At 37.6% G+C, this 144,179-nt stretch overlaps 1 protein-coding gene and 1 long non-coding RNA gene across 3 annotated transcripts in view; one reads left to right on the plus strand and one right to left on the minus strand.

The window, feature by feature from the left end:
- Positions 1 to 60,854: 60,854 nt before the first annotated feature.
- On the plus strand, positions 60,855 to 117,981 carry BCHE (butyrylcholinesterase). Of its 2 annotated transcripts, none has more exons than XM_087725300.1 (4): positions 60,855 to 60,961; positions 74,014 to 75,544; positions 110,602 to 110,768; positions 114,948 to 117,981. In XM_087725300.1, the coding sequence occupies exons 2-4, from the start codon at positions 74,019 to 74,021 to the stop codon at positions 115,070 to 115,072; spliced, it is 1,818 nt and encodes a 605-aa protein (XP_087581426.1). In that variant the 5' UTR covers positions 60,855 to 60,961; positions 74,014 to 74,018; the 3' UTR covers positions 115,073 to 117,981. The 2 variants fall into 2 exon arrangements, with proteins under 2 accessions (XP_087581426.1, XP_013929768.2); XM_014074293.2 differs by lacking the exon at positions 60,855 to 60,961 and adding an exon at positions 65,496 to 65,543.
- A 22,599-nt stretch (positions 117,982 to 140,580) lies between these two features.
- The window catches only part of LOC106540779 (uncharacterized), a 4,421-nt gene continuing 822 nt past the window's right edge, over positions 140,581 to 144,179 (minus strand). The window contains exons 2-3 of the long non-coding RNA XR_015697985.1: positions 143,874 to 143,968; positions 140,581 to 140,664 (exon numbers count right to left, since the gene is read on the minus strand). This is a non-coding gene — a long non-coding RNA (uncharacterized LOC106540779). The remainder of the gene's footprint in view (positions 140,665 to 143,873; positions 143,969 to 144,179) is intronic.

The following is a 144,179-nucleotide window of genomic DNA, read 5'->3' on the forward strand; positions in this document are numbered from 1 at the left end:
GGGAACAAGAGAGGTCAAGTGAAGTCCAAGAAACATTGTAGAACATTCATCATTCATCAATGCAGGACCAAAGTCAAAGTCATGACCTTTCAAATCGGGAATCAAGAAACATGGAGTCTGGGTTAATGAACAATTGTTGCCCCTGGGGTGGCTTAAATAGAAAGAGCCTTGTTGCTCATTTGGAAGTTCTATTCTTGTAAGAAACCTCATAGAATGTCTTTCCTCTGCTCTATTCTCTTTGTGGTGAGCTCTTACCCTGGGAGATCATGACAGCTCAGACTTCTCATCTTCAGTGAGTGTCAACAGGAGTGTCAATTCTACTCTTTTTTTACATTCAGAAAACAATCTTCACTTTCACATTTCTATGAAACTTTCTCTGTTAGTCTATATATTCTATTATACACTTCTTTAAGTCAACAAATATAGAAAATACTTCTTTTGCACATTCTGAAGACAAAATCTGATCTACAATCTATTTCCTGCATTCACCAGAAGGTATTAATTGTCACTTTTTGTACAGTTATATTTAATCAGAATTTTGCTAAAAACTAATGCACACTTAGCAAATTAATTCTGCTGTTTTTGCTTTCATTCTTGCTGCCTTCCGTTTCACATTTATGATAATATAACATATTTTAACTATTATAGTGAATGTTCTAATACACTTATAATAAATAGAAATACTTTCAGTAGAATATCAATCACTTCCAGAGAGGATTTTCTTCCTTTTCATAATTTTTCTTCTACTTGGACACTTATCACTGAGGCTTAGGCTCTTTCTGATAATGCTTCAAAAATATTTGTATCAGTTTTTGTTTGTTTATTTTTAAATATTCTCCTTTCCCTGTTCAAATTAAGAGTGACTTTACCTTTACTCAAACTGATCATTGAATAAAGAATGTAAAATGGAATCAACAAGGATGATTGTTAAAGTAATTCATGTTTTTATGCATCAACATTGTTTTGTTCCTGATATCACTTTGGTGTAAAGACCACTTTCTGATTTTATATGGATTTCCTTATAAGAAATCTATGTTTCCCAATAATAATTTCTATATTTTGACATAATATATTTAACCAATGACATAATGATTAAAATAATTGGTTGCTTCATACAAAATCAATAATAATAGCATATAAGCTTAATGTTTTGTTCAGTTCAGTTCAGTTGCATTTATTTATAGGCCGCCCTTTTCCCTGAGGGGACTCAGGGCGGCTAACAACTTATAGGAGGGGAAGACGTATAATAACATAAAAATACAGTATGTGGTTAAGATCAAACAACATTCATTCAACATTCAGGCGGGGGCAAACTATAGTCTTTACCCCCAGGCCTGGCGGGATAGCCAGATCTTGAGGGCTGTGCGGAAGGTCTGAAGGGTGGTGAGGGTACGAATCTCCACGGGGAGATCGTTCCAGAGGGTCGGAGCTGCTACAGAAAAGGCTCTCCTCCGCGTAGTTGCCAGCCGGCACTGGCTGGCAGATGGCACTCGGAGGAGGCCTAATCTGTGGGATCTTATGGGTCGAGAGGAGGTAATTGGCAGAAGGCGGTCTCCCAAGTACGCAGATCCACTACCATGAAGGGCTTTATAGGTAGTAAGAAGCACCTTGAAGCGCACACGGAGGTCAACAGGTAGCCAGTGCAGCTCGCGGAGGATAGGTGTTATGTGGGCGAACCGAGGTGCACCCACGATCACTCGCGCGGCCGCATTCTGGACTAGCTGAAGCCGCCGGATGCTCTTCAAGGGCAGCCCCATATAGAGCACGTTGCAGTATTCCAGCCTAGAGGTCACGAGGGCGCGAGTGACTGTTGTGAGAGCCTCCCGATTCAGGTAGGGTCGCAACTGGCGCACCAGGCGAACCTGGGCAAATGCCCCCCTGGTCACAGCCGACAGGTGGTGATCAAAGGTCAGCTGTGGATCCAGGAGGACTCCCAAGTTGCGAACCCTGTCTGAGGGGTGTAAATTTTGACCCCCCAGCCTGAGTGTTGGAACACTAACCAAATTTTTGGGAGGGAAACACAACAGCCACTCGGTCTTTTCTGGGTTGAGTACAAGCCTGTTAGCCCGCATCCAGTCCCTAACGGCTTCAAGACCCCGGCTCATCACGTCCACCGCTTCATTGAGTTGGCACGGGGCGGACAGATACAGCTGCGTATCGTCCGCATATTGGTGGTATCTTATCCCGTGCCTCCGAATGATCTCGCCCAGCGGTTTCATGTAGATGTTAAATAGTACGGGGGACAGGACCGACCCCTGCGGCACCCCATATGATAGGGGCCTCGTGGTCGATCTCTGACCCCCGACCAACACCGACTGCGACCTGTCCGAGAGGTAGGAGGAGAACCACTGCAAAACAGTGCCTCCCACCCCCACCTCCCGCAGTCGTCGCAGAAGGATACCATGGTCGATGGTATCGAAAGCCGCCGAGAGGTCGAGGAGAACCAAGATGGAGGCATGGCCTCCATTCCTGGCTCTCCAGAGATCATCGGTCAAGGCGACCAAAGCGGTTTCTGTGCTGTAACCAGGTCTGAAGCCGGACTGGAAGGGGTCCAGGTAATCGGCTTCCTCCAAGGACCGCTGGAGCTGGTAGGCCACCACCTTCTCAACAACCTTCCCAATAAAGGGGAGGTTGGAGACTGGACGGTAGTTGTTAAGTACGGCTGGATCCAAAGATGGTTTCTTCAGGAGAGGTCTCACCACCGCCGTTTTAAGTGCGGCGGGGAAGTGCCCCTCCCGAAGCGAGGCGGTAATAACCGCTTGGATCCAGCCCCGTGTCACCTCCCTGCTGTTAGCAACCAGCCAGGAGGGACACGGGTCCAGTACACAGGTGGAGGCACTCACAGCCCTCATGGCCTTGTCCACGTCCCCGGAAGTAACATCCTGAAACTCAACCCAGCGATGGTCAACCAAATCGTCCTCTCGTGCCTCGGCTGGTTCTGCAAATGTGGAGTCCAAATCCGACCGAAACCGAGCAACTTTGTCCGCCAAGAACTGGGCATAATCTTCAGCCCTACCCTGCAAGGGGTCCCCCGTATCCCTCTTATTTAAGAGGGAGCGGGTTATCCTAAACAGGGCGGCTGGACGAGACTCGGCGGACGCAACCAAGGTGGCAATATAAGATCTCTTTGCTGCCCTAAGTGCCCTGATGTAATCCTTGGTGCAGGTTGTTAAAAGTGCTCGGTTCGGTTCGGATTTATCGGACCTCCACAGGTGCTCTAGGCGTCTCCTCCGGCGCTTCCTCTGCCGGAGCTCCTCGGTGAACCAAGGAGGCCTCCGGGATCCGCCGCCTCGGAGGGGCCGTAGTGGCGCAATCCGGTCGAGGGTCTCCGATGCTGCCAAATGCCAAGCGGCAGCCAGAGTCTCTACCGAACTGTGGGCGAGAGTATCAGGAATAACCCCAAGCTCCGTCTGGAACCTCAAAGGGTCCATAAGTCGCCTGGGGCGGAACCACTTGGTCGGTTCCTCCTCCCTACAGTGGGGGTTTGGTCTTCGGAAGTCAAGCCTCAGTAGGCATTTGTCTTATTGAACTGCTCATTATTGTACCATTAATACATTTGTCAGGTTTTGTATATAATTCTGGACTGCTCATATTTTGAGACTGTAAACTTTACCATCAAAGATATGGAAAGTAGTCTCATTACAAAAAAATAACAAAGCACTTTGTTAATTCAAAGAAGAAATGTCAGTGTGAGGTTAAATTCTTAATCTCTCCATCCTATGCTTCTCCTTCATGATAGATCACTCTGAAGCCACACTGAAATGTAGGCATATATTCATGAAGGAACCTGAGGATGAAACAGATAATCTATCCCTTATTCTCTTCATTTTCTACAACATCTCGTCTAACATTTAAGATGAGACAAAGTCACTCAGATGGCGTCTATTTCTATAATTTGCATTTATTTTTCCTTTCCTTTTTGTCTCCCTCTCCTCTCTCTCCCCTCTCCCTTCCCCTTATTTCAGTCGTTTTCAAATCTTTTGCTTTCTCTAATGACAATTTTCAAATTGTTCTAAATCTTTTTTTTTACTTAGTCCTGCTTTGTTGTTTATTTTCTCTGTATGAAAATATTTTTAATTTATTGCCAGCTTTTTTAACAATTAAAATATCATCAATATAGTCTTCCATACATCCCTTCCTTCCTACCTTTTGCCTTTGTGTGCCACATTTATCAACTGTCATCTTTTTCCCCACTGATTGATGGGCGCTTTGTATTAGTAGATTAGAGGGTGTCACAGGACACACCGAGGAAAAATGGTGAGCTCTCACTGGAAAAAAATAAAACTGGAAACATCACAGAATCCTTAAAAATTTCCACAAATAATGTACATGTTAACTTGAGAAGCTGTGAGCTACTTTCATTAAAATTTAGCATGCTGCCTTCCCTTATAAAGTGCCTGTAAACATTATCCAATTTTCATGGCATCATTATTTTATAAAAGTTAAGAGTGGTTAGCAATGATGAATCATGAATCCAAAGAAACTTAATTCAAGATTGCTTGCACATTAAATTGGAGATCAAGCCGCACTGTAAGCTTGATCTCCAATGAAATGGTTTGACCGCCTGCAACTTTTTCCCCACCTCAATGAAATATATAAAAAGTTATACCCATTGTTATACTTTCCCCCTCCCTTTTTATCTTAGATAAGGGGAGAGTGGAGTTCTGCTTTTCTCAAATAATGCTTCATATTTGGGGATGAATTGGGATGAATTGCTTCTCTTGCAAGCAGATTGAGTTGCCTTCTCATGTGGGAATCTACCACAAAGTGGGTTGGGTAATCCCTGAAGAGACATAGCATTTGCTATTATACTGACATGTATTAACTGTACATGGAACTTCATGTATGAAGAGGAAAGAAATTTGATTTTGATGAAGCTATGCAGAGTTTATTGCAAGGGGACAGGGACAAAATATTGATTTGATTTGATTTGATTATATTTATATGCTGTCCTTTTCCCCCGAAGGGGACTCAGGGCGGCTCACAATTCAAATCAGGGAAGGGGGGTACAGACAAAAAATAAAAGACGAAACATAACATTACATAATTTAAAAACACACAACAGTCATACCATTCGAGACGGGGGCAACAGCTCTTTAGCCCCAGGCTAAATTTGATAATTGTAATTATCTCAAAATATCGAGATAATGTTCAAAGGTACCTCAGATAGAAATCTTTAATTCACTGAACTATAAGAAGTGGGTGAAGATACAACAAAATATGTGATACAATTTGGTGCTGGGTTGAGAAGAGTTAAACAGCTGAGTAGCCTTGATTCCCTTGTGGGGAGGAAAAGGCTGAAGGGTGATCATTCCTTAAACTTTGAAGTATTTATCTAGCAGTCATCCTGTGTGCTTTAGCCTTATAACATTTGTACAAGGAACCCAAAGTGAGCTGATCAAAGTGTTATGCTTACTGTTGTTCATCTGCAGACAGGAAACTTGCCAGACTCCTTCTCTTGATTTATATTGATATTGATTGTTTCCTGATTGCTTATTTGTACCCTATGACTATCATTGTGCTGTATCTTATGATTCTTGATGAATGTGTCTTGTCTTTTTATACTAAGAGCATATTCACCAAAGACAATTTTTTTGTCTGTCCAATCACACTTGGCCAACAAAGAATTCTATTCTATTCTATTCTATTCTATTCTATTCTATTCTATTCTATTCTATTCTATTCTATTTGATTCGATTCAACTCAGTACCAGATTCCACCCAAAACCACGTTTAAGTTTCTATTATTTGTTTTAGGTAATCTTAATAAAAGTGGTTGTAAACCAACTGTGGGGTTGATTTTATGGTGTGATCTACTTATTGGATAGTGATCTACCTACATACATGTCTCTGGGCAATGTACTTATTTATGCATGGCAATGCTAAACAGTTTCTATATCTAGCAGGAATACTTACATGTTGTCTAACATTTTTATTTTTTATTAGTTGTAATTATTAGGCACCTCTAAATTAATTCCCTAGATCAGTGGTCTCCAACCTTGGCAACTTTAAGATCTGTGGACTTCAACTTCCAGAGTTCCTCAGCCAGCAAAGCTGGCTGAGGAACTCTGGGAGTTGAAGTCCACAAGTCTTAAAGTTTCCAAGGTTGGAGACCACTGCCCTAGATGATGTAAAATACATTAAATCTATTTATAATTAGTTAAGGGTGTTTAATCGGTGATAAATATTCAGGACTTTGAGATTTAATAGATAATAACATCCCATAATGCAAGAGGTAAACCACTGAGTCTATAAGTAAGTTGCAGTTTTCCATTTGCTTTGAGAGCCTTCAAGTAAAGTTCAGAAAAAGTAAAAGCTGCAGAAAACTAACAGAGGGATAACAAAATGTCTTTCTTCACTATGAGGCTAATTTGTGGTTATTGCTTCCTATTTGCTTATTTCATTTACATAATTTTGATAATTACTTAACACAAGAAAAAGAAACAATATACTCTTGCAAATTCCAGTGGAATCTTATCTGTTCCTTTCTTCTTGGATTAATGTTCAGGCTTAATATCTGTCTAATCATGTGTATTTAGGGAGAATATAGTTTTTATATATTTTTTAAGACGGAGAACTGCAGTTTGTATTTAAATTTAGATTAAAATATAGTCATGAATTAATGTGGAATTGTCTTATGAGTGAACACATGTAAATGACTTCAGCATATGCATCTGTTCAACTGGCACATGAAAAAGTCTAATGTATAGTGGGGTTGAGAGCTTCTTTGTCCATTAAATTATTTGTCCATTAAGCTATTTGTCCATTAACTAGAAATATGTTGCATGAAAAAAACTCTTGTCCTAGTCACCTCACACGTGGACTATTGCAATATGCTATACATAGAATCACCATGAAGAAGTTACATCTGCTCCTGTAGTGGAATGTAGACCGGATTCCCAGAAAGGAAGGGATGCACTCCAGAGATCCAAGAAATAGTTAAGTGTAGATAGTTTGGTTAAGAGAAAGAAAATTAAGATGATTCTTCCTTAGCAATTCTCATATATTTTTACAATAGTTGCTTTGGTTTGGCAGGATTTCTTTCTACAGAACAGAAATTAGAAGCAACTCTATGTGTCTTTTCTAGTTCTTGGGGCCTGATAGATTTGGAACACAAGGTACAAACAACCTGACTATGCTTAAAATGTTTTTGAATATATGTTTTTCCAGGCTTTATTTGAAGGTAAATTTTCAGATCCCGTAAGACAACTTTATTTTTGGATATATTAGTCTGAATATTTTCTCTTCTGGATGTACATAGTCTGTTTCAAAAAAATCCCACACCTGATTAAATAGCAATAGCGCTTAGACATATGTAGCACTCCATAATGTTTTACAACACTTTCTGGGCGGTTTACAATGTCAGCATATTGCCTCCAACAATCAGGATTTTCATTTTAACAATCTCAGAGTGCATGCTGGAACGATGCTACTTTCATTTGTTTTCAGAATACTTTTAAATGCCATCTACCTTTCCAAGTGCTTAGTGGTTTATAAAAAACAGGGCCACCACTGAGAAGTTGCGTGACCCTACTCCTCATGGACTTCACAAGGAGGGGGATTGGCAGTGTATTCCTTCTAGATCAAGTGTCCTCAAACTTTTTAAACGGGGCCAATTCATGGTCCCTCAGACTGTTGGTGGGGGGGGGGGCAGACTGGCTGGGTACGCATGGCTAGGTAGTTTTGTGCCTGGGTGGGCAATTTAGCAGTCCAAAAAACAATACAGACACATTATATTTTAATTTGTTATGCTCCTGGAGGTGGACAGCAAGTTAGTGAAGGAATGTGGCTGCCTTGGGGAGTGTATGAGATGTGTGTGTGTGTGTGTGTGTGTGTGTGTGTGTGTGTGTGTCCCTCTGTCTCATCTCTCTCTCTTTCTGATGGGGAGGCAAAAAATGGGCCCATTTTTGGCCTTCTAAGTCCTCCATGCATCCTGTTTTTGACCTTCCTGGCTTCCAGTACCTGCCGCCCAAATATGGGCCTGTTTTTGGCCTCCTGGGGACTCTGTGCATCCTGTTGTTGGCTTCCCTGGCCTCCAGTAGATTCTGCTGCCTAAAAATGGTCCCTTTCAGCCTCCCAAGCCCTCCAGGAGTTGGGCGGGGGGACGGAGGGTAAGCAGTCCAATGTGGACAGAGCAGCTTCATGGTCCCATGCAGGCCAGATTAATGGCTTTGGCAGGTCGTATCTCGCCGGTTTGAGGACCCCTGTTCTAGATCTTTTAAAACAGAGGTCTCATGCAAACAAGCAAACTCCTATCCACAGGATGCAGGCAGCATGTGAAACTACGCCCCCTCCACTCTGTGGAAAAATCTCTCTCCACAGAAGCAGTTCTTGTTGCCCAAAAGCGGTTGGCAGCCACTGCTTTGAAACTTTTAAAACATGTAGACTTCAACTTCCAGAATTCCCTAGCCATCATGCGAACCTTGAAGTTCCTAAGGTTGAGAAATACTATGCTTGATGATTAATCTAATCTAGATTCAATTTTGGTTGAATAAGGTACAAACTATCACTTTCCTCATCCCATGATCTGTAACTGGAAATGGCCACTAAGAAAGGAAGAGAACCATCTTAAAAATATCCTCAACTATCAAGTCCTTTAAAGTATCTAGAATATGAAAATCACCATCATACTGCTGATTTTTAAAAGATTTGTACCCTGCCTGTTTCCATATACAACTCAAAGAAGCGATCATGTCAATATTCTTTCCTCATCCTATTTTCGCAATAACAACATTTTTGAAAAGAGAGTTCTACTTGGCTTAATTGTCATCTTCCCCTAGGTGTCATTGTTAGTTTATACTTTTAGTTTATATTTCTCCTTTTTGCCCTTCAGCCCATTTTATTGCTTTTTTATGTTCCCTACTCTTTAGTCCCTCTGAAGGAGTTTGGATGCTTCCTTAGGCTTTTTGACTTAAAAGTTGACATGCCAGTACATGTCTGTGTTTTATTTTACTGCAGTTCTCAACAAAAGAATATCATGGTGCTTTAATCATTACAATTTCAGGATGACTTCGAGATTACCATAAAGGTAAAGCACAGTTTCCCCCTTTTTGAATTCAAAGGAAAGCTGGGACATAGCAAACCTCACCAAAAATAGACCTTGATGCAAAAGATACAGCCTCTTTAAGACCTAAGAACTTTCTAGAAGGCATATTGATCTGTTGCTAGCTATTCGGTAGATCTAGTTGAGAGGGAGCAATGCTGGATTTAAAGTTTTAAAAGTTGTGTTAAGACTGGAGCAATTGCTTCAAAATGAGAAGAACTGCATTGGGATTTGTGACATCTCTGAACTAATTTCAGGCTTCCTCTTAAAAAAACCAACAGAATAGCTTCGTAATTTGATGGATCATTGAATACAGTGAAGAACTGGAGCATAATGAAAATAATCATGGTTAGCTCTTCTCTCCAATTACCAAGGGTAAAATTATAGGAGAATAAAATAATTCCTTCCTACTACAGTATCATCATCATCAGATTTATATTGCACCTTTTATTTTGTATATAATGATTTGACCACCCATTTTTCTCACAATAACAACCCCGAAGGGCTCATAATGTTGGGATTATGTGATTGGTCCAAGGTCATCTATCTGGTTTTCATGCAGAAGACTAGAAATCATAGCGTTCTTGTTTCTACTGCAGCATTGACCACCTTCCCAATTGGAGTAAAGCCAATAAATACTTACAAGAATTTGGAGACAGGCTTTAACATCTTTTGATATTCCCATGAATTTTTACTTGTTGAGTTGATCTCTTGGTTTTTCATTTGCTATCTTTTTTCAGTTATCTTCATATACTATCGCACAATGTTTTTTAATTCATCAATATGAAATAACAATTTTAATATAGCATAATGAACATATTGGTAATTCAAATGTCATGGCTACAATATTAATATCAATAAGAAACTGAGCTAACCTCACTGAACTTTCCTCCCTTAATCAACTCATTTTGTTACCTTTTAAGTACCAGCCATGCAATTTAATTCAGGATTAATTGATATAAAAATGTTGTGTGCTTTTTTATCCTTTCCTCAAGTTCCAGAGAGTTTTTCCTAGAAAACATTTTATACAACAAATAACAAACAAAAGATTATCCATGTGTTGATTTTAGTATCCATAAATTATTAGAAATTCTGTATATAGCCCTACAGAACAAACAGTGCACAGTCCACATGTGCCTTGCTGCTTAACTCTGACAGGAAACAGGAAACTTTTATACAGAGAAAAGGACATAGAGAGTACACCATAGATACGATTACAAACTTATAAACACTGCCATCTATTGGTTAGTAGTTGTTGCACTAAATACATGAATAAAGTAATGTATTTCATATATATATGTTTTTTTATTTGTGCTGATAAATAAATAAAGGGAGACTAGTATAGATCTATTTCAAGCTATTTAGCTCTCATCAGCTAGCCATGATGGTCACAAGAGTCCATCACGACAGAAACCCAATATTTTTACTGTTGCCTTTGTCATATTTATATATCTATACCTTCTTCCCTGGCTTCAGCTGATAAGGAGGAGACCTGTGGCTTAATGGCTAAGACGTTTGCCTAAGAGCAATACAGCACAGATTCGAATCCCAGTAAGGGTATGGCTAGCTGATGAGAGCTAAATAGCTTGAAATAGATCTATACTAGTCTCCCTTTATTTATTTATCAGCACAAATAAAACACACACACACACACACACACACACACACACACACACACACACACACACACACAGAGCTATTTAGCTCTCATCAGCTAGCCATACCCTTACTGGGATTAGAACCTGTGCTGTATTACATTTTAGGCAGATGTGTTAACCACTAAACCACAAGGTCCTTCTCCGTTATTAGCTGAGCCAGGAAGATAGGTATGTATTAAGTGTTAAAACCCCTGGTATGCCCAAATATGGGAGGAAGCTCACTGCTTCCACTCTCTGTCCATCAGCTCATCACAAGAGACCATCCAGACAGAAACCCAATATTTTTACCGTTGCCTTTGTTACATTTGTGTTTATTTATTTATCAGCACAAATACAACACAAATGTAATGCATACCAGGGGTTGTAACACTTGTGTAATACTACACAAATGTAACAAAGGCAACAGTAAAATATTGGGCTTTCTGTCTGGATGGTCTCTTGTGACGAGCCGATGGACAGAGAATGGAAGCAGTTAGCTTCCTCCCATAATTGGGGCATACCAGGGCTTGTGACTTTGATTATATATAAACTCTTTGCCATATATATAATATGTGTGTGTGTGTGTGTGTGTGTGTGCGCGCGCGCGCACGTATATATATATATATACGTATACATATACGCCTACGCGTACATATGTACACACACACACAAACACACACACACACACACACACACAGAACTGCGTGAGTCTGCTTTTCCTCGGTTCTCAACTAGTTGTCAATGATATACCAAATTCAAATTAATGTAAAATTATTTTAAACTCAGTGACTGCAGAATGTATGGATTTCCCAATGGGCAAAGTTACCAAGTTGATCTTCTTAATTTTGCCATGCCACATCTATTTCTATATTTTTTACATTTTAATACAAGATTAAAACATGTTTTCATGATTCATGAAATAATATGAAACATTTAACATTTTAGAATGTCAAAAATATTGAATAACAGGACGAGAAAGAGGAGACGGATAGTCTTGACAGGCATATAGGCATATCGCTCATTTGAAATCCAGAATGAAGATCTTTATATCAGGATAGGATTTTAATTCAATGCAGGTTGTCCTACCTTTTTCACCATTTCTGATAAAAGGCAGTCAAAGTCAAAATATATTCTAGATATATTACTTCTGAAACTTACTGTTCAACTTTATTAAAAATGAAGCAGACAAGTTTCTACTGTGTTTTTAATCAATCCATTGAAAACAAAACTAAAATGAATTTATCAAATGCTTCAAGGTAATGATATATAATACATTATAGTGGGAATTCTTAAAATAGTGACTATACTGTTGGGTTAAAGAAATAAAATGTACCTCTTTAGTAATTGCAAAACTCTAGGTTATAAAATGAAGCCCATCAAGATCTGCCTCAGTCTCTATAAAATATTAATTTTCCAATTTTACCAAATAAATTAAAATTGACATTTTGCTTAGGGATTTGAGTAAAGCACTGTAAAGTTAAGGCCTATGACGTTTATGTAGATGACAATTTGGAAACAGATATTGTTCATTTTTCATATTTTTTCAAATAGCAAAAGAGCAGAACATTCCCTGCAGAAAATACATTTAGTTATTCACAGCACTTTGAAAATGCATGATTTGCTGGCCTAAGATGGTGAGGAAAATGTTATAGAAATGCAACTCAAATTTGTCCCTGTGGAGAGACATCTGTAAGAGCCACTGAAATAAATTTGATTATAGCAAAATCAGTGGTACTAAACAGTATAGAATAGCATTTTCTTAATCTTTGACTAAAAATTTATTCCAAAATATTGCTCAACCTTTTTAGAAACTGTGAATTTCTAAAACTTATATTCTCTTTACATAGTGTTGGAGATGGACTTCTTAGCTCCTTCAAAGTCTATGATTCTATAAAACAAATACCACAATAAAACAGTAATTGTTTAAAGAAGAAATTATATCAAGGGAAACTATGTTTTAAAAGTGTAAGGGGAAGATATACCACAGAAATCATGACTTGAGAATTTGAATAAGCATTTGTTTAAAACTACATATATTAGAGATATTTTATATAGAAATTAAAAAGTGATGTGGTGGCTCAGTAGCTAAGATGCTGAACCTGTCAATCAGAAAGGTCAGCAGTTCAGCAGTTCGAATCCCTGGTGCCACATAACAGAGTGAGCTCACATTTCTTGTCTCAGCTTTTGCCAATCTAGCAGTTTGAAAGCATATAAAAATGCAAGTAGAAAAATCGGGACCGCCTTTGGTGGGACGGTAACAACGTTCCATGTGGCTTTGGCATTTAGTTATGCTGGCTACATACCATGGAGACATATTCGGGCAGTGCTGGCTCTTCAGCTTTGAAATGGAGATGAGCTCTGCACCTACAGTCAGGAATGACTAGCATATATGTGTGAGGGGAACCTTTACATTTATATAGAAATTATATCTGTCTGTCTGTCTGTCTGTCTGTCTGTCTGTCTGTCTGTCTGTCTGTCTGTCTGTCTATATCATTTCAGATGGGAAGGGGAAGATCTTGAAAACAATGTGTAAAAATTAAATCAACTAAGGCAAGGGTCCCCAAACTCCAGTCTGTGGACTGGAACCAGGCCCTGAGCCACACAACCAAGTAAATTCCCATCTTCAGGATGCATGCAGCATGTGAAACCATGCCCTCTCAAGTCCATAGAAAAACCTCTATCCATGGTGCCCAAAAGGTTGGGGACTGCTGAACTAAGGTTTTGTCAACCCTCCGGAAGCCAATGAGCTTTGCCCTGGTGAACAGTGTAGAAGATAGAGTCAAAGCTCTTCTTGCCCAGCTATCAGCTCTGTGTCAACAAGAGAGGATGAATTGAGGGACCTGAAGGGGCTGGGATGACACTATTTTTGTTCTGATGAGTTCCTGGATTTGTCCCTTCAGTTTTCTTTACAAAGTTTTTCATTGCCTCCCTTCCTACAGTTAAGAGACAATGACTTGCCCAAAGTCACAGTGCTGGCTTTATGCCTAAAATGGGACTATGATTCACACTTTCCTTATTTCTAGTCTGATTCTATAACCACTATACCAAATTGGCTCTTGGATCACATTAAATCTGTTTAAGTTACTGAATGAATTCTATAATTTATACCCACAGGACTGTCACTGTTAAAACTAGAATCTCCAGCAAGATCAACCCGAATCAAGCAGAGATTAGTGAAAGAAACTTAAATTTTATTCACATATACAGTATATATATACATACATTCATGGACAGAGATGTAGGGAATCTATTTTAACTTTTGTTTTAATTTTACAATTATTTGATCATAAGGAGGGAATGCAATCAACCTTACTGGGACTCCATAAGTACCCATAGCCATTGTATTTAATATTATATGTTATTCATAGAATATGTTATGCATTCATTTTGGGCTGTTAATTAACACATTCATAATAATTTTATTGGAAACAGGCCCTGAAGTAAAATGTATTGCCTTTTATAGCCAGAACACATATTTTTAGGGCTATATTTCTGTACAATTTAATCGTGATCCATTCAGATGACATCCTTGTAATATTCCCTAACAATTCAAGCAAGTTTGTTAAGAAAGCAGGAATTACTTTGTTTAGTTTTTTGATTTTTTTCAGTCATCCAATTAATTAGTTATCATTTCTATGTCTAAATTATTTAGAACTCCAGTTCTTGTGCCAGTTTCTTATAATCAAGTTTCTTATTTCTTCTATGTCTAGTCAACTGTTTAATATACCAATTGTCGAACTAATTTCTAATATACTAATACCACCCATGCTCAATCAGGAAACCCTACACCATTTCAGACAAAGGATATTCATAGTCTTAAAAGCCTCCAGTGATGGACCTTCCACAACTACTGGAGGCAAGCCATTCCACTGATTAATTGTTCTAACTGTTAGGAAATTTCTCCTTATTTCTCTCCTTGATTGGTTTCCATCCATTGCTATTTGTCCTGTCTTCAGGTGCTTTGAAGAATAAGTTCTTCTTTGTGGCAGCCCTTCAAATATTGAAACACTGCTACCATGTAATCCCTAGTCTTTCTTTTCATTAAACTAGATATATCCAAATTCAGTAAACATTCTTCATATGTTTTAGCCTCCTGTCCCCTAATCATCTTTGTTTCTCTTCTCTGCACTCTCTCTAGAGTCCCAATGTCTTTTTTTACATTGTGGAAACCAAACTTTGATGCAATATTATAATGCTCTTGCCAAGGTATTATAAAGTGGTACTAATACTTCATGTGATCTTGATTCTATCATTCCATTAATGCAGCGTAGGATGATGGGGTTTGTTTGTTTTTTGGCAGCTGCAGCACATTATTCAATCATATGGAGGTGATTGTCCACTAGAACTCAGTGATCCTTCTTGGAGATACTGCCATTGGGTACTATGTACTATCTATGTACTGGTGGTATGGCAGTTGCCTCTAGAAAAAGCACCTTTGTGACAACCATGACATGGATGACTTCAAATCTCCATAGACGTTTATCTATTTGATAGAGAAAGCTCAAGTAAGTTAAATCTAAAATTAATTCTTCTAGATATATCAGTTCCCAAACTTGTCTCTTCTTTTTAAGATATTCACTCCCCCAAAATAGGATGCTATATAATCTCTTCCTACAAGGGTCTCAATTCCATTTGGATGCAGGCTTGAATTAGGCTGTATGTCCTTTATTATTCTCTTATATTCTCAAATGGCCTATTTCATTTCTATTTCACTAGTATGTCTCCTATGATATCTTTAGTTACAGTAATTTTTATTATCCACTCTGCTGGACCAATTTTCCCTATATAATTTATCTTCCATTTCTTGTCTTCACATTCCCTGGTTGATCTATGACTTACATTTCTGGTTTCCATATATCAATAATCTTAAAAACTTGTGATTTTAGAATTTTCTATCCAAATTGAAAAGCAATTGCTTTAAACTCTACACTTCTATAGTAAGGAAAGTCTGTTTCTGTATTTGAAGTTGAGGAGTTATTATGTTAGTGAAGAGAACATTTGCTGTTGGTATAGCATCGATAAATGGAGATTGTAGTAGTCATCCCTCATATTCTAAAAATAGGATCCATTGCATTGATTTATATATACTTGAAGCCCACATATTTCTTTGCATATATGGTCATATACACATGGTGGCGCAGTGGTTAAATGCAGCACTGCAGGCTACTGCTAGATCAGCAGGTCAGCGGTTCAAATCTCACCGGCTCAGGGTTGACTCAGCCTTCCATCCTTCCGAGGTGGGTAAAATGAGGACCCAGATTGTTGGGGGCAATATGCTGACTCTCTGTAAACCGCTTAGAGAGGCCTGAAAGGCCTATGAAGCGGTATATAAGTCTACTGCTATTGCTATTGATATACACATGGACAAATATATATAGGCATATAGAAACACAATCGTAGACTTACACACATGTATTTTAGGACAAATATCCATTGAAGAATTGCAAAACATATTAGGCCAATCTGTAAATTAAATAGAATTAAATGCACAAATACTTATTCCTGGAATTATAGAATCATATCATAATTTTAATCACCAATGAGTATGTTTATTGCATTTAAAAAAATCTTGATTGGAACAAAGTTATAGATTTATAATACAAACCAGATGATTAATAGTATATTTGTTATTTAGCCACAGTTTAGTTAATTCAAATATAGGGTAGTTGATTCAAATAGTTAAGGACAACATAAAATTAACTACTTTCATACAGCATGTTTCCCATCTGCAAGCATGAACTTCAAAATTTAGGTATTGTTATGTAGAGTGGAAACTTTTCATAATGTAAAAGTTTTTCTCTCAAATTTGGAGGGTGTTTAGGAGACTTGGACCAATGCCAGGTCAAAAATTCTGGAAAAAACAAATCTCATTAGGGTAAATTTTAACAAGGATTCACAAAGAGGTCCAAAAGTTTTTTTTCCCCCAAAAGACCACTGGACTGTCTTGTTTTTTTCAAATCCTTTGCTTTTCATCCAAAAGGCTTCTTCAATTCAGAAAAAAATAAAATTTAAATTAATATGTTAGATATTTAACTATTAGGTAGCCACTTGGATTCAGGTTGCAACTCTAACAGACATAGAAAAGGATTGGTTAAATCTATTGCTATGAAAAGCAATAGATTTTGCATTTCTACTATGCATTTCTACTATGGCAAGCACTACTTTTGGGTCCAATTGGAGATGCACTATTGTGTACCACAGTAGTGGGTTCTGGATCCCCTTGCAACTAGTACACTGAGATGGGGCTGGGCATCCTCAGTGGGCACATGCACTGTGCACACATGCACACGCCACTGTCCAGCAACACTCAGCTGCTTGGCGGAGGTCGCACATGCACCACACGCTGTGCGCGCGTGAACAATTAGCCCATTTCCCTCAAAAAACGGTAAGGAATGCGGGCAGGTGGGTGGGCCAAATGGCCCACTGTTCTGGTATGATAGCCACTGCTCCCAGCTACCACCAGTACGCCCATATCATCCAGAACCCACCACTGGTATACCTGCATTTCCACAGTCAATTATTTTTCCAGAATGTTGCTTTTTCTTCTATTGGTTCAAAACTCTTATTAATGTGTTGTTTCCATAATATATTAACAGTGGCTTGTGAAATTATAGGTGATTGTGTAATTCCCAAAACTAGACAATGGTTAATAAAACATATATGGTATTTTTCTTCTCTGGGAAGATCAAATTAGTTGGTAAATATAAAGGTCACAAGAAGAGGAAACAACTTCTTTAAAACTTCTTTCAATGTCTGGTTCATATATTCAACCTGACAGAATTCCATGGCCTTTATGAAATATGTAATTGTCTATGAATTTGTAATTAATCTAACTATGTTGGTAACAATGTGGTAGATTTTGTTATATAAATGTTTTACCATTTAATAAGCTGTACCACAGTTAACACCAGGAATGAAGGATACATAATAGTGCAACTACTTTGAACCTTCTCTTCTTAAAACTTGAATGTTATAACCAATAACACATTGCTAGCTCAGCACTAGGGACATTTTATAAAAGTTCTCAAAATACTTTATATAATAATTCTTACCTTTTACATAAATGTAATTGATTAATAAGGCACCATTAAATCAATGTCAACTCTTAGCAACTACATAGATTTTCTTCAGGACAATATGTCCTCTACAGATCTTCCAACAGTGCAATGATTGCCACTATAATTCAATCTCTCACCTTGATTGATTACCTCAGGTTATTCCTCTTCTCTTTTTTTTTTCTATATTTCCAAGCTTCACTTCTTCAGAGAGCTACATCTTCACATCCAAAGTATGATAATTTTGTATAAATGTGCAGTAGAGGCAATAATCTAAGGCTGTATTAATGAGTACAAGCATATGATTTATAAATGGGTTATATAATTCAGCCTGAGTTCTATTTCAACTCACCAAATTCCACCATGTTATTTTTCTTACCCTAGGTCAGGGGTATCAAACTCAAGGCCTGAAGGCTTGAAATGGCCCATGGGGTGCTTAGATCTGGCCCACAGGGCCTTCCTGGAAACAGTGAAGGACTGGCTCATAGTGCCTCCCCCAGTGAAAATGGAGCTTGGGAGGGTTGAGCTCCATTTTCACTGGCAAAGAGTTGCAGGATGTCATCACAGATGAAAATTGAGCTTGAAGAGCAATGGGTGGCCCTCTCAAGCTCGGTTTTCTCTGGCAGAGGTTAACTCCCAATCATATGATAAAAAAGGCTTTTGAGTACCAGGATTGCTTTTCTATCCCTTTCCTCTTCAGCTAGTCTGGTCTGGCTATAGTGATGTGATGCGTAACAGAGGCTAAATTTAACACAAGATGAATCAATAGCTAAGCATAAGTAAATCACATACTGTTCCTACCTTTACCTACCCTTGCCAACCAGGATACTTTCTGATTTACAATATCAAGTCATGGATAAATGTATTATAGCCCGTTTCATCTTCTAAATCAATGTTGCTCAACCATAGCAACTTTAAGATGTGAGGATTTCAACTCCCAGATTTCCCTAACCAGCATGTAAATGGTAACATTAAACAGCAAGGCACTTTCCTCTTTTCTTTAAAATTGAAAGTTTATCTTATAAATGTTTAATGTATACTCAGATTTGTTCTGCTTGGATTGCTGACAATGCCAATACTCAGGAAGGGAAAGAGATGGATATTGTGGAGATGTATATGAATTTTACAGTCTTCAATTGCACAACTTCTTCCCCAGTTTTTTGTTTTTGCTGCAAACAGTAAAAGTGTTCCCCACTTGTTAACACAGAGTATAACAATCACAATAATGAAAGATCTGCCAGAGGAACCATGTCCTACCAGTCAATGACTACTGCAGCTTCAACCTCAATAATACATGGGCAAACAATAGATACAAACTCAAAGTAAACTGGTCCAAAGTAGATTGCAGAAAATACGACTTCAGCAGTGACGTGCGGTGAAGTTTATACCTGGTGAGGCTCAGCTGGGCATCCTTTTGCGAAGCAGCTCAGCAGGGCAGCGGTTGGCCTCAGCGGGGGGGGGGAATTTGCATCGGGGGAGCAACCAAGCACCCAGGTCTGCAGCAAAGGTGCTTGGCGGCTCCCGCGATGCAAAGTGCCCCCCCGCCCCCCGCTGCCCCGGCCTGCGTCCGCTGCTTCTCCAAGCTCCGCGGCTGGAAGTCCCGGATCGCCTCTGGGGGAAGGCTGAGTGAGAAATGGAGCGAAGCTTCTCCGTGGCCTCCCGGCACTACGCAGAGGCTCTCACAGGAGCGCGTGCCAGCGGCCGGTGGCCCGGAGTGGCTCCGGTTGCGAGACAAGGCAGCGCTTAAAGCAGCCGCTGCCGCTGCCACCACCAAGTGCCCAGGTCTGCAGCAAAGAGCCAGCCTCCTCCTTCTCTCCCACTCTCCCACTCCTCTCTCCTCTGAAGCACGCCCTCCGAAATAACCCGCCCAACGTAAGCGTGCTCAAGAAGACATGATTGGCTGCTTCCAGATCAGGAAGCGGGAGAATTAGTGCCTCTTTTCCATCTGAACTTCTTTTCCTTTTAACTCTTTCTTAACTTTTAGAAGGCAAAAAATTCCTTATGGAAAAGAGGCCCCGAGTTCTCTCGCCTCCTGCTTTGGTTAACACTAAGCAGACACCAAGCCACTGTGACCTGGAATCTGGTAGAAACTATCTTGGCTTTAATTATTTTAAAAAAATATTTAAATTTCTTTCTTTTTCCTGAGGAGACTGGTGAGGCTCCGCCTCCCTTGCCTCTAGTGACTGCACGTCCCTGGACTTCAGCAACAGAGCTGTCAATGTCTGAAATGTTCTACCTGACTCCATTGTTAAATCATCAAACCCTCACAGCTTCAACCTTAAACTGTCTACCGTGGACCTCACCCCATTCCTAAGAGGTCCATAAAGGGGGTGTGCATAAGCTCATCAGTGTGCCTACTGTCCCTGTCCTACTGTCCCCATTTATTTGTGCTCATTTCCTTTGTTCATGTCTATGTTTATACTTACACTTGTTATCTTGTACATGTTTGACAAACTAACTAACTAAATAAATAAATAAAAATAAAATAAAATAAACATCCCATTACCAAAACAATATTCTCAGTTGTTCCTCTTCTAGGGAGTTCTCCAGTTATTCACTATACAGTATCAAAGTTGACCCCTTTTCCAGGTCTCCAGTATTATTTAATGTATTCTACTGGATTATGGTGGTTCCAGTAAAATGTCATACTTTTGTAGTCAAAGGCAGTACAGTCCCAAGTCTGATCCCTTAACTTGCACTCTTCATGTGCTTTCTAGGTGCTTTCACACCTTTTATAATTTTATAAAATCTTTCAGTACTTTGAAAACTTGTGCTTTCTATCAAAGATTCCGTATAACATAATAATAAAGCAAAGGCAGAGTTACAACAACAGCAGTTTCTCTACCTACCCCTCAGCTCAGTCACAAACATATCTAACTTAATGAAAATTGCCCCACCACCATTCTTCTGTAATCTTTTCCCTCTTCCTACCAAGCACTGATTTGTCAGGCAAACTGTTGCACAGGGTAACCAAGCAGCAAAAGACTGTCCAATCCAGTCACACTCGAGGGGCTGAGGAAAGCCCCTGTGTTCAATGAACAATGTAGGAACTCAATCAAGGGAAGTATAAAACAATCCAAGAAACACACTGGAGTCCACAAGACTCAGGAAGCTGGCAGGGAGCCACTAAAGAACCAACTGCCCAATCCTCAGTATTTCAGGCTGAAAAGAGCACGTGTGTTTTCTGCAACCTGTTTTTTTTTCCCCAGTTTAAATTCTGAAGGTATTTCTGATTTTCTGCTGGGGCTTCTGTCTGTAGGCTGCAATCATACCATGTTCCATGAAGTTTGTTCTCTGTTATAAAATTAGGGCACCATCACTGGAGTACTCACTGGAGTACTGGTCAATTCTGAAAGCTTTAATTAATGTCAACAACTCATATTTAATATTTCAATCTTCAGTTCTATGTATTTTACTAGAAGGAATTGTTTGAGAATCTTCTATCCCTTCATATCTTGGTTTGGATGTTCTTGCGCAATTATATTTCAAAGTTTCAGATTTCATAACTTTCACAACCCTTTGGGGTACCATACCATTAGTTTAGAACTTTCTATTAGAACTTTCCTTGATTAGGTAATATCTTTATGGCCAGATATTTTGTGCCTATTTCTTCAATGTCTCTGTCTGTCTGTCTGTCTGTCTGTCTGTCTCTCTCTCTCTCTCTCTCTCTCTCTCTCTCTCTCTCTCTGTATATATATATATATATATATATATATATATATATATATGTGTGTGTGTGTGTGTGTGTGTGTGTGTGTGTGTGTGTGTGTGTGTGTGTGTGTGTGTGTGTGTATATATATATATATATATATATATACTATATATATATATATATAGTAATTCCATTTTCACTTAGACAGTATGTTTGTAAAATAGTAATCAAGATGTACAACTGTAATCATTACATTAACATCAATTATCTAATATTAAAATAATAATATTAAACATAATAATCATAATATTTGCTTCTCTCTCTTAACATATCTTCTTTATTTCATTAATCTTTTTCTTTTGTTTCCCTGTTTCTAATAAAATAAGTCCCATATCATGTAATATTCAGTTTGTTCTTTTTCCTTAATTGCTAACGTTAGTCCATTCATTTCTGCACATTCTAAATTTTTCTGATCACATTTTCATCTGTGGGGATCGCTTCACTTTTCCAATTCTGTGCAAATATGATTCTAGCTGCAGATAATATATGAATAATTAGATATGCATTTCGCTTACTATATTTTTCTGGTAAAATCTCCAAGAAGAATATTTCTGGCTTTAAATCAATGTGCTGCTTTATCATTTTTTCCAGCCACAGATGTATTTTTGTCCAATATTTTTTAGACTTTGAGCTTGTCCACCACCAATATGACCCAGGAATCTGGTGACACTTCGAGCATTTAGCTGACTTATCTTAAACATCTTTGCCAACCTCGCTGGTGCAAAATGCCATCTATAAAACATCTTATACAAATTTTCTTTCAATGCCGTTGACATTGTTAATTTATAGTTCCTATCCCACAGTTTCTGCCATTTGTCTAACTCTATTGTGTAACCAAAGTTTTTTCCCCATGCTATCATTATCTCTTTCACTTGTTCACTTTCCAATTTAATACCCAATAAGTTGATTTACATTTTCTTTATAAATTTTCTTTCTGCCCCTGTTAATATCTTGTCTAATTCTGTTGGTTCTTTATAAAATCCGTAAAGGATTAACATCTTTGTCATATCTGAATGAATCGCCAGGTCTCACTAGTTTAGTAGAGTAAGGAAAATACTCAGAGATGATTCACACCCTGGTCAGTGTCCCTTTGCACTTCTACCATTGGGTAGAAGACATCAAAGTATAGCCAGCCGAACAAATAGGTTTAAAAATAGTTTCTATCCTTGGGCTGTCAGACTTTTAAATACAACCACAATCACTCCATGCATGTATGACTAGTTTTTTCTTTTTCTTTCTTTTTTCATTTCTGTTATAATTTTGCACCAGTGAGGCTAAAACCAATTTTGTTGTATTTATTTTGTACAATGGCAATAAAGACTATACTAGTCTATACTATATCTAGCATATATCTGCACTTGTGAATACTATGCCATATCGATTCCTTGATCACTCAATTCTTGTTTAGTTTTGAGTTCTCCCTTTTCATTCAAGATATATTTGTATCTAACAATATTTTCCATGTTAATAACATTTGGGTGATTTCTTAAATGTCTTCAGTGGGGAATTATTATAAACATAATACAAGACTTTATAAAAATGGAAGAATATTGAAGAAATTTCTGTTCAATCAAGCCATTGCCACTACCATTATAACCATTGCTTGAGTTTGTTTCTTCCATAAGCTCTTATTTAATCCTACAAATGGTTGAGTTATATTGAATTGCTTACCTAAGTTCCAGCGTGAAAGGAGATTCTAGCTCTTCTTTTTTTGAGATTCCTGAAACTTGTCTCTAAGAAACCAGACAGCTCAAAGACAATTGAAATGGCCTGAACACTATATTCACTAATGAAGCAGAAACAACACAGGGCAAAAAATTAAGTTAGGATTTAAGTAATCATCAGTAAACTATTAACTCACTATTTTTATCAAGAAACAATTGGTTTTTAGCCTAACAACAACAATATACACACACACACACACACACACACACATACACACATACACACATACATACATACATACATACATACATACATACACAACCTATATATGCTAATCTAACTTTACATTAGGGCCCTTTGCTCTCAAAAATTGTATTTCGTAAAATGACTGCTCAGATTCTCCCCAGTTGTTAAAATATGTTTTCTATCTCTCAGTTTTATTTTTTATCATAAGGTATACAACATCATCAACAGAGAGTTACACAGTTGTGAACAATTTTTACTTTTTTTAATCATACAGAAACTCAGCAAGGATCGTGTAAATTGCATTTTTCTGCAATTTTTAACAAGGCTATGTAACTCAGACATCCCACTTTCAATGTCACCAAACTTGATAACATGGCTTTTGACTTAAAAAAAAATCCAAAACCAAATTTGTGTGTTTGCAAATAAAAATATAAACAATTTTATTTTAAGGTTTCAAATGTATTTTAGAAATTTACTTCTTTTAAAAAAGTACATTCATGACTAACACAGTATGTCATAGTCCATTAGTTTTTAAATGCAGATCAAACAGAAATGTAATTTAGGTATTAACATATGAAAGAATAACAGGATTCCAATTACACTTATCTCTACATTCCTATGCTCTATTAATGTACCATGAGAAAAGCTTTAAACATTTTACTCTATTTACTTTTTGTCATTTATTAAAACCTCAGTGATTTTTGTATAATTTTTGCACCAACTTCTAGTGAAGGTCATGTCTTTTGTTAATATGTAATGGGATTAATAATATACTTTAAATTAAGCACACTTTGAAAATTCATTGTTGAAATATTTGCCTGATTTTTATTCTTTCTAATTAGCAATTTTATTAAAAAATACAATTAAAAACTAAAAACACTGATTCAAATAAAATATATACAGTAAAATAATAAAATGGGAAAATAATGTAGAAAAATAATGTAAAAGAAATAAAATATAAGAATATAGTAAAGAAAAAGAAAAATATAGAAAGAAATGACTTCCATGTTCATCACAAGGATAAACATGTCACCTTCTCTTAAAATAAAACAAAATATGTCACCATGTTCTAGATATTTTCTATAGAGATAAAATAACTTTAATAACTTAAAGTAACTATAGTAACTATGTTGACTTTTAGTAACTTATCATCATCTCTTAAAATAATCTTCCCATATCACATCTCTTACCTTTAAATAAATTCTTAAAGACTTGGTTTTCAATACTGATCAGGAAAGCTCATTAAGGGAAACCAGAGATAACCACATATTTTAACCATGATCAAATGAACCAAATTTATATTCTTCTTTTTACTTTTACTTATCTTGATTTTAATTTTTCAAATAAATTGCTAGAACTTTATTTCTTTTCATTTTTATTTTGCCCATTCCCACAAAATTATTAAAAGTTTTAGTAAGTCTCCATGTTAAGTCCAATGTAGGAAAATAATCCAAGTCTTGATTTATTTGTACAGCCTTTTATAATTATTAAATCATCAGCCAGCTTCTTTTGGATATCCAGAGTAGCATATTTTTCCATATCATTCTCATCCTGTCATTTTTAAATCCACTTTCAGATCAGTCTCAATCTTGTCAGGTATAACTTGGTTTTTTTCCATAATATCTTTTAAACATAGTCTATAGAGGCAGATATTGAAAAACGTAACTTCAAGATCCATTGTTCAAAAATATATTTTAATATGTCCAATGTTAATGTATTTTATTTGATTTGGGGTTGGTAAATCAAATTTTATTCCTTAATTGTGATCTTTATTTCCTTCTTACTGTCCAACCTGCAAAGTCTCGTTCTATCTTTTTTTTTTTAAGGAAATTCAAAACAAAAAGCATTTCTCATGGGAAGAATACTTTGGAGTAATTCCAAAATCTTATTTCAAATCCATCTGGTTCTTTGGTCCACTTGTAACTTTCCAAAATCAAACTTCTAATCATCCTTTTGCTATTCATTCCAAAATAAATGTTTTTAAAGTCCTTAAACTGAAATTTAAAATATCTTTCTTTAAGGATTGTAGGAAACTCAGCTAGCATACAAAGGCTAATAGCTGAAAAGAAATTAACAGTATCCAAAAGTTATTAGAAAAAGAAATATGTGAATGCAGTGTCTTTTCACTGATACTTACCATAATTTCAGCAAGATGACTATTCTTTTGTCTACAAAGAGTCCTAAACTAGCTGGAGACTGCTATCTTGTGTTCCCCTTATGAGGAGCAACTATTTGGAGTACTTGCTGGTGATCTCAAGTCCTCTCCAAAGAAGAATTACAAAGAGCCATACTACTTGCTGGCATTTTATTCTGCCATGTTTACCTGTTCCATTTTTAGCAGTACTGTCTTGACGTAACCATTTGAAGTACCATCTTTAGCTTCATATTTCTTTCTCAAAAGTCCTGGAATGGTTGTCTTCCTTTTCATAGAAACTACTGCTGAACACAAAACAAGAGCATATAGTAGAGAAAAATAATGTAAGAAGCATTTCAGAGAGTTCAAAACTACCCTCATCCTAGATTATGAAAGCAATTTTGTTGAATTTATATTCACTCACTGTAATATTCAGTAATAACATTACTGAAGTTGAAATTAAATAAATACATTATGTAATACGTAATACAAACACATACAGACCCATTCAGAAGTGGATCATCTCTTATGTAGTTCTACTGGCACTTTCTGCTATATATTTTCCTGGTTACATCAGTTTCTTCATTGGTTTTATTCTCATGTATCTTAACTATGATATATACCTGGAAATTGGCCATAGCTAACACAGTTTAAAGTTATTATTTTCCTATTGCCACAAATATAATCCTGAACTCATCTTCAAATATGTGAGTGATGATATGACGAGGCATTGAGATCTGACCATGTCCTTCTGGCCATTTTATAGTTATTTGGCCCTTTTTGGTTTGAAAATGCAAGAGTCCACACACTCAACTTTCCAAATCACATACATTCTTATAAACATGAAACTAGTGTTCTTTGAATACATGATGACTTGTTTTGTGAAACTCCTTAGAAGTATTCAATAGATAGACAATATCATTGTTATTATTTATGTGAAACTGCACACAAATATTACAATTACTAACCTGAACAATCAACACTCCTGGGAACAATTTGGTTTTGAGAAGATGGCTAGATCAGTGAACCTCACTTCCCTTCATGAAATCTAATTTTCTAGAACGGTGTTGTCAGAATGTCAGTTAAAGATGAAGCCATGAAGGTTTCTAAAATTGTCAGAGGGATAACAGTATACAGAAGGATTCAGACAATGTTTCTTTTTTGAGGAGGTGCGGGGGGAATTAGATGATATGTTATATACATTTAGTATGCATACTTCCCTCCCTCCTAAAAAAATCAATTAGAATTTGCTGAGTTGGAGATGGGCTCATAATTTCTGTGAATGTAACAATAGAGATAAGCACAATTATTTTTGCTCTGATCCCAATAAAAGCACATCTGAAATGCTTTTTAGAAATGAAAAAAAAAATGTACTTTCAGGACCACAGCCAGAGGAAGATATTTTCCTCTGGTTTTTTTTTTTTTTTTTTTTTTTTTTTAGAACTTTGATCATTGTTCCCATCAACAGAAACGTTTTGTGGAAACATCTGTGTATCCTGTTTGATTTTCAGTTGCAAGAACCAGAACAGATTTTATCATTGAAAAAAGAGTGAAGGAAAGTCATGCTTGCCGTTCTTAGAGAAAGGTATGTTTTGTTTCCCCAGGCGATCAAAAATGTAACATGTTTTCAATGTCACTAGAATTTCATCAGATAATGAAAGGTATGCTGATCAGTGGGGAGTGGATGAGAAGAGTTCTGAAACTTATTTTATTCCTATTTTAATATTTTCAGGGACCCATGCACTTGGTTGCTTCAATATAACAATCTCCTTGTGTTTCCATAAATATTTTACTTTTTTCCTGAAATCTTTGCTTTCTGTCAAACTACAAATCTAAATGTGGAAAACCTTCCTGGTTAATGTTTTGCACCTATTTCCCATGGTTAAAGGGGAAAAAAACAACCTAACGAAATCTCTTTAGGTTTTCGATCACTTTCAGCTCAGTTTTAAATGGTAGCAGACATTCTTTAAAAGAAAAATGCAGCTATATTTCAAAATGTCCTTACATAAAGGTATTGTTTGCCCTCATCCATGGCAAAGTTTAATTTGTGTCTATTTTTTTCTGATTAGCATTTCTCAAATTTCAAAAGGCATTATTTGTCTTTTTGCTCAGTGATAGATCTTGCAAGCAAAGTGAATTTGATTGTATTCAAACCAATAATAATGCAGCTCATGGCAATGGAATTACTGATGCCTATTATAGTTATTTCCAATCCTTTATAGCTCTAAATTTTTATTAAAAGAACATGGACAGGATATTGGTTAATAGTGGATCCCAGAAAAAAATTAATAGAGAATATTTTTCTGAATAAATATTATAGACAGGTGGAGCCTGAACCAAAATCCTTTTTAAACACTGCATTTGAAAACTGAACTTATATTTGAAGTCTATCACTAAATAAAAACTAATTCAGAGTTTCAAAATTAAAAACAGAGACTACTAAGCAAAAGTAGATTATCAGTTATCAATAGTTTAAAATGTTAAATATTGTATGTTCCAGAAGTGGTCAATATTATATATTGTTTACATACATACACATAGGTCAAAATGGGGGAAGCATTATTTGTTATTAGCTGAATAAATTGTTGCATTTTAAAAAATAGAAAAAACTTCAAAATTGAAAGGACGTTTATTTGTTTTAACGGCAATCTGGCTGAAACTTAGCAACAACAGTTTTCCATCATGCTGTTGTCCTTATCTCTCTACGGAGCCAGCTAATTAAAAAGAGAAGACTTTTTCTCTGATATTTGAGCAATAGCATGAATATATTATCATCAGGAAAGCAAATATGAATTCCTTACAAGGTAGGTAAAAATCCCCAATGGGGAATATTTCTCTGATGGTTTAGGATGCATAAAAATTGTGAGGCATATTTTTTTCTTTCTCTCAAGTTGTTATAATTTAATGAAACTGATCATCAGGAGATAGAGGTCAAAGAGAAAGAAGTACTCTATAACAGCAATGCATTGCTAAACTATAAAATTTCTTATCACAGATTCTATTAGTTACCAGCTTGGGCAGCTTTAAAAAGTATTAGCTGATAAGACTATCAAAGGTCCTTTCATGATATATATATTACTTCCAGGATCAGAGATGGCATGTTTCCTGATATTGCTTGTAGAAGATTAACAAGGAAGAGAATACAAATATCTTGTTTGATGGCTTCTAGATATATTTGGCTGGCCATAGTGAGAACAGAATTAGCCGGGGGGATCTAGCACTCTGCTACTCATGTTTTTAATTCTTCTGCAAAGTTTTCATAACACGAGTATCTCCAGTGTTTGCTGATTATCACAACTAAACTTAATAAATTCAACCAGACTTTTTGGATTGATTGTGGCACCTTGACGTAGGCTGATTCAGGAAACAGGTTTCATAAATTTGATTTGAACTGTGATTTATGGATAGGTTCTTATTTATATATTTATTTACCAAACCTATATGCTGCCCACCTCGTTGATTCAAGGAAGGAAGGAAGGAAGGAAGGAAGGAAGGAAGGAAGGAAGGAAGGAAGGAAGGAAGGAAGATCTATGATGAATAATACAGTAGTTCTGGGGTGCCATCACAGCGGTGTCATGTGACGTATAAGGACTTTCCCCCCTTTGCTAAACCAGGCATGGGCAAGGCCAACATGTGATGTATCTGGCCTGAGGGTTGGAAATTTGACAGCCCTGCACTAGCTGAAGAGTAGAACTGGTGACACAGTGGTTAGAATGTAGTATTGCAGGCAAATTGTGTCCGTAGCCTGGAATTCGATCCTGATGGGGCTCAAGGTTGACTAATCCTTCCATCCTTCCAAGATCAATAAAATAAGAACCCAAATTGTTGGGGGCAATTATGCTGACACTCTAAACTGCTCAGAGAGTGCTGCAAAGCACTATGAAGCACTATATAAATTTAAGTGCTTATTGCTAGTGCTATGAAAATCTCAGATATTTTTAGACCTATGAACCCATTTTTCATCTTTAAAATGAATTAGAGATATAATCATACATCCACCACAAGGTCATATTGATTACACATTTATTACAAAAATTGGGAGTAGAACGTAGTCTTATTGTTCTATCCTCCCTCCCGCTTCTGTCTCTCTCACACACACAGGAAACACACACAAAGATACACACTTAAGAGACACAGAGAGAGAGAGAGATACAGAAAAAAAGAATAGCAAGGCAGGGAAGGATGGAAACAGAATGTAGAAAAGTGAAAAGAAGAAAAAGAGAAGAAAGAAGGTAGAAGAAATAGAGAAGATAAAACAACAAAATAAATAAAATATGTATGTTTTTCTGTTATGGGATTTACCCTGTTCAAATGAATGATGTCAGGAGGTGGAATAAACAAACAAACTCTGTTGAGCCAGGAACACTTGGAGGATTTATTTCCTTGCCATCTAGGCTTGTCAATGTTACCTAAGGAATAGAACTGTAGGCAGCTCAAAATGTCTTCTTGTATAATCTGCATCATCCTTTGTGGGGGACTCTAACTTTATTTGTACCTTATCCTACACTTTGATGCATTCTCCGTCTTTCCAGATGAGAACCCAGGAATCACTGCTGGTAGTTAAGGGCTTAATTATTGTTAAACCTTTAACCCCAAAGTATTAAAAGGAAAACCCTGAACATGGATACCAGGAATGACAGCTTTAGTTAAAGCAATGCTTAACAATGTTTGCAATTTGCTGAACAGCAATATGTTTAAAAATATCTGATAGCCTGCATGTAGCAATTTATGCTGCAGCAGAGAAAGCACTTTTGTATCCAATTTAAAAACATGAATGTTCTTGGATTTACCCTAGAGCTTAAAGACAATTTACAGAAGTAGGACAGTGTGAAGTATTACTGCAATAAACTGTTGTTTTACTTCCCTTTTGCAGTTAAAAAAGGGGGGATATAACTCCTATTGAGATTTAAAATATGTTTACAGTAAAATAAATAAATAAATAAATAAATAAATAATGCCCCACAGCCTCTTTAATTTCAGCATGCCTGCCCCTTTATTCGTTGGAATGCTGACATCCTTTCCTAGAGTCAAATTGCATTTCTCTTCTTTTTGATTGAAACGATGCAAACATTACTATATACAGGTAGTCCTTGTTTTATAACAGTTCATTTAGTAACCATTGGAAAAAAGTGACATGATCGTTTTTCCACACTTAGGGCCGTTCACAGATGGTCATGTGATCAAAATTTGGATGCTGGTATCGGGGTTTCAAGTAACAGCCCATAGGAAATCAAAACTCCAAGGCAGGGTTCCTCAAAGTATAAGACACACACAGCTGGCACAGCTGGTGAAAACCCAAATCTGAAGTCCCCCTGGTTTTGCTCACCCAGTTCAAAATCCAAAATTCTTCCCCACATTACACACAATCATCACATGCCCCAATCAGGTCTCTCTCCCCATCCCGGATGCCTCCCATCCACGCCCCTCCAGGTGATAGTGAGAGTGTCCTTGGTTCCCAGAAGAAAGAATGTTATTTTGGCTATATATTCTCCTCAGCTATCTCTACTCCCCCCTCCCTTTCCCACAGCTCCAGCCAGCCTTGCTGTGGCAACCCTGAAGATGCTCAAAGATGACAGATGGGTAACTGGTTCATATTTATGACACTTAAAGAGGGTCCCAGGATCATGTGATCACCTTTGTGACCTTCCGACAAGTAAAGTCAATGAGAAAACCATATTAAAAACCATGTTACTAGCTTAACCAATACAGTGATTCGCTTAACAGTTGTGGTAGGAAATGTCCTAAAATGGGGCAAAATTTACTTAACAACTGTTTTACTTAGCAACAGAAATGTTTGGCTCGTGGTTATAAGTCAATGACCAACCGTATACTATATATCTACAGCTGTCCATGGTAGGGACATTTAATGGCCTGGACTTCCTTAAATCTTACTAAGATTTTTCTTTCGATATAAATCTCAGCTGTATTTTCCTCCTTATTTAAAACAAAACCAGTGAGTAAAGCTTTTATCATTTGGTCAACAAAAGAATGCATCCCCTAGTGACAAAGAATGCACATCACTAAATTGGAAATTTGATCCTTATATAATTTCCATGTTGATGGATTTAATATAAAGCTATAGTTATGAATTGAGAAATGAGATCTTAGAAAAGTAGTTTCTCTTGGGAAGGTCTTTTCTATTATTGCTAATATAATTCCCACATCACTACCCTCTATAGCAAATAGTTTGCAGGTAGGACATTAATAAAATATTTAATAGAAGTAATTGCCTTTCCCTCTTTGTTTTTATTACTCCTCTATCTCTACTTTATTATATAAGCACTCGCTTATGTAAAACACAATAAACACTAATATAAATAAAAATATGTCAAAGCATATTTTTCAAAATAACATATATTCATAATATTCCCTTTCTGTAAAGTTCTGCATGTATAGGACATCTCCAACCTTTTAGCTTATAACACTTATTGGTTGATCCTAAAATACATAGGTTTTAAAGAAAACCTTGCCTTCATTCTAGAGAAAGATTCATTTTCCTGATTAGTTGTGGTGGAATACAGAGGTAATCTCAAAGAAGAAATATCACTGTCAGTGTTCCAAGTATCATGTAGAATTAAATCAGAATCAAAGTCAAAACGATCCTTAAAGTTCCAATTTAATAAAGCAGACATCTTAGCACATCTGTGTTAATCCCAATACTGGAAATGACATCAGAATTCCACCCAGTTAAAAGTTCATGATCTTGTCCCCACACCCACAATCCATCACATGCTCCAATCTTCTTCTTCCACGCTGGCATCCACACCCAGCTTCTTCTGGTCAGGTGTACTGGTGCGGAGACAAAGGATGACCCCAGCTTCTAGTAAAGAATGAAAACAATACATTCCACAATCTCACTCCTGTCTATTCCCCTCTCCCATCAACTATACTAAAGAAACAGCATAATGAAATAAGAGAAAGTGTGGCAGGCCAAAATTCTAAAAGGAATATAATTGCAGGCCTTACAGGCGGCCTCTCCTCATAAGAAAAACGTTTCCTGAAACAAGAATAACATAAAAGTTAACATAAAAAAATTAGCCACCTACTTCCCCCCCTAAGGGGACCCTTTGGCTTATCGGGAAACTTCTCTTGGAATTGTTCTACTAACTTTTCCACTTTTAAGTTCCAACTTTTCACCCAAGTGGCTTCAGACAAAAGGTATTCCATTGCACTAAATATTGCAAGCGACCCCTATTCAACCTAGAGTCTACAATCTTTTCCACCTCAGATTGTGTTTCCCCTTCTATCACTATAGATAGTGTTTCCTCTTCTATCTCTAGAGGAGGAGAGAAAGCTTGGGTGGATGCTCTTATGCTAGTCCCATTTACTGACTTCAACAAGCTACAATGAAATTCCGGGACAAATTTCCCTAGACTTCTGGATAGACTGAGCCGAACTGTAAATGGGTTAACTATCTTCACTATTGGGAATGGACCTAGAAATTTTGGACCAAATTCCTTGCTAGGCAATCCTAATCTTAAATATTTGGTAGACACAAAAACTTTGTCCCCCACATAAAAGGGGTTCTGGAGCAAGAAGTGTTTCTCAGCTTGCTTCTGGTAGGCTTCTGCTGCATCTGATAGAGCCTTCTTCGTATTCTCCCATCCTTTCTTTAACATGTCCATCCATTCATTCAAAGAAATGGAGGAGGGAGGTTCTTTAGGCAGCTCAGGCATGGGAACAAATTCCATGCCACTGGTAATCTGGAAAGGAGTAAATCTAGTGCTGCTGTGAACTGCATTGTTGTACGTCACTTCGGCAAAGGGTAGCAAGTCTGATCAGTTGTCCTGCTGATAGTCCACAAAACACCAGATGTATTGTTCCACTACCGCATTGGCTCTCTCTGCTGCGCAGTTCATGCTGGGATGAACCTCTGAGCTCAGTTCTTGTGTGGACCAATGGATCTCAGGACCTGGCTCCAGAACTTGACTGTGAATTGGACTCCGTGGTCTGAAATGATCCTCTTGGGCAATCCGTGCATGCGATAAATGTGTTTCACAAACATTTTAGCTAATTTCTTTGCGGACAGCAACTCTGAGCAAGCGATGAAGTGCTCCTGCTTGGAAACCAAGTCCATAACTGTCCAGATTACTCTGTTTCTACTGCTGTCTGGGAATTGGACAATGAAGTCCATTGCAACCTCTTCCCATGGTCTGTTAGGGCTGGCCATTCGTTGTAGCAGTCCAGACTGGTCTATTGGGAGTGCCAATTTCATAGCTGTCATCAGTTTATCCTGGCTTCCATTACTGGCATGCTGCGGTTTTCTCGACAAAACATCCTCCAACAAGTTTTTGGGTTCTTGTTGGACAGCTGGGGTTTTTGTCTTTGCTGCAGGTTCTGGGCTCTTGGATTCAATCATCCCTGGCTGGCCCTTTTCCTCCATCGGTGGTAGCGGCTCAACCACCATCATCAATTTCCTACCACCATCTTCCCACTTTATCGTAGGCTTCCACTTGTCAAGCCATGCAAGCCCCAAGATTATTTTCTCCGGCATCTCTGGAGCAACAATGAATCTGAGAAGCTCGCTGTGGCGGCCCACTTGTAACTTTACAGGTCAGTTACTAGCATGGTTTGGAGCCCTCCAATTAGCGTTCCATCTACCTGCTCAACCCGAATGGGACAGGCTAGAGGTCTTGTGCTTATGCCTAGTTGCTTGACAATCGATGTGCTGATTAAGCATCGAGCACAACTGGTGCTCACAACTGCTTCAACTTACTCCTCCAACCCCGTCTTAGGCACTGGAGGCAAAGGGGCGAATGGGTGCATTCATCATAGGGTCATCTTCAGCATTTCCCTCCTTCGAGGCCTCCCCTCTTGGTAGGACTCTTCGTCACCTTAAGTTGGGGATCCTCTTCTAGAGGTTGTTGGCCCAAATGACTCTTTTGTGGTGGCATCTGGGGCCCTCTCTTTTCCGCTGTGGTGTTTGGTGTGCACGTAGATGGAACGCTAATGGGAGGGACCCAAACCATGCTAGTAACTTACCTGTGAAGTTACAAGTGTGGCAATGGGGCTGGAGCCAAGCATTCTGACGTTTTGTGGCCAGGTTGACAGCAAAGGTGGCATTTTATTGGCCTACACGAGGGAAGGGACCTAGTTACATCTCTAAACTTAGGAAGCGCCTCATGACATTTTTCCACCATCCATTCTGTAGCTTGCCCCTTGGTAATCCCTTCTTCCATTGTTGAGAACCTTTCTCTGTAGGAAGGTTGGGCAAGAACTTTTTGGGCCATTGCAGGGGAGACTGGAACCAGTGGGGAGGTCAATCCCTTGGTTGGCCACTGCCCAGTTGTCTGCCATGGTGCCATCTGCTGAGGAAGGGCAGGTACCAATTGGAATCCCTTCCATCCATGACCTGGAATTAAAACCCATCCCGAGGGTCCCAACCTGCCTGATTCACAGGTTGCAGTTCCCCCAATGATGGCTGTTTGGAGGATTTCTGGTCCAAGGGCCCCTCTGCTGGCTTGGAGGATTTCTGGCCCAAGGGCCCCTCTGCTGGTTTGGGGGACTTTCCCATGTTGATGGTCCAGGAGGTGCCCACTGGCATCTTAACCATCCATACTCTGGGAAGAAAGCCCAATTTAGTGACACGTCATCCACTAGCTGCAGCCCAATTTCTGGTGGCTGGAAGTGAAAGATGCTGGTCAAATCCCTTCTTGCTGGCTGGGTTGAAAATCCCATCTTGATAGGCATTCTGTCTTCAACTCAGTTGCAGGGCATTGGTTCAGTTCAATTACCCCCGTTTGGAAGGAGTCAAAATCTCCACTCCAGGGTTTTTTCCAAGCCTTGGCTGGTGGGAATGAGGGGTAGTATGCATTCATGTTTAGTTGTCCGGAATGCCCCGGGAAAGCCATCGGAGCTGATTGCTTGAGGGTGGCTGGGATCTCCATTCATCAGATCATCTGGCCATCATTTCTCCACATTGAGAATAAGCTGCTTCATTCCTCTTCTTTCCATCCCCCACAGGCTGGGCTTCTTGCCAACGGCAATAAATTTTAAAAGTGAAACTGCTTTGTCTTTGAAGATCCAAAGAGAAGAGTCTTATCTCAGCTTCTTATCTCAAAAGGCTGGCTCCTAATTGCTTGCTGATATTTTATGCTGATAGGGTGGCTCGCATTGGGAAAACAGCAACCCTCACCAGCGCTCCAACCCCCCTGTGAGGGAGGGGTGCTGGTGATTTATTTTATTGGGATAATGTCAGCATTCCAAGTATCATGTAGAATTAAATCAGAATCAAAGACAAAATAATCCTTAAAGTTCCAATTTAATAAAGCAGACATCTTAGCACATTTGTGTTAATCCCAATACTGGAAGTGACATCAGAATTCCACCCAGTTAAAAGTTCATGATCTTGTCCCCACACCCACAATCCATCACATGGTCCAATCTTCTTCTTCCATGCTGGCATCCACACCCAGCTTCTTCCGGTCAGGTGTACTGGTGCGGAGACAAAGGATGACCCCGGCTTCTAGTAAAGAATGAAAACAATACATTCCACAATCTCACTCCTGTCTATTCCCCACTCCCATCAAGAAACAGCATAATGAAATAAGAGAAAGTGTGGCAGGCCAAAATTCTAAAAGGAATATAATTGCAGGCCTGACAATGATTATATAAGCACCATTTAGCCCTAAGAAGAGTAAGAAAGAAAAGAGATTGCCCCGCCTTGATTCTCGTATACAAAAATGAGGATAGAGAGATTCTCTTGTTATATCCCACAACCATGACATTTCTGTAATCTTTCTAGAGTCTGTTTCCTTAAACGGATACTGAAATAATATTCCCACCATATTTCTAAATATTGTGGGAAAAACTGGTGGAAAAATATTAACTGACTCCAGTAAAAGCTGTGAGAAAGAAACTCAAGATTGCCTCACCTTAACTTTCTTTAATATAAGAGAAAGGGAAGGAGAAATGTTGACATGCTCTCAAACTATATCAATAAACTAAAGATCTAGAATTTATTCTGGTGTCCATTGCCTGATTTGGCTACTTCAAAGAACTGACAAAGTCTACATGTGAGTTAATAAGTATTCTATATAAATATCTCTAGTTCTTTCTCCTTTTTTTCCCTGTAAGTGGCTATAAAATGATATAAAATTGCAAAGCTCTAATCGAAAGTATTTTTTAGAGTAAGTGTAAATTTTATATGAAACCAGGAACATAAATTAAAAAGAATTAAAATTATTGATTAAGGTAATTTTCCACTTGCTACATATCCCAGGAGAAACAAAAGATTTAAGTGTACTCTTGTGCTTATGCTTTCCTTTATGCCAACCATAAGTATCTGGAGAGCCAATATGAGAACAGAATGTTGATCTAAATTAAATGCTGTCAGATGCTCCACTAAAAGCACAGAGGGATCAAGCCAGATAGAAGGTATTAGAAGGGAATTGTGTTCTCACTTGCTTGAATACAAATGCAGCTTTTGATATGATGGAACCTGTTTACTGAGGATAAAATCAGAGGGAGTGGTATTTAACATAGATTAGATATCTGTTGTGACTCAGCAGTTTTGTTGAGAGTTCTTTCGGGATCAAGATTCATTATGCAGCTGGGGGCAGGTTTGTGGCAAGTTTGGAGGTAAAAAGATGGATGCTGCCACGCCCCAGTCGCTGGAGTCAATGTTCCTTCATGTGTTCCGTGTTTGGTAAAATATTGTTTGATTACTAATCGTGATTTATGCCTGTTACCCTTGGACAAGTGCTTTGGTGTTTCTTGTAAACTGATCCGTGAAGACTTCAGAAGAAGTGCATATTGCTTGTAAGTGTTTTGTTTTGAATTCTTATCGGATATTTATGTTTATGTTATTTCTGGGCTCGAAGCCAGTTTGAACTGAAAACTGATAAAGAAAAGTCCTTTTAAGTTATTTGCCTGCGTTTGTTAATGAGCCGTCAATGGGGGGGGGGTCAGAACAGATATCTAATCCATTACCATCTTCTAATCTCTTGCCTATTCAGGAGAACCAATGAAGAGATCTTAAATACCTGGTTGATCCAGTACAGTACTAATTAAGATACTCTGTGTAAGATTCTATAAACGAACAAAGGGAAAACAAATCACCTTATTAGTTCCCTCTTAAGTCTGCAAACTTTTATCAATTAAACGGTTGAATAGGAGCATTTTGCAGTGAAACATACTTTGCTGAAGGTCACACTTGTTTTTGTTAGATATTAATTGTATCAAAGGTATTCTAAGAACTAAGTGTGACTTGCAGATTGTATGAAAGACAAGGCACATTTTTGGCTAACTGGGACTATGAGTTTAACAATAAACTCCAGCAACTTGAAGTGGACCAAGAAATGGATTGAAAACCTGTACAGCTGAAAATCCACTGGCATACTATTATAATATAAATAATTGTAAGAATTCATTTTGAACACAGTTATAATTTCCAGAGCATTTTCCAAAATACCACATACAAGTGCAGTCTGAGAGAAATGGACAGAACCAGGGTCAATTGTATCCATCAAAGTCTAATTTGCAGCTGTAGTAGATCAAAAAGCATACCCAGACCTTTTAGCTCAGTGTATGTGGGCTGGGCAATTTTTGGAGTTGAAAGTCATACATTTTAACATTGCCAAGTTTGAAAAATACTGTTTCAGATGGAATTACTTCTTGAACCTTTTCAGGAACAGTTCCCAATGACACTCAGGATTATCTGGTTTTTTTTTTTTTTAAATGAATGGCACTGGGAGCTATTGCAGTTGAAGAATGTGTTTTGAATTGATGAATTAATGTCCACTCTTAGCATGTGCATCCCTGCCTTTGGATTAATTTTCAGTTTATAAAAACAACTTCTTATATCTTGGCACCCAGATTTTCAAAAATAGGAAAAGTCAAGTTTTATCTGCATCCTGTTAATTTCTCAGACTAAAGTTTATAACATAAGATAAGCTGTACAAAATCTACCCTATCGATGTTGATTCTTCATCCTATGGTAGACATGGCACTTCTTGGTAAATTTCCTTTTTCTTTCAGTGCTGAAAAGAAATAGTTTATTTCCATTTCAATTTTCCTATAATCTTTAACCAATCCTTACTGAGAGATATTGTACCATAGGTAATTTTTTCAGGAGGCAATTAGACTTTCTGGTTTTTTCTTTGAAGATGTTTCACTTCTCATCCAAGAAGCTTCTTCAGCTCTGACTAGATGATGGGGAATGGAAGGATTTATATTCTTTGCAGATAGCTGATCATTTGCATTCTTTTAGAGAGTCATTGAGGCCACTTGGAGCTTTATCTGTGTTTTCAGGATTACTTGAGTAGTGCAAATGGGTATGGAGCTTTCTTAGCTGCAGGACGTTTTCTGCCCTGTGTCCCTTCACTGTTGAACATTGGTGCAGGCTGTTGGGGTTGATTTGTGTCATCTGCATCTGAAACTGAAGTGCAAATGGTTCCTGTAGTCTGCAGTTTTTTCTGGAAATCCATTCACACTCCTACACCATTCAAAGGCTTTTCATCCCCAAGTGCATAACTAAAAGTGTAGACAAAAGAGATTTTAGCTATGCACTTTGGGGAAAACATCATTTTACAAATGCTGAATAAAAGAAAAATATTGTTTCCTAATTTCAAAAGTACATGTACATACTACTGCTTTATTAATCTGCTCTAATTCCAAGCAAAGGTGCAGAATCATTCTTTCTGAGCAGATAATTTTCAAATATACAGTATAAATGTGAAACCAATACTAATATCATTAATCTTTATAATCACTATTGATTTTAGGAGTCATTTGTAAGTCTACTTTTGGATCCTAATTGCTGTAATGTGTAGTTCATAAGATAACCCTAACAACAAAGACTAATTACATATTGCTTTTACCAAGGATTAGAAGATAAACCATGCAAATAATACAACTTGAATGCTTCCATCAGATGTTAAGACACATATATATTGTATAAAGGTACTATTTGCATGATGATATCACCATGTGCATGTTGCCATTTTTGCATCATTATGATTTGTGTCAGATACTATTGGTATTCGAGTAATTTTGATTGATTTGATTGACCCCTTCAAGTTGGTGTTGACTCTTAGCAATGCCATATATGGACTTCCTTCAAGATGAGCTGACCAACTTGAATATTCAGGTATTTCATCATACAGATACAAAATAAATCTCAGAATGCATAGTATACAGTTGGTTTCTCAACTGTGGGAATTTTAAGATAGGTGGGCTTCAACTTCCCTAGCTGTCTGAGGAAGTCCACCTATCTTGAAGTCCACCTATCTTAAAGTCCACCTATTGAAGTCCACCTATCTTGAAGTCCACCTATCTTAAAGTCCACCTATCTTAAAGTTACCAAAGTCCACCTATCTTAAAGTCCACCTATTGAAGTCCACCTATCTTAAAGTTACCAAAGTTGAAAAACATTATTATATATGGATTAAAATGCAATCCCTCATTGTCATCATCTTGAAATAAAATCTTCTTTGATTACAGTTTCTGCAAATCAATATCTCTATTGGTATAGTTAAGCTACTGTAAGTCCTAAATATAGTTTTTAAAAAGTAGTATTCCTCGTGTATCTCTCCAGAGGAGGCCATTTACTAGAGTGATCCAAACACTGCTTATTGTATGATTTTAGCTAGGATTGAGACATTATAAACTGGTCCACTATATATTCAGATCAAAGAGGAAGGGCATTTTTTCCCAATTTTTTTTTTTCTGGAACAATCTTATCAAGCACTCCATCCACAAACACTACATTTTCCAAAAACTCAGTATGGGGGAAAGGATGTTTGCATCTCTATCCCTTTCTTGGCCCCAAATAAGTTCAATTTTCCTCTTCACTGAAAGCAAAAAACTTATTGTATTAGACTTGTTCTGAAATTGATATTTTAAGTCTTTCAGCAGTTCCAATATTTTTTGATCTTCCAAAGCCCTAGCATAAATTTCCCCCTTTCCCTTTCCTTGGTGTTGAACTTCTAACATCAGATAAAAGAAGAACTGCATGAAAATCTGTGAGAGATGAAGCGGAAATCTAATCTTGGACTTATTCTCCTAAAGGCAGAATCCTTCTAATCTAAAAAGAAACAGTTAGAGAACCTAGGGAATTCCTCACAGAGTCTTTACATTTGCCAAGAAAACCAACCTTTGTTTTTTATTAAACTATAATGTTCTTTATATTAGTTACAGCATGGAACACTAGATGCAAATCTAGTGCCATTTTTAAGGTTTATACTGATTTGGAGATGAAACAAATACTGTTCTTGTTCCCATGTTAGAAGTTGCTCACATGAGATCAAATAGTTTGAAACTAAATATTCATTCCAATGCATTTTGCTTATAAGACTTTGCAATACACTAAAAGTTTTTTGGGACAGAGAGAGAGACAGAGGGAGGGAGAGAGAGGGAGGGAGGGAGAGAGAGAGAGAAAGGGGGAAGGGAGAAAGAAAGAAAGAAGGAAGAAAGGAAAGAGAGAAAGAAAGAAGGAAGGAAAGAAGGAAGGAAGGAAAAAAGAAAGAAAAAAAGAAAGAAAGAAAGAAAGTTACACCCAGCACAAAGTTCACAAACGAATGCCACAGGTAAGTCCTAAATATAAGCAGTGCTTCCCACAAAATGGATAACTTAGCATTTCCAACTTCACAATAGCTTCACACATTCATAGCAAGTTTTCTTTCAGATGAGTGGTTTCTTTACAGCTGTATGTATTTGAATTTCATAGTCAGTGAACATTGCTGGCATTTGAATAAGAGAACCAAGCAAATAGTATAGAGAAAATGAACCCGAGATAAGTGACTCTTTTTTCTTTCTGCTTTCTGTGCTCTAATTTGGAGGATTCTTTGAAAAGAGTAATATGTACCTCAGAGGGTTTTGAAAATATAGTTCCATTATAGTATGCACAAAAGTGATAATATAACTTGGTGGCATTTGCCTCATTATCACTTATCAATCAAGAAAATGGCAATCATTTTCATTTCCTCACCAGTTGCCCACCAAAGGGTTTAAAAACTGTTTTTAATTAACTCGGTTGTAGGATACCAATTTACCTCAGGCTCGCTTGAGAGATCAAACATCCTGCAGCTGCCAGAAAAATAAAAAAAACACAAAAATATTTCCCTCCCTTTCTTTTTAAGTTAGTTCCTTTGCAAAGGCAGGATTCAAAATTTGTCTACTTTCAGTGTTTCATAGATATACAGATCGGCATTTGTAAATGTGGCCAACTGCATACTGAGTTTTGGACCATAAATGTGTCCCAAATAATTAGCTGAAGGCAGTTGGCTGAAGTGGAAAAAAATGTTCTAAGTTATAAAACGTACATGTTTTGAATACCATACATGGACAAAGTATGCTTTTGGGAAGGGGAGAGAGAGGGGGGGGAGAGAGAGAGAGGGAGGGAGGGAGGGAGGGAGGGAGGGAGGGAGAGAGAGAGAGAGAGAGAGAGAGAGAGAGAGAGAGAGAGAGAGAGAGAGAGAGAGAGAGAGAGAGAGAGAGGGAAACATCCAATATCAAATTGCCAGATATTTTTCCTATTATGAAATGAACTCTCTCATATATACAGTGTGTATCTATATATAATAGAGATCAGGGGGTTCTGTTATACAATAAAAGGGAGATTATATGTCTGTTTACCTTATGCAACTCTCTCTGTCTCCTCCTCCTTCTGTCACACATACATCTCTCTCTGTCTCGCTGTCTCTCTCTGTTTCTCTGTCTCTGTCTCTGTCTCTCTGTCTGTCTCTCTCCCTCCCTCCCTCCCCCCCCTCTCTCCCCCCCCTCTCTCTCTCTGAAAATAGGGAGAGTTGCATGAGATAAATATACACATAACTGGTGCCTGACTTCTATTTTTTTTTAGCTTATTTGCCATGAATTGGAAAAGATTTTGGAACTGAACAATTGCAGGAAATGGTATACATTGGATTTTCCAGAGCAATTAATTGCATTTCCTTGGTTTTAATATACTGAAAGGAAAGCACCTGCAAGCAATGTACCATGTGTCCTTCCTTCTTTCCCAAACATGTTTCTGTTTAGATAAAGATACCTAAGAATCAAACCAAGATAGACAATATGATTTACCGTAAATATATGTAACCACCCTACCCCAGCCACCCATTCTTACATACACATTCCAAGAAAATGGCCAGATTCCCACAAGAAATTCAGCTCTTGTCTCAGTACTACCCAAGTTCACTGTACTCTTGTCCAGTAAGTTAGAAGAACTGATAAAGGATAATATTTATAGCTCAGGGTTGAGATGAGAGGTCCTTGGTGCTTTCTCACCTTGGTTGTTTCCTTGCAGAAACAGCATCAAGCTGGAATATTTGTGTCTGATAAAATTTGTACTTTGAAGGGAATCTTGCTTTGACTGCCTTGAGTAACATACTCCTTCAAACCATACAGAGCTACCTTTAATATGCAAGACAAAACTAGCTTCAATAAAAAATTGTACATCATTTGTGCATAATTCCATAGCAAATTCAGTCTTGCCATTTTCAGAATACTACTACTTACACTGCCTTGTCTCCTTCCTTAGGTATCCTTCCTTCTTTTCTTCCTTTACTCCTTCCTTCACTCTTTCCTTCCTTCCTTCCTTCCTTCCTTCCTTCCTTCCTTCCCTTTCCTATAAATAATCCCTGAACTGTTTTGGTTTTAGAAAGTTCTGTGTTTATCTGCATTGGATTTTTTAATGTCTCCTTTTCCCCCCTTTTGATAGGAATTGTTTGTGATTTGAGATTGTGGCTTCAGTTATTATTTTGCAGGATTTATGATTCTTCCTAGCTTTGAGGATTTCAAAGTACTGGATCAGACATATCTTTTGAATGTATATATAATCTAATCTAAATCAAATATAAAAATTGGGCTCTTCTGTTTTATTCCGACTCTTGATACTATAAACCATTATGTGATCATTTTCTTTGAAGGTTTTGTTTTCATATTACCTTCACTTTGTTCACCAATTTCTTCTTACAATCAACAGATTTTTACATGGCTATTCCAAAGTCAACAATTTATTACTGTCCATTATTTGCACATATTTAACAAGAATTTCCTTCCACATCCAGTGAACGTCTGTGCATAACTAGAGCTGCAACCAGCATTGAAATTTATGAAAAATATGTATTTTTTTCTTCATAAACACTACTTTATGTGTAAATGTAAGGCCTACAAATGTTTAAATTTATATAAATTTATTCAGATTTTAATCTAGAAATACAACTCATAAACAAGTTCCCTAATAGTTCATTTTCCATTGTTCTGTATCTATGTTTATATTGATGTATACAGATATTGTAACCTTCCATAAGAGTCAGATTTAAGTAAATTTCCCCACCCCAACTGATTGTTTAGATTGTTATTTGCATGAAAACATTGAAATTTTATTATTCTTATTTTTGCATTCAACCTATATTTTCACATCAAGTCATTCATAAATCTTTTAGCTACCCTGCATTAAGTGTATTAATGATTCTGTTAAGTGTCTGTTAACAGTGATAATTTGTGCCCCCCAACATTAGCAAAGACAATGTTAATTATAAGCTTCAAAGTGTTAATAGCTGTCAGATATACGTAACTAAAGAGTCCGCATGAGATTTCAGCTATTAATATTCTTTCAGAGTCTGAAAAAATATTGATGTCTTTATTGCAAAAGGCTAAATTGGAGTGCTCTCATCTCCTCCTAATTTTTGACACCATTTGGCGTTATAGAATTTTAATATGAATTATACAGTAGAAATGTGATGTGGCAGCTCTGGGTATCTGTCACTCTCAACAAGCACTGAAGTCCAAGTGGGTATACAATGCGGAATGCAGGTACTAAGTATAATACTAGTTAGGCTCAGTGGTGGGATTCAATTTTTTTAACAATGGTTCTGTGGACGTGGCTTGGTGGGCATGGCATGGCTTGATGAGCGTGACAGGGGAAGGATACTATAAAATATCCATTCCCTCCCCACTCCAGGGGAAGGTTACTGCAAAATCCCCATTCCCTCCCGATCAGCTGGACTCGGGAGCACACAATAGATGGGGCGGGGCCAGTCTGAGATGGTACTTACCGGTTCTCTGAACTACTCAAAATTTCTGCTACCGGTTCTACAGAACTGGTCAGAACCTGCTGAGTCTAGTTAGGTTGTTTTACCAGTATAAGTATCTTAGTTATAGATACACTATATTGCCAAAAGTATTCGCTCACCCATCCACATAATCAGACTCAGTTGTGAGCGAATACTTTTGGCAATATAGTGTAGATGGACAGCTTCCAAATATATTTCTTCCATCCCCATTTGAAGAAACAGAGAAGAAATGTCTGGAAGAAATGAAGAGTTGATAACAGTTACAGAATTTTTTTCCCACAGAAACTTGCTTTCATTTAAACAAAGCAAAACATGTTTCTAGGGTTATTTTTTAAAGCGCTGGAAATGTATTCTTTTCAAATATATAGTTATTGCTTGAAATGTCAAAACCCATAAGGTGTTGAAAAAGATTTATAGGTAGTCCTCACTTAATAACTGGTCACTTAATGATTATGTGGAGCTACCACAGATCTTCAGAGAGTTAATTACGACCTAGTTCCTGAGATCTGATAGTTCCATTCTCTTCCCATAGTCATGTGACTTTGTGATGCTGCAATTACCCAAAATTAAAAAAAAGAATCTGCTTTGCTTAATGACTGCACTGATCCCTTAACAACTGTAACTATAATTAAATAAATATAACTTAACTATAACTAAAAAGTGATAAAATTGGTCATAGTGATATGGTGATCCATTTAACAACCACAAGATCTAATTCTGGGCTCAGTTATCATCATAAGAGGAGGACTAATTTTATAATGATTGGGAGGGAATCACTTCAGCTGCATTTGAAATATTTTACTAGGTCAAAAGTGTTAGTACATGTATTCATATAACATCTTAAGCTTATTATTGAATTGTGATTCAATGCACAAACACGTTAATTTAAAAATCCCCACTTAGGATGTTATGTCAACACAGTCATTTAATTAAAAAAGAGGGGGAAAAACTATTGAAATGCATGTATTTCTTTCCTGAATGCAATGTGATAATATAAGATACTATGCAATACACACAAGAGCTGCATTCTCTATTAAACCTATGAGGTACCTGATGCCCCAGCCCCCCATGTGAACTGCTAAAAGTGCCCTTCTAAGAAAACATTCATACCAAGCTGAATTGATTCTATGGTAACGGAGAGAAGAATCAGTCAGGGATCAGTGGCCCAGTAAACCAAATTGTTTATATTCACTGACCCTGTCTTATAGGTAACAACTCTGTTATGCTAACCTAGCAAGAAGGATAAATAACAAGAAGGTCACCAAGCGTGGGCTGCTGGGAGTTTTCAGGGGTTGGGGAGAACCTCTAGCTAAGATTCTGTGCAGTTCAGAGAACTCCCAAATCCCACTCCTGGCTGGCCCTGCCCAACCCTCCCCTCCCAGGAGTCCCCATGCAGTCCATTTTGGATGCAGTTAAGTGCAGAGCATGCATAAAGGCTCGGGGAGGGCAAAAAACAGACCTACTGGAAGTTTGGGAAGGCTGGAAATGGGATGTTTCCAACCTCCAGAGACCCTCCAGAGCCTGGGGAGGCCATTCCCAGAGGCTCAAGGGGCCCTCCCAGAGGCTCCAGAGGCCCTTTCAGAGGCTCGAGGAAGGCCTCTGGAGCGCGGAGAGGGCAAAAATGCCTCCCACCATGGTGCAGGGGACCAACTAGGCCATGCCCACCATGGCCATACCCATCCAGAAACTGGGCCAAAAACTCCTTGCTAAAATGTTTGAAGCCCACCCCTGAAGGTTACCCATACTTTAATGTTGAAAAAGGTATTGGGTCCGCCTCTTCCTTTGTCTGGTCTTTCAAATGTAGTAGCCCAAAAGTAAATAACTTGTGATTCTGATTTTGCTCACAGCTACTTCTTACTGGCACCTAGAGTCGATTGCATTGTACCTATTTTGTCTCTGATATTTTCTCTTGCAACCTTTTAAATTACATCCATTTTGTCTCAGAAGGTAATTAGCTTTAAATACCAGGGCAAGATGGCCAAGATGTTGTTCTTGTTTTTCAATAGATACTAATGATTATGGGTTACTTCTGCCATTCCAAGAAAGAGGGAACTCTAAGATATAGTTAGGGGATCAGAATCATGAGATACCATCCCTTGGAAGCCTAGCTGAAGCAATAGTAGCTTCATTTCAGCTAATGCATTATTACTGTAAGCCTCTGCTTTTTATTTTTAACATAATTGGGTCTTTGTTATTTTGTCAGGAGTAAGCAAAATTTTGGTACTCAATGACTACACTTAGCAATTTTTGGAGAGCTGAGTTTATATGCTACTGTAAAACTCTGTGTATACTTGGGCTTTCATACCATATATGCAGCTGTTGATGAATTATATAGCTGATAATGGTAGACCTTTTGCTGTTTTCAGTGGGCCTTCAAACACACAAAAAAATTGAGACAATAACAGCAAGAAAATGTAGTTGCATACGCAGATATGGGTCACTCAGATTCCATAAATAAATTAAAAACACAGTAAGAACTATTTAGTGAAAGCCTAACTATATATATATGGTTTATGTATTTACAAATAGCCAAAAGGATAAAATTAGAGCTCAGAAAGGAAGGAGGTACATTAAATAAAAAAAGAATTTAAAATTATCATACAAAAACAAAACACATATTAGGAGGTATATATAAATCCTTACTTAGAGATGAAACAGAAACAATCTGAACCAAATCTAATGATAAATTGATTCCAAAGTTTGAGAAATACAAAAATGGGGATAATTATGGATGAATCCATAAAATTTACTCCAAGTTGTAACAGGAGAAAATTGATATATTTCATAGATGCTACACAATTTCATCAATTCATATCGAAGATGAACAAATCATACAATAATGAATTCTGGCAATGTCATGATACAGAAGGAAATGTTTATCTCATGTGATGGACTTGTAAAAGAATTCAAAAGTATTGGAGATATACGTAATATAATTTAATTTAAATTTGAAATGAGACAACAAGCTATTTTTATTAGATACAATCTCAGGAAAAACAACAACAAATATTATAATGAGATACTGTTTATGCTTACAGCAGTGAGAATAAACTTTTGTCAACACTAAAAGAAAACACAATTCTGTCAATATTTGACTGGGATCTTAAGACACGGTGATAGCAAAAAATAATACCTTACATACACAATTTAACTAAATTTAAGCAGGAATGGTTCCCATGCATACAACATAAGCACAATGGTAAATATAACCATCTACTATCTGGATTTTAAGAGAACCTGAATGCATAAAATCAGTACGATAAGCATGTTAAACATTTGCTTTGCTTATCACCAAGCCAGGGTTATCAGATTAACAGTTTTATATTTGTTAATTGAGGGGAAGTGAAGATATTATATAACTGTTTACAACTGTGATGAAGATGTGAAATCATTTTCTTAAAGGGATGGGGTTTTTAACTTTTTTTAACTTTTATTGTCTTTTCAAAAAAATTAATAAAATTATTATTTAAAAGTTTTTTTTTAAATAAAGGTGTAAATGGATAAAGTGGAGAGCACAAATTTGAAAGCTAAAAACATCAAAGAGAAAACATAATTGATGGAATTTAGAAAACAAGGTAAGTGTAACAGGAGATGGACCATATTACTTCTGAAAATGTTTTTTGAATTACAACAATATTCCATGATATGAATAATTAAACCTGGTCAGAATCAAACATTTTTAGGAATTAGAAGAGCATGTTATGTTCAACACGTTTAGAATATAAATGTGGGCTGCTTTTTCTCATTCTCTTTTCTATATTAGAAGCAATGAGATACACTGTGGTAACTTGTGGTAGTTACTTGTGGCAACTATCTGACTATTGGAAAAAAAACTTCTACTTACATTAGTTGGGAAAGTTGTTTTGGCCGGTGATATATGCTTCAAATTACTGCATTTTTGGTGTATAAGATGGACTTTCCCTTCCCCCCAAAGTGTCTGGAAATGTTTGTGTGTCTTATAGAGTAAATGTTGCCAAAGCCCCACCCACTGGCCCCCACCCTTTGGCCTCTTCCTCCCACCAATTTGCCTCCTTGCAGCAAACAGCTTGGTCAACTTCAGCACAGCCTGATTTAGCATGAGCAGCTGATTGGTGGTTGGATCGGCCTATAATACCAAGTATCAGCTGTTCCAGGCTATGGGAAACACCGCCCCCAATTGCCACTGCTGCCCATCGCTGCCACCACTCACTGCTGCTGCCTAATGCTGCCTCCACATGCCCCATTTTTTTTGCGTCCACAGGTCCCATTTTCAGCCTCTGCATGTCCCATTTGTGGCCTCCCTGTGTCCCATTTTCATCTTCTGTATGGCATATTTTTGGCCTGGTCCAGCTGGGAGGGATAGATGGCAGCAGCAATGATCTCCACCACCTGGAACAAGTCAAAATGGGGTGCACAGAGGCCAAAATTAGGGCACACAGAGGCCGAAAACAGAATGTAGAGAGACCAAAAATGGAGCACACAGAGGTGGCGATAGGTGGCGGCAGCAATGGGTGGTGATGGCAGTGATGGGCGGTGGCGATCCTTGCAGCCTAGAACAGGTGATAGGCAGTATTTCAAGAGGCCGATCCAACTGCCAATCGGCTGCTCATGCTAAATCAGGCTGTGCTATAGCTGGCCAGGTTGTTTGCTGTTTGATGCAAGGAGGCAAATTGCTGGGAGGCAGAGGTAGGGTTTTTTTTTTCTCTCCCCAAAAGTCTTATAGTCCAGAGTGCTTTATAGTATAGTAATTGTGCTGAAATTGAGAAATATAATGTAGGGACAATGAAGAAAAATATTTTCATAAGGCCATGGCCGTATTAACAGCTCTTGGAATAATTCTATTCAGCATCCATATATTTAATTAATTTAACTTGCTTTAATTTCTTTTAATTTGTTTCTATATTTTATGATGCACATCACTCAGAGTCATTGGTTGAGATGGGCAGCTAGATAAATCAAATACATCAATAAATAATAGCTTTTTTTCAAGTTGTACTACAATATACATATGTCTTTGTTTGATTGCATGCCCTTTCCTCTATTTTACATAATGTATTTGCTATGTGATATTTGCAACTTGAATGACCACTAGCAGGATGCCCTATGACTGGCTCAGATCCATGTCTGAAGAGTCCCAAGAAAGGAAAAATTGGTCATGTCTCCTTTGGATCTATGTACCGTAGAGTTGGAATCTCAGAACTGGAGATAGTAGTTGAGGTAGAGTCTGATCAATACAGACTACAATGAAACAATTACGTTTTGTGATTTGGAAACCATGGTAGCCTGAAATAGCATTTGCCCTTCAAAAGCAAAAGATGACTCATGGTAAGCTTGTGGTGAATTACATATACTATTCCCAAAGGTGCCTTTTCAAGAGGAAACTGACTTCCATTTTTTTTTCTTTTGAAGACATTTTGCTTCTTATCCAAAAAGTTTCTTCAGCTCTGACAGGATAATGGGGAATGGAAGGACTAACCAGTTTTTCAGGAGGCCAGTTGCCTCCTGAAAAAGCACCTTTGGGACAACCATGATCTGGATGACTGAGAATTTCTACAAACTATTCCCAAACTATATATCCTTCGTTCTATATCTCTGTGTCATGCATGGATTGTTATTTTGTAGTGATTGGAATCAAGGCCAAGAGGAATAATGTTAAGACATTCTGAGAAACATGGCAAGTAGAAATTGGCAGAAACATCTTACAAGTTCACATCTGGCTACACTTTCATTCCAAGGAATGCCTTGGAAATAAGGCATTATCATGCCTCATTGCATTGCTCTATCATGCATAGAGGAACATTGCATTGCAAGTTGTGCATACACAACTTTGGTTGGTGGTCTGTTAGTAGATTAAAAACTAAATTACAGCAATTAAAATACTTCAACTAGTTCTTAAATTTAAATTAAACTTGTATCTGGCCTCTCAGTAAAATAGCTGAGAGGCAAGAGATTCCCTTCCTTACCCAAGGACAGAGAAAATTCTCTTTGTTTTGAAGGACAATATTTTTGCAAAGCCTGAAAGAAACTTGACCTGGCATTAGAAGATCTGCCCTCTGTCTTCTATATCTCTGTGTCATGCATGGATTGTTATTTTGTAGTGATTGGAATCAAGGCCAAGAGGAATAATGTTAAGACATTCTGAGAAACATGGCCAGTAGAAATTGGCAGAAACATCTCACAAGTTCACATCTGGCTACACTTTCATTCCAAGGAATGCCTTGGAAATAAGGCATTATCATGCCTCATTGCATTGCTCTATCATGCATAGAGGAACATTGCGTTGCAAGTTGTGCATACACAACTTTGGTTGGTGGTCTGTTAGTAGATTAAAAACTAAATTACAGCAATTAAAATGCTTCAACTAGTTCTTAAATTTAAATTAAACTTGTATCTGGCCTCTCAGTAAAATAGCTGAGAGGCAAGAGATTCCCTTCCTTACCCAAGGACAGAGAAAATTCTCTTTGTTTTGAAGGACAATATTTTTGCAAAGCCTGAAAGAAACTTGACCTGGCATTAGAAGATCTGCCCTCTGTCTTCTATATCTCTGTGTCATGCATGGATTGTTATTTTGTAGTGATTGGAATCAAGGCCAAGAGGAATAATGTTAAGACATTCTGAGAAACATGGCCAGTAGAAATTGGCAGAAACATCTCACAAGTTCACATCTGGCTACACTTTCATTCCAAGGAATGCCTTGGAAATAAGGCATTATCATGCCTCATTGCATTGCTCTATCATGCATAGAGGAACATTGCGTTGCAAGTTGTGCATACACAACTTTGGTTGGTGGTCTGTTAGTAGATTAAAAACTAAATTACAGCAATTAAAATGCTTCAACTAGTTCTTAAATTTAAATTAAACTTGTATCTGGCCTCTCAGTAAAATAGCTGAGAGGCAAGAGATTCCCTTCCTTACCCAAGGACAGAGAAAATTCTCTTTGTTTTGAAGGACAATATTTTTGCAAAGCCTGAAAGAAACTTGACCTGGCATTAGAAGATCTGCCCTCTGTCTGCAGAAAATGTGACAACATAAGAAAGACTTATAATTGTAATCTTTTTATTAGTATTTTTAGAGAGAGAGAAAAGACTCATATATTCTAGATACCACAAGATAAAAGCTAAACATTCTTTTTTTTGGGAAGAAGGAGCTGATCTCTTATGGTTTGTATCATTATTCTGCTTAAATCACTATTTCACAGACATTGGACCTGGAGATCACCACTAGGGATCCGTTATTACAGATCCTAAATTAAGTTACAGATCCCTTATTAAGTTACCTAAAAGCATTCATACTTCTGCCATGGTTGTCCTGTTTTAATCAGCCTGCAGACTGTAGTAACACAATGGATTGTATCAGGTGATTTGTGAATATACTGCTATAAAGGCCCTTGTCAAAGGCAAATGTAGTAATAGCTCTATAGCTCATTTTGGCACAAGATATCATAACAAAACAAGCCACTTCTTAATGGCTCTATAACTATTGTCATGGTATGAAATAAGAGATATTCTACTTGTTGACAGTTCCACAAAGTGATGAAATCAAAGTCTAGATTAATAGAGTTTCTATAGACTTAAAAATTGTACTCGTACATATCATTGTATGTTATACTGCATTTATCTTACTATTTAAAATATAAAAAGATAAGATACGTTATAACTTAGGGATTTACACATGTTTACCCTGAATTAGAACGATCCACATACGCACACATATCACTTGTTCAACTTATATATTATTACATATTTAATATATGGTAGCATTTTCATGTACTATTACTACTTTATAAAATGTTCATATATATGCATATGTTTGGAGGAAAGTTTTAAAATGTCTGTATCTATTGTTATATGCATACCAGGGATGTGCAGACTTCAGAGTGCATAGGGTGAAACAAAGCTAGTCTAACAGATACGTTTCCATACTAATATTGCATTTTTGCAGAACTACTTGGGAATGTCCACCTTGTATTTCTCAATTGTGGTGTCCAAAACAAGACAGAGAGTTAACAGGAATTTTGTCTTTAAAAAAGCTGCTGGTGATCTGAGAAAAAAAAAATCCAGTATCTTGTTCCTGTTGTGGTCTGCTGGTGGCCTGTGAAGCTGGCATCAGAGTTGGACAGTGAGGAGTTGGGGAGGAGCACGGATGAGGGCTGTGTATCAGAGGCAGAGAGGGGGCCAGGGACATCAGGGAGTTATGTGTTGCCTCCAGAGTCTCCAATATCGGACATCAGCAGGGCAGAGGAACAGGGGTAGCAGTTCCCAGTGCACGTATGCGCAGAGCTGGCAGAAGGCAAGAATGGTTAAGACAAAAGGGATGACTCAGGAGTCAGACTTGGAAGTGATTGGCCCCTCCCATAGGACATAAAGTAGGAGCAAAGGCCTTTGCAGGAAGCCACTTTGTTCGTGCTGGTCGGTTTAAATTCTGAAGATCCATTTTGACTCTTTGCTCCATGTGGCCTTGCAAGCTAATTACCAATTAGGATTTTGGCAGCATTTCAAGGAAGATAAAGGTGGCTGCTTATCAGCCTTATCCCAAAAGACTTTGGCAGACTACTGTCGGACTCTTTACAAACTATTTGTGACTCATTACGGGCTGTGAATGAACATAATTCACAGCCTTTGAAATCAAAAGAGGTTTGGGTCAGAACTGTTCCAGAGTTTGTTTTGAACAATTTACATAGTATTTCTGGAAGTATTATCCTAAACTATCTCTCATAAAACCTGTTGACAGTGACCTCAACAAAAAGAAAAGTGTTCAGCAGAATTAACTATTTGGCCACCATATGGTAAAATGAAAATATTCATGTATAAGTAATTATTTTCCTATCCAAAAACTCTGCAACAGAAAGAGGAACTTCTCAGAAAAGTGCAGCTAAATATAAGCTCAAAGATCAGAACTATTCCAAACAATCATATTTACATAATAATGATTTATATCATACCTTTCAACAACAAATGAAAGCTTAAGACTAGTTTATACAGACTCTATTACTCTATTACTTTAAAAGGTTATACAAAAAAGGATCTCCTCATGTATGACATAATTTTCCATTTGTTAAAATTCCAAAATACCGTATTCAGAAAGTAATACTTCAGAAAGTATTTATTGATTTAGAAGATTTATATAGCTGTCCAACTCACAAATAACTAAACCAGACAGCTTAAGCATGGTTAAACATAAAATAATAACAAACACATAACGTTGCCTAATCTTTCTCGTATAAACTTGGAAATCAACTTAAGCAGAGGATCCAGTTTCTAAGAAAATCAACTATTTTGCCAGTTTTACCATTTGTGAACCTTTTCCTAATAACCATTACCATTCATGGTCCAATTCTCATAATTGTCCACATGGCTGCATTTTGGACTGGCTATGTGTCCAAATGCTCTTCATGGGCAGTTCCATGTAACCTGCATTACACTAATGTATTCATTGGATGATTATGGGGCGAGTAAACAAGTTTCCAGCCCAGGAATGGGTACAACTGAATGTACCATGCAAATGTCTTTTGGGCTGTAGTTGCTCCCTGAGCATGAACCATGAATCCAAGAGGAAACTTTGATTGTACAAGACTGAAAGTGGAATATTAACAGAGCCAGCCGCCCCCCCCTTCCAAAAAAGTCTACAGCCACTTAGCCTGCTTAGGATTGAATATCCTTTATTGACCCCATCCAAATCCATATAGCATCCAGACTTGGTACAGGACCTCACTAGGTTAATGTTAATTTCAAATCATTACATTTTCTTTCTAAGGTAAAGGTAAATGTTCCCCTCATACATATGTGCTAGTCACTTCCAACTCTAGGTGGTGATGTTCATATTTGTTTCAACGCTGAAGAGCCAGCGCTGTCCGAAGACATCTCTGTAGTCATGTGGCCGGCATGACTTAATGCCAAAGGTGCATTGAATGCTGTTACCTTCCCACCAAAGGTGGTTCCTTTTTTCCTACTTGCATTTTTACATGCTTTTGAACTGCTAGGTTGGCAGAAGCTGGGACAAGTAACGGGAGCTCACTCCCATTACATGGTGCTAGGGATTCGAACCGCCGAACTGCTGACTTTTTTGATCGACAAGTTCAGCGTCTTAGCCACTGAGCTACTGAGCATCTCTTTCTTTCTAAGAGTAAAGTTTATTTCAAGTTGAACTCAAATGCTGTTGTTTCTTGGGAGCAGTGTACAACTCACTTCTATATCTTTTTGACTTAGTCTAGCTCTTTTGACTTTTATCAGTTCTTGGTGTTTCATCAGCAGCATTGCCACTGTTAAACCATTGTTTAATTATTTCATCTTCTCTCCTAAATCTCACTTCCACTAAGCACTACAAAAGCCTGGAAGTTTAGGGAATGGGATTAATCTGTACTAGGTTAGTGTGATTTCCTATCTTGTAAATAATTCCTGTTTTTCAGAAGTTGTATGACTACAAGTATTGCCGTATAGAAAAGATATTGTTAAACTAAGTTAAGGTACAATTAGGAAATAATAATACTGCAACATATAAAATTATCTCTGCTCTAATTGATGTCCACATTCATTCCGCATTAAATAAAAACAGAAAGCAAGTGTCTCAACAAAGAATCCCTTAAATTACCGACAAGGAAATGAAGCTAAGGACAAAACAGAGCTGCCCAGTTGACTTTTCGACTCTGGCATGAACAGAGATGGCGTGTTATTTCCTGGTAATCTCTACTAGCATTTACCAATTCTTTATAACTGAACTTGAAATGTTGTTCTTGAAAAATCAAAAACAGGTTTTAATATGTGCAATGGTGCTACAGTTCATCAAAAGGTCAACTTTTTATTTTTATATTTCAGAGGAATGGTTTTATGTTACACTACATGCATTTACAATTTTCCAATGACAGCAACGTTTCTATGACTCGTCCACATTGAAGTTTTTAATATGGTCTGTGCTTTCATGTTTCATTTATTCAACATCGCACTTTTTATAATCCCATCACTGTATGCTAGATTTCAGAAATTCGCAGAATTTCAAGACAGTATGGCCCATCCAGTATATTTTAATCAGCATAAGACTGCTATTGCTGTGGTTATATTGAATTCTAAATATTCTTGCCATTCAAAATGTTTCTGTGCAATTCAAAATAACATTTCATGCATTTGATAAAAAGGATTGCTGTGGCTGAAAATATTATTCTATATCTGTTGGCTTCAAAGAAACTATACGAATTCCTCTTACGAAGAAATTTGCATGTGTGTGTGTGTGTGTGTGTGTGTGTGTGTGTGTGAATACTAGCAATAGCAGTAGCACTTGGACTTCTATACCACTTTACAGTGCTTTACAGCCCTCTCTAAGTGGTTTACAGAGTCAGCATATTGTCCCCAACAATCTGGGTTCTCATTTTACCCCACTTGGAAGGAAGGAAAGCTGAGTCAACCTTGAGCCTGATGAAATTTGAACTGCCAATTGGCAGGCAGCCTGCAGGCAGCATAACTAGCCTGCAGTAGTAATTTTGATTAGATATAGGGCACATGAACAACCCATGCTCATTCTATAATCTGCTTGATTGTATGTACTGTATGTGATCAATGGTTAAATAATTTTTGTGGAAGCTAGTTTGCTCCCAAGACTGATGCTCATTTCAAACTTTCTCCAATTTTTCATGTGTGAAAAAATTCTGGGCTGTAGAACACTTGTAGATCAGGTGGCAGTTTATAATCCTTTGGAGGGGTCCTCCTCCTCCTCCTCCTCCTCCTCCTCCTCCCCCTCCTCCTCCTCCCCCCCTCCTCCTCCTCCTCCATTTGGTAATATCTCAGGAATCTAAGCAGTCATTGAATAATTTGATCAGTGGTTTTGCAAGTGTTTATTCATTATATTTGTAAACTTTGGAGATAACTGCATTTACACTTGGGGCTTTGCTTGACTTTTCTAGTCTTATTTCATGAAGAACCTCATTTGTTTCAATTTTTGGCACTGTTGAGTATTCCTCTGAATGGTAACATTTTGTGATAGCTGCTTTTGAGGCAATGAAACTGGCACTCTTTTTCAATTTCTATTCTTTTGGTTGTAGTGACATTTATCATCTTTCTTGAAAGGTTTCAAGAGCCCTCTTTTCTGTTGCAGTTCTTTCTGACACTTTATGATGCTACCTTTTGCCTTTATTGCTTTTTATGAGTTTGTATAGTCTTCCTTTGCTTGTTGCTTTACTTTATGATTTAGCTCACACAGAGTAAACCTGTCAATTATATTCTCCCCTTTGAGTTCTTTTTCTTGTGCCATTTGTTATGTGTTTCAGCAAATGTCATAGTTAATTTTTGCAAGTTGCTCCAAGAGATATTTTAGTGTAACACTGAATTGCTGCTAAGATTATAGGAGAGAACCTAGAATTTGGTCTGGAAACACCAATTAAATTCATCACTTTGTTCTACGAGTCATTAGTATGTCTCTCTAAAGACATTGTCCCATGTCTTCTTTTGTATGTCCTTTAGCCTCTCTGCAAGTTATTTGTTATGATTTGGGTAGATGGTTCATCTTTGTAGCTTTCCAGACTTGGAGAAGGCATGGCTCTGCAGTTTCAAGCTCTACACCTTTTCCTCTTTTGTGGTAGAAGGTCTAGGTAGAAGATCTATATTTAGCTTTTTGCTAATGGACATTTGGCTTTTTTCACACAGAATTTGCCATTGACAGTTTTCTGCACCATCAGTAGATTGGTGCTCAGATATTCCCCTCCCCCCATGTACAGTATATAAGAATATGGGAATCAATTCTTCTAAAATGATACTTATCTTCTGTGTCCTCACCCCACTCACAAGGTTGTGAATGCTCCAACACTGGAACTTTTAAAAGAAGTTGTTGGATAAACATTTGTCTGAAGTGGTGTAGGGTTTCCTGCGTAGGTAGGGGGTTGGACTAGAAGGTTCACCCTCAAATGCATGCTCGACAAAAGTGTGCCACCGAAACCATGGCGAGAAAACCACAAGTTCGAAATTGCACCGACGAATGAGCGCAGAAGCGTGCCTACAACAGCACCTCTTCAACGAACAACTAATAACAACCGAATAACCCTAACCCTAACCCTAACCCTAACCCTAACCCTAACCCTAACCCTAACCCTAACCCTAAACCTAAACCTAAACCTAAACCTAAACCTAACCCTAACCCTAACCCTAACCCTAACCCTAACCCTAACCCTAACCCTAACCCTAACCCTAAACCTGACCCTAAACCTAACCCTAAACAGAACTCTAAACAGAACCCTGAACCTAACCCTTACCTTAACTTAAATCATGCTTTTTTGGGCGCTGTTTTGTCGGCGCGTTGTTGTGGGCGTGTTTATGATGTCATGGTTTTCTCGCCACGGTTTCGTCGGCGCGCTTTTGTTGTGTGCGGATTTGTCAGGTCATGGGACTAGAAGACCTCTAAGGTCCCTTCCAACTCTATTATTCTATTCTAAAGCATATAGTATGATCTCATCTGCAAGCATCATTTCACCATTCACAGCATTGTTAGACTCAAAGGAACAAGTAATAATCAGAACAATAATTGAAACTTGGTCCCAGTCAAGGGTTCTAATCTCCTCTTCCAAGCATTTAAATTTACTACTTCGTTCAGGTAAAAAAAAGTTATCTGCATGTCATTTGTATACATGGGAGAATGGAAGCGTTACACTTCTCATTTCAGAGCTTTTAAATGCACTCAAGATGCATCGAGAGAATCAAACAAAATATAGTTAAGCTCAGTGCACTAGCATCATTTTCTACAAACTGAGGCCTTAAACAAAATGAGTGTCTTGTCAAAAGCATGAGTGAACTAAATGAACTCATCTGTAGACCTTCTATCCTGCAGAAGCAGAAATAGACTAGCAAAAAAGATCAAAGACAAGTCGCTGCCTTGCCCTCTTCAAAAAGTATTGAGGGACATCAGTGACTACCCATTCCTACACCAGTAGGAAATTTTTAGAACTGTATTTTCAGCTCATCTGCAACTCTCCAGGTGATATTGTTTCAAAGAAGGTACCAGAAGCATGCCTGCCATGCTGATTCTCATAGCATGAGCTGAAAGAGTATGATTGAATTGGAATATTGGAATATTCTTTATTGGCCAAGTGTAATTGGATAAACAAGGAAATTGTTTCCAGTGCATAGACCCATGATGGCTAATCTATTGCATGAGCACCACATGTGACACATGTTGCCCTCTCTGCAGGCACATGAGCTATCGCCCCTGCTCAGCTCCACCACGCATGCACACATGCCTCCCACCGGCCATCTGATTTTCAGTTTTTTTCCATGCATGCGGGGGGGGGGATGGAGAGCATGTGCGTGGATGCTCACATTGCATTTTGGGGGTTTGGGCACATGTGCCCCCTTCACTCACTATTTTGGGCCTGATGGCCTCCTGAACCAACCTGGAAGCCCAAACTGGGTGCAGGGGCATGGGGCACATGCATGAGGGATGCACGTGCATGCACGGAGGGTTCTTGCATTACATTTTGGCGTTTTGTGCTGGCGCTTTGGACACTTGGTACCAAAAAGGATAGCCATCACTGGCATAGGCTGTCACTGTACATACAAATAATAAAGTGATCAGTCATAGATCATAAATCATAAGATACAAATAAGTGATAATCATAAGATACCAATAGGAGACAGTGGTAGGAAAGATAAAAATGATAATAGCAATACAGCCCTGTATAAGGATAAATATATTTAGATATAAGACAGTCCGGTGGGAATTAGGTTCTTGGAAGAACGATGGCATGGGGTGGGGGAAAACTATCTTTGTGTCTGGATGTTTTGGCATGTAATGCTCTATAAAAGCATCCTGAGGGGAGAAGTTGAAACAATTTATGTCCAGGATGTGTGGGATCTATAGATACAGGAGTTTCCATAAGTTATTCAGGAAATGTCTTTCTAGGTGATAATCAACATCTTGATCTGTATCCAGAAGACAGTGTTAATATTATATTCCATCACATGTAATCTATGGAATGTCTCGAAGGTGACAAAATGCTGATAGACTTGAATATTATTAACTTAATTGGAAGCTCTGGCTATGATTCAAGAAACTCAAGGGAAGAATGTAAAACATTAACAAAGAAAGAAAAGGAGACGGCAACTGATTCTTAAAGAACCCTGGATAGAAGAGACTGTAGTTTACTATGAAATACTTGAAAAGAGAAAGGGAAAAAAGATTCCAATCAATCAAGTTCACCAGCATTGATGCCCCCCCCCCAAGATTTAGGGCATGCTAAATGTTTTCCTTTATACACACTCTCACATACGCACACAAGCACAACCTTCTTTGGTCCTCTATGAGTTGCTAGGCAATGTGCATTCAGACTTTTGAAAAGTCTAACATTGCAGGGCTAATTAAAAGTCAAAACAAACCTTCAACTTACTCTTTTTCTGTTATTCCATGGCATCATTCTTCCATGAGGCTAATCATTTCAATAATATATCTGAAAATAGTCTGCAGTGACCAAATTCATGAAAGAGATCAAAGACTGCAGAGAATTCTTTGCTCTCTAAAAATAGGTAGCATGTTTTGCTAAATGTTTCTTTTTCAGCACATTACGGTATATAAGGATTATATATGCTGAAAAGTAAAGTATTAAAAACAAATCAAGGTTTTGGTAAAAGGAACAGGCATTGTTATATCTTTTGCTACAATTTCATATTAATAATGTTATTCTTAGAAAGTATCTAATAAGGAGTATGTGGATATGGATGACTTTTTTAAAAAAATGTAACAATATATTTTCTTATTTCCATAAACCAACAGTAGAGATTCTGTCATTATATTTGTACTATTTTCCACTATTATGAATACAGTTTTAATATTTTATACACATCCTGCAATATTTCCTTCCTTCCTTCCCTCCCTCCCTCTCAATATTCTTATTTTGCTTCTTGAATATCTCCCTTTTGTTTTCTCCCATTTTTTTTTCTTTACAAAAAAAAAAGCAAATCAAAATCAAAAGAAAATTGAAAATTCATAAAAATGGTGTGATCTTCATTTAGGACCTGTCACTTTTTCTGATGTCCAAGAATATAGTACAATACTTTCTTTATTATTACCTGTGAACAGAAGAGAACAAAAGCAAACACGGGCAGGGGAAGGAGAACATTATTTTTTCTCTGACTTTTTTCTTCTGTAGAACGGAGTTGGTTGCTTTTTCAAACTAAAAGTGTACTTCTTTCATTTCTCGTTTCCTGAGAAATCAAAGAAGATGGAATGTTCAAATCCCCCACTTCTCTTAACTCTCAAGTCTTTCAGCTATTTTGAACAGATGTCAGATATAAAGACTGCCTGCCTTCAGTTCAGATTTCTGTTGCCAAGTCTCGCGATCACTGTCCTAAACAGTTGATTATAATGTCAGCAGTCCAATTTGGAAGCTTTATAGAAGCAGCTGAACACTGCAGTTTCCTGAAGTATTAAAGAGCATTGCGTGCTCTTTTTCTCTACCTCTCCCTCCCTCTCCCCCTCTCTCAGTTGGCTTCTCAATAACACGAATTGGGGTAAGAGATTCTCTATTTACGTTGATCTCTATCAGCATAAGTTATAGTTACGCTTGAAATGTACAGAATTGCACTCTGCTAAAATGCTATGTTCTATCCATGTGTTGCTCTGCTCAGAATACCAACTTTATTTTGCAAATGGAAATGGAGAAACAAGAAAGCAGGCAGGTGTAGTGAACCATAGTATTATTCAATGGATTCTGGGCTAAGTAAATTAAACTGAACTTTAATAAAATCATTTATTAATTTAACCACTTTCTGAATTTAAATTGAGGTCACATTGCCTTGTATATAGATTTCTTGGTTGACTAAAGAGTTACAAGGAGAGGAAGCAATCACTGTGATCAATTTGCGTTGCTTGATTGAATGATAATAGTGAAGTATATTCTGCTTTACTTCCATGGAGTAAGGCTAAATGGAAACATATCTTTAAAAATAAACATATCTAAACTTGTGTTTCAGTTTGGATGTCATCTGAAAGAAACTTCCTAATTACTTTTAATCTTGTGAGAATTTGTTTTGAGTTGCTTTGGGTTAGCATGAGTCAATTTAGGGACACCTAAAGCTAACTTTTGATAGATAGATAGATAGATAGATAGATAGATAGATAGATAGATAGATAGATAGATAGATAGATAGATAGATAGATGGATCAAATTCCTATTGACAAATGTTTGACTTGCATACAAGTATATGCTAAGAGGCACACATGTGGACTTGCAGCGTGGTTTAACCTGAACTGCTAATCAGTGGAAAATTAAAATAGTTCAAAAATTGTTACATAGACCATTTGGTTTGTACAATATTATGACAGGTTCCAATATGTATAGTTAATAGCTAACATTGGCTGCCAGTCAGCACATTGCTATGTGTACTTGTGTGGTGTTCATATTAATAGAACATCAGCCTATGAACTTGACATGTTATTCTTTACTTTTCCTTTCTTTCTTTTTTTTCTTTTCAATGCTGATTCTTTCATTTAAGCACAGGGGTCTAAATATTTTGCTTGTAAATTCTGAATTTATGCAATTAAACAATAGGCATTCTATAGCTGTAGGAAGTAGCTGTACTTAACTGAATGTTAAGGTTCTCTCTGAAAGGAAAGTTTTGTTTTGTTTCAAATCTAGATTCAGTATTCAACATATGTACTTGTAAATAATCCCATTAAATTATATGTGGTTTAAATATAATGTAATGTAGAGAAGATGCAGATCAGTGTTTCAACATGTTTTCCCTCACCTTCTTAAGTAAGTTAAATTACTTTGATTAATGTCTTATACCAAGAAGCAGTTTTTAATTAAATGGGTAATTTAGATTTCAATCCAACTCTATACTTAGTGGGACTTGCTTCAATGTAGACAGGATCATCTCATATTTTTCCTTTCTAGTTTATATTATCATATTATAAGAGAAAAAATGGATTACAGTTTTGGTAAATCTAAGCATGTACAATTCAAATCAATATCTTCCAATTGTGAAGATAAGTACTTGTGTAGTTTATTGTAACACTGAACCCAATGTTAATATTAATAGAAATATGTAGCCTTGATTTTTGGATGGGGGAGGTATCTTGTTTTGCTTTATTTGTATCATGTCTGTACCCTCATCTAAGAGTAATCACTATCAAAATGCATAAAAAAATATTTCTAGGTAGGCATAAATAGAAGTGAGTTTCAACTTTAAAAAAAAAAGTTATGTATTTCTTTTTATTTTTTGGTAATTCATCCCCCATCCAATTTTTATTATCTAAATGCTTAGCACATTTTTTTTCTCAACCTGGTCAACTTAAAGAGGTGTGGACCTCAACTCCCAAAATTTCAGCAATGGGAGTTGAAGACTGGGAATTCTAGGAGTTGAGTTATTTCTTGAATTGAAGAATTATGGGAGTTGTACACACATCTTAAACCTGTCCATATGTTCACACATTTGTAAGTTGCCCAGGTTGAGAAAATATGGTTTAGCAGTTCTCCAAATCAATGATTTACCTTGTCTCTGTTACCTCTGCAGGCAAAGGCTGGGAAAGAACTAAATATCATTGTTCAATTTAACAGATGTGTATCTAAGAAAAAAAAGTCCTTCTTTAGATGTCACAAGATTATTCTATTCAAGATTGAAGAGCCGAGGTGGCGCAGTGGTTAAAGTGCTGTACTGCAGGCCACTTCAGCTGACTGTTATCTGCAGTTTGGCGGTTCAAATCTCACCGGCTCAGGGTTGATTCAGCCTTCCATCCTTCTGAGGTAGGTGAAATGAGGACCCAGACTGTGGGGGCGATATGCTGACTCTGTAAACCGCTTAGAGAGGGCTGAAAGCCCTATGAAGCGGTATATAAGTCTAACTGCTATTGCTATTGCTATAGTAACTCCCTCCATTAAATATCTATGGCTAGCTATAATTAAAGGGGCTATGTTTTAAAATGTACATATAAGAGAGAAAGAAAAAATACTAAAATTGAATGGTATAAATCAATACCATTCACCAATCATATACAGCAAACATATAATAGGATTCCAGAAAAAGCTTTCATGTAATTTAATCTCAGTTACATCTATTCTTAAATTTGCCACTCCATATTAATTGTCAGCCTGCTTAGTAGATCAGACCATTTTTTTTTACTATCAGTTCTGGGGGCATGGCTTTGAGGGCATGGTGTGGCTTTGTGGGCATGGCTTTGTGGGCGTGGCAGGGGAAGGATACTGCAAAATCCCCATTCTCTCCCCACTTCTGGAGGAAGGTTGCTGCAAAACCCCCATTCCCTCCCACCCCACTAACCTGCTTTCCAGTTACATTCTCCTGTGCAGGGCAACAAAAGAAGATAATCTGGGATGCTGGGAGGTAGCGCGGGGGGGGGGGGCAAGGCCAGCCTATTAGCCGATTCTCCAAACTACTCAAAATTTCTGCTACTGGTTCTCCAGAACCTGTCAGAACTGGTTGAATACCACCTCTGGATCAGACCAGGAATCAAGTCCACATGAAGGCTAAGACTATTATTTTAATTGAGATTGAATATAATACAGAATCTTAATGGTTTGATTATGCTGTGCTTTCTCCTTTTTATATTGTAGTGAATAAATGAAATCTTTTTCCAAAGTTATCTCATTGCTCTGGACTTTAAAAATATTTTAACCCCTTTTGCCTAGGTATCAGTTTCTGCACATTTTCATCAGAGGTGGGTTGCTCCTGGTTCAGCCCAGATCAGGTGAACTGGTAGCAGAGGTGGCGGGAGGCTCTGCCCACCCTCACGGATGCTTCTGCGCATGGACAGAAGCATCACACATGCACACAATCATACCCGAACCGGTAGTAAAAACAAAAATCACCAGTGATTTTCATCAAGGTCAACTTTCTTACTCTCTACTTAATAGAGACTTGCAGTTCTCTAGATTAAACTTGTCACAGTATTTCTCTGGACTTGCTAAATTGAAATAGCAAGAAAAATATGGAGAGTTAGATTTGAAAGTTCTTTGTTTGAATCAGCTCCCATCCTTCTCCCTATGATAAAGAACACAAGTAATAATTTCATATCAACCTATTCTGTTTGTTCAACAGCATGATCAACAGTAGCAAATTTTTGGCTCTCACATAATATTTTTTTTCCTAATATCTGCTGAAATGTGCTTTACCACAGAAATAGGATCAGGTCCTTTTTAAAAAAAAAATAATGCTGTGTTTGTCATGATTATTTGAGATGCCTTAAACATATTCTTTAAAATGGAAAAGGCAGGATAGGCTATTAAAAATCCATACATGTACCTTAAAGACTTCTTTCCCAGTCTTCAAAATAAACTCTGGTTTCATTAGTCAGAGCTGTTGATTTTGCAGAGCTCAAGATACAAGTAATCACATATTAAACAAGTTTCCAGACATTAGAAATCCCTCATGATTATACATGGGTCACTCTTACCCTTATTAAAGGATAGCATGACAAAAGAAAAACAAAATGTCTTTGCATTCAGTAATGAGAAAATTGGATATCATTTTTGTATCTGGCATTCTTGAAGTTGGTGTTTAATTCCATTTCCAGTAGACAAACATTTAAAAGTAATGGCAATGTTTATTCAGTTACTGCTGAATAATTTACAAAATATGCAATACAAAAATTAAATTAAATGAGTTGAAGTACAATCATGGCGAGGAATTTATATTGTAAAATAATAAAATAGGCAAATACAATAATGTGTATTAATATACTGTGCAGGGATATGTCTAAAAGAATAAAATGGAATAAAATGCACATCACCTAAAACAAAATATGTAGGATGATTGCAGAATTCCCATATAAAATCAGAATTCATACATAAATTGTAAGAGGTTATGCCTGGAACCAGTTATGGCTTATTTTCATTGCTGCAAAATTAAAATTGTCTATTGAACAAATAATGAGGGGAAGATCATTCACATAGGGGTTGAATGGCCTTCCTGGGAATTTACATATTTTGCAGGCAAAATATCAGTAGATCTAATATTTCTGTTAACGTTTACAGTGTAATTATATGTGACAAATGGATACAATCTTTTTTTCACCACGTAGCAGCTTCACTTGGTAAATGGGGTCTTGAGGATCAGCCTTACAGCAATACAGATGGTAAGATATTATATCTAGTTTTGGGGGAAAAATGATCTCCATGTCAGGAAAAGTTAGATCTGTAGGTATTTTGCTGATTCCCAAGTGCCCTTGCTTATCCAATTCTACAATACGGAGCAACCTATCATCATCTGCTTTATTCATCAGTGAGCAGATATTTGATTTGGCCAAACCTTGGAGAAATTAGGAATGCTGTGGAAAGCCTGTCACTTCTGTTATCTTGTTCCCTGGCAAGAGGCATCCATATCATGAGTGGGATTTACTTCCCTCCCTACCGGTTCACAAATGTGAGCATGTGTGCTCGATTGCTTTGCTCACATGTGCCTCATCTGTGCATGTGCACCACCTTCTGTGCATGCACAGAGCTTGTGCATTACGTTGGGGAGGGCGGAGCTTCCTGCAGCTGCCAGTACCAGTTCACCCAAACTGGAGAGAACCGGCTGAATATCACCTCTGATTGAATTGAATTGAATTGAATTGAATTATTTATTTATAGGCCGCCCTTTTCCCTGAGGGGACTCAGGGCGGCTTACAATCAAAAAAGGAAGGGGAGTGTAGGACAATACAAAAAAAGAAATGTGCACAAAGTAAATTAAACAATAAAACTCAACATTCACTCAACATTCGGGCGGGGCGAAATAAGATTATCCCCAGGCCTGACGGGTTAGCCAGTTCTTGAGGGCTGTGCGGAAGGCCTGGACGGTAGTGAGGGTACGAATCTCCACGGGGAGATTGTTCCATAGTGTCGGAGCCGCAACAGAGAAGGCTCTCCTCCGAGTAGTCGCCAGTCGGCACTGACTGGCGGATGGAATACGGAGGAGGCCAACTCTATGCGATCTGATGGGACGCAGGGAGGTAATTGGCAGAAGGCGGTCTCTCAAATAGCCAGATCCACTACCATGGAGCGCTTTATAGGTGGTGAGTAGGACCTTGAAGTGCACCCGGAGACCAACAGGTAGCCAGTGCAGCTCATGGAGGATCGGTGTTATGTGGGCGAACCGTGGTGCGCCCACGATCACTCGCGCGGCCGCATTCTGGACTAGCTGAAGTCTTCGGATGCTCTTCAAGGGCAGCCCCATGTAGAGCACATTACAGTATTCCAGCCTAGAGATCACAAGGGCTCGAGTGACTGTTGTGAGGGCCTCCCGATTCAGGTAGGGCCGCAACTGGCGCACCAGGCGAACCTGGGCAAATGCTGATCCATACTCCACCCGACACCAAGTTTGAGGATTCATCCATTCAAACCACATTTAAGTTAGTGGTGGGTTCTAGCCAGTACTGCCCGATACAGCCATACAGGTAGTAGCCAGGAGCAGCGGCCACCATACTGGTACGGTGGCTCGTTTGGCCCACCCACCCCTGCCTGCTTTCTATACCTGTTTTTAAAGCAACTGGCCAATTGTGTGCACAGTGTGCGCACCTCTGACAAGCAGCTGGGTGTCACAGAGGTGGTAAAGTGCACACGCATGTGTAGCACGTGTACACAACTAGAACGCCCGGCCCCGTGCACAGCATACCGGTAGCGATGGGGAGAGGAAACCACCACTGATTTAAGTATTTTTCACATTCCCTAGAGCAGTTCTATTATCCATCAGACTGAAAATAGGATAGTTAGGAGGGACCACATAGGTCTTCTAGTCCAACACTCTGCTTGAGCAGCAGACCCTACATCATTTCAGAAAAATTGTTGTCTCTTTTTGAAAACCTTCAGTGATGGAGCACCCACAATTTCTATGGCCTAGCTATTCCATTGGTTAGTTGCTCCCACCATTAGGAAATTTATCCTTAGTTCTAGGTTGCTTCTTTCTTTGGTTAGCTTCCACCATTGTTTCTTGTCTTGCTTTGGAAAATAGTTTCATCTTTGTAGGAGCCCCTCAAATATTGGAGCAAGGCTAGCATGTCTCCCCTAGTCTTTCTTTTCATTAGACTAGACATGCCCAATTCCTCTTTGAGTCTCCAGCCCCCTAATGATTTTTGTTGCTCTTCTCTGCACTCTTTCCAGAGTCTCAACATCCTTTTTTTCCTCATATGACCAGAACTAGATGCAGTATTCTAAGTGTGGTCTTAGTAAGGGTTTGTAAAGCGGTACATGAACTTCACATGATCTTGATTCTATCCCACTATTAAAGCATAACGGTCATGCATGCAGATGTTGTTCTTGTAAGATTCTCAATGAGTACAGTTTAAACATAATATTTCATATTTCTTTATGGAATGAAGAACATAAAATTTACTCTTCCTTTCAGTCCCTATCCTCGATATTTGGCTCCTATAGTGTGGCTTTTCATTTGCTCTTGCATTCAACTGAATCAGTGAAATATTGTCCCCAATAATCCTTCTCTGTCCTTCACTTCCTTTGATACTGTCATACACTTAGGAAACACTTAAAGGAAAAATGTTCCTATTTTCTATTCTCAGCTTTCAGAATCTTTGCTGGCAATGAGCGAAACAGCCCTTCAAGAGTTGTGCAGCTGTATTTTCCACTGAAATTAACTCTGCCCTTTTAAGGATAGAAGCATTACTCAAATGACTTGCGAACAGATTGTTTAAAATGACAGTAATGAGGACATAGAATACTTTCCTCCCCTCCTTTCCCGTATCTTTCTTTCAAGAGGAAATTACTCAAAATGTCTAAGTTACTGCATATTATTATGAAACTTTTTCCCTATGTTATATATTAAGGATATACAAATATGATTTTTAAACTATTATTTAAGTATCGACTCCCAAACTAGACATAAATTAGATACATTACTAAGCACAGTCAATAGGGATTATACATTAATGTATACACATCCACATATACATAAAAACACACATAGAGAGACAACCATTCCCACCAAACAAGTCACTGTGAACACATATGGATTTAAATACCCAAGCACCCTCTTCCTGGCAATAAACATTCCAAGCAAGTTCTTCTAAGAATCCTCTGGTTTTTTCTAATCAGCTTTTTCCATATTCAGAACACATATTCCCCATTTCAGCCAATTCAACATACAACTTTTGGTGATCAAAACCATGTCCACATTACAGGAAAAGGCATTGCATTGGGGGCACTGATCAAGAAGAGCTTGGAATTTATTTTATAGACATTTCATTCCCAAACTAGTTAACATCATCAATGGGGTTTGCTCTTATTTGATATACTAGACCTGTCAATGTTGGTGGGAGTGGTATTGTAGGTTTCTTGATTGTGTATTAGGGTATTGTGTGCTTCTTGATTGTTTATCTAATGTTAATCTAGGTGTTAATCTGTGTTTACCTAGGTGTTGATTGCTAGTGAGGAGGTGTTGCTATGTAACTATGCATCTTCCGATCAATTTTTATTTATCCACATTTGAGGCTATGTGAAGGGCTGCTCTAAATACATGTATGAAAGCCTATAGATAGATTATTTTAGGTATTTGTAGGTATTTATTGGGATTTATATGCCGCCCTTTTCCCTGAGGGGACTCAGGGCGGCTTACAACCACAAGGAAGGGGAGGTGCAAGGTCAAAACAAACAATATGTGAACAACAGAAAAATAATAAAACCCAACTTTCATTCAACAATCAAACACTCGGGCGGGTAATTAAGAGCCTATCCCCAGGCCTGCTGAGAGAGCCAGATCTTGAGGGCTGCGCGGAAGGTCTGGATAGTGGTGAGGGTGCGGATCTCCATGGGGAGCTCGTTCCACAGGGTCGGGGCAGCAACAGAAAAGGCTCTCCTCCGCGTGGTCGCCAGTCGGCATTGACTGGCAGATGGGATTCGGAGGAGGCCCAGTCTGTGCGATCTAATTGGTCGATTTAGGGAGGTAATCGGCAGAAGGCGGTCTCTCAAGTACCCAGATCCACTACCATGGAGTGCTTTAAAGATGGTCATCAGTATCCTGAAGCGCACCCGGAGACCAACAGGTAGCCAGTGCAGCTCGCGGAGGACAGGTGTAACATGGGCGAACCGTGGTGCGCCCACTATCACTCGCGCGGCTGCATTTTGGACTAACTGTAGTCGCCGGATGCACTTCAGGGGCAACCCCATGTAGAGCCCGTTGCAGTATTCCAGTCTAGAGATCACAAGGGCTCGAGTGACTGCCGTGAGAGCCCCCCGATCTAAGTAGGGCCGCAACTGACGGACCAGGCGAACCTGGGCAAATGCCCCCCTGGTCACAGCCGACAGCTGGTGATCAAAAGTCAGCTGTGGATCCAGGAGGACTCCTAAGTTGCGGACCCTATCTGAGGGGTATAAAATTTGACCCCCCAGCCTAAGCGTTGGTATATTAGCCAAATTATTGGGGGGGAAACACAACAGCCACTCGGTCTTATCCGGGTTGAGTACCAGTTTGTTAGCACTCATCCAGTTCTTAACGGCCTCCAGACCCTGGTTCATCACGTCCACCGCTTCATTGAGTTGGCACGGGGCGGACAAATACAATTGTGTATCGTCCGCATATTGGTGGTATTTTATCCCGTGCCTCCGAATGATCTCGCCCAGCGGTTTCATGTATATGTAAAATAGTAGGGGTGATAGGACCGAACCCTGGGGTACCCCACATGTTAGGGGCCTCAGGGACGATCTCTGCCCCCCAACTAACACCGACTGTGACCTGTCCGAGAGGTAGGAGGAGAACCACCGCAGAACAGTGCCTCCCACTCCCACCTCCCGCAGTCGTCGCAGAAGGATACCATGGTCGATGGTATCGAAAGCCGCTGAGAGGTCCAGGAGAACCAGGATGGACGCATAGCCTCCATCTCTGGCTCTCCAGAGATCATCGGTCAATGCGACCAAAGCGGTTTCTGTGCTGTAACCAGGCCTGAAGCCGGACTGGAAGGGGTCAAGATAACTAGCTTCCTCCAAGGCCCGTTGAAGCTGAAAGGCCACCACCTTCTCAACAACCTTCCCAATAAAGGGAAGGTTGGAGACAGGACGAAAGTTATTTAAAATGGCTGGATCTAACGATGGCTTCTTCAGGAGGGGTCTCACCACCGCCGTTTTAAGTACGGCGGGGAAGTGCCCCTCCCGAAGGGAGGCGGTGACAACCGCCTGGATCCAGCCATGTGTCACCTCCCTGCTGTTAGCCACCAGCCAGGAGGGACACGGGTCCAGAATACAAGTGGAGGTACTTACAGCTCGAATGGCCTTGTCCACATCCCCTGAGGCAACTTCCTGGAACTCAACCCAGAGCTGATGTAACAAATGATCCTCCTGCGTCTCAGCTGGATCTACTGCGGTGGAGTCCAGGTCCGATCGAAGCCGAGCTACTTTGTCCGCCAAGAATTGAGCATAGTCCTCAGCCCTACCCTGCAAGGGGTTTCCCGCCTCCCTCCTATTAAGGTAGATTATTTGTTTTATATTCTTATGTGATAAGTAGGAAGCACAGAATCATAGCATGTTAGATTTGGAAGAGAAGGTGGAGATCATCTACTCTAAATTCCTTTCCAGAACTTGTTTGGCACCACCAAAACCTACATGGTTTGCTATTTCCAAGCCAGTATGAAGTGAAGAAATGTGAATCAAGTAAAGCAGGCAGAAAGCACGCAAGCAAGCAAACAAATGAACAAACAAAATATTTATATTTATTCTATTTAATTCAAACATGTCATTATTGCCTCCCTTATGTCCAGAGATCTGATCATTATGACAGAGAAAGAATATAATCCATTAACAGGATACTTATATTTATTGAATAATTAAGGATAGAGTATATACTCTGTTTTCCCCAAAATAAGACCTACCCTGAAAATAATCCCTAGCCTGATTTTTAGCATGCTCCTAAAATAAGCCCTAGTTAAGGTCTTCACCAGTGGGGTGGTAGTGGCCAAAACTCAAGGTGGCAAGGGCATGGGGCCTATGGTATCCGGGAGCAGACACAGCTTGGATAGCACAGGTGAGTTGATTATCTGTCCAAACAGCAGGCCATGCGAGACATGGCAAAGCTGAGAGTTGGTGGATCAGAGCAGACGGGCGGCTGATGGAGGCTCATCTTTGCATGCCAGCATCGGCAGCAGATGAAGGCAGAGGTGTGTGTGAGAGAGGGGGGAAGACATGTGATCCCAATGCACCACATGGGCTGCAGGAAAGCTGAGAGATGTGAAGACGAGCCACCCATGGCCGACTACCCACTCCAACCCATCATCTCTTGGCTTGCCTGTTCTGTTGTGGCTGTGAGCAAGCAGAAGAAGTGGGCAGGTGATCGCATGTGGTCCTGCTGTTTGATCCACCATCATGAGGCAAGGCAGATGTCAGGGTGTGAATGGTCTGGCTATAGGGCCTTGAGGTAAGCCAGTGTGGGGACTGTGGGGAAGCTCCACCCCCCTCCCTCACAGTTACAGCACTGATATACCACACAGTCTCTTGCCCATTGTGGCTGTGAGCAAGCAGAAGAAGTGGGCCTCCTGTACATAGAAAAATAATAAGACACTCCCCAAAAATAAGCCCTAGTGCTTATTTTGGACCCCCCTCCAGTTCCCAAATATAAGACCCGATCTTATTTTGGGGGAAATACAAGTACACTTTTTGCATTACTTTCCCAGCCCAGAATCTATCTATCATCTATCTATCTATCTATCTATCTATCTATCTATCTATCTATCTATCTATCTATCTATCTATCTATCTATCTACCTACCTACCTACCTACCTACCTACCTACCTACCTACCTATCTATCTATATATCTCTATCTCTATCTCTATCTCTATCTCTATCTCTATCTCTATCTCTATCTCTATCTCTATCTCTATCTCTATCTCTATCTCTATCTCTATCTCTATCTCTATCTCTATCTCTATCTCTATCTCTATCTCTATCTCTATCTCTATCTCTATCTCTATCTCTATCTCTATCTCTATCTCTATATCTATATCTATATCTATATCTGTCTGTCTGTCTGTGTGTGTGTGTGTGTGTGTGTATATATATATATATATACTTTTTAAGCATATTTCTTACCTTGACATGACTGTCATGATTGAAGATTTTTCAATAATCAACTTTAAACATTTTATCAGATTATAGAATAAAATACAGAAATACAAAAGCAAATAAGAGGATACAGCGGGGAGGAAAAGGGGACAGGAGGGAGGGAAAAAAAGAAAAAAAGTGTTGACTTAAACTCCCTCTGTTACAGTAAGATTAACATCAGACCTCAACTTTTTACTTGTCCATAATAATATAAACTAGCCATTTCTATAACAACAAGATCTTTCAATAATCAGTAAAGCATTTAGTGACTTATTTTTGATATTGCTTGGCTTTCTCTGTATTGCATCAGCAATAATGCCTCATGTTCCTTGGCCTTTTCTAAAGAGAGGTTGAAAATTTAGTATTTTGTTCTCTGAGCTTTTGGGTTCATGTGGAAACGCCCAACCTTGGGGAATGAACCTCCAACCTTATCCTACACCCAAGCTACAGATATTCGCCACTAACACATGTAATATTTTCTGCAAGGCTCTAATCTTTGTTGAATAATCCCAAATGTGCATTATAGTGAAAATTATAAATAGCTATACACATTCCAAAATAAAAGTCATATTATATGATATTTGTAGCCATTAACTATTCCTTATAAACAAGTTTTCCAATTGCTGGAGCAAAGTTGTTTCAAGACTGTTAGAGTTCCAGAAATCACATTCTGAAAGCACACACAGATAATTGATTCAGCAGGATTCACTAACTTCTTTATATGCAAAACAACACATGAGTAAATGTACAATACCAAGAGTGGTTCTTCAGTTTCAAATCAGAGCAGCGGGTCCAGACTAGTTTCATTTCCAGCACAGAGCTTAATACAGACAAAGAGAACTGCCTCGATACAGGGCAGTGAAGCTAACCCTAAGCCCCACCCATGCACCTAGCTGTCTCCAGCAAATACTATTTCAGTTTCTAAACAGCCCTCATTGGCTGACTTAGTTGCTATTCCTATTCATTGGCTGACCTTGTTACCATGTCTCTGCCACTTATGAATATTCTGACAAAACTTAGTTCCCCTAAATTTTCCAGGATTTATTAGATTCCAGCATTTATCAAGAGCTCAGGAACAGTTTTCCAAGAATCATTTTCATACCTCTGCATCCTTTATTCTCAAACAAGCAGACCAGGATCACCTACAATTTAAGGAGGAGCTGGGCTTGTGATCTCAGTTTACATGGCAAAAGATCATCTGAGTGAAGATGCATATTTTCAGTTAGATTCCAGCAAGCTGGTGACTGATTGACAGTGACTGTGGGAGTATTCAGTTTGGTGCTCATAATGATGTGGTATTACAGGTGATGATTTTATTATATTTTCTTCACTTCCATTTGGTTATACCTTGTAAATAATGAAATTGAGACACTTTGCCTACTGGATTGTCTTTGAGGTGCATTCTCTTTGAGTACAGCTGTCAGTTAGTCTCTTGAGGCTACACAACACAGTTCCCCAATGCAGTGACTCACCGTGTTTCTGCGCCTGAAAGTTCTGCTTAAGCTCTTTCTTTTTTCTTTTATTTCAGAATTCATGATGCATACCAATGGGATGTGGAGCCACACAAAAATTATCATGTGGTTTCTTCTGTTCTGTATGTTTGTCAAGATGGTGTTCCCTGCTGGAGATGACACCATCATTGCTACTAAGAATGGAATGGTCAAAGGTATTAATTTACCTGTGCTTGGTGGAACAGTTACTGCATTTCTTGGGATTCCTTTTGCAACACCACCTATTGGTAGGCTACGTTTCAAAAAGCCAGAATCTCGAGAAGAATGGAAAGGAACTTGGGATGCAACCAAGTTTGCCAACTCTTGCTTTCAACTCCTAGATAATACTTTCCCTGGCTTTGAAGGATCAGAGATGTGGAATCCAAACACAAAACTTAGTGAAGACTGCCTTTATCTCAATGTATGGGTTCCTTCTCCCAAGCCTAAAAATGCATCAGTCATGGTATGGATTTTTGGAGGTGGCTTTCACAGTGGAACATCTTCACTCTCTGTTTATGATGGCAAGTTTCTAGCTCGTGTGGAAAGAGTCATTGTCGTATCAATGAATTATAGAGTAGGGCCTTTTGGATTCTTGGCTTTGCCAGGAAATGAAGGCGCCCCAGGAAATGTAGGTTTGTTTGATCAAAGGCTGGCACTTCAATGGATCCATGACAACATAGGAAACTTTGGAGGTAATTCTAAAAGTGTGACCTTGTTTGGAGAAAGTGCTGGAGCAGGATCTGTTAGCTTCCATCTTCTTTCTCCTCAAAGCTATCCTCTCTTCACGAGGGCGATCATGCAAAGTGGATCTGGGAATGCTCCTTGGGGTGTAATTCTACCATCTGAAGCAAGAAAAAGAACTCTAGCTCTAGCTGAACTCCTCCACTGTACTGGCAATGAAACTGAGATCATATTCTGTTTTCAAAACAAGGAACCCCAAGAGCTATTGGAGAAAGGAGAAGCTTCAACAATATACACAGGTCTTATACATTTGCAGTTTTGTCCCGTAGTTGATGGTGACTTTCTTGCTGATATACCAGAAATATTGCTGAAAAATGGACACTTTAAACAAACACAGATCTTGATGGGAGTAAACAAAGATGAAGGTACTACTATGCTTGTGTATGGTGCTCCTGGCTTCAGCAAAGATAACGACAGCATTATCAATGAAACAGAATTCCAGGCAGGTTTGAAAGTTGCTTTTCCACAATTAAATGAAATGGGATTGGAATCTATTGCTTTTCACTACACAGACTGGGAAGATGAGAAGAATATTTTCAATTATCGTGAGGCCATGGATGATATTATTGGGGATTACTATTTCACATGTCCTTCAGTAGAGTTCATAAAACAGTTTGCTTTGGCAGGGAACAATGCTTTTTTTTACTACTTTGAGCACCGATCTTCAAAACTTGCTTGGCCAGAATGGATGGGAGTTCCACATGGTTATGAAATTGAGTTCGTATTTGGATTACCTCTAGAGCGAAGAGTTACCGGTAATTATACTAAAGCAGAGGAAGCACTGAGCAGATCTATACTGAAGTATTGGGCAAATTTTGCAAAAACTGGGTAAGGGCTGTTTATTTTATAATACAGCAACGTTTCTTGTTATTTCTCTTCAGAAATGGAAAGTATTTTTAAGTGCCTGATTATAAGAATAACATATGGCTATTCCTGCTCCATTATTGATATTAATATAATTGTTCAAGGATACTGTCAGTGATGTTAAAAATAATATGGGATACTGATGTTGATATCAGTGGCAGAGTATAATATAGCAATGGAGAATCTGCTAGTTATTTCTCTAGACAAGATACTTCGCAATACTTTCAAAAGATGACAATGCTGGGTTAAATTATACTAAGACAGAATATGCTTTGGTATTATTAGTCATCTACTATCTTTCAAGGGAATTGAATTTTCATTTGTCATCACAACAGCTGGTGTAATTGATGGCCAGTGTTTCAAGTTACAAAGTATGACATTCCATGTGCTCTCAGCTTTTCTACCATCATGTTCTTTAAGATACAAAGAGGAAAATTTGAAAAGCAAGGAATTGTAGGAAATGACCTTTAGCATCAGGGCATTGAATTAATGTATTTTAAAAGTAAGAAAGAAACTATAACAAAGTAGAAATCCTGTGAACTGTCTTTTTGTCTGTCCATCCATCCACTCATCCACATATATTTCATGTTTTCAAATATGAGTGTAATAGCAAAGATTGGGTCATGTGAATATGTACCTTTAAGGAGCAATCTGAGAAACAGCCAATGATCAGTGAATGAATTCTTGAATTTATTACAACAAAGGTCTTCTGATAATTTTCTCAATAAGTATGTTATTGATATTCTTATTATTAATTTGTCTTAAAGTTAACTTTTTGCATGGTACAGAATAAAAATAAGAATAAAAATAATACATTAAAAAAAAGAAAGGCCAGAAATGTTTATAGTAGGAGTGAAATGTATCTAGATCAATTATATGAAACAGATAAAATTGCTTAGCATTTTCCTTCCTCTTTCAGATATAAAAATTCATGCAGAGAATACGCATTCATTTAGAAGCTGACATATCAATCAATTTCGATTTTCTCAAGTTTTTCCCCCCATTTCTATGTCAGTTTATAAGCTCTCTTTGAAAAGGAAATTAGAGAAAGCAGAATATGATTTATGAAATTCTTTCCAACTCCTTTATGAACAGTGACCATAGTATGAATTTCATGTTTGCATATCCACCTACATAATGTATGTAAGTGTGTATGTGTGTCCATGGGTGCCTGAGAACAAGAAAGAAAAGGAGACATGGGGGGGGGAGTGGGGGAGGCAGGGAGAATATTTTAGTCATGGTATATTCTATGTGTTGATCTCTCCTTCGGTGTTACTGCTCTTATTCCATGTTCTATCTATTTATATTGCACTGGGAAACACAGGTTGGCTGTATATACTCAGTTCTGGGTTTATAACCAGAAGAAGAAGGGGTTGCTCCTTTTATTGGGATGCACTGGGGATTTTTTCAGAAATCTTTTTTTTACCTATAGTCCCAAGTGAAAACAGTCCATTTTTAAATATGGCCTTTCTTTTGTTACTTTCTATTCCATGTACCCCAGAAATCTGGAACAGTTTTCAGAGATGTAATAGCACTTCCCCATTTGAAAATTATTTTGTACTGGACTTCTGAATAATAGGGGTATATAAACGTTCCCCATTATCATGGAAATGGAATGACTTGCTTTCAGAAGTTGTGGCTTTTCATCACTGGAGGCTTTCAAAAAGAGACTGGGCAATATTTATCTGAAATGATAGAGAGCAGGGGACTAGATTAGAAGACCTCCAAAGTCCTTTCCAACTCTACTATTCTATGTGATTTTTGTTTTTTAATATGTTTTCTTCCCATTTTCTGTCATTGGATTTCAATTTGGTTTTGGATTCTTATATGCTCTTGACTCAGAACTGACTTCTTGATTGACTGCTTACAACATCTGCTAATGTTGTAAAACAAGTCAGCTATCTATTCATTTGGAATATAGATCCCAGATATATTTTTTTCCTATTACCTGAATCAACCCTGAAAAGTTAAAATAAGCCATATCTTTAAAAAAAACTGATGGAAGATATAGGGATGAAAAGGAAGGGGAAAAAACCCTCTCTGACTGAAAAAGCTTTCCAGCAAAAATCATATGGTTACAGTAATTGGACAGATCACAAATGTTGATGATCATCTAGTCCAGCGATGGCAAACCTTTTTTTGGCTCGTGTGCCATAAGTGGGAGGAGCACAGGGGGGGGGCGTGTCGGGCATGCTGCACCCATAATGCAATGCACGACCTCCCAATGTGCATATGCGCACTACAGGTGTGACACCCCGCCCCCATTTTTGCATCCTTTTTTCATCCTCCCCAGGCTCTAGAGTCTTTATAGGAGCCTGGGGAGGGTGAAAAAAAGCCCTCTGCCGCCCCCACCCCACCCCCGGAGGCCCTCCAGAGGCTTCAGGGACCTTCGGGAGGCTTCCCTGAAGCCTCCGGAGGGCAAAAAAAGACCTTACAAGCAAACCAGAAGTGGGTCATTTTGAGTACTCCAGAGGCTTCAGGGACCTTCAGGAGGCTTCCCTGCAGCCTGCAGAGCACTTAAAATGATCCTTCGAGCAAACCAAAAGTCAGTTCCCAAACTTCCGGTTTGCTCATAGGGCTGGGGTTTTTTTTGCGCTCTGGAGGCTTCATGAGGGCCTCCTGGGGGGGGGGAATACTTTTTTCACCCTCCCCAGGCTTCTATAAAGCCTGGAGCCTGGGGAGGGTTTAAAAAAAGGCTTTAAAGAAGGGTGAACTCAGTTGGCCAGCGCACACATGTGCGCTGTCCAGCTAACAGGGCAGTACCTCACCTGCACTGACAAATGGCTCTGCGTGCCACCTGTGGCAAGTATGCCATAGGTTCGCCATCCCGGATCTAGTCCAACTCCTTGCTCAAGCAAGAAACTATCCAATTTCAGAGAAATGAAGTCTTGATTTTAAAACATACTTTGTATGTTTCCAGAGAATAAAAGAGATAGATGATTCCCCTACATATATGCAAACAAACCCGAGAAACATGAAAATTGTGTCCTTAACTAAATTGGCTTAGATCAAGAATAGAATAGTGTTCTATTTGATATTGATGGCCAAGGTAAACTTTGACGTTTACTGAAAATGGCTTGAATTTTCATTCCAACTTCTAATCAATTCAAACAAGTTGATAACTGTAAAACTTAAATGGAGGAGAGTTGGAAGAGAAAACTAATTCAGCCATGGGAGGATTGGTAGAGCTTTGAACTCTTAGATATCTCACACTTGAATGTTATGTAGAAATGCGAGAGAAAAAAATGAACATTAGTATTTCAGTAGTTAAGTCATCACTAAACCACTTCATTTGTTTTGTGCTATGCATTTTGCTGCAACATTTTAGCTTTACTTTTTACAGTACACTTCGGCCAAGAAAAGAACAGACACCCTCCCCTCACACATATAGAGAAACACATTTCAAAAACAGCACATACATTGTCTTACTCATGAAGGCAATCCAATTGTTGTTTGAATTATTGCTGAAATAGTTAGTAGGTAGTATTATTTCAAGCAAATACTGAGAAACTGCATTTTCTCGAGCCCTAAAGAATCGTAACTATTAATGGTAAATCCCACTTATGGGCACAAAAGAAGACGTGGTTTGCATCTTTCAGCATGAACCGTTGTTACTTACGACTTATTACTTATCAAAACAAGTTTTAATAATTAACATTTATTATTGTTTCAACATAATTTCCCAAACATTGCTGTTATGAATAAGTCTGAAATCTTCATAAAACAATGATTTTTTTTTTAAAAAATGCTCTATTTATTTTACTTAGGAAAATAATGTCTTAACGTCATCTACTAACTACATTTAGCTCAAAGAATTAACTTGATCTTTCTTGTGGTACTCTAACATATCCAAATTCTGGAGCATAAATCAGGGGAAGGAATGGAGCCCTATTTTTCCTTTCTTTTGCTATGAGAAAATCATAAATACTTATGGAATGATATGGAATAGGGGTTGGCAACCCACTGCTCTGGAGCTGCATGTGGCTCTTTTATCCCTCTGCTGCAGCTCCCTCTTGCTGGTCAGCTCCACAATTGCTAGGGCTTTCTGTTAGGACAGGTAGAGAAAAAATAATGCTGCACTAGGAGGAGACTCTATGGTGGGGGAGCTGGACTTCCTGTTGGCTCCAAAATTGAATGGGTGGCTTCCAGTTAGAACAATTATGACTCTTTGAGTGTTTAAGGTTGCCGACTCCTGGTATGGAATGTTCAAGATTAGAACATTTAAAAGAAAAGAGCATACCAGTTTTCACTGAACTGAGACAAGAGATGTTGAGGTATATGCCCTTAAGATAAGTTTTGACCTAATGGAATGATATTTGCAGCAGAAAAAAGGGATTCTCTATTGTCAATTACTTGAGAGATTATCAAACAAAATAAAACATATGTAATACAACTACTAGAAATTAGAATATGCAGAACACACAGTTAAACTTTCTGAAAATCTTTCTCTTCCATTCCTGAAACTTTTGCCCTCAGACAAAATAAAATTTGATGACAAGGATTTTTCTGGCTTGAGAGTCTTATTTTCCTTCTTCTCAACGAGTTTTAAATTGTTAGATTTATTGAAGAAATAATTTTATTTTTAAACATTTGTACACTTATTTATTATTTGCTTATTTGTTTACTTATTTTGCTGAGTGTCACCATTCTTCCCTTCAAAGACATTTTAATTCATTTATTCATTTACAGTTGTTTTATGTTACTCCAATCTCATGACTGTAGGCAGTTTGCAATGTAAATATTTCTTTTAAAAATAGTAATATAAAGAAAGCGGCAACAGCAAAACAAACAAACAATTGTGCATCCAAATTAATCCTTAGAAGTAAAAGTTAAGTAGGCTTTTGAATTAATAAACTCGAGAAACACATCCCACTTTAAGGAGTTTGAAAACAGCATGTCTTTATTCCATTCAGGATTTGGGATTTATGCCGTAGTGATACTTAGCTGAAGTAAATAAATATTACTTCTTACATTTCTTTTCATACTTCTATAACTAAAATAAATTAAGGTAGGCTACTCACAAGATAAGTGTTTTTCCTTTAAGATGAATATTTAATAACACCATCATATATGTGTTAGACCTAAACACATTTTTTTTTAGTTTTGAAGTTGATATTTTCTGCTTTAATGTTTGAACTGATTGAACATTGTGCACTTCTCATGTATGAAACTGAGTATGTCATCTTAATTGATTATATTGCTTCATATGCACTTCCCACCCACAAATGGCCATACTAGAGAAGCAAAAGAACAGAATTAGCACAGCTGCCCAAGCTCTGGAAATAACTATTGTGGCTCTGCTTCTACTCAAAATATCATTTCATTCATCCCAACAAAGCTTTGCATAACCTTTGGCAAGTTTGGTTAGATATTTTTTTTGTCCTACAAGATTTTTTCCTTAGATGAGTGAGTATACAATGTCAACACCAAGTGATTGATGCAATTTATGATGATAATAATGATGATGAACCCATTGTATATAAGAAACCAATATAAATGGTTGATGAAGTAAGATTCAGCTATGGCAATGAAAAAATGTTCTCTATCAAACTTGAATGACCTTTCTGAAATTCTTTGTCTCTAGATGATATGTTAATATACTGTGCTAAAGACCAGAGCTGTTTTAACAGAGATTTGATTTCAAAAGAGTTTTACCAATTTGTTGTTGTTAGTTGCAAAGTCATGTCCAACCCATTGTGATCCCATGGGCAACGTTCCTCCAGGCTTCCTTCCTGTCCTCTACCATCCTCTGGAGTCCATTTAAGCTCATGCCTACTGCTTCAGTGACTCCATCCATCCACCTCATTCTCTGTCGTCCCCTTCTTATTTTGCCCTCAATCTTTCCCAACATTAGGCTCTTCTCCAATGAGTCCTTCCTCATTATGGTGGCCAAAGTATGTGAGTTTCATCTTCAGGATCTGGCCTTCTAAAGAGAGTCAGGGTTGATCTCCTCTAGGACTGACTGGTTTGATCACCTTGCAGTCCAAGGGACTCACAGGAATCTTCTTCAGCACCATAGTTCAAAGGCTTCAATTCTTTGGTGCTCAGCCTTTCTCATGGTCCAACTTTTTCCACCAGTTGTATCAGAAATTAACTATTATCATTAATAATTATGAAAGGTTTGCATATGTTCATGTAAGTGTCTGCAGAAGTTCACTTTTGGAGACTGATAAAGTCACAGTATGTTAGCCAGATGAAAGCTCCTTAGTATTTCACTTTGACTTTGATTCAAAGCCCATTTTGGTTTTGGTAGATGTTATTATGAATATTAATCAAAGCATGTTTTCTTCTCTTGGCTCTGGTTTCCTCATGATTTATTTTAAATTCAGAGAGCCAGGATGACAGCTTGGTTCCTTACTTGGTTCCTTTTTTAAAACATAATTTTATCCTCATTTTTCTTCTTGACTTTTGGTGTTCTTCAAAAAGCCTTTGGAAGTGCATGAGTGACGGTAACTGGTACCATCAATCACCGTCATTGATACACTCAGCAAAACCCTTGTAAGGGGAATCTTTATTTATCACGGAGAAAATACTTGTCAACCCATTTCAAAAGTTGCTTAGGTTATGCCTTTTACATTACTTTAGTCATTATAATTATTCAGCACCATTTTCAAGATACAAGTGAAATTTATATTTCTTTTTTAAGATGCCCTGACAAAGGAATGAACAAATCAGATGCAAGGGGGGGGGAACATTTGAAGGAAGTTGACAATATATCGTTGCTAAGCCTCCAAAGAATTGCCTGAACCACAAGAATTGAAAATTTTCAAAAGCAAGCTCTCTTTGCAAATGTTAATTGGGTTCTGATCATTTCAGATCATTCTTATTTTATATTTTAAGAAATCTTTACATTTTCCTTTGAGATGGCCATGAAAAAGTATCAGGTGTTTGCTAACATTGTTTTAGACTTAGGTTTATCCTTTTTTGACTAGTTCTTTTCTTAGAGAACAAATACTAAGTTCCACTGAGTATCTTCAATGATGGACACTCAGAAGCCTCAATCAGACAACATACTTAGCCTAGTTGTTGAAGTAAATCAGAATGCTTTGACGTCTATCTAACCAAACAGAATGGACAAAGATATGGCCAGCAACATCTGCAATAAGCTATGATAACACCAAAATGACAGGTGCTACAAAACCGAGAGCTTTATTTGAAATAAAGTGGGGAGCCTGTAACCACATTTTTTTTCATAGTCCAAATTTCTCTTTGAACATATTTGCTAAAAAATATGTTGGTGGTGTTTTCTACCATTCTGAATCAAGAAACACATGCAGTGTAAAATATTGGAATTAGAATAACAGAGTTGAAAGGGACCTTAGAGGTTTTTTAGTCCAAGCCCCTGCCTAGACGGGGAACCCTATACCATTTCAAGCAAATGGTTATCCAACATCTTCTTAAAAACTTCCAGTGTTGGAGCATTTACAACTTCTGGAGGCAAGTTGTTCCACCGATTAATTGTTCTGTCAGGAAATTTCTCCTTAGTTCTAGGTTGCTTCTCTCCTTGATTAGTTTCCATCCATTGCTTCTTGTTCTTCCCTCTGGTTCTTTGGAGACTAGTTTGATTCCCTCTTTGTGGCAACCCTTTATATATCAGAATATTGCTATCATGTCACCCCTAGTCCTTCTTTTCATTAAAATAGACATGCCCAATTCCATCACGTGAAGTATTAATACCACTTTATAATGCCTTGGTAAGGCCACACTTGGAATACTGCATTCAGTTTTGGTCACCAAGATATAAAAAGATGTGGAGACTCTAGAAAGAGTGCAGAGAAGAGCAACAATAATGATTGGGGGACTGGAGGCTAAAACATATGAAGAATGGTTGCAGGAAGGGTATGTCTAGTTTAAGGGAAAAAGGGCTAGGGGAGACATAATAGCAGTGTTCCAATATCTCAGGGGTTGTCACAAAGAAGAGGGAGACAAACTATTTTCCAAAGCACATGAGGGTAGAATAAGAAGCAATGGGTGGAAACTAATCAAGTAGAGAAGCAACTTAGAACTAAGGAGAAATTTCCTGACAGAACAATTAATCAGTGGAACAACTTGCCTCCAGAAGTGGTGAATGCCCCAACACTGGAAGTCTTTAAGAAGATGTTGGATAGCCATTTGTCTGAAACAGTATAGGGTTTCCTGCCTAGGCAGGGGTTGGACTAGAAGACCTCCAAGGTCCCTTCCAATTCTGCTATTGTATTATATTATTGTATTAACTGCCCCAATGGGCTTCATGAATGGAGCAAGCAAAATGGTATAAGGTTTTCTGCCTAGGCAGGGGGTTGGACAAGAAGACATCCAAAGTCTCTCCAACTCTGCTATTCTATTCTATTCTATTCTATTCTATTCTGTTCTGTTCTGTTCTGTTCTGTTCTGTTCTGTTCTGTTCTGTTCTGTTCTGTTCTCTTCTGTTCCGTTCCGTTCCATTCCATTCCATTTTATTCCATTCTATTCTATTCCATTCCATTCCATTCCATTCTCTTTTTACAAGGACTTGGGATAGACAAATCAGGATGTTTGATGGTGTTACAGATATCATCACAGGATGGAAGCTGTTCTAAGCAAAGTTGCCTTCTGCAATTGACTGATGGCCAATTTGTCAATGCCTGTGGTGTTCAAATGGTACTCAGTTGGTTTGGAATTGTATCCAAGGCACCTATTACTATTGACACTACCCTTGCTTGCCTCTGCTGTAGTCATTCTATTTCTATTTGTAGGTCTTTGTATTTTGTTGTCTTCTCCAGTTCTTTCTGTTCTATTCTGTTGTCTCCAGACACTGCCATATCTACTATACAGACTTTTTTGTCTTTCTTATCAACAACTGTTAAGTCTGGGGTGTTATGTGGCAGGTGCATGTGTGTCTGGATTATTATTAATTTATTTTATTTATAAAATTTATTTATAAATTTATAAAATATTAAATTTGATAAAATATTATAATATGTAAATGTTAATTATTATTATTATATTTATTTATTTGCCTCTCATGTTGGTGTAAAATTACTCTGGGAGGCATATAGCATTAAAATCATAAAAGATACATATTTCCAAAACAATTAAAAAGGAAATTGCAATGCTGTAGTATACTGATTGTATTCTGGATGTATACTGATTGTAACTGAATCCAATAACCCAGGTCCATCCAAGAATTTTTTTTTGTGGGGGGGGAAAGCCAAGATAATGATAGCAAATGTGCAGTTGAAGCTCCTTTCCTCTGTGAGACATGTACAACGTAGTGGCATTAATACATGTATTACTCTACGTTTGCATGTGACACTTCATTTGTGCAAATATGACCACTTTTACTTTTTTTGACATTCTCCTACATGATTTCCCCTCTAACAACTTATTTATTCTTTAGCCTATTATTTAATTGGTATGGTTTAATTGACTTGACCTGTTTAACCATATATTGTATAATAAATCTGACTTTGCATAGCATACTATAGCATAAATCATGATTTATAAATTTAATCAATTAAGACCACACAGCTTACTGAAATGGAGGTGTGGTTATTGTAATCATGGCTGCTTTGCATAGGTTCCCCAACATTACCTCCATTATTCACTTCAGTATTATATGTTCCAGCACCATTTATAATTTGGGGGATGCTGCTTTGTTTTCCTTTCATTTGTGCTATTTTGTGGTAATTTGTACTTCATCCTGGCTAAAGCATCTATTCGTCAGTGCTTCAAGTACCTGTGCTTATGCCTAATTACTGGGATATTCAAAGCAGATAGCATTAATTTCAGTGAACTACACAGTTTTTATATTTTAGTTATATTTTTAAGTCTGCCTATTGTTTTACACCATCCCACGAAACATGACTGTCAGCAGCATGTGAAATTTTAAAAAGCTCATACAATGAACAATGTTTCTTTAAGAAAAAACTCTGCAATGAAATTTCACATTAATATTATTATTAAAAGTGTATGAAGGAGTATTAGATGTGACAAAGAATGTAACTATTTAATTAAATCAGTTGTGGCTCCCTCTTTCTGGAACATCATTCCCCCAGAGATTAGAATGGTCCACACTGTAATAGTCTTCCAGAAGCAGCTGAAGATCTGGTTCTGCTAGCGGGCCTGGGGAACTCAGAGTGGGATGGAGCTCATTAAATGGCTCATGTGATCTGTTGTCGCTGGTGGTGGGGGGAAAGTGGGGATGATTTTATTATATTTATCTGATTCTTTTATTAGGTTTATTGTTTTTTTATGTGGTTTTAAATTATGTAAGCCCCCTTGAGTTGCCATGGGCAAATAGGTGGCAATATAAACATAATAAATTAATATAATAAATCACCAATTTCTTGAAACCCCAGAGATGCATCTTTTCTGCCAGGATATCAAACTTCTAGAATATCATCGCCCCTGAGATGAGAGTGGTCCCATTCTTATTTTACTTCCATAAGTCCCTGAAAACCAGCCCTTATCACAGTCAGGTTTTGAGGGACTTTTGGAAAGATATCAAAGATGATGTCAGTGTCACCTCAGGGGCAATAATATCCCCGAAGGTGAATTTTAAAATAAAACCTGGAGAGACAACTCATTATGCCAAATCACACATCAACAGGCCCACTGTTCATAATAAGACTGTTAGTAATACTGACTTCAGAAATAATCTGAGCATTCATAAATTGTGTGTCCTGAATTTCTAATTTTATCCATTTAAAAATGCTTACTACAGTCACCCCCATAAATAATATCATTTGCTAATTTGAAAAAATCAAAAACTAATATAACTTTTTTTCATTGGCAGAAAGGTACATTTCCTGGGTCCTGGCAGAAAAGGTACATTTCCTAGGTATATAACTCCTTAGCAGAAGGGACCCATAGCATAGCTCATATGCCACAATTTCACATTGTTTTACAAGCTAAAATTCTTCTTTCTTTAGAAAGAAGATGCTTCCATGCATGGACAAAGGACAAATAATGGACTAAGGACAAAGAGATTAATTAAGGACAAACAGCTTCCATATTTCCAAGTGAAACATCACTAGATAAGTTTATTACACAAAATAGTTATGAATGATACCCATAATTGCAGAATAAAATATTTCCATCCTCTGCCTTTTATTTTAAACCTATCAATATGAAAACTCTAGAGAGACATGGCTTGTGTGCATGAATTAAATATAAAGTGATACAGATCTGCACAGAGAATCCTTGATATCATTTGATGAAATGATAAATGATTAGATGAAATAGAGAAATGTTCTGAATTTTAAAACAAAATCTGGAGAGGCAACTCATTATGCCAAATCACACATCAACAGGCCTTGATAACGATAGTAAAACTGACTTCAGAAATAATCTGAGCATTCATAAATTGTAAGTGTCCTGAATTCCTAATTTTATTCATTAAAAATGCTTACTATAATCCTGTGGACATCACCCCCATAAATAGTATCATTTGCTAATTTGAGGAAATCAAAAACTAATACTTTTTTCATTTGATTTTTTTCATAAAGTCAATGGGCTAGATTACATCAAAGGTCCCATTAAAATAACTGGAGGGGGAGAGATGCAACTAACACCCAGTAATAATAATGGATGTAGGACCGTGCAAGTAATGGGACACATGTGCATTTACCTATAGAAGTAAATTTATTTATTTATTAAATTATTATATTGTCCATCTAAGTCCATGAAGAAGCTCTGTGTGTCTTGGGCTTAAGTAAGCCTAAATGTATTGAATATGTTTCAATAAGATTTTGGTAGCATTATTATGTGTTGAATCAACAGACAAAAAATCAGGACTCAAATTCAAAGTTTTTCCAACTTTTGTTATGCTTTACTTTGTTTTAACTCTGGATTACTAAGAGGTTAGGCTTACTTATGGTCTAATGCCAGCTGTCAAGAAATTATATACAGCAGAAGAAAAAGTGATAAGAAAGTAAAACAATTAATAGGATTAAAATATACAAAGATGTAGAGAAAGTGATTATTTTTGTCCCATGACATGGAAGGATTAGACAAATGTAAATGTTTTTTTTTTAATGAAAATCCTAAGCCTGTCCAGCAATAACATTCACAAAGAATTTGGCTATCTAGCAAGATAATTTCTGCAGGAACATCTGCCACCAGGGTGTGAACTTTCTCCTTATCAGAACATCTAAGATGAGTTAGCAGCAAAGTATTTATTAAATCAGAATGCCAAGACACATAAAAACAGCAGAGCAATAAGAATACATCATTGCCCCTAACATATGAAGATATTTAATTCTTTGTAGGATGTTGTTGTATCTTCCAACAACTTGCTTAAATGGCAAACAACAATCTCAACAGGGAAAAGGCTGTCCAACACAGCATGTATAAGATGACAATTAGTTAGTTAGCAGGCATAAATGGTCTTCCATACAGCTTCTCCCCAGGTGACATGAGCGATTGTGGTCCAATTTTTCTGAAAATTAGAAATTTCAATTCCAAGTTGGCTCTCTTGAACTTAAATGAAACCAAATATTGAATTTAAGGAAATGTGGTCTAATAACACCCAAGATGATTGAAAACTATCCAAAAGAATAGAGCAAGACAGAGATCTCACTGAAGATCAGTTATGACAAAAGAGAACGATGACATAGCCTGAAATGATGTACCCCTAGAGAACAACTTCCAAAGAGCAAGATAAATAGTTTGATTTCAAAAGAACTTTCAATAAAGATTCTAAAAAAAATGAGGGGGGGGGATTGGACCATTTTAAGAAGTCTTGAATCTTTGTAAATACAAATCTGGAAACTGTAAAGGAAAAGGCTAATCACTTTATCTTTATAGATATTTATAACAGCAGGTGCATAAGTAATGCCTTTGCTGTATGGAAAAAGACAAAATTGAATTAGTGGCCTTATGGGTCCAATGAATGAAAACTATTATTTATTCCCTCCAGGTAGCGAACAACTGAAATATAATTCCCAGGACTTTAGTTTGTTCTACAGAGATTTTATTTCTTTTTCAGCAATAGATGCAGCTGTTAAGCATTTTGGAGAAAGCCACTATCTTTTTCACCGAATAACTGGCAATGAGTCCTTCCATTCTATAATATAAAGAAGGGAAATGAAGACTTCACCCCAAGTGTACTTGCATTGTGGAGAGGATTATAGTATCATCAGCATAAAGAGGTACTAAGGTGGAATTATTGGCCATTTAGGAGGATAGAATGGATTTATTTTCAAAGTTTGGACTACATTTTGAGTATAAAAGTTAATAAGATAAAAGTTTAAAATGAACAAATCTAATATACAACTTTGTTTCACTCCTTTTGGGATGGAGATTGGCATGGAAAGAAATTCAGGGTTATATATAGCTAGCATGAAAGTATTTTATCACAATTTCATGATCAAAAGTAGGAGTGCTCAATCAATAGAAGAAGCTGCCAGCTTTATCCAAAGCCTGTCTGTGAATTAAACTGAATCCTGACTTTAAATCAATAAAGGCAGTATATAGAACATCTCTTGGACAATTAGAATATTTTTTCCAGTAAATAGTATACTATTATGCAGTGCTGAGATATGAATTTCCCTGGATTAAATGTAATTTGATTCTCAGTCAAAATCTTATCTTCAGTCAAGTAGACTGTTTCCAATAAAGACAGCTTAGTTGCTAATTTTAAAGTAAAGTTTGCTAATTTTACATAGAAAACTGATGTAAAAAAATTATCCCATGGGTTGATAGCTCGTCCTGCTTCATATTTGATATGATCAAGTTTTAAATCTCTTTTTAGTTAGAATGACTGGAGAAAGTCTGTTCTGATCATAATCTAAATGACCTAACCCCAAAAGACAATAATTGAATGTGTGCATGAAGAGTCATCTTGTATTGTTCAGTTACACAAGGAATTATATAGTTGGCATTGAAGCTTCTAAGAGAGAAAGAAAAATCTATTTGCCTGAACTTGAAATCTCATGCAAAAGAAAAATTAAAATTGCCAAATGTATAATTAACACAAAAATAGAAGAAAAAAAGAGAAGAAAGCAAAGAGGAGGAAAAATGAAATAAATGCAAAGTATTTTTTCTAATGTGACAAAATATTGATCATCTCAGGCAAATTTTATCTTTTATTTTTTTGCCAAATTGACTAAATTAGTGGGCCAAATGAATGCCCTGGATGTAATGTACCAAGAGTTTTGTAAGACTTTTTTTTTTTTTTAAGAGAGCTTTTTTATTTTTCTTTAAAAAAAAACACAAACATGTCATCATTTGTCAATCATTAGGTTTTTTTTTGTGAGTTTTGTAAGACTTTTAATAAAGTTGGCTAAAGTCTCCTTATTGGAAAGATTGAACAATAGAGGATGGCTGAGTCCATGACCAGATGAATTTATAGATGATTAACTTAAAGATAGGTTCTAGGTACAAAAAAAAATCTTGATAAATTTGAAATTAGGTCCTATCCTTCAAATGGTGTTCAATGGTAATAAATATAAAATTCTACAATTAGTAGAATATATATATTCTAAGGATCCTGAAAATAACTGAATTAGCCCTAATCAGAAATGAACTCCACGGGAAAAGATTCCTACTAGACCAAACCAACCGGGACCTACTCACTCCTCACCTCAAACTCAGCAACAAAATGCACCCAGCACTCTGGGACAAATCCAAAGCCCTCTGGAAAGCCAAAACAAAAACATCCTACAAGAAAGACAAACACACCAACAAACCCCACAGACTAGGAAAAAAAAACAGAAGCCCAACCTCCCTCCACAGCAATTCATGAAACAAATAGTACACAACATATCAGACAGAACCCTCACCACAGCTGAAACCAATGTCCTTTCCAGAGGATTCAACTTTGCACTCGCCCCTAAATGCATCCCTACTGAAGACATATGCTGAGTTGAAGCTACACTCACCAGAATCAACCCAGATGAAGCCAATAAAATGAGACTTGCAGTCACCAAGATCTTTTTCTCCAGTAATCTACCCAGAAGCAACTTACAACAACAAGAAGAAAAAACACTCACCAACCTGAGGAAAGACAACAACATAATCATTCTCCCAGCAGACAAAGGTAATGCCACAGTGGTGATGAACATGTCTGACTACCAAGCCAAACTATCCAACCTACTCCAAGACCCCGCTTACAAATCTCTAAACACAGACCCCACCACTTACCTAGAAAAAACTACCAAATCAAAAATAAAAGCCTCTCTCATCAGTGAAGAGATCCAGCAAAGAATCATCCCCAGAGAGAAATCTTCCAGATGCCCCAAACTCTATGGCCTCCCCAAGATACACAAAGAAGGAACACCACTCAGACCCATAGACCCTGTAGCTCACCTCTACAGAATTTTGCCAAATTCCTCACCAAACAACTCCAATCCTATGCAGAATCCATCACCTCACATGTACAAAACTCACTCCACTTCATAGAAACAATAAAGAAACAAAACCTACAATGTAATATTATATTTGTGCTGATAAATAAATAAAGGGAGACTAGTATAGATCTATTTCAAGCTATTTAGCTCTCATCAGCTAGCCATACCCTTACTGGGAATGAGAGCTAAATAGCTTGAAATAGATCTATACTAGTCTCCCTTTATTTATTTATCAGCACAAATATAACAAATAAAAAAAAAGGCAACAATAAAAAAAATGGGTTCTGTCTGGATGGTCTCTTGTGACGAGCCGAAGGACAGGGAATGGAAGTAGTGATCTTCCTCCCATATTTGGGCATACCAGGGGTTGTAAAATATATATATATATATATATATATATATATGATGTTTATCCATTGTATTCAAAGAGGACCTTGACATCTAATCAGTTGTGGGCTTTCCACCATCTGTCCACAGCAGTGGTGGGTTGTAGGCGGTACGCCTTGGATACCATTCCGATACAGTGCTCTGGAGGGCCCACCCGTCCGCCTGAGCTCCTTACCAGTCTTTTAAGTCTTTGGTGCTTCCGAGCATGCGCACAGAGGCTCGCGGAGGCACTAAGACGCATGTGCATGCTGTGCACATCCATGTGGACGCCACTGGGCCCGTTCCAACCAAATGGGATCTGGAACCCACCACTGGTCCACAGGTGGCTGGTAAGGCCTATACATGCCCTATGTGTAGGCACCATTGTTACAGCATTTACAGCTCTAGATGTCTGAAGTGCTTGCTTCTTCTGTTTTCAAATGTATGGAAGCCTTGGTGAATCAATGTTTGCCAAAGCATAATCATTAAAGTCATCTCCCTTACTCGCTGTTGTCACTATATAGCAATAGCAGTTAGACTTATATACCGCTTCATAGGGCTTTCAACCCTCTCTAAGCGGTTTACAGAGTCAGCATATCGCCCCCACAGTCTGGGTCCTCATTTCACCCACCTCGGAAGGATGGAAGGCTGAGTCAACCTTGAGATTTGAACCGCTGAACTGCAGATAACAGTCAGCTGAAATGGCCTGCAGTACTGCACCCTAACCACTGCACCATCTTGGCTGAGGTCACAGATCTATTCTTCATGATACCCAAGGGTGGGACATGATCCAGTATGTGGAAACTTTGTACAATCAAACTTGAAAAAGATGGAATTTCCAGATTATGAGCATATTAAGTAGGGGCGGAGCCTGTTTCCTGGAGTTGTAGATGCTCAATCACCGGGAGTTTTCAAACAAAAATTCAACCTCTCATTTGACTGGATTGATTTGAGGAATTATTATTTAATTTTTAGGCTACTCACCTCACTATCCTAATAAATTCTTGAAGGCTTACAATGTATAGTCCTGCTTTAGACAGGGTTTGAACCAGAAGATCTCTCAGATCTATTATTCTATGTGTGCACAATGATGAATGAAAATACTCTGCAGAACTCTTAGTGAACTTTTGCTTAAGGGGGTAGCTTACTACTAGCTGCCAGACATCCAGAGTTTCTAAAGCCCTGGGGTTAGATTATTCTGTTTCCTTGACAAGCACTCTTTTACTAAAAGCTGAGAATGTCAGCCTCCTAACTGTACTTCTTCTTAGCTTGAATAAGATACAGAAGAATGGAAGCTTTATTACAGACATTCATCCAATGCTCAGTATGTCCAAATCCTGTCAGTATCTTGTGAAGTATTCTTTCATTAGAATGCTAGACACAGCAAGCTCTTTCCAATCCAGCAGACATAAATTAAGAGGACAAAAAACAGAAACATCTTTTTATGTTGGTGGCTCAACTCTTAAGTCCCCTCAAAAGTGAAATTCCTATCAATGTTGCAAAGTTAGAAGCACTTTGCTCTACAGTTAGAATTTAACAGTGGCTCAGCAAATAGCTGCATATCAGTCTTTAGAAAAGTTGGGAAGAGCTGTTTTGGCATTAGGGTGCTATGCCAGTGTATAGGGGAATGGAATAAGTAATATGGTGACCTCATTGTCTGGTCCAATGAACCAATTATGCATTAGAAATGATGGGCTTGTAGTATATTGTCAACATATCCTTTCTGCTGAAGACCTAGGGAGAACAATTGTATTAATACCTGAACACATCAACTCTGTTTTAAGATTTCTCTCTCAGCTCCACTCCCAATAGAATAGAATAGAATAGAATAGAATAGAATAGAATAGAATTATTTATTGGCCAAGTGTGATTGAACACACAAGGAATTTGTGTACATAAAAAGACAAGATACATTTGTCAAGAATCATAAGGTACAACACTTAATGATAGTCATAGGGTACAAATAAGAAATCAGGAAACAATATCAATATCAATTGATATTGTAAGGATACAAGCATCAAAGTTACAGTCCTGCAGGCATAAGTGGGAGGAGATGAGTGATAGGAATGATGAGAAGATTAATAGTAATAGTAATGCAATCTTAGTGAATAGTTTGACAGCGTTGAAGGAATTATTTGATTAGTAGAGTGATGCGTTTAGGAAAAAAACTGTTCTTGTGTCTAGTTGTTTTGGTGTGCAGTGCTCTATAGCGTTGTTTTGAGGGTAGGAGTTGGATGCCCATCACACATATGCAATTTTCAACAATGGTCATGGGAGTGGAGAACAGAGTTTAAAGTCAGCATGAAGAAGGTAGCCTGTAGTACTGTTTTCAAACACGTTTTTAAGCTCTACTATAAATACCCTGTTTTTATTTCATACTTAATAAAAATCTAGATTCTGTATAAATCCCGCAGAGACAGAATTTTTCTGATCCTTCTACCCCCTGCAAAAAATATTCTTAATCATGCAAGAATTCAGCTGATATAAACATTATTTACAAGAAAATGTGTACCTGAAGGCCATGACACTGTGCTTATTTTGGAAGGCATTGGTAAAATTATGGTTTTCATGCTTAGATATCATCGGAAAGAAGTTCCTCAAACAATCAGGCCCTGTACATGAAAACTTTTGTAGCACTTACGACAGTCAACCACTTGAACTGTACCCAGAAATCAATTGCTCTGACATTGTCTTCAGCAATATAGAGGACCTAGAGAAGAAATTTTGGTGAAATTCTTCATTAAAAGTAGTTATTTTTAAAAATGTCTGCATGATCATATAAAATAACAGATAAGAAAAAGAACAAAGACATCATAGGTTTCATCTGGAAAAAGGGCATATTCTAGAGTATTGAACACCTTATTACTAAAGGCTACTCCCCTCCAAAACTAACTTTGTACTGGCTACTTCTGGTAGAATCACATGAAATAATCTTCACCCCTTATAAGACAATTTTCACTACAATGACAAACCTCGTTCACTGCATAGAAGCAAGTTGGATTACTCAGTCATGGCATTATAACTATCATGCAAGTTTCATAATGCTTGTGTTCAATATGTAGATATCAGGAATCTGCTGATTGTAATCATCTCATGTGGAAGACAGTGCCAAAAGACAATCAAAGGGTTGTGATACTTTTAGTAAATACAGCTTACCCGTCTGTTTTTAACATCAATTAGACAGGAATTTGTTAGACGCAGGACCTTCCTTCTATATCTTTAGTTCTATTTGTTTTGCGTCTCAAAAGATCAGGAAAGCTTCAGTTATTTAAAAGTAAATGAAACTGTTCTATAATATGAAGCCCTAAGTTTACGTAAGCAACGTTGAACATGAAATTGGCTTATCTGCAGATGTCATGGGAACAGAAAGACATATTGATTCTGGAGTGGCACAAACCATATTTGTTGTGGAGGCCTACATTTGAGAACAAAATCTAAACCTCAATTTTTAAAGCTGATTTACTGGACAACCACACATTCCACTTTATCAGTTTGGATGAGATTAGAGCTATGGTTTATTGGAAACCAAGTATTATATATGTTATGGGTAACTGTCCACAAGTATTGACTTTTGGCCCACTGCAAATCATATTTTTAAAAAGACCTATTGGGTGAAGTTATTTTCAGTAGTCTTAATAATTTGTTCATAAAGAATAGTTGCATTTGGGCCTCTCTGTGTTACTACCTGCACCAGAATCAAAAGCAATGGTTACTGATGCCTGCTGGAATTAATCAATTGCAGTGGGTTGACAAATGGGATAACTATAAATACAGCTAAGAGATGACAGCAGCTGGAACTTTTCAAAAGCATTGAACTTAGGCTTCTCTTCTACATTTAAAAAAATCATAGTTTTTAGGAGAAATCACAGAAAAAAATCACTTAAGGATCTTGAAGATTGAATTAGAAAGGATGTGTATCTGTGCAAGTATCTGATCTATATATAGACAAGTGTAAGAGTTCTTGCATGACAAACGAGAGATAATATAATTTTTTGAAAAGGCTCAAATATGTTAAACATAAAAAACCACTTTCTTTTAAATGATACCGATAAAATTTTATTGTGTTCATTGACCAAAATCAAAACAAAACCCACAATCAATAGAATTAACAACACGAAACTCCCCCTAACAAGAATTATTAGCAACCATTTGTGGATAAAGCTTATGTATAATAAATTTAGAAATAAATAGAAAAATAAATTTATCCCTAATATTTAACAGACAGTGCTGATAAAAGATGTGCCTGGAAATTTAAATAAAGGGGGGTGGTGGATCAAATTGTGGTGAGTATCCCAGTAGAATTGGCAATAAAGAAGAGCATGGGTAGTGATTTCTGTGTCACTCATATCACAGGGACTTCATATAGGGTGTTTCTATATTTCCTCTGCACGACAGCTGTTGGGAGAGCATTAAACATAACTTCACCTTGCAATGAACAAGGACATATGTTTGATTTCGCAGTAACTAAGATTGTTGACTGAGCAGGTACAAAAATAGCCAAGGATATGATTGTGTCAGAATTTGTGGCAGTCTCTCATCTTAATTACAATTCAGTCTTTCTGTGTGCTCTGGTCACATAACCTGTCAGAGTTTGTTGCAGCAATCAAATCCAGAAAGCACACACAGCACACAACTGATTCAGTAAGATTCAATAACTTCTTTATATACATAATAACACATGAGACATATATACAATACCAAGAGTGGTTCTTCCAACGTGGTAAAGAGGAGATATAAATGTTCAGTTTCAGTTCAGCAGCAGACTAGTTTAAGTTCTCAGCACAGAAACAGAGCTACAGAGCTAAGCCACGCCCAGGCTCCAAAGTGTTTCAGTTCCCATTGGCTGACCTTGTTGCTATACCCTATTCCAAATCATGAATGTACTCTGAGAGATTGAAGCCTGGAAATGGGTCCTTTGTCAGTCAACAGTGCTGATTTGCCACCAGCTTACCAGATACTTAAAAGCCCAGGACTTGGCAGCATACAGAAACAACAGCTAATGGCTTAACAGCTGGCAATCAGCACCCCAATCAACAAATAAAAAGCCACACATAACCAAGCACTACATATAGGTAAATTCTACATGTAGAATAGTCCAATGCACACATTCTCGTAGACAGAAATTTCCTGGGGTTCCAGCAATAGTTCAAAAGCTGTGATCAACCCAGATGGGATCCTGCAATATTATCCTGGGACATGCATATTTGCCTTTATCCATGATTAAACATAAAGCTTTCCTAAATTTGAGGGCTGTGATATGATATAAATATGAGGTTGGCTTAACCATGAACATTTGCTTATTTCCATTTATATCATGAGAAAAATCAGCAATTTCTGTTCGACCTTTCATATCTAAGATCCTTTGCCTTAGTATTGATCTGGTTTGATCTAACATTAAGATGGCATCACTGGGGAAACCATAGAGGATCAGTTTCTTTCGGATTATTTTCCTCCTGGAAGATTTATAGTTGTCTGATAATATTAGACAATCAGTTTGCTAGGGTTGTGATGGACTTTCAACCAGTAAATAAAGATAAATACAGGAAGTTTATAAAGCTTGTTATGGAATGGTTAGGGTAATGTGTGTGTGTGTGTGTGTGTGTGTGTGTGTGTGTGTGTGTTGTATTTGTGCTGATAAATAAATAAAGGGAGACTAATATAGATCTATTTCAAGTTATTTAGCTCTCATCAGCTAGCCATACCGTTACTGGGATTCAAACCTGGGCAGTTTTTACATATTAGGCAGTTGTATTAGTGTTTAATCACAAGCTCTTCTCCCTTATCAGCTGAGCCAAGGAAATGATTAAGTGTTATATCAAAATGTCAGGTTCAGAGCCTCACCACTGTTATCATGAAAAGGAAAAAAAAATGTAAAAGGAAAAAAGCAAGAGCCGAGATCAGACTGAGCTAGTTGTTGCCAGAGTCACCATGGATGACACTGCTTAGTGCTTAACTGTTTAAAAAAGTCTCTAAAAAAGTGCCCTCTACAGGAGGAGGCAGGAGACCGACGTGCCTCATCTAGTCTGACTTTAGGCGTTTTATGATCACTCGAGCAGAGTTAAGCAAGGGTTAAAAGCCTAACAATTCCTGATGTAGGTGAGGCATGTCGTTGTATATATATATGGGAGGGATGTGGTGGCTCAGTGTCTAAGATGCTGAACTTGTCAATTAGAAAGATTGGCAGTTCAGTGGTTCAAATCCCTAGCGCCGCATAATGGACTAAGCTCCCATTACTTGTCCCAGCTTCTGTCAACCTAGCAGTTAAAAAGCATATTAAAAATGCAAGTAGAAAAATAGGAACCACCTTTGGTGGGAAAGTAATAGGGTTCTGTGTACCTTTGACATTTAGTCATGCTGGCTCTTCAGCTTTGAAACGGAGATGAGCACCCCTCCCCCACAGAGTCGGGAACAACTAGCACATATGTGCGAGGGAAACCTTTTCCTTTATCTATACCTATACATACATACATACATACATACATACATACATACATACATACATACATACAGTGCATATATATATTCTCATTCTTTTCTAAAAATGTTTAGAATCATTTTCTGCAGAGTGATATCAATGCCTGTTATTAAAGAACATTCCTATCTGTAAATTTCAATTTAGAATGTCATGCTTTATTTCAAATCCAGGAGATGCTTGAATGACTTCTGACATTACTATTACTGTTCTGATCTTGAACTGAAGTTCTAGTCAGCTCTGTTTAACTCACTATTCTCAAGAGCCACAGACACACATGCAGTTAAACGGGTTTCACAAGTTAATCAATGCAGAATTAGCATAAAATGAGAAGTGGAGAAACTTAGGAATTATCATGCCAGATCAGATTAACGGATATTTTAGATAAGTAATATGAGTTTATAAATTTCCAGTGGGATTCCAGTTATAAACTTGGAGCAAAGGAAGTAATTGTACCATTTATTAAACAGGTTGTAGTATATTTCATCTTCTGCTACTTCTCAGTACACCTTCCTTTCAGAATTGGTGTATGCATGCATACTTACTAAGAGAAAGGAAAGAGGAAAGTAATTCTTTCTTAATATACATAATATTGAAATCACTAATTTGCATATCATCCTTTTTCAATCTCTAACTTTTGATAAATGATTAAGACTGCCCAAAACTCTAAACTATCAAAATTGAAAGCCAACATAGTCAACAGTTTGGGAGTTACTGACAATAGGTTGGAGAACAGCTGCTTATATAATTATTTTATTTCAGAATTATCCAAAAACAGTGCTAAATAATAAACCAAAGCCATACTTCTATGTATTATTCTTGTCAAAGTATTAAAATTTATTTATTTATTTATTTGCAACTGCAAAACCCTGTAATGCATTTCATTAGATCTAAAGTTTTTAAGGTTATATTTTAAGGATAAGGAAAAAAACATTTTGAATTCAAATATTGAAATACAATTTTAAACAGCTGTTTGAAATACTTCTGGAGTTGTTTTGAATTTGAAAGAGTGTTTCAAGCTCAAAACATTTTGAATTTGGAATATTGGGCACACGTCTATTGTATTTCCACTTCGTTTCTATGATTGATGTCATGAAGAGCTCCTAATTATTCAGAGACTTCTTCCCCAGGCTTCAATTTATTTTTCAGTCTTGAACTACACACAAGAGACTGTCCTTAGAGAAGTCTTTGTGAGGTAAAATAATGTTGCAAGATTGACTGGGACAAAGTAGTTTGAACCATCACATTCTTTTCATGCCTGGAATTCAGTCGCCCTCTTCATAATTCCTTTTCAACAAAGAGAGCAATAGTAAGTAGACAATTGTTTTTCATGATTGATACTAGACTTATGAGCCTCCTGGAATTCAAGTGAAGTCATTCATTCACCAAATTAGTGAGTACTACTATTCTTAGCATGGAGAAGACCATATTTTATCTTCTTTGTATTTATCTGAAAAAGGTGAGCATCCTGTGAGGAAACAGACAGAAGTTGCACTCTTAACTCGCTGTCAAAACAAGAATGGAATGCAAAGAAATTAAACCCCAAGTTTTCAGAGCCATGTTTTTTTTCAAATCCCCAGCTTTAATAGAAGTCTCAAGTCACTTGTTTTCTGACAGGTCCTCCTAATTTCTTGGTTGTTTTTCCATCTAATGTATGGTTTTTAAATTATTATTACCAAGATTTCTCTGCCACTCCACTCCATCTGGGTCTGAGCAGGCTACAACAAAAAGATAAAAATAACCTTATCAGGACATACCCAACCTTAATACTCCCAAAATGGTCTCTTTACTAGAGCCAACTTTCATTTCTCTGCATAAGCTCATCAGGTTGATGGTACTTTGGGTACATGAAGACAAGCTATTTCACAGGAAGGAAGCCTCTCTTATGAAGGCTGACTACAGGATCCTTGCAGATGGAACTCCACAGGGAATGGGACCATCAGCAGGAGGATCCTGATCTTATAAGATAGAGATATTTATTTCACAGTAGGTGGTCTAGGAGATAACCATCCCTGAGCCATGTGGAGGTTTAAAGTTGGTAACGAGCATCTTGAATTGTTCTAGAGGCCAACTAGTAGCTAGATCAGCTTCAAGAAGAAGGGTGAATTCTCTGAAATGTTACCCAACTTTTACCTTGAGCATGGTTTAATCATATGATACTTTTTAAAAAATTTCTATGATTAGCAAAGTATACCCTGCTTATGTTCACTACACAGGAAGATTCCAATGCATAAATTGCCCATACAACAGACCACTATTTGCATATTGTAGCCTTTTTGTTTGTTTCCTGTACAGTCTCAGCCAAGTAGAATAAAATATGATATTCAATAGGTTGTGAGAGGAAGACTGGGAGGCATTTTGAGCTCTGAAGGTTTCAAGGTTGTTCACATCACATTACAGCCTCGTCTTAGCATTCTCCAGCAGTCATAAAAGCTTTTCGGAGGCTTCCAAGGGTGCATTGGAAAGAAACCCTTTGTGATGCTTCCAGTAGCTCTTTTCACAGCTCCCTTCAAAATTATACTGTGCCATTTTTGCAGGACATAATGGAGGCCTCATCAACAATATAGCTGCACAGATGATAGGAAAGGTTTTCATAGGGGAAGTTAATCTGAACATGGAACATTGGTGAGAATAAGCTCTGGAGCAGACAAAATTGATATGAGGCATATTTTGAGTTTTCTCCATTCCATCCCCAGCAATTTCAAATCCCCATGTTTGAAATTCAACACAAATGTTAAATGAAACCACACGTAAAATTAGATAGTTACTTTCCACTGTTATATTTGAATCCTTGCTGTGAAGAGCTGTTACAGGTGTCCTACCTGTAGCTATAACAAAAACAACTGGTGTCTTTTGTAAAATAAACAACATCACTGGGTATTTACCAGTGTCACACTGTTTAGTTACGGCATCTTTATTCTTTTCAAATATGACAATCCAGCCCTCGTATATATCAGACAATTTACCTCATGAAAAGGCTTCTTTTCTTCAGCTGAACATGGATTTCAAATCCAATTCCCTTTTTCTTATCAAGGTCTTCCAGTAGGTAAATGTAGCATTCATTAAGAACTCTGCCACTCTAGATGAGGGGGAGAAAAACCTTTGAAGTAAACATTTACAGTTCTCCAAATGTTCTTCAAATGGCCAATCATGATCTTTTCCTTTTAGGTAGGTAAACAATCTTAAACCCTTCCTGTCCTCAGAAAGAGGTAGCTTTTCTTTGCCAGCTTTCCTGGCTCGATACCATGGAGAAGAATACCAAATTACTAAGTTCAGTTCTGCACATTCAAGTCTTTTTATTACATTGCCCTCTCTGAATGTCATTAGATAGCATTCATAAAGTTCTGCAAACCACTTTCAGGGAAGCTTTTGTGGTTCTTGTTTTTAAGCCTTTATTTTGTGATTTGATTATGCACCTGCTTTCTAAAAAGTTTCCTCCTGAAAACTGGAATGCAGGTTTTAAAATGCAAGTCCTCATTTTCCTCATTTGTTTTATTTATGCACACAGAGCTAGAAGTATCTCTTTTACATCTCAGTCACCATTCATATACAGTCTACTAATTCCTTCTAAACTGGAGATATACAAGTATCACCCCGCAGTATGCATTTCAAGCATGCACTTTATTGTTGTTGCTATTATTTATTTATTAAATGTATATATATTTCATCTTACTATCTGACTATTCTTACCACTATTGTAAAAGCAAAATACAAACATAACCTTACAATTAGGTAAAGGTTCCCCCGCACATGCGTGCTAGTTATTTCAGGCTGTAGGGGAAGTGCTAATCTTTGTTTCTAAGCTGAAGAGCTAGCGCTGTCTGAATACATTTCAGTGGTCACGTGGTTGGCATGACTCAATGCCGAAGGTGCATGGAGCAAAGTGCTCCCTATTTTTCTACTTGCATTTTTTAATGTGCTTTCAAAGTGCTAGATTGGCAGAAGCTGAGACAAGTAATGTGAGCTCACTCAGTTACGCAGCACTGGGGATTCGAATCACTGAACTTCTGATCAACAAGCTTAGTGTCTTACCCACTGAGCCACCGTGTCCCTTACATTACAATTAGCTGAAATTAGGCTTCCGGGGAGTGGCCTGTCGCCGGTCGGCAGCTTAACAGAGCTGCCCCCAGAATTCAGGATCGTTATCTACTCAATATCAAGAAGATAACTCTTTTTTCAGACAAGAAAAAAGCAGTGAGGAATCTCAGCTGGTAAGAATCTTCTTTGAAGTTCACAGTTTGTTTCTTTGTGAGCTGTGGACGGAGGGGGAGGGTCAACCCAAAGCTGAGTCATTCAACTCCGACCTGAACTTCGCAGCTGTTATTCACAGCACGAGACAGGATCCCCTCCCCCTCAGGACAATCTTTAGAAAAGAGACTATTAAAAATCAATACGAGCAAAGACCAACTTGTGAACTTTTAAACCTTTCTCTATCTGAAATACCAGCTTCAATGTTATAAAAACCTCTTTTGCTTAATTGTCTTCAAAATGGCGTTTACAGCTTCTGCATCTGTTATCTCCGGCTTCCTGCTACAGAAGTAAAGAAATAATCTCTTATAATTTAATTAGAGCTACTCCCTTAAAGCTTTCAAGACTCTTTGTTGATTCAGACACATTCCAAACATTCTAAACGGACTTTCTCTTTTGAAATCCTCCGTAAAACCCCTTGGAAAAAAAAAAAAGAAAAAAAAAAGAAGGGAAAAAAGGGGGGGGAGGAATTTCTTTTTCTCCACATAGCACAGTGGATTAGTAATTTAGAATAAATAATTAAAACCAAAATATAATGGCATCCAAATCAACCTCTGTTAAATTACCTCCGAAAATGTCTCCCATACCTGGCACAAAGTTGCAGCCCCCACCATCTATGCCCCCTAGTGGAGATGTACTAACAAAAGAATTTTTTCTGGAAATGTTCAAAGAATCCAGAGAACAGAACTTAGAAATGTTTAAAGAATTCAGAGAACAGAATCTAGAAATGATTAAAGATTTCAAAGATGAAATAAGGAATGAGATGGAAGTTCTATATGACAAATTCGATACCAGGGTCACTAAAATGAATGATAATATGATGGGAATTGTAAATGTGATAACAGAATATATTTCTGGAATGGAAGATAATTTAGAAACTCTCAATGAAGCTAAAACTAACCTGATATCCAAAACTGAAGTGGTGGAACAAAAAATTGATAATGCTGAAAAACAAATTATTATGATACAGTATAAGCAGATGGAGCTTGCATTAAGAGTGAGGGGGCTGCGTGAAGAAAAGCAGGAGAACTTAAAGCAAATGTTTTCTGAAGCTTTTGACCGTCTGGTGGGAAAACCGGGATCCAATTTTGATTGGCAGATTGACAGGATTTTTCGTGTTAACTCATGGGCGGCAAAACAAAGGCAACTTCCCCGAGACGTGGTAATATACTTTGTTACAAGAGAATCTAGAAATATGATACTACAAGAGTCCTACAATACTAAGCTTCAAATTGGTGGACAGGACCTGATTGTTCTGAAAGAAATACCGCCTCAGATGCTAAGAGCCAGAAGAGATTATGCTTTTCTGGTGGAAGAGCTCAGAAGGCGCCAGATACAGTACAGATGGGATGCCCCATTCGGTATTATAGTTACAATGGACAAACAAAGATATCGTCTCAGCTCTGTATGGAAAGCTCGTGATTTCTATCATAAGATTCTGAAGATGGGATACCCTGAACCTTCGGGATATGGTGAAAAACCACAAGATGAACAAGATAAACAGCAAACCACACAACCATTAGATAAAATGTATCATCTCCCTCTTCCGGAAGGGCAAGGAGTCAAGGAAAAAAGATCCAACCGCAAGACCACCAGACAAACGGATAAACAAGCTACTATGCAACAATCTCAACAATCATTGGCCACTGACCAAGGAGCTACTGCAACAAGCTCAGAAGCTGTGGGAGGAGCCAAACCAAAGGTGAGACAGGCCTTGCGGGAGGCTCTAAAAAAGCTTCAGGCAACCAAAAATGACAACTAAGATTTTGACATGGAATGTTAACGGATTGAACTCTCCACAGAAAAGAAAGAAAATATTTCATTATCTTAAACAGTTTAAGAATGACATAATTTGTTTGCAAGAAACTCATATCAAATCAACCGATCAAAAATATTTGTTTAACCCCAAACTGGGCCAACATTTTGCGACCTCAGCCATGGAAAAGAAAAATGGCATAGTAGTATATTTAAGAAAAGACATTAAAGCTGAGCTAATTGAAGCAGATCCCTTTGGAAGATATATTGCATTAGATTTAATCTTAGAAGGGAAAAAGACGTTACTGTTGGGAATTTATGCTCCTAATCAACAACAAGATGGATTTTATAGAAATCTCCATGCTAAATTAGTACAGTGGGATTTTGAGTCTTGTATATTAATGGGTGACTGGAATGGCGTGATCGACACCAAAAGAGATAAGAAGACAGCTCGCCCGAACACCAAATTTCGAGCTAAGTTACCCAAACCCTTTTTTGACATGCTGGACGACTTTGAATTGCGAGACGCTTGGCGTGAGAGGCATGCAGAAGAATATGACTTTACCTTTTTTTCCAATAGACATCAATCTCTTTCAAGGATTGATTTTATACTAATTACAAATGATTTACTTTGTAGGGTGAAGAAGACAAAGATTATGGCGAGAGTTCTTTCAGACCATAATCCAGTCTGGATGGAATTGGGAAGGGTAGCCCAGGCAAGAAGGTCCTGGAGGTTGAATGAAAACTTATTTAGATATGAAAAGTATGTTAATGATTGTAAAAAATTGCTATTGGAATATTTTGTCTTCAATATGAACAAGGGTACATCTTTGGAATATGTATGGGATGCAAGCAAAGCGTATATGAGAGGAGTATTAATGAATATAAATAAAATACATAGATACAAACAAGGGCAAAAACGAAAAGAATTGGAAGAGGAAATTAAAGGGAAAGAGTCAGAATTAACATTGAATCCAGGAGATACAAAGATTAGGGAAACAATTGCTATATTAAAATCTCAGTTTGATATGTTGATCTCTGACCAGGTAGCTACTAGTTTATTATATGCTAAACATAATACTTTCTGCAATGCAAATAAACCCGGTAGGTGGTTGGCTTATCAGATTAGAAAAAAAAGGAAAGCTCGAAATGTATCCAAATTGTGTCACAGAGGGAAGGAAGTGTTTCAACAGGAAGAGATTCAAAAGGTATTTCGGGAATTTTTTACAGAGTTGTATAAAGGGGATAAAATTAAGGACGGAGATATAGACAAATACCTAGATAAAGAGAAAATCCCCCTAGTCAGAGAAGAACATAGGCATAAGCTGAACCAACCTATAACCTCTGGGGAAATTTTGCAGGCAATTAAACAATTAAAGTTAGGGAAAGCACCAGGCACAGATGGTTTAACAGCTGTTTATTATAAATATCTACAGTTAGAAATGGTAGAACCCCTCAGAGAACTATTCAATAAAATTCAATCGGGAGGGAAAGTACCTCCCTCGTGGAAGACTGCGTTCATATCGTTGATACCCAAAGAAGATCAAGACCTTACCCAACCAAAAAATTACAGACCTATTTCATTACTTAATGTAGATTATAAAATTTTTACTAAAATATTAGCAAATAGGCTAATGGGGGTAACTCAGCAACTGATACATACCGATCAAACTGGTTTTATACAGGGCAGACAGATGAAGGATAACGTTAGATTAATTATCAACGCTTTAGAATACCTGGGAAAGAACAATCAAATCCCGGCCGCATTCATATTTTTGGATGCGGAGAAAGCCTTTGATCGAGTTAATTGGCAATTCCTGCTGAAGACATTGCAAAAAATGCAGATAGGAGATGGCTTTTTACGGTCAATTGGTGCAATATATCAGCAGCAAACAGCCCAGATCATTGTCAATGGAAGTCTGACAGACTCCTTTCAAATTGAAAAAGGTACAAGACAGGGCTGTCCTCTGTCCCCATTATTGTTTATTATAACTTTGGAAATACTGTTGAATAAGATACGGGGCCTGGGCGGTCTAAAAGGGATCAAAATTAGACAGCAAGAATATAGAGTTCGTGCATTTGTGGATGATCTGGTTATAATATTGGAACAACCGCAGGAATCTAGTAGGGTATTATTGAATACGATCAATCAATATGGTCAAGTCTCGGGATTTAAAATAAATCTAGGAAAAACCAAAATAATAGCTATAAATATGACTATCAAACAGAAGGAAGAACTGGGGGCGACGCTAAGATGTGAGGTAGTTAAAAAAGTTAAATATCTTGGAGTTAATATCTCAATCTCAAATGGGAAATTATACAAGTATAATTATGAATCACTTTGGCATAGTACACAGTTGGAGTTGAAAAGGTGGGAAAAACTGCATTTGTCCTTGCTGGGTAGAATAGCGGCAGTAAAAATGAACATTTTACCAAAATTTTTATTTCTTTTTCAAATGTTACCAATACTTAAAAGAGATGCGAATCTTTTAGAATGGCAGAAGGGTATCAACAAATTTGTGTGGGCAGGAAAGAAGCCGAGGGTAAAGATGAAAATAATGCAAGATGCACGTGAAAGAGGAGGATTGAAATTACCTAACTTAAAATTATACTATGACGCAGTGGCATTATCTGCAATTAGTGATTGGATTCATCTAACTAATGACAGAATTTTGAATATCGAGGGATATGATTTGTTATATGGTTGGCATGCTTACCTGTTATTTAACAAAAAAACGGATAAGAAATTTAAAAATCACATCTTAAGAAATGCTTTATTGCGGGTTTGGAAGAAATATCAACATAAACTAAATGATAAAGTGCCCATGTGGGCAATTCCTAGACATGCAATTGAAAATATGAATGTAGAACAAAAACACGATAGAACCACCTATAGACAACTTCTTATCTCAGAAAGAGGGGTGATGGAACTAAAATCTTTAGAGGTACTTAAAGAAGAGAAGGTAGTTCAAACGTGGTTTCAGTATGGTCAACTACAAGCTAGGTGGAAAACAGATCAAAAAACTGGCTTTGTAAAAGTTGAGGATAATTTGTTTAAACAAATAAGAGATCAAAGCTCAATGCATATAAAGAGGATATATAATGTATTAGTACAGATGGATTCTGAGACGGAACTGATTAAGGATTGTATGATAAAATGGGCTCAGAATGTCGAGGAACCAATAATGCTTGAAACATGGGAAAGAATCTGGGTAAGAAATGTGAAATTTACACAAGCACAAAACTTGAGAGAAAATTTTTATAAGATGTTTTATAGATGGCACCTAGATCCTAAAAAGCTTGCCTCTATGTATCCAAATGTTCAACCTAAATGTTGGAGATGTGGTTCTTGTGATGCTACATATTTTCATATATGGTGGACATGTCGTAATGTTAAGGCATTTTGGATAAAAATATGGTGGATCCTGCAAAACATCTTTAAAAGAAGGATAAAATTTACCCCCCAGCTGTTTTTACTGGGTATATGCATTGATTTTACAGTAGCAGAGACTAATTTGATCCTGTATTTAATAACGGCAGCAAGACTCTTGGTGGCGCAGTATTGGAAGAAGAAAGATTTACCCACAATTCAAGAATGGACTTTGAAAGTTATGAACTTAGCCGAAATGGCCAAAATCTCAGCATATCTCAAAGAACATTCAAACGAGAGATACAAAAGAGACTGGAAAAAGTGGATTGATTACATAAAAAGTAAATATGGGACTAAAAAACTCCAGATAGCTTATGCTTAGTATCAGTAATAATTTAAATTGTTTAAAATTTGGGTAACAGTAAGAAGCTGAGTTCAATGTAGAGATATTTCAGACTGTGATTGTTCAAAAATTATACCACGTATGGTCTTTGGGAAGTCGGGGGGAGGGAAGGGAGGTGGGGATTTAGGGGGAGGGGGGAGGGGGGAAATACAATATGTGTTAAATTCCATGATTGTATTTGTATACTGTGGCTTTTCAATGTTAGTGCGAAAATAGTACAAACCGAATATACTGGAAGGTAATAGATACCGAAGGAAAGAGTCGAGTGAAAGAAGAAGGAGGGTGGAGAGGGTGAGAGAGAGGAGGAGGAGAAGGGAGGGAGGGAATGGAGAGGGAGTGATAGGGTTAGAAAGAAGGGGAGGGGAAGTAGGCGTAGAGGGGTGTGTGAGAAGGAAGAATGAAAGTTGGAGGGGGTTGAAAGAGGGTGTATGGCAGGCCAAGGTGGTATACTGGGTTTGTATTGTAGAGGGCATTTTCTATATAAGTGAGGGCCGTGTTTATTATTCAATGTTATATGCCCTGATCAAGCACAGTGAATATGTGATTGTATAGAATGAAAACATAATAAAATATACATTAAAAAAAAACACGAAAAAAAAACAATTAGCTGAAATTAAATAACTTAGAAATCAGAATACTATATGGTGGGAGTGGGCTCTTCTTCCTAGTCCACTAACCACTGCTAGTGTGGAATGCCCCCATTGAGGTAAAAAGGGCAGCCTAGTTTGCAAGTTTGCAAGTTTAATAACATTTATAAGCCGCCCAATCCCATAGGACTCTGGGCAGCTAACAGTACAGAAAATAAATCAAAAAATAAAATACAGAGAAGGAGAAGATAGATTTAAAAACAGCACACCATGCACTCCATTCTAATGGGGCTGGACCGTATTTTGGGGTCAACAGCCCCAGGCCTGCCGGAACAGCCAGGTTTTAATGGTTTTCCGGAAGGCCGAGAGAGTGGGAAGGGTCTGGATCTCTGCAGGTAGATCATTCCACAGGGGCGGGGCAACTACTGAGAAAGACCTCCCCTGAGTAGTCACCAACCGGCATTGCCCAGTCGATGGTACCCGAGGGAGGCCCAGCCTGTGAGATCTTATGGGTCGTTGGGAGGTATGTAGCAAGAGGCGGTCCCGCAGATATCCAGGTCCCAAGCCATGTAGGGCTTTAAAGGTAACGACCAGCACCTTGAAGCGCATTCGGAGAGTTTCAAAACCTATGCATTTTATAAGTAAATGCATAGGTTTTGAAACTCTTTGAAGTTGGCCTCTTGCCCTCTTTGAAGGCTAAGAGGGTGGGGGATAATCTCAACCTGAGGGCCACAATGTTACAAAGGGCACTGCAGAAAATTCACTTCTCATGTCAGAATTCCTTGACTGACAGGGTCCACAACATCACCTTCTGTCAGAACAAATGGGTAGAGCGATGTTATTGGAGTGAAATGCTTCTTCAGGTATGCAAAGTGTTTCCACTATGCAAAAAGTTCATTATTAGGGAAAAGCAAGATCATGGGAAGCAGCCGTTTATACTACCGATAGAAATTAACTAGATTACATTGCCAATCCCTCTTTTATGAAAAGTCTACCTGTGCACCTTCTGTGAAGATTTAGAACCTACAAGAGAAATTAAAGCATATGCCTAGATTAAGGCAAAAAGTGAAATTACCATAAAACAATGGTGAATTGGGCTCTTAAAATGCTGTAAGTGGCATATTTAAATGCTGGTGTCTACCTGAAATTCTGCTTGAAGTTTCAGAGAATTTATGCAATTCAACCTCAACAGTCTATTAGACTAAAGGGTCAGTGATTCAATCAGTATGTGAACCTCTAAAGTCCCTTCCAACTCTGTTACTCTATTTCTGTGATCCTGCTCCTTTCCTTTTCCCTACTATCTCTTCTAAAAGAAAGTAATCCAACCCACTGCTCAAGTAGGAGCCCCTCTACCATTTCAGATAAATGGTTGTCCAGTCTCTTTTTGAAAGCCATCAGGGATACCTATAACTTCTGAAGGGAAGCTGTTCCATTGGTTGATTGTTCTCTCCTTGGTTAGTTTCCATCCATTGTTTCTTGTCTTGTCTTTTGGTGCTTTGGAAAATAGTTTGACTTTTTTGTCTTTGTAGGTGACCTCAAATATTGGAACACTGTTTTCATGTCTTCCCTAGTCCTTCATTTCATTAGACTAGACGTACCCAATTTCTGTAACTGTTCTTCATAACATTTTCTGTATCAACTTTTCTTTCACAATTCCCATCCACCCAGATTTATTCCATTATTCTACTGTAAAGGTCAAGGCATAATAAGTGATCTTTAATGTATAAACTTGCATTAATAAAATCCCCTTAGGAAAATTTGTTTATTTATAGCAATACTTCTTCCCCACATTACCTACTTTCAACAGGTAAAAGATGCTTACTTCCATTATGAAACTTTTTTTAAAAAACATACTTTAATCAGTACATTTATTAATCAATTTACTTATATCACTGCACAGTTAAAGAAATTTTTGCCTAAAACAAAACAAAAGAACGTAATATCATTTGCATATGTGAATGAGACATTAGCAATCTTATTAAGCTTTTAGTGGATTTGTTTTTGTTATTGTTATCCAAGACACTGCTTTTTACCCCTGATAATTTGGGTTTATCTTCATAACTGATAACTTGATTACTTAATGACATATAATGCATCTCAAGAAGAATCCAATTAATTCCAAATGCATATTGCTATTACTATTAGTGTTAGCATTAGTACTTAGACTTATATACCTCTACGTAGTGCTTTGCAATGTCAGCATATTGCTCCCAATAATCTGAGTCCTCATTTTTCAGACCTCAGAAGGATGGAAGGCTAAGTCAACCTTGAGCATTGTCAGGATTGAACTCCAGACTGTGGGCACAGTTAATCTGCAGTACTGCATTCTAACCATTGTTCCACCAGGACCCCGGAAATTTTGATATTTATGTCTGACACCTTTTAGAATTATAGAATTATTCCCATGGAAATTTTCTGAGGTTTGGAATGATCAACAGGATTTTGTTATTGGTTGATATGGCCAGCTAATTTCCCCTGAGGATTCTAATGCTTTTCTTTAATTTTACAGAACACCCAATGGAAATCAGATTAATGGAACAAGATGGCCAGTGTTCACAACCACTGAACAAACCTACTTAGCATTAGGCACAAATGCTGCAAAGATTCAAACAAAATTGCGGACTCAGACATGCCGATTCTGGAACATCCTTTTTCCTAAAGTCCGGGATATGAAAGGTAATTTTGTAAATATATTTGTATTTAGTAAATTGGTTAAGTCAAGTTCATCTTGCTACTACTAAATTTTAATTTCAATTTTAAGACTCTGTGTAAATAATTATTTTTTTGTAAAATCAAATACAGAGTTTATTCTAAAAAGATAATATTCACTAAAACAAATATCCATTAATTTTAGACAGGCTCCCCCAACTCTACCCACCCTAACCAATTCTATTTTGTATGCTTGAATTCTTTTGCATGCAATGAGGAATATCTTTTAATGGTATGGTCTGGATAGTGTTTCCACTAGCATATAGCAACTCAATATTGCTCAAACTCAGTGACTTCAGAATGTGTGGAGACCAACTTCCAGAATTTCTCAGCCAGGGTGTTCCAGTACTAACATTCTGGGAGTTGGAGTCCAAACACCTTAAAGTAAAGTAAGGTTGAGAAATGTTCAGTAATTAATGTAAACAATGTTTGGTCAACAATTTCTGGAGAGCTGCACATTTCCTACCACAGCTTTGAAAAATGAAAGATAGTTGATTTCCTAGAAACCTATAGTCATGGAGGTGATCACTAGAATCAAAATCCCATATTTCTTTCTTTCTTTGTTTGTTTGTTTGTTTGTTTGTTTATAAAATTTATTGGCTGCCCATCTTACCATAGGGTAACTCTGGGCGACTTACAGTTACATACACAGTTAAAACATAAAAAGTTAAAATCAGAGATTAAAGCCAAGGATACATGGGGAGGGTGGGGGTAGAGTGGAAGAATGTGGGAATCTGTTATTACTCAATCAATTGCCTCCATTGCACTGTTCCCCACTGGGTCCCCAAGCAGACAAAGCCACATCTTTAGGCCCTTACAAAAAGATAGGAGGGTTGGGGGTAACCTCACATTGGGGGACAAGATGTTCCAGAGGGCAGGAGCAACAGCAGAGAAAGCCTTTCTCCTGGACCCCGGCAGCTGACTAGACTTGCAACATGCCTCCTCTGCCTGCAGAAGTGGTACAGATCAATCCAAGTGGAGTGAGACAGTCCCTCAAGTAACCTGGACCCATGCCAGATCCCATATGCAGACCACTGTATCATTTGATTTCTATGAGTACTCTTCAGGGGTGGGGTTCAATTTTTTTACTACCAGTTTTGTGGGTGTGGCTAGGCAGACGTGGCTTAGCAAGGGTCATGTAACTGAGTGGGCATGGCCAACTTGGGGCGAGAGAGCATTGAGGGGGTAGGCAGAGTGAGCAACCATCGAGCAGGCGGATAGGGCGATCAAGCGTCAAGTGAGTGGGGCGAGCGAGCGGCAACCGAGCGACGAGGTGGGCAGGGCCAGGGCCAGCCAGAGGTCATTACCAGTTCAGCGACCCAGGTCACATTTCCCCTACTGGTTCACCCAAACTAGTGCAAACCGGCTGAATACCACCTCTGGTATTCTTTCATAACACAAAATCATAAAAATATAACTGTGTTAGAAAGCAGACTTATTTTCTGTAGACTAATGATGTTATCTGAATTCAAGCTGAAGCTTAGAATTCCACACCATCATTTAAGATACCCAAATACAGGGAATATGAAGAAAAATAGATTGGCTGAAAGAATGGGCTGTGTTTTATATAGAAATTACTGTTGTTATAATAAAGCTTTAAGGCTTCAGAACTATGATAAAGTAGTACAAAAAAAAAAAAGCAAAGCAAGCAACTATGCTCATGTAAAGATTATAACAGCAATATAAAAATAGAAGCAGCACAAAAGAGAATAAGATGGTGGAATGGATTTAGTTATAATTAGACACGCCGAAAAGAATGGGGATCCATGTTAGTTAAGGTTTCTTAAGTTCCAGTGATTTTATTTGGTCTACCTTTAGCATAATTAGATCTAAATTTGACCCATTATTTCTAAAATCACATTTGTACAAGCACTGTGCAAAGCTTCAAATCCCTTTAAAGCTGCTTCGCAAAGCAATATAGTTTAATAACATTGTATGAACCAATGACTGAGATAGAATACTAAAAATAGTTCAAGGGCACCTTGAAGTGTGGTAGTCATGTACATGGTGGATTCAGTAGAATTCTCATTTCTCCTATTTATTTCTTTTTAAAAAAATCTAAGTGGAAAGTGACCTCTCATGTTTAGGCCATTTATTCTGTCAAGTGCATGATAACACCATAGTACTTTCAGATTGTAGCTTATATAAAATATCCCTACTTATACTTCCATTAGAATTGGAGATTTGCCCTTGCGTTATTTAATTACCACCTCGCCCAAGGTATGTATGAGTGTCCTGTCTAAATTGCAAGAATTTATTCTTGCAATAAATTCCAAGAAAAATCACATGACAGCAGTCCTTCAACTTGACATCTTTGTTTTCAACAATGATGCTATTATTAATTTTAAAGAGATATTTTGCTTTCAGAGTAGAGTAGACTATAGTAGAATATGGTAAGGTAGGGTAAGGTAGGGTAGGGTAGGGAAGGGAAAGGTAGGGTACGGTAGGGTAGGGTAGGGTAGGACAGGACAGGACAGGACAGGACAGGATAGAATAGAATAGTTTATTGGCCAAGTGTGATTGGGGACCCACAAGGAATTTGCCTCCAGTGCATAAGTTCTCAGTGTACATAGAAACAACGAATTGATATAATCATAGCATATAAATAGGAAAAGGTAGGAGAAAAGATGAGAAGGATATAATAATACAGCCATACTGTACAGGTAAATATCTTTAGACACAAAACAGTACTGTGGTAATTAGGTGTTCAGCAGAGTGATGGCATGAGGGGAAAAAGCCAACCCCCTCTGGTTCTAGTGTTTGGGCATGCAATGCCCTATAGTGGCAACCTAAGAGGAGGAGTTGAAATAATTTATGTCCAGTATATAAGCACATAATCTGTCCATAGTAAGTGTAAGATGAGAACAAATGAAGACCTGTAAAATATAAAGCCATTTCACAAAGGATATGTCATATCCTTATGTCATACAATGAAATAAACATGTTCCTTGTGTGATGAGGTCCCTGAGATTTGTGGATAAAGCTACTTACCTTGAAAAATCATTGGATAATTTCTCCTTCCTTGTTATTAACATATCTATCAATTTAGTAGATTAAAAATTAAAAAGAAAAGCAATATGTGATGAGCTCTAGCCATTTCTTAGTGTCTCCTGCCTAATTCTGAACAGCTGGCTATATAAATCTTTCTTATTTTGCTGATCTATTATAATACCCAAAATCATGCTGCTATATTTTAAGTACTCTTCCTCAATTGGTAATATGGATAATTGATTATGTCAAGAAAATAAATTTGTGAAAATTTATTTCATCCCTTAACTGGAAGTCTGCATCTGGACCCCAGCCATCAAACAATAAATTGTAAGATCCTTGTTAAATGTCATTTGTGGGTGTGAAAGTTGAAAATGCAAATGATGTAGCATATTGGGCCAGAAGAATAACTCTTCGTTTTAACAGATTATGTTATAATCCAGAGTTAAAACTTTGCCCTTTGGATTTGCAATAAATCAGGTGACAAAAAGTTGGGGGTGGGTGGGTGGGTGGAGATATAGTTTCAATATATAGAACAAGAAGAATACACTTGTATACTGTTGTTCCTTATCTTTTCTCTTTATTTTTCTCTTTTTTTTTCTTATTGCTTTCTTCTTTCCTTTTTTTGGGGGGGGTGTAAGGAATAGAGAAATGCACCATAGTGAGAAGTAGAGGAAAAGAAGAGGGAGAAGTAAGGAGGGAGGAAGAGGGGAATGTAAGGAGGATGAGAGGGGAAGGAGGGTGAGGAAGGCGAGAAAGGAAGATAGGAGGAGAAAGGGAAGTAGGAGGGGTGATCGTTGGAGGGAGAAAGGAAAGTTGGAGGGGGAGAAGAAGGGGTGTGTGAAAGTGATAGGTTGGGTTTATGAGTTGTGTTTAGGTTGGGGTTTTTTTTTTTTTTCTTACGATTATATTATTATTATTGCAAATATCCAGTATATAAGTGAATGTACAAAATTGAAAATGAAAATGAATAAAACATTTAATTACAAAAAAAAAAATGAAATAAAAAAGAAAAAAATAAATCAGGTGACAAAAAGGAAGGCAAAATGGTGTGTGGTGTATTTAGGGGAAAATGGCATTGGTAATCAGGATTATTTTTCAATTAATGTACAAAGAGATTTAAATTTAGATTAATGCCACCCATTTCATGTTTTACAGAAAATATTGATGAAGCAGAACGAGAGTGGAAAGCAGGATTCCTTCGCTGGAACAATTACATGATGGACTGGAAAAATCAATTTAATGATTACACTAGTAAGAGGCAAAGCTGCACAGGTCTCTAATTAAAAGTTTCAGCCTTTCTGGAATGCTTGTAGTGTCAAAGATCAAGGCAAACATGGAGATAGTTAATGTAGCATATCTAGCAATAAGACATATTAGGCAGGCTCAGTGACCCATTACAAATATACCATTCTTCCAGGCCCATTTCTATTTATATCAATAACTGTTATGAAAGCACTTCCACCTTTTGAAGCATCAGGAAATGTAAAATAGGCTTAAAGCAATTAAAGCCAGAGGATGATTGATGTTGATATAATGGCCCCAGTCCAATAGTAAATTATATACTCTCTTTAAAAAATCAACTTGGTTGTGCTAGCTATGAGCTATGATATTGTTACATATTGGAATATGCAACTCACTTAAGAAGAAGCTTCAAGGGCTAAACCTTCTTTGGCCATTTGGCAAATGGAATTGTGTACCTTACAGGAATGTGCATACTAGTGCATTCTTCTCCTACACCTATACTGAAATATCTGAAAATAGCTTTGACTGAACACGGTAAGAATGTGGTCAAGACACTGGCCTCAGAGTACAGTGAACACTGAAACCAGGTATAATCACTTTACCAGCTTTTGCTTCAATCCAGAAAGATAAGTATAGGAAGGGGAATATGATCCATTGGTCCACCATAATCAGCCTTTCCAAATGCTTGCAAAAAAAAAGAGAGCTTTATTTGACAGTTTCCACAACTTTTTCATTTGCCCAAGATGACTGTCAATAATGGAAGCTGACACCTGAAACATATAAAAATCAGGTTCCATATCCCTAGACTTTAGATCTAAATTCAAAGGTGCAGCTGAATGAGCACCTCACTTATGTTGCAATATAATCATGCAACTATAATTAACCAGATTTGGGTAAGAAAATTACTGTTCAAACAAACATTTTCAATCTATGACAATCACAACTGCTTTTTCCTTTAGCAAACCACGGAAATACCAGCAGCAATAGAGGAAACCCAAATGGCTTCAGTTCCAACACAGTGTCATGGCGTTTTGATCTTGCTTCAGTTTTAGTATAATATTATGAGGGAGAAAATGTATTTCTTCCTTTTTCTTCCCTTCCAGGACTTCTGTCCTCCATGGTGACAATAATCCCAGAAGACAGCAATATGTGGTTCAATAATTGCAAATGTTTACTCACTCAATGCTTTCATACACTTTGTTGTTTAATATATTTCTTCATACTGGTACAACTAATTAGCAGTATACACTGCTGATCAACACAACTTTCCTAGCTAATTTAAGCAGAGATTACTAATCTAAAAATCTAAACCAGTAATCAAATAGCTACCCAAAACTGTCTTTTACCATCTTGATTCCAAAAGATTTCCTAATATGAAAAAGGTGGCAAGAGGAATAGTAGAAAACAATAACAAACAGGATAGTAAGCTGCAGAATTGAGAAACTCTCACGCATAACATATCAACACATCATCACATACACCTAGATCAGGGGCGTCAAACTCCTGTCATCACGTTGTCATCGTGTGATGTATCATGACTTTTTCCTCCTTTGCTAAACCAGGGATGGGCATAGCCAGCGCATGACGCATCTGTCCCGCACACTGCGAGTTTGACACCTCTGACCCAGATCCTCTTTGCTACTAAAATGCTGGATTCTCACTTTTCTATCAGTCTTGTCATGGTATCTTATTAAAATTTAGAAGAAGATTTGTGGGGTCCAGTTGTTCTGGGACAAGTCCTCAACATGGAAGGTCCTGATTTAAGGTATTTTTTTAAATTCATCAGCGCATATTTGATCCCTTCCATCAAATATAAAATCATTGATATCTTGGCATGATGTTGCACTTTATCACTTTTTTTTAATCGATAAAGCCATGCTTCCAGATGGACTGTGTGTCTCAAAGATCATTACACTGATTATTTTCATGGCCATTGGGAAAGATGAGCGCTGAGCGCACTTGTAAAGACGTGATGTTCCATTTAAGCATGGATTTTCTCTGCTTCGGGTAACCTTTGGCTTCTGTATCTACCTGCTTCCCATAAGTTGTTCCTAGGAAATGGTGTTAGGAAGAATCACGAACTTTTTCTTTTACAAGAAAAAAAGCTTTCACGTCAAAGGGAATTAAAGTATCTTCAATGAAAGAGAAACATTCCAAGGATCAAAACCTCATTCAGAAATTACACTAGTTTTCCCTACAGAGGTCAGAGAAAAACAGAATGGCTTCCTTGAGTGGGATCAAGTGGCATACTACAATGTGAAACATTTTTCTCCCTGTAATCTCATTCCTCCTGGGCATGTGATGAAAATGTTTATCTGTGGTTCTCGTTTGCAGAACGCTTTGCAATTCTCAATTTATTTGTTCTTGTAACATCCCTGGGTAGCAGCAGTTCAGCATTGTTCCTAGTATACAATTTATTAAGAGCAGAGTCTCATAGAGGTTTATTCACAGATTTATCCCTCTGAATACAGTGAGACTTATTCCCAAACGCATTAGTAGGACATGCGACAAATAAACCTTAGAACTGGCTTCTCCTTGGGATTTTTAAATTGCCTCTTTGCTCTATGGGTACATGCGTTGTGCTATGTAGAAGGAATTAACAGTTTTGGTAGGGAAACAGTGCTGAAAGAGAAGCTCACTTTAAAAACCCCACACATATTGTAATATATGGATAGATTACAGTAGGTGCGGTAAAAATATTTAATTTGAAAATCCAGTGCAAAGAGAATCTGATTGAATTATCCCTTTAAATCAAATTGTCAATTCTAATTTTGGAATCAATTTGACATGCGAAATTGAATTGGATGCTTTTGAACCAATTCAGTGGTTCAAAACATGCTTGACTATTCACTAACTCACATTTTTTTCCCCCTGAATTGGATTCATGACCTATATCAAATAGATATGATTAGATAATTCACATCTCATCAAGGACCACTACAAACTTAACTTCTCCTGATTTCATGGACCTGCCCAAGAAGCTTTCTTGACAATAGAATAAAAGTTGCTTGTTATTACCTTCATCAAGATTACTTTTCAGCTTCACTTTTTAGTTTATGGTCCTGGTTATACTTTAAGGTCTCTTATCCAAATACAAACCTGGGTCAGTCCAGTTTAGCTTCTAATCATAGTCAAGGTCATCCAGGTGCTGACATCTGCCGAGGACTTTGGGGTTCTTTGCTGGCTTTAGTCAATTTATCATGAGAATAATTTAGAGAATTACAGGTAGTCCTCGACTTACAACAGTTTCATTTAGTGACAATTCAAAGTTACAGTGATGTTTTAAAAAGTGATTTATGACCATTGCAGCATCCCAAAGTCATGTGATTCCCTTTTGTGATCTTCTGACAAGCAAAGTCAGTGGGGAAACTAGATTCACTTAACAAGTGAATGTTACTAACTTAACAATTGCAGTGATTCACTTAACAAATGTGGCCACAAAGATTGTGAAATGGAGCAAAACTCACTTAACAATTTTTTTCCTGAACAACATAATTTTTGGGCTCAATTCTGGTCGTAAGATGAGGACTACCAGGCTATCACGTCTTCTAAGATATCGACAAGTGCTTTTAATCAGAGTGAATACAATTATTATTTTTTATATTTTGCAAGCTAAAGCTCTGATGATAGATGATATAGTTATAACAATTAGTCAATGCAACAAGCTACATGTCAGCATTCCATTGGTTGTAAATTTTTATACAATTATTGCAAAAAAATATTTCCACTGTATGATTTATAAACTGAAAGGATGTTGTAGTGCACTGAAAATATTTTATAGGTGGTTTCTTTTGCACTGGCTTAGTCTCTAGTCTATAGGTTCTAATTTGTCCCTCATCTCTAAAACACTTTTTTTTCTTATTCTCAAGTATTAATTCTATTAATGGTAATAAAAGATATTTCTAATCATGCCCAGATGGTGATCTTTATTCCACGCAGATTCTTGAGTTAAGTTCTGATGAGTCCTCAACACGTTTATTTCTTTGCACGGTCTATAACAGAGACAGCTTGGAAGGGGTGATGATGGTCATAGATATGCTTTTTATTTTACAGAAAGGGTCATAGTCCATGAAGCTGTGATATTATAACAACATCACGCTTGTCCAACATTGTCAGCTCATATTCATCTTATTTTTGTTTAGTGTGGTGTGTTACATCTACGAGACCTTAACATGGTACTTCCTTTTATTTCCTGTTGAAAATTGTCAGGAAATTATGCTGTCATTGTCTGGATGCACAAGCTTAGTGGACTTTAGAGGTTATACATGATACAAAAAAAAAAAAAAAAAACCATGGCTGCCTATTTTAATATTTACCTTCTATGTGAAACTTCAGTTTTGAACGGCTTTGAATAATATAAATGCACAGACCAAACAAAGAAGTCAATCAGATGATGCTAATCTAAAAATGGGATATTAATGAAAGTTTCCAAAACATAGTAAAAAATGAAAACACAAATTATAAACTAACACGATCAGCAGCACTTAAAGAAAATATGTGCAAAATGTTTTATCATTGGCATTTACTACCAAGAAGATTGACTAAAATGTACCCAAACATGAAGCTGACCTGCTGGAAGTGTAAAAAAGTACAAGGGACTTATTATCACATATGGTGGACCTGCCTGGAAACACAAAAATATTGGACAAAAATTTGGAAATGGGTGCAAGAAATTACAGGAGAACAGATAAAATACCAACCCGAAATCTTTCTACTAGGAATAATCAAAGGGAAATATACAAAGAAAATTAAGTACATATTAACACATCTGCTAACTACAGCTAGAATAGCATTTGCCCAATTCTGGAAACAAAATAATACCCCCTCGGACGAATTAGTGATAAAAAAACCTTTGGATTGTGCAGAGATGGACAAATTAATGCTGAAATTAAAAGATAAAGAAGAGTCGGAATATTATGAAATTTGGAACAATTGGTATAAATGGCTGCAAAACAAGAATAAAATTAATTAAGCCAAAAAACTATATATAAATATATATAGAACTGTGTATAAAGGTGTGTAAATATAGAAGCAAAACATTATATACATTACAGGTATGATAACATAACAATGTTGATGTAATGACTGTAAGGTATTGTAGAAGGGAAAAATAATAAAAAATCTGCTAAAAAAATGAAAACATTTTATAAAGGGAGAAAATATATTATTTAAATCCCAGAAATGATACAGAAGGAAACCTGACAAAAGGTGGCTACCGTCATTTTCTTAACCATTAAGAAATAAAATTATACAGATCATTACATATATTGTCCTTTCATCAATGTTTTACACTATATTGCAGGTATTCCTTCATTTACAACAGTTCATTTAGGGATTGCTTGAAGCCACAAGGGCACTAAAAAAATTACTTATGACTATTCTTCACACTTAATGATCATTGCAGCATCACCATGGTCAAATGACAAAATTCAAATGCTTGGCAAATAACTCATAGTTATCACAGTTGCAGGATAACTTGTAATGGAAAGGAGAAAACTCACTTAATGATAGTCTTGCTTAGCAACAGAAATGTTTGGCTCAATTGTGGTTATAAGTTGAGGACCACCTGTATTGCAAACAAAAAAAAATCATGTAACAAACTTTTATCATTACAAATGAATTTATGAAAGGTGCTTAATTTCTACAATTCTCAAGATGAGCTTTAAAAAATCCTGAATAGCAACCCACAGCCAATTTGTAGCCCTGTTCATGGAACACATATATCTGACCAACCACATTGTTTTTGGCATAGTTGTTCACATTGTGCCCAACTCTATGCTTATCTAATATTTTATGGTGTCGTGTGAAATAAAAAAATGAATAAATGATTCAATTATGAACTGCAAACTAGGGCATACAAAACTTTTGCTAAACCAATTCTTGAATACAGCTCATGTGTCTGGAAACTGCACCGCACTGCATATCAGACATTATTACAATCGAATGAGTCCAGAGATATTTCATGAGAAGAGTCCTTCACAGAATATCTTATGCCACCAGACTTGACAAGAGCCAAGGTGGTGCAGTGGTTAAATGCAGCACTGCAGGCTACTTCAGCTGACTGCAGTTCTGCAGTTCGGCTGTTCAAATCTCACCGGCTCAGGGTTGACTCAACCTTCCATCCTTCCAAGGTGGGTAAAATGAGAACCCGGATTGTTGTTGGTGGCAATATGCTGACACTGTAAACCACTTAGAGAGGGCTGAAAGCCCTATGAAGTGGTATATAAGTCTAACTGCTATTGCTATTGCTATTTTGGGCTTCGACAACTTAGAACAGGTCTTCGATCTGACCTAGTACGTAAAATTACATATTTGCTACAATGTCCTATCTGTCAATGAATACTTCAGCTTCAACCACAATAATACACAGGCAAACAATCGATACAAACTTAAGATAAACTGCTCCAAACTCGATTGCAGAAAATACGACTTCAAAAACAGAGTGGTCAACGCCTGGAACGCCCAACCCTACTCCTTTGTTACAGCCTCCAACCCTCACAGCTTCAATCTCAAACTGTCTACCATGGACCTCACCCCATTCTTAAGAGGTCCTTAAAAGAGACTTGCATAAGCACACCAGTGTGCCTACTGTCTCTGTCTTTTTGTCCCCATTTATTTGTATTTACTTCCTTTATTCATGTTTATGTTCATACTTATCCTTGTTACATTGTACCTTGTTACACAAACAATCAAATAAATAAAATAAATAAAAATAAACTGTATGTGATTGTTAAGGGAGTAACACACAATGTTACAACCTTTTCGCCATGCTTGTTAAATGACTCTGATTTTCTCCATGAATTTTGATTGTTGAGAGCCCCTGGGAAGGTTGCAAATAACAATCAAATGATCCCAAGACACTGCAACCTTCATAAATACATACTGGTTGTCAAGCACCCATCTGTAGGATGCTTGTGATATCAGAAATATAAAGACCAGTTGTGAGTCACTTTTTTCCAATGTCTGATAACTTCAGATAATCATTAAATGAATAGTCATACATAGACTACCTGTATTTGTTTTGCATTTGACCGTCAATCTTTCTCTCTATAAGACCATAGGCCTAAGAATAATTGGGCTCTGCAAAGCTTTGCAGAAAGGTGCTTTGTAACATGTGTAAATGTGAATAAAGTAAATGAGTCATTAAAGCTGTTGGGCATCTGTTTCAGAAGCTGCCCCTGGTTTTTTTAAATACATGGGTACATACAAAATGATTTTGCTCCACTGGGAAAGTTTTGCTCAGTCCTGATCATTAAAATGCTCTGACAGGTTATCTAATTTAAAGAGTATATAATCATGTTATTTTGCAGTGAATTATGTAACTTCAATATTCCTTTGCTTGTGTAAAAAAAACCCACATTCGTCCTGATGCCCTGTCAAATTTAACCTTCCCGTGTTCCTGAGGAACATCTCCATTGAAACTGTAACTGGATTTCAGCATAACTAACAAAGCTTTGCAGTTAGATATCTTAAAATAGTTGGAGCATTTTGGAATGACATCGCTTAAAACAGGCAAGCTCCAAGGTCATTGAAGGAAAACTTCATTTTGCTTTGACCTTCGACTGAAACTCTTCAAATATATATATATATATTTGGTATCAAGGTCACAAAATATAAAAAAAGCTTTTCCAAGTTTTAAAACCTTCTGATGTTCCACAAAGATCTTTAATAGTGCGGCTGAATTTCAGTAACATAGAAGTTTAATATCAGTTATGTAAGGTAAAGGAAAATGTAAAGGTTCCCCTGGCACATATGTGCTAGTCGTTCCTGACTCTAGAGGGTGGTGTTCATCTCCATTTCAAAACCGAAGAGCCAGCATTGTCTGAAAATGTCTCTGTGGTCATGTGGTCGGCATGACTAAATGCAAAAGGTGCATGGAACGCTGTTACCTTCCCACCAAAGGTGGTCCCTATTTTTCTACTTGCATTTTTACATGCTTTTGAACTGCTAGGTTGGCAGAAGCAGGGACAAATAACTGGAGCTCACTTACATGGCACTAGGGATTCAAACCGCCGAGCTGCCAACCTCTCTGACCACAAGTTTAGTGTCTTAGCCACTGAGCCCTTCATCAGTTACATAGGTTTCTCATTTTGAGTTAGAAAACAAACAAAAAATAATAATGCCATACAATTTCTAAAATAGGAAGAAAATATTATATACAGTAAATGAATAAAACTGTTAAAAAACAAATAAAAAACAAATTAGATATCTCATTTTATCTCAGCAATTATAATACTGATAACAATTAGTTATAAGCATTTCTACCCTCTGGATTTTTGTTTTGTATTGCATACCCTCCATAATCTTGATGCCCTTTGCTGCTAAATCTAAACACATACATTACGAACAGCTGCACCATGTAAGCCTTCTCCTCAGTCGAATATTAGGCTGAAAAAACTCTTAAGGGAAATTTTTTTAACCCATAAAGAGTTTTTTATCTAATCATATTGTTATATTCCTCCTCCCCCTGGTTATTTTGTTGTTCTATTTTACTTTCACATTCTTTAGACTTTCTTTTTATTTCTTCATGTTTTATGATTGTGAGCCACCTAGAGTAGCCCTATGGTGAGATAGGCAGCAAGTAAATTTCATTATCATCATTGTCGTCATCATCATCATCATCATCATCATCATCATCAATTATCTAACTAATGGGATTGTTATCTGTAAGACATGATGATATTCCTTAATTAGTGGAAATATAAAATATGAACCATTATTATTTTTACAATTATGGTTTTATTATTGATCCCTAATCTTTCTGCCAAGATGGTGATTTGGTCCTACCAGGTTTAATTAAAACCAGTTCACATGCTGGCTGCAGAGCTTTATCCGGAGTCATTTTTACCTACACATAATGCTTCTCATCATATAGAGCAGGGGTTTGGGAATGGCCGTGTTATGACTTGTGTACCTCAACTCTCAAAATTCTTCAACCACCATACTCAGAAATTAATTAATCAATTAATCCTGCTGTGTCAGGAATTCTGATAGTTGAAATCCACAAGTCATAAAAGGGTCATCATTCTCCACCCCGATAAGAGAGAGGAGAGAGACTATGTCATACCTGAATTCAATAGAAACTCAAGCAATATTATATAATCCAACTGGCAACTTAAACTTTAACAAGTTTGTTAAAATTGTTGATTTTAACAAACTCAGAGAGACCCCAAGCAAAATTTCATGGATAAAAAATCTTAAAGGAGAAAGCAATTCATGAAGCATAGGAAACGCTGAAAAATATGATCATAAAAGCCCAGTCCAACATAACACCACTGAAAAAGAAAAACAAGAAATCCAAGAACCATAAGATCTCTCTAATAAACTGAAAGACAAAAAGGATAAGTACAAAAATTGGAAAGAGGGACACATAAATAAGTGGACACATAAATAAGTGGCAGCAGCAGAGAGCCAAAACTGCAAAGATGAAGTCAGGAAAGCAAAGGCACAGAATGAGCAAAGATGTGCAACAAAAGTCAAAGATAATAAAAATGTTGTTTTTTTCAACATATAAATAACAAGAAAAAAATCAAGGAAACTGTTGATCCACTAAAGAGAGAAGATGGCAAGGAAGTAACGAGCATTAGAGATCAGCAAAATGCTGTGGACATAGTATATTTAGACTTTGGCAAGGCATTTGACAAAGTAAACCCCAATCTACTTTCTAATAAGCTAGAAAAATGTGGGATAGACAGCATTACCACCAGATGGATTGGCAACTGGCTGACAAACTGTACTCAATGAGTACTCCTTAATGGTATTACATCTACATGGAGGGAAGTAAGCAGTGGGGTACCACAAGAGAAACTCATCAAATTTGCAGATGACACTAAACTGGCAGAAATAGCCAACACTGCAGAAGACAATCTCGGGATCCAAAAACAACTTTTTTTCTGCTAATATTTTTATTGAGTTATAAGATAAAATATGATACAAAATACAAAATCAAATAGGAAAACAATGGAGAGGAATGGGGAAGAAAAGTGAGGAAGAATTAAGAGAAAGAAAAAGAAGCATTGACTTCCAACTCTCTCTGTTGCAGTAAAATAAGTCATTAACATCAAATTACAACAAAAAGATCTTGACAGACTTGAATAATGGACCCTATCCAACAAAATGAAATTCAATGTGGAGAAAAGCAAGGTTTTACACCTGGGGAGGAAAATCAAAGGTACAAGTACAGATTAGGTGACACCTGGCTCAACATCAGTAACTGTGAGAGGGACCTTGGCATTCCAGTGGATGATCACTTAAAACATGAATTAGCAGTTTGCAGCAGCAGCCAAAAACGTCAATAAAATTCTTGGTTGTATAAACAGAGGCATACAATCAAAATCATGTGAAGTATTAGTACTGCTTTATAAATCCTTATTAAGACCACACCTGGAATACTCTATCCAGTTTTGGTCACAAAAATTCAAAAAAGATGCTGAAACTTTGTAAAATAACATGTCAAGCAGGATAATATGTTCATTTCTACTGACATGCTGCCATTACATGACCAATGAACCAAAAAACCAATACGCCTTCTCTGACCAAATTTTGTTTAGTTACAAAATCAAACACTTATTGTATTTGAAGACATTTTAAGTTAGATGTATTTAGTAAGAGTTCTATTTGTAGTAAAGGTACCATATTTGTAGTATGAAAATGGATTTGTGATAGGAAGATTGGGAACATTAATCCATTAAAGGAAGTTCTTGGTATCTTTCCTCTTCCCTTCCTTTCAACACATATCTTCTTTTATACAAGATCTTTTCTTTAAAAAAATTAAAAGTCTATTAAACCGTTAATATGTATTCTTGAACTTAAGGGAAGAATAGGATATACAGTAGTTGTTCTTAATTGATGATGAAAAAAAAAACCAAATAAATAAAACCCAGTTTAACCTGTGACTTGCATTTCGTTTTTTCAACCTTTCTTTCTTTCTTTTCTTTATAATTGTTCATTACCTGCCAGCTGTAAAGAATGTGTCTTTCCTGCGCTAGCTCAAATGGATTTAACTGCAATTTCATCTCCACAGGAAACCTGCAATTCCAAGAGATGGGGCTGCCAATCAACTAGAAAATACAATATCAATAATCCCAAACTGCTCAGCATTTATTTGTTTCCAGGAAAGCAAAGAGATAAGGGCAGCTTTGCTGAAAGTAAGCAGATTTGAGCTTGGCTTGGAAACTGCCTGGAAATTCAATGAACATCACTTTAAACTGGCAATACAGAAAGAAGAATATTGATCTAACTAAAAATTGAGTTCCTCCCCGCCCCGTTTTTTGGCTTTTTCTCATTTTAGCTAAATAGGCAACTTAAGTGTTCTGTATCTGGAGCCACTGGAGTTGTTCATTAAACATTGTCTTCAAAACAGGCAAAATCACAGTAAGTGATATTTGACTGACACTGATATCTATTAAGTAGCATCTCTAAAAATGTATAACCAGCTTATGAAAAGCCACCCTTTTTTCCTGCTCTTAATTTACCCATCCAAAACTTTTATGACAATTTGGAAACTTTTTTGATCAACCTTTCATAGAAATGGCAATAGATAGAGAAATCCTGGCTTTATAAAATGAATTTATAGGGTTTTTTTCTTAAAGATCTTGCTATTTAAGGGTAGCTTATGCTAGGGGAGACATGATAGCAGTATTCTCAGGGCTGCCACAAAGAAGAGAGAGTCAAACTATTCTCCAAAGCACCTGAGGGTAGAACAGGAAGCAATGGGTGGAAACTAATCAAGGAGAGAAGCAACTTAGAACTGAGGAAAATTTCCTGACTGTTAGAACAATTAATCAGTGGAACAACTTGCCTCCAGAAATTGTGAATGCTACAACACTGGAAGTTTTTAAGAAGATGCTGGATATCCATTTGTCCAAAGTGTTGTAGGGTTTCCTAGCACATGTGTGCTAGTCGTTCCTGACTTTAGGGGGTGGTGCTCATCTCCATTTCAAAACCGAAGAGCAGCACTGTCCGAAGACGTCTCTGTGGTCATGTGACCAGCATGACTAAATGCCAAAGGCACATGGAACACTGTTCCCTTCCCATCAAAGGTGGTTCCTATTTTTCTACTTGCATTTTTACGTGCTTTTGAACTAGGTTGGCAGTTGAGCTAGGTTGGCAGAAGATGGGACAAGTAATGGGTGTTCACTCTGTTACGTGCTGCTAGGGATTCAAACTGCTGAACTGCTGACCTTTCTGATTGATAGGCTCAGTGTCTCAGCCACTGAGCCATTGCTTTTAATTAGTAGTGTAATGTAGGACTCTAGTACATTGAGCAAATTACATTTATTTATAGTATGCAATATATTATTGGACTATACAAATATGTATGATTTCAAAATTGTGTTGCAAGTGGACATGCATTATTTCCCTCTCCCTCTCCTTCCCTCCTTCCCTCCCTCCCTGCCTCCCCCTTCCCCCCCTCTCTCTCTCCAGAAAATTCAGAATGTTTCCAGAACCAATCTTTCATATACCGAAGAGAATAAAAAAATATATGAGTACTGGTCTACTTATACTCTTCTGAATGGTAAACCAGAAAGACAAATGAAAGAATAGATGTCAGTACTCAATCTGCCCTTTATTTGGTCTTTCTGATTTACCATTCAGAAAAGTATAAGTAGACCAGTACTTGTATTTTTTAAATTCTCTTTTCATTTATTCAATTGTTTGAAAAGCAATGTGTGAAACATTTCTTCCATTAATAGAAGAAATATACAAATTATATATAATAGGTGATTCCTTCAGATCAGGCATTTTTTGGTTAATTTCTTCAATTTATAAAATATTTAAAAGCTTTAGTTATACTGAGCGCTAGTGAAAGTGTGTAGGCAGAAAGCAAATAACTCCACCGTTCTCAATCTCCCAAATTAAATCTTTTCTTCCTGCATGCCTAATCATTTTTAGAGCACCTCATCATCCATGTCTTTATTATCAACTCTCTCTTTCTCATTATCCCCCTTCTCCCACTCCAACCTACTCCCCCTTTTGGTTCAAAAATAAATAGAATATTGCAGTGGAGGCCTAGAATGATCTGATTATATTATCTGAACTCAGAAGAACAGTAGAGATTAACCTATTATATCGCCGAGAAATGTGACTATCTATCAGACGTTGTTTAGAAACTAATTCATACAGGTTTTTAAAAATCTAATAATGCAGGGAACCATTAAAATTAAACATCCAAAATGATATTTCTGATATATTAAACCTTCTCCCAGTCACTAATTGAAAAATTATACATTTTATGCACACGGCTGGTTGGACAGCCTTGTTGATAAGTACATGGCTGCTCAAGCATTTGATTCAGTGAATCAGAATTGAGCAGATATATAGTGAATACTTACCCTTCGGGAGGAAAAAATAATGGTTAGTTTTCTTTCAGATTGGCTATTAAAATTGTTTCATTTCTTTGGTGACAAGTCTAAGCAGATATAAGGGAAGAGAAATATTAGTCTACAGTGCTTTGCAGGGTATGGTAGAAAAAATAACCCAATATTTTGGCAATATTAGAAGCTCCATCCATCAAAAACAGGTGGAGTTTAAATCAAACCATTGTAGATAACATCTTTCTTTTAATTGCTGTATATACTAACAACTAAGCCAAGAATTTCAGATTCACAATATACTTTAAAAACTCCAAAAAGTAGACTGAGTTTATTTGCAGAAGGGCTTATCTTTTATTATATAAAATAATATTTGTAAACGTCTGTCTGTCTGTCTGTCTACTAACAGAGATACAAAAGTGGGCAGTAGGAATAAAAAGGTTGACTACTCCTGGTTTAAGCAATAACTCTTTTTTTAATTGCAATGTGACCTGTGGTCCTGATCAACAATGGGATTCACTTACCTCCCCTACCAGTTCACTTCGCTCATACGTCACATCTGTGCTTGTGCACCACCTTCTGCACATGCGCAGTGCTCACGCATTATGTCAGGGTGGGTGGGTGGAGCCTCCTGCAGCCACCGCTACCAGTTCACCCGAACCAGAGAGAACCGGTTGAATACCACCTCTGGTCCTGATCCCTTACCCCTGACAACCTGAGACAGAAAGAGCTGCTTTTACTCCAGTTCAATAAGCCCATTGTATCTGAAGGAAAACGTGATTTATTAAAAGTTATTTTCTTCTGGTAAATTTCTTACCAGAATTTTTGGTAATTTTTTTCTTAAATTCAAGCCAATTGGTTGCTGTTTATTAGCCTCGTCTAATCTATATGGTGTCTTGTGTTTCTGAAGTTCAAGTATAAACGTCCTGAATAATGCAGACAAAAGAAACTATAGTTTTTCTTCCATATATAATTGTAATATAATTATAACAGCAGAGAGGTATTAAAATAAATATTATTTGTTGAAGAAATAATAGCAAATCATCTCATGCCATGCTTTCTATAACCTTTAAACAAATGAAAGGTTTACTATTTGACTTTAAAAAAAAGAAACAGTGTGCTCTTTATAAGTATAAAAGCCTATAATTAACCCTCCTGACTATTAAGTTGAACTGAGAGACAATTCATCACATAAATTAAGAATAAATTCTACTCTCTTGCCGACCTTGGAACATTTCCTTTTCTATAAAGCCCTACATACTAATAAGAGATAATCAGCTCTTTTGAAAAGTGAGCTTAAGGAGGCAGGTAGAAAATGCTATAGTTGTTTGAAGTGTGTGTGGTCAGGTCATTGCACAACTTTTAGATTTGGGGGTATTAATCATGATGATTTTGCCTTAGTCACCTCCTATTTGAATTACTAATAGATGTAGAATATTTGTAGCTTAGGGTTGACCTGGGTCCTTGGTGCTCTATGAGCTTGCCGGTTTTCTTGCAGATGTTTCATTATCAAACTAGGTGACATTGATGCAAGTAGGGAGTGGGGTTTACATATTAGGGTCTTGCCCTGTTAGTGTTAGTGGGAGCAGTCTTGGTTGTTCCTTGGGCTGTTCATTGTTAGCTTATTTGTGGTTTGAATGTTAGCCTTCTCTAGAGTTTTGGGACTTGACTAAGTCTAAGATGCTTGCAGTTTCCCAGTTGAAAATATGATTATATCTATCCTTGACTTGTCAAATTAAGGAGTTTTCATTATGTCTTCTGACTGCTAGTTGGTGTTCATAGAGGCATTCTGCTTGTTTTCTGCCTATTAGTCCTGCATAGCAACTGTTGCACTTAACGCTATATATTGTGAATGACTCCTACTTTTTATTCCAGGGCTTCTGGAGTCTTTTTTTTTTTTTGGTTTACCTCGGAAGTTTTGGAAGGCTTTAGTTGGTTTGTATGCTACAGTAATGCCATGTGGTTGTAATAGTCAGTGGTTGTTTTTTTTTTTGATGTGTGGCAAGCCGAGGTGGCGCAGTGGTTAAATGCAGCACTGCAGGCTACTTCAGCTGACTGCAGTTCTGCAGTTCAGCTGTTCAAATCTCACCGGCTCAGGGTTGACTCAGCCTTCCATCCTTCCGAGGTGGGTGAAATGAGGACCCAGACTGTGGGGGCGATATGCTGACTCGGTAAACCGCTTAGAGAGGGCTGAAAGCCCTATGAAGCGGTATATAAGTCTAACTGCTATTGCTATTGCTATGTTATCTTTTCACAGCTTGTGCTGGTTGTGCTATATTGGGTTGAGTGGTCAGGCACTTTTTAATGAAGTTGTATGGGTTTGCATTTTGCTTGAAGGCATGTTGTAGAGATAATCTGTTTTCTCTTTCTGCTGTTCGGGATTGCTGCAATGTGTTTGTGCTTGTCTACATAGTGTTCTTACACAGCTTCTGTCGTGCAAGATCAAATCAGCCATCAACAGGCACACAGAGGTGAACAATATCCACATACTATTCCAAAGAAACAATCAAAAAGGCAAAAAAGAAGCAAAAACATCAAAACATTTCAATAGCAATTAACACCCAGTTGACAGAGATTAATACCAAGGTTAATATTAGATCAACAAACAATACCCCAATCAAGGGACAGTCAAACAAGCTAACAATAAAGAACAGCCCAATCAAGCAACCATCAAGACTTTTCCCACCAACACTGATAAGGCAAGCTATTAGTATATAAAATGAGAGCAAGCCCCAATTCCTACTAGCACTGATGATGTTATCTAGTTTGGTAATGAAATGTCTGCAAGAAAAAAACCAAACAAGCAAGCACCAAGGAGCCAGTTTGAATTAATATTAGTTGCTGTGCATTGGGCTTCCCTTGAAGATTACTTAGAAGCTGCAGCTAATCCCAAATACATCAGCACAAGAAGCTTGTGTTGTCTCTCACTATTCCTATGTAGCATCTCTCTACCACAAGCTGCAGTGGCTCCCAGTAGATTTCTGAATATAATTCAAGATGCTGGCTGTCAGTTTGAAAACCCTGTATGTTATAAGGCTACTTGTGGGACAATGTTTCTCCTGCTGCTGCCTCATCGAGCCTAGTAGAGCCGTGACATCATCACCACGCGTCATCACCGCCGCGACAACAACGCGGCAACAGAAGGGCGCTTTAAAAAGGCGCCGTGGCAGAAAGCCGACTTCAATTAAGGTAAGCGTTAGGATTAGGTTTAGGGGTTAGGTTTAGGGTTAGGTTTAGGGTTACATTTAGGGTTAGGTTTAGGGTTAGGTTTAGGGTTAGGTTTAGGGTTAGGCTTAGGTTTAGGGTTAGGGTTAGGGTTAGGGTTAGGGTTAGGGTTAGGGTTAGGGTTAGGGTTAGGGTTAGGTTTAGGGTTAGGTTTAGGGTTAGGTTTAGGGTTAGGGTTAGGATTAGGGTTAGGTTTAGGGTACTGAGTGCTTGGGAATGCGCGAATTTGCCCTTCGCGATTATCGCGGTAGGGTCACGTTTTTCCTTAGCGCTTAGAATGGCGCGAATTAGTCTTCGCGCTTATGTCTCCATGGATAAGGGCTTTGCGGATTTGTGGTGGAACCATAGAAAACATGTTTCAGATCATTTCCATTAAATAGTGTCATGTTGTTCAACCCATGTCCATGCCTTTTCTGTGATAGCAACTGCCTTGGTGAAATAATGTATCTGTGGAGACACAAATGGTTATCACCTTATTAATCTTTCAGAACTTTCCAAAGATTGGCAGTTTGCCCAGTATTCAGTTTCTAACAATCTAATATCCAGGATAAGAGCTGTGGTGGCACAGTGGTTAGAGTGCAGTACTGCAGGCTACTTCTGCTGACTGCTGGCGGACTGCAATTTGGCATTTCAAATCTCACCAGGCTCAAGGTTGATTCAGCCTTCCATATTTCTGAAGTCGGTAAAATGAGGACCCAGATTGTTGGGGGCAATAGGCTGATTCTGTAAACCACTTAGAAAGGGCTGTAAAGCATTGTGAAGCGGCATATCTATTGTTATTACTATTGGAAAAAGAGAGAGAAGGTCTGAAAGAGGGAAATAGCTCCTAATTTCCAATTCCTTTTCAGGGAAATCCTCCCTTCACTAGCTAGCACTGATGATGTTACCTAGTTGGGTACTAGCAATATCTTTTAAAGTTATATACAGCTTCATAGTGCTTTAGAGCACTCTCTAAGTGGTTTACAGAGTCAGCATATTGCCCCCCCCCCCAACAATCTGGGTCTTCTTTTTACTGACCTTGGAAGGATGGAAGGCTGAGTCAACCTTGAGCCTGGTGAGATTTGAACTGCCAAATTGCAGTCCGCCGGCAGTCAGCAGAAGTAGCTTGCAGTACTGCACTCTAATCACTGCGCCACCATGGTTCTTTATCTTGGATATTAGATTGTTAGAAAGTGCTTTAACCACTGTGCCACCATAATGAAACATCTGCTCTAAACTCTAGAATTCAACCCAAGCTACAAATATTTTCTTGGAATGTCTTCTCCTGATAGCTATTTTTTCTTTTATATTTTCCTTTGAGAGAAGCATATTAAAGAAGGCACTATTAAGAATGCTCTGTTATAAAATATGTATTTATAAGGTTAGAACCAGCACTTTGAATTGAGCCTGATGCACACTGTTGCAGGCTCATAGTCAACCGTTTTCTGAAATACATTATTCAGTATATTTACGAGAGTTACTTAAGTGCTGTAGAAACTGATAACATTTTAGCTGCTTTTAAGGAGAAGGAATATGTGAATATGACCTAGACCTTTGGAATACCTTCCATTTATAGAAGGTTTTTTACATTAAAAAAAGAGCTGCAGAGCTTTTTCTATCTATAGAGACTTTCTATATGATGAACAGACTCATTTTTCAGGCTCATCACAAAAATGAAAAATCTCTAGCCATCAAATTTTTGTCATTTTAAAAAAATACTTCTTTAGATATTATACATATGAGCATTTCTTTGACAAGCAAATTGGAAATTTGGAGACATTCCCCTCTTTCAGATCTACTCCCCTTTTCGAGTATCTTGAATATTAGATTGGTGGACATTGAATATTGGGGCAATATTCTATATAACACAGTATAAATAGCATAACAATAAGAATCAAGTATCCAGTACATAGCATGGCTTAGTGGTGACCTGTAAGTATGGAATAACATGTTGTGGTTATTGTAAGTTAAAATAGATTTTTCTCAACTTAACAATAATCACATAGTATGTGTGTAATAATGTTTCATATATAGTTAAACTGATATTTAAGTATAGTTAATTTAAAATGTTTTTATTAGGCACGTATCCCCAATGAATTAGGCAGGAGAAATGTACAATATCTTTGAATCATTTGTATAAATTTAATCAGCAATGGATTCTTTGTGAAAATAAAAACCTATTTACTAGATAGAATAGCCATGCCTACCTTATTTTATAAAAGCGTGCTCATTCTTGCTCTAGAACACGTTTAAACTGATATGAAAATGTGTTGATTTAATAGATAATTTGACTAACACGATTAATTTATTATGAATCTACAAATAATGTGAGGAGGTAGTTGGGCACAGGACAGTCGTTATAGAACAAAAATTAAACATTCCAGAGTAATGACAGCATAAGTGAAAGAAATTTCATTTTTATAGTTGTACAACATTGGAACTTGTTGATATTACAGATAATAACAACACTAGATTTAAATTATTACTCTTTTAAAGGTCTTCATACTTACCATATTTTTCGGACTGTAAGATGCACCAGTGTATAAGACACACCAAGATTTCGAAGAGGTAAGTAAGGAATTTTTCACCAAAATTTTCACCAATTTTCACCCAATTTTTCACCAAAGTGGGGGCATTTTTCCCTTCCCCCAGACCTGCTGAAGCCTGTAGAGTGCTTTTGGGTGGTGGGGGAAGGCAAAATCCCCCCTGTTTTTGCAAAAAATGGTCATACTCTTTTAGGGGGGGAAGTGCATCTTATACTCCAAAAATACAGTACATAAGAGGATGGAGTTAGTTACTGATGAAGGAGAAGAGAGAGCAGAACTTGGCAGTGAAGTGAAGAGAGGACTCAGCCTAGAATTGTTACATATTCACAAATACTCCTTGTGATGTTAATCCATGTCCACTCTCTGCCTTGAACTCCATTATTTAGTGCTAACAGTTGATCAGATTCTTGTGTATACGTAGGTTTGAGCAATACATCTAAACTAGAACTTATGCACATTCATGGTTCTTGACTCCTGACAGCCAAGCTCCCAAAGTATTTAAAGTTGATCGATCAGATTCTTGAGTTCTTGGAGCTGTTTAGGTCTTTTTAAAAAAACAGTTTCATCAACTTTCTTTATTTTCATTTTAAGCATTCTGCCTCTACATCTTTTGAAACTGTCTCCTTGTATATTAGTCACTAGTAAGCTAATTTTCCAGGTCACTGCTTGACCTTCAGGACTATGATTGAATTATCCTTGAAACAATTACTTGCATTGTGTGTTTTATTCACACACCATGGGATTTATTTAGCTGTTCAAGCAAATGCTCAATTGAAGATTGTTAAACCTTTATGTATTTAGCCAGAAAAACATGCAAAAATCATTGCCTGATTGGTAATATCAATGTGGAGAGGCAAGGTTTCAGTGTCAGATTCAGCCACCACCACCTGCAGGCTGTGATCAAACCAAGAAAAGATATTTGTTTCTGTAGCTATTGGCACAACATGTTATCTCAGTTTCCTGTTTATTGATTAAAATTACCCATGCAGCAAGTGTCAGCTTTCTTAATCGAGAGAAGTTCCAATTCCTTTTATTTTTTCATGCCAACAGCTCTGAAACTCAACATCAACTGTTTTTTGGAAAAAAATATTATAATTGTTGTTTAACCTTATTTTTTCTAAAGACTAAAAAAAAAGAGTGTACCTTTTGATGATAGTTAGATTGTTTCCCCCTAAGAAATTGTGATGTTGATTAATTTAGAGCTTTATTCATTTTTGCTGGGAAACCAAAGCAATATATTTATTCTAATATATATTTTTTCTGGTTTATGAGATCTTTCCAATCTGCATTCATCATTATCGATGATCTTAGCACTACAGCAGAATTGATTTTGTTTTCTTTCTCTTTAGCTCTTTGTAGCTTTGCTTCTTTTATTCTTCTTCCTTGTGCTGTTAATCCGGGGTTACATTACCTTAAGGTATTAGCAGCACTTTTCAAAACGCCTCAGCTCCATTTATTATATTTAGGTATAACAAAGCCCATTTTTAAATTAGTGGGTAATACCTGCATTTTCAAACAGCAGCATTTTATCTGCAATGAATCTTATTTCAAAGATGGTTATGGCTCTCTCCACTTCATTGTGTTTTCTGTGGTTTAAACCTTTAGGATAAGCAGAATTTCTCAATCAGTATTTGATTTTGAAGACCGTACCCATAACCTCATCATTGCCATCAGCAATTCCTTTAATGGGATTACAGTTGCACTGGAAACTCTACACTCCTGTCTTCTGAATTCTCTCCAACTTCTCTTGTGATATTCTTCTCCTGCCCTTCCTCCCTAAACAGTTTTAATATCAATTGCATCTGTTAAGAATCTAATTCAATGAAAAGAGTCTTGACTCTGTTCCAAAATCCACTTGTCTGTGGAAGTATCTTCTGACCTTCAATCCAGGTTTAGCAGTCGGGCAGATGGGGCCCATGCTTTCCTGTCAGACAGCAATTATGAAATGTATGTATGACAAAGAGAAGCAACACAATGTGTCATCCAGTTAGCAATGCTATGCATGCCTAAAAGCCTCTTTGCCCATTGATCTGCTCTTTGGATACATCTATAGAAGGCTTGCAGAATCAGTGGCATTTGTAATTATATTTACAAAATACAGACTTTTAAAATGTCAGTGACTTCCAAATGTTCATTGTAAACATTATCAAGTTTACTTTTTTTCCTGCATAACTTTATAGACTGGTTAATACTAATGGAGTCTATAATGTGGATCTTCCATATTGTTAAAGGTGGACTAATTTGTGAATTTATTTTTATTGTTTTATTCCATTTGTCTGAACTTAAAGGAAATAAGGGGGCTGACTGATTCTTAAATTTCTGAGAGATAGAGAGAAAAAATATTCCAAGAAAAAATAACAAATGGGAAAAAATAATGATTTTTAAAAAAATAACCTTCGAAGTCCATTATATAATAGTAAAGAATGGGCACATTCCCAGCCAAAGGACCAGTTATTTTAATTGTCAAAAGCAGATGACAGTATGAAATAATGAATAAATACAGGGAGAAAGGGATTTGTGACCAAACAGAAAGAGGAATTGATGGGGGATGAGGTTACAATTATACTAGATGTTTATATTTATTTAAAATATTTCTTTCTTACTTTTCTGCCATAAGGATGCTCTCCATCCCCTGAGGAACCTCATGCTCTGCTTCTTGCCATGCTGGGTCCCACAAGCCTTGGGTTGCTTCCAAGTCCTCTGGGTCCTCCCTCCCTCTTCCTTATCTTGTCATCAATCAATCGACTTAACTCTTTCTAAATCTCCTTTGGGAAGAAGCCACTCTGCTGCATAGCATTCCTACACAGAGGCTGGGTAATGCCATCCCAGAAGCAGACTCTATTTTGGATTTAGCCATAATGAATTATGGAAAATGTCAGAGTTCCAAATATCATCCAAAATTAAATCAGAGTTCAAGGCCAAGCTTTCCTCAAAGTTCTAATTTATTAAGAGAGACATGTTGGTACATCTGTGGAAATCTGAAACCTTCCTGGGTTTCACACCCAGTTGAAAGTTCATGATCTTGCCCCCACACCCACAAGTCCATCACATGGTCCAATCTTCCACTGCCACACTAGCATTCCCACCCATCTAGTTCCGGTCAGGTGCAGAGGTGCAGAGACAAAGAATGACCTTGATTTCTAGAAAGGAATGTTTTATTTTGAAAACAACACATTCTACATCTGACTATTCCCCCTCCCAATTCCCCACTAATTGAAATATCATAGTAAAGAAAGAGAGAGTGTGTGGCAGGCCAAAAATTCTAAAAGGAACCAGATGCAGGCCTGACAGCCAGACTGAAATGGTGTTTACTTCTGGAATGGTTCCATACTCTGTAGAGTATAGGAAGGTTGGGGGTCAGATCAGCCAGTTCTCTTTCCCAAACAAAATATCCAACTTGTAACCATGCAGGACATGTACAGAAAAATTAAGTGACTGATCCATATGGGGAAGGGGAGAAGGATATGGGACCCAGTGGAGTCGGAAGTAGGCCCAAAGCCTGTGGGGACCAAGAAGGTTTGGGTGGGAGGGGGAAAGATAGCGGAGGGCCATTGCAGCATCCCTGTGGTCAATTGTAAGGCCAGGGCAGGATTTTTAAGTTCCTTCATTCAGCTCGGTCAGAATTTTGAATGGTCATTGAACAAACAGCCATAAGCCGAGGACAATCTGTACAATTAAACTAGTACAAGGTGACAAACCATATGGAATGAAGCAGAAGTCTCACATTTCTTCACTAAAGCCCTGGGGGAGGAATGAAGATTCAGATCTTCATAGCTTTTCTAAACAACAGCAGAGTGGAGGCCATCCAGATCCTGAGGGGGGGGGGGTCTTCTTTCAAAGGAAATATACTCCTACAGAGAAACCTCACTTCCAGGGTCTTGATAGATGACATTGTTTAACTGAAGGAACCTAGAGCACACAAACCCTACAGCATTACTATTAGTATCAGGCTGCACTGTATTAGTCACAACTCATTCCTTACAGTACTATTTCTTGGGGGGGGGGGGATAGCACAGCCATCCTACTCTCTTTTCTCTAACTATTGTAATAAGAAAATGTGATCTCTGAGTTCCATTTCTTAATACTACGTTACTGCATGTTGTCTTAAAATGTGTTGTAAAATGAGATTGAGAAACCTGTCATCACCCCTCAATGTCCTGCTTTCCCCATCTCTTCCCTCTCTTAGTATCTCTTTCTACTTTTCAATTTTAACATTTATTCAAACCTTTTACCCCCAAAATTGGAAGGAAGGAGATCATCACTAGATCTCACTTTTTCTAGACTACGTCCACCCATTTTGCATTCATTTACGACCTCAGATGGTGAGGAGAATTATCCAGGACTCTTCCTGGAGATTACCAGTACCACCTATCCCTTGGCTTCTCATTTCTGCAAAATACATTTCATTTAGTTCATGTAAAAAGAGGGGTGAGCCAGAGGTGACTTCATCTTCTTTAACTTTGGAGACAAGGAAAAAGAAACTCCTTCAGATGCTCTTCTCTCTAAACATTTCTAGAGTTTCTCCTTTCTTTTGCATCTTGTCTATTCAGCTACACACTATTCTTTTCACTCCTGGGCAGCTAAATTCTATGCTTTTGTTCCCAGTATTCATTCAATTTAAAAGAAAAAACAATCAGAAAAAAGTTTCAAAGAAATTCTTTTGGATGGCTTAGAATTTTCACAGTTCATTTTGTAATGAGGTAGACAATGTGTTTAAGTGAATGTCTACCTTTTACTGCATAATCATCTCACCATTAATCTGCAGTTTCATTGGTCTTTCACATTTCAATTAAATACAAATGAAAGATTTAATGTTGTCCTGCACTTTTTGAGAGGTTTTCAGTAGCAGTTCTCAACTATAACTCACTAAGAGGGAGTCTAATTAGAACTTTTGTCTTTTTGGAGAAATTTAGTTAAGTTATCTGCTGTTATATCGTATTTCAGGGTAGGAGCAAATATTGAAAAGTTATGTCATTGAATACCACTACCCTATATATCTGTCAGGGTTCCAAATAGCATACAAAAGTAAATCAGAGTCCAAGGCAAAGGATTCTTCAAAGTTCCAATTTATTCAGAGAGACATGTTGGCATATCTGGGAAAACCCGAATCTGAAAGTTCAAGCTCCTGCCTCTCACCCACAAGTCAATCATATGGTCCAATCTTACACTGTCATGCTGGCAGCTTCCACCCATCCAGTTCCGGTCAGGTACAGAAACAAAGGATGACTGTAGGGTTATTACAATGCTCATCTGGATGGTTCTTGGAACTGCGGTTACACGAAATTGCAAACTTCAGCAATTCTTTGCTTGCAGTGTTCCCAAGCTTGTACAAGGATACAGGATGAAACAATGTATAACCTGTAACATTTGCTGCTTTGAATGTATAACATTTGATTCTTTCATTGTGTGCGAAATGCATATTCTCAAGAACACCAATGATGTAATTACTAACCAATTACTGTACCTTGGAGATTTGTTAACCAATAATGGAATAACACGTAAAGTAGGTGAGAACTGAGAAACTGAAAAACTATATAAATCATGTCTGATGCTCAATAAAGTGCTGTTGATTCTGCTATCCGTGGATTGTTTCCTTTCACTCATCTTCAGCCTTCGGGAACAAATGCTACAGATGACCTTAAGTTTCTAAAAAAATGTTATTATGGCTACATATTACCCAACTCTGTATAATCTCCCCTCCCATTTTCCCACAATAGAAAATGAATAGTAGAAAGTGTGGCAGACCCAAAGTCCCCCCCCAAAAAAAGATGACTTACAGGCCTGACAGTATCTCAATTATTGTCTGTGTGTTTGTATCTCCAAGGAATTTTGACTCCTTATGACTGCTTGGACTATCTCCTGCAGTTTTCTTAGCAAGGTTTCAGAAGTGATATGCCATTTCATCCTTCCTAAGATTAAGAGAGAGTGACAGATGCAAATTCATCATATTGGCTCCATACTTAAGGCAGAACTAGAACTCACAGTCATCTGATGTCTACCTGGGTGCCACTTCAGCAAACTAGTTTTACACAGACTCTACACTGCAGGAATTTAAGGGATTTCTAATTTCTACTAGAACATAAATTCTTTTGACTATTACATGAGAGACCCAAATAAGTGTACAGGTGACTTAGCAGTAAACATTGACAAAAGGAACTCTGAAGAATAAATCTCATGGGATATAAAAACCTAATCTGCAGTAGCCCTTCTGGATGAACTTTACCCTATAAAGATGTCATTATGCACAAAGAGAGAACTAATACAGGCAAGAATGAACAAGACTGCATTTGCCAAATCCTGTTCGTTTCCCTTCAGGAAGGTTTGGATACCTGGGTCTTTGTACGGAAATAAGCACATCTAGGGGAAAATAGACTACACATAATTTCAAACTTCAAGACCTGCTCAGAAAGCACCAACTGAACTGATTTTAGTCCAAATGCCTTACTTTTGATGCTATTGTTGTCATTGTTTTGCTTTCTACTCAGTGTTGACTCTTGGTGACTCTCTAGGCAGGTCCCAGCAGTTTTCTTGGCAAGATTTCAAATGTGGTTTGCCATTGTGTGCTCCCTAGTATGAGAGAGAGAGACAGAGTGACTGCCCCAAGGACACCAAAGTGGTTTTACATCTTTATAGATTATAATCCATTGTCTCCCAGTTTCTAGCCTGATGTCTTAACCACTGCACCAAACTGATCGCATAGTTTGACCCAAAACTGGATAGGGGAGATGCTTCTGTAGGTATCTAGGCATGTGGAACTTTACAGATATTAGTCTGGTGTCTGCAACCTGCAGCTCTGGAGCCATGTGACTCTTTCATCCCCCTGCTGTGGCTCCCTGTTGGCTGAACCCACTACTGGCTGGCCATGCCCCTCACCCTCCCCTTCCTGTGAGATAAAAGAGCTTCATACACCTGGGAACCTGAAATGACTCTTGATTTAAGATGTATGGTAAAAAACACCCAAAGAAGAAGAAAGAACAACATCAGCAAACAAACAAACAAACAACCCTTGCCTGTTTTGGGAAATGATTCAAGAAAGAACAGAGAGAGAGAGAGGGAGGGAGGGAGGGAGGGAGGGAGGGAGACTGTTTTCCACAGAAATGAAAACACCAGGAGCCACAAAACCTGGGTAGGCGTGGCTGGAAGGTCATCTGACTGGGTAGAAATGAGTGACATCGAATTGGCCACACCCACCCAGGTTTTGTGACTCCCGGTGTTTTCTTTTTAGTGGAAAATGATCCAAATGGCTCTTTGAGTGTTGAAGGTTGCAGACCACTGTGTTAATTGGATTTGAAGGTGAATTGCTAGCCAGCGCAGTAACTGCCACATCCAGATAGCAGACAGACCTCACCTCTTGGATTTTTATGCAAATGTACAAGAATTGTTTGGTTTCAAGTTTTTCAAATGGCACACGCCCTGTCTGTTAATTAGGATGGAAGAAAGAATCTTCAACTTAAAACCCCTGTAAGTTTAAGCTTAGACATCTCTGCATTAGCAGCAGGCAAGTCATTTTTGTCCTGACTTTATTCTTATCTGCAATAGAGAGTCTAATTGAGTATGAGAGTTTTCAGGCAAGTCAAGTTGAACAGTTGAGCCAAAACATGTGCTGCAAGAAAGCCTGTTATTTACTGCCAAGCCTAAGTGAGAAAGCCAGGCAGTAAAGCACCTCAAAAGAATTTGCAGAAAGGTATCATATAAATGTAGTAAATAAAAGCAACTCAGTCTTGTGGTTAAACTCTAGTTATTGATTTTTAAAGCAATTCAATGTTTCTCCATAACTCTTGACAATAGTGCATGAAAACACCTCAATGGGTTATTTGTTTTTTTGCTACTTTTTTTTAACAAATATTACCCCTCCCCAAATTCTGGTTGGATTAGAGCATTCTGAAATAATTCTAATAAATCCCAAAGGGATAAAAATACAATGTGCAATATGGTACATCGCAGCCTATTCACATAACATAAACAGAAAGGTCCAATCGCTATCCCCAGATCACCATAAAACCAATACAAAGTCAAAACACACCAAATCAAAAACCATATTTTTACTAACCCTTTGAAATTTTATTATGGAGGGCACCACATAAACTCCCAGAAACAAGATATATCACAATTATCATAGAATGATTGTACCTGTCATGAACTGTACAGGATGGATCCCTGGAGGAGATCAACCCAAAGCTTATTGGTGATCTTACTCAAAATATGTCTTCTTTAAAAGGAGAGGATCACTATTTCATCAGTAAGAAACCTACAGTAGTCATAACTTAATACCCTCTATCCTTCAAACATAAATTAATAGGGAACTAGTTATTTATTTCTGCCTTTCTTCTAAGATATTACTTTTTCAGGATTAGTATATTTCCCCTATAAAACTTTGTAGACTTATTGGTCTTGTCTTGCCCTAACTTGGTAGAAGTACATATTTGCCTTATGTTGCCTTAAGGATATGGTTCACATGTCCTTGTTTGACATTACTTGTGAGCAAACCTTTTACTGCTAATTGGTTTCATTTATTTTCAGGCAGATTCTTTTAATAGGGATGATGGATTCTTCCTATTAGGACCATATCATTAAGATACTCTCTAACAACAACAAAAAAGAGCTACATTCAGGCACCATAAATATAACATCAACAAGATCGTTTTCCATAGAGTTAACTTTCTTTAGTGAGGATGTGATAAAGTCTGTGAATTATGAAGTAATCAGTTCTTGTGTTCAATCCTAGTGATTATGTTAGAACCACTGTTTTTAAGAATAGATAGATGATAGGTAGACAGACAGACAGACAGTATCCCAGGACACAAAAGTTTTCAAACCTTGTGAAGATTGTATGGCTAGGATATTATATTTTGAAACTGTATATATTTTATTTACATCTTTAACAACAAAACTGAAATACCTTTCCTCTTGTATATTTTGGATTTAATTTGAATTTAATAAATATGATTTAAAGCCGTATTTGAGAGCATGATTTTCATTAAGAAACTACATATGCATGCAAAGAGCACAAAATTCTGTTTGAACCCTGGTAATTAGAAAGTATTCAGTCATCTTGGAGTGATTAGGAATTACAACAAAATTATATTAATTGATTTATATAGGATGCTTGAATTACAATAATTATTAAGTATTATTCAGATATTTAATCCATAGATTATTTTTAAATTCATTAATTATGTGCTGCCAAGTCACCATGAACCCTGGATGGTGGATGGATTTCTCTTTGTCCCTAACCTGGTTAATTCCTCCAATAGTTCAACCATGACCACAGTTACTGTCCACCCACTCTGCTGCTAGTCATCCTCTTCCTCCTTTCCTCCATCTTTCCCATCATTAGAGCCTTATCCACAGAGCTCGACCTTCACATATGTTTGAAGTAGGATCATTTGAGCCTGGTCCATTGTGAGCCGAGTCAAAATTTTGGGTTGATTCATTTGACAACCCATTTGTTTGTTTTCCCAGGTAAGATCTCTGTCAGGCATCTTTAAAGAGGAAATCACACACATTTGGTTGAAATCTGAATTAAAATTTGACTCCTCTGAAGGAATATGCTTGCAAGATTCCAGATGAATAGATTCAGAACCTTCCTTCCCTCCTTCCCTCCTTCCTTCTTTCCGATTAAAACTTTTTTTTGCTGTTGGTGTTATTTCATGGGAAGGGAGGATTATAAAAACCCACTTAATATAAGAAAGCTAAAAAGCACAAACAAACCCCAAGATAACATTTCAAAAGAATAAGGTCGGGCTTTCTTTTTTTAATGAAAGAAGAGTCTTTACATTTGGGGACTGCATTTCTTCTCCTTCTCCGTATTCTCTTTCTTTTTCTTCTTCAGTGATTTACACAAGTCAAAATCATTTCCTTTGGAAAATATCTGCAATGTATCAGAAGAATATGTATAAATTATAGAGAGTTAAGATGAATGAAATGCATTTAGGGTTTTGTATTGTTTTGTTTGTCTTCTGCTAATTTGGCACAAAATTCATAGATGTTAATTAGGATAGGGGAAGATGATGGATGGAAAACAAACATTGGCAGAGACAAAACTTTCAATGTTTTCAAAGAAAATATATTTTCAAAGACAT

This window comes from Thamnophis sirtalis, unplaced genomic scaffold (genome assembly GCF_051295495.1).
Source record: "Thamnophis sirtalis isolate CommonGarterSnake01/CBP01778 unplaced genomic scaffold, rThaSir2_p1.2 scaffold_11, whole genome shotgun sequence".
Lineage (NCBI taxonomy): Eukaryota > Metazoa > Chordata > Lepidosauria > Squamata > Natricidae > Thamnophis > Thamnophis sirtalis.

Coding starts and splice junctions, on each gene's coding strand:
- BCHE (XM_087725300.1), top strand. CDS start 74,019: ATGATGCATACCAATGGGATGTGGAGCCACACAAAAATTATCATGTGG. Junction 75,545..110,601: donor GCAAATTTTGCAAAAACTGG/GTAAGGGCTGTT, acceptor TTAATTTTACAG/AACACCCAATGGAAATCAGA. Junction 110,769..114,947: donor TAAAGTCCGGGATATGAAAG/GTAATTTTGTAA, acceptor CATGTTTTACAG/AAAATATTGATGAAGCAGAA.